Genomic DNA, 144,179 nt, shown 5'->3' on the forward strand with positions numbered 1-144,179 from the left:
TTATTGATATCAACATTATATTTGGTCAGTCTGATCTAGAGGCCTTAGAGATGTTAAATTGTGAAGATCTTGAGTTTTCGTTAAAGGGCGTGTCTGTGGCGGCGTGACAAAGTTTGATGTTTCGCCATGGACATAGAAGTTGTTATAACTCAGCCATAAAATGTCCGATCTGCCTCAAACTTCACAGGTTTGGTAAGAGTCCTGGCCTGAAGACACCTAAAGGCCAATATTCAGATATTATCATAGTGCCACCTGTTGGCAGCAGGATATATCATATCTTTCACTAACTCAAACATACCAAGGTCAATCTGCACCAAACTTCATATGTTTGATGAAAGTGGTGGCCTGAACACATCTACATGCCAATAATCAGTTATAGGCATAGCGCCACCAGCTGGCAGCAGGAAATTTGGCACATTTAAGTGACTTTGACATATTTCTCCTATTTTTACTGTATTAAAAGCATACTACCCACCATTTGCTGTGTTCCTAAAGCCACCGGTCGGCGATGAGCCCGTGTGCGAGGGCCCGTTCATCGCTGCTTGCAGCTTTAATTAGGGCCCGAGCACCGATGGTGTGAGGACCCTATTGGATCTGCTTCGTTTATTATTATTATTATTATTATTCTCCAAAATGAATCGCATTTTTGAGGGCTTAGACATACCCGAAAACTCATGAAACTTCGCACACACATCAGACCTGGCGAAAATTTACGTCTGATATGGGTTGCAGAAGTGGGTGTGGCAAAATGGCTCGATAGCGCCACCTTTACACGTTCCGCGGTGTGCGCTTTCAGTTGTGATTCACGTACATGCACGAAAATCGGTACACACATCTAGCTCACCAATACCTACAAAAAAGCCTCTTGGAGCAAAATTTGACACCCAACAGGAAGTCGGTTATTTTTAATTTTCTTAGCAAAATTTGTGTAATTTTTGCCATTTTCAGGCGTCATACTTGAACGAACTCCTCCTAGAGATTTATTCGGATCAACGGCAAATTTGGTGAGTCTAATCTAAAGCCCTTTGTGACGTTAAATTGCGAAGATCTAGAGTTTTCATCGGAGGGCGTGTCCGTGGCGGCCTGGCAAATTTCGATGCTTCGCCATGAAAAAGGAAGTTGCTATAACTCAGGCATAAAATGCCCGATCTGCCCCAAACTTCACATGTGTGATAACACTCCTGACCTGATGACATCTACATGCCCATATTCAGTTTTACTCATAGCGCCACCTGCTGGCACTAGGAAGTGTCATGCTGTACTCTGCAACAAACTCCTCCAAAAGATTTAATCAGATCAACACCAAAATCGGTCAGTCTAATAAAAAGGCTTTAGCGATGTTAAATTGCGAAGATCTTGAGTTTTCGTTGAAGGGTGTGTCCGTGGCGGCCTGGCAAATTTCGTGGTCTCGCCATGGATATAAAACTTGTTATAACTCAGCCATAAAATGTCCGATTTGCCTCAAACTTCACATGTTCGATAAGAGTCCTGGCCTGAACCAATCTGAAGGCCTATATTCTATTATAATCACAGCGCCACCTGTTGGCAATAGGAAATGACTTGTACCAAACTCCTCCTAGAGATTTAATGATATCAACATTATATTTGGTCAGTCTGATCTCGAGGCCTTAGAGATGTTAAATTGTGAAGATCTTGAGTTTTCGTTAAAGGGCGTGTCCATGGCGGCCTGACAAAGTTTGATGTTTCGCCATGGACATAAAAGTTGTTATAACTCAGCCATAAAATGTCCGATCTGCCTCAAACTTCACATGTTTGGTAAAAGTCCTGGCCTGAAGACATCTAAAGGCCAATATACAGATATTATTATAGCGCCACCTATTGGCAGCAGGATATATCATATCTTGCACTAACTCACACATACCAAGGTCAATCTGCACCAAACGTCATATGTTTGATCAAAGTGCTGGCCTGAACACATCTACATGTCAATAATCAGTTATAGGCATAGCGCCACCAGCTGGCAGCAGGAAGTTTGGCACATTTAAGTGACTTTGATCTATTTTTCCTACATTTACTGTATTAAAAGCATACTGCCCACCGTTTGCTGTGTTCCTAAAGCCACCGGTCGGCGGTGAGCCCGTGTGCGAGGGCCCGTTCATCGCTGCTTGCAGCTTTAATTATTATTATTCTTCTTCTTCTCCAAAGTGAATCGCATTTTAGAGGACCTAAACATTCCCGAAAACTCACAAAACTTTGCACACACATCAAACCTGGCGAAAATTTACGTCTGATTTGGGTTTCAGAAGTGGGTGTGGCAAAATGGCTCGACAGCGCCACCTTTAGACGTTCAGCGGTGTGCGCTTTCAGCTGTGATTCACGTACATGCACCGAAATCGGTACACACATGTAACTCACCAATACCTACAAAAAAGCCTCTTGGAACAAAATCCGGAACCCAACAGGAAGTCGGTTAATATTAATATTCTCAGCAAAATTTGTGTCATTTTTGCCTTTTTCAGGTGTCGCACTTGAACGAACTCCTCCTACAGATTTATTCGGATCAACGCCAAATTTGCAGAGTCTAGTCTAAAGCCCTTTGTGACGTTAAATTGTGAAGATCTAGAGTTTTCATCGGAGGGCGTGTCCGTGGCAGCCTCGCAAATTTCGATGTTTCGCCATGAAAAAGGAAGTTGCTATAACTCAGGCATACAATGTCCTATCTGTCCCAAACTTCACATGTGTGATAACACTCCTGACCTGAAGACATCTAGATGCCCATATTCAGTTATAGTCATAGCGCCACCTGCAGGCAACAGGAAGTGTCATGCTGTACTCTACAACCAACTCCTCCTAGAGATTTATTCAGATCAACACCAAAATCGGTCAGTCTAATATAAAGGCCGTAGCGATGTTAAATTGTGAAGATCTTGAGTTTTCGGTAAAGGGCGTGTCCGTGGCGGCCTGACAAATTTCGAGGTCTCGCCATGGATATAAAACTTGTTATAACTCAGCCATAAAATGTCCGATTTGCCTCAAACTTCACATATTCGATAAGAGTCCTGGCCTGAACACATCTGAAGGCCAATATTCTATTATAATCACAGCGCCACCTGTTGGCAACAGGAAATGACTTGTATCAAACTCCTCCTAGAGATTTAATGATGTCAACATTATATTTGGCCATTCTGATCTAGAGGCCTTAGAGATGTTAAATTGTGAAGATCTTGAGTTTTCGTTAAAGGCGTGTCTGTGGCGGCATGACAAAGTTTGATGTTTCGCCATAGACATATAAGTTGTTATAACTCAGCCATAAAATGTCCGATCTGCCTCAAACTTCACTGGTTTGGTAAGAGTCCTGGCCTGAAGACACCTAAAGGCCAATATTCAGATATTATCATAGTGCCACCTGTTGGCAGCAGGATATATCATATCTTTCACTAACTCAAACATACCAAGGTCAATCTGCACCAAACTTCATATGATTGATGAAAGTGGTGGCCTGAACACATCTACATGCCAATAATCAGTTATATGCATAGCGCCACCAGCTGGCAGCAGGTAATTTGGCACATTTAAGTGACTTTGATCTATTTTTCCTACATTTACTGTATTAAAAGCATACTGCCCACCGTTTGCTGTGTTCCTAAAGCCACCGGTCGGCGGTGAGCCCGTGTGCGAGGGCCCGTTCATCGCTGCTTGCAGCTTTAATTATTATTATTATTCTTCTCCAAAATGAATCGCATTTTTGAGGGCTTAGACATACCCGAAAACTCATGAAACTTCGCACACACATCAGACCTGGCGAAAATTTACGTCTGATATGGGTTGCAGAAGTGGGTGTGGCAAAATGGCTCGATAGCGCCACCTTTACACGTTCCGCGGTGTGCGCTTTCAGTTGTGATTCACGTACATGCACGGAAATCGGTACACACATCTAGCTCACCAATACCTACAAAAAAGCCTCTTGGAGCAAAATTTGACACCCAACAGGAAGTCGGTTATTTTTAATTTTCTTAGCAAAATTTGTGTAATTTTTGCCATTTTCAGGCGTCATACTTGAACGAACTCCTCCTAGAGATTTATTCGGATCAACGGCAAATTTGGTGAGTCTAATCTAAAGCCCTTTGTGACGTTAAATTGCGAAGATCTAGAGTTTTCATCAGAGGGCGTGTCCGTGGCGGCCTGGCAAATTCCGATGCTTCGCCATGAAAAAGGAAGTTGCTATAACTCAGGCATAAAATGCCCGATCTGCCCCAAACTTCACATGTGTGATAACACTCCTGACCTGATGACATCTACATGTCCATATTCAGTTTTACTCATAGCGCCACCTGCTGGCACCAGGAAGTGTCATGCTGTACTCTGCAACAAACTCCTCCAAAAGATTTAATCAGATCAACACCAAAATCGGTCAGTCTAATATAAAGGCCTTAATGATGTTAAATTGCGAAGATCTTGAGTTTTCGTTGAAGGGTGTGTCCGTGGCGACCTGGCAAATTTCGTGGTCTCGCCATGGATATAAAACTTGTTATAACTCAGCCATAAAATGTCCGATTTGCCTCAAACTTCACATGTTCGATAAGAGTCCTGGCCTGAACCAATCTGAAGGCCTATATTCTATTACAATCACAGCGCCACCTGTTGGCAATAGGAAATGACTTGTACCAAACTCCTCCTAGAGATTTAATGATATCAACATTATATTTGGTCAGTCTGATCTCGAGGCCTTAGAGATGTTAAATTGTGAAGATCTTGAGTTTTCGTTAAAGGGCGTGTCCATGGCGGCCTGACAAAATTTGATGTTTCGCCATGGACATAAAAGTTGTTATAACTCAGCCATAAAATGTCCGATCTGCCTCAAACTTCACATGTTTGGTAAAAGTCCTGACCTGAAGACATCTAAAGGCCAATATACAGATATTATTATAGCGCCACCTATTGGCAGCAGGATATATCATATCTTGCACTAACTCACACATACCAAGGTCAATCTGCACCAAACTTCATATGTTTGATCAAAGTGCTGGCCTGAACACATCTACATGCCAATAATCAGTTATAGGCATAGCGCCACCAGCTGGCAGCAGGAAGTTTGGCACATTTAAGTGACTTTGATCTATTTTTCCTACATTTACTGTATTAAAAGCATACTGCCCACCGTTTGCTGTGTTCCTAAAGCCACCGGTCGGCGGTGAGCCCGTGTGCGAGGGCCCGTTCATCGCTGCTTGCAGCTTTAATTATTTATATGTATTCGTTTTTCGAGGCAACATATGATATGCATTAACCAACATGAATATGAAAAATCGGTTGATCGAATGATTCAGTGACCAATTTATAAAGACCTGCACTTGCTTCGTTCCTGATTTAATCAACTGTTTTAAACAAATTAGTTAAATGATTAAATTACAATTGTTTATTTTTAAAAGTATCATTTAGTCTTTTCATATTTTGTCTTGTGATTAGGCATCTATTGTATCCATTATTTTTCTTTTTTTCTGCTTCTTCTTGTTCCTATGTTAGCTCATAGAAGCACTTACAGCGCTCAGAGTGAAAGCACTGTTCATCTGCGATTGGCGCCACTTTCGCATTGCACTCAGTGTGAAACGGCCTTTAATTACATACAGGTGTGTTGAAGCAGGGTTCGCATTTAAGTCTACAGGAATGTAGCTCTCCAGGAGCAGGGATGGAGAACCCTGGTCTTTACTGAATAAAGACATCTCCTAAGCTCTTCATTTTACTTCTGTTGTGCTTGGCCACTTAATTGCTGCTTGCTGCTATATTTAGGGCCTGGGCACAGGTGGTGCGAGGACCCTATTGGAATTGCGTCTGATATGGGTTTCAGGAGTGGGCATGGCAAAATGGCTTGATAGCACCACCTACAGTATACACGTTCACTATACACGTGCGCTTTGAGCTACGCACAATTTAACTTAAAATAGGTTATTAAAATAATATTCTTTGGCCATTTTAAGACCCTCTTCTTGAATCAGGCATGTGTTATTAATGTTCAAATAAATGCAGCCTTGCTGAGCAAAGGACAGTGTTAAAATAAATGTATTATTAGAGCTGTTGGAATGATTATTTTTGTCTTTTTTATTTTATTTTACAGAACAACAGTACAATTACAATACTTATATTTATGAATGTTGTCTTTTATTTTGGCATAAACCCGCAAGAAGAGCTCAGTCCTAGTTTTTGCTGGCAGCAGCAGATTTGTGAAACATTGTGCATCTCGAACACACCTAATGTCACGCGCCAATGACGCGAATTTTACCGCGCGAATGGCGCGAGTAAACTCAAATGTTCAAGCGTTCAACTACGCCCGAATAGCGCGTTTTTTCCGCGCAAGTGGCGTCCGGTGTGAACGCACCATTAGAAGTAATGATGGAGCAGAGCCGTTTAAGTTTTTTTAAAGGCTCTGAAATGGAGCGGTTGCAATAAGTGTTGTTGTTATTATTATACAAATTAGAATGGTTATGGCGATTCATGTTACATTTGCATATTGTATTTTATGAATGAAAGTAAAACTGGCGAGGTGAAGATCTGTCTTGTTTTATTTAATGTTACCACAGGATAGTTAAATATAGGCTGTGTGTGGGGAAAAAAACTGCGTGAGATGAGACCACAAAAATCTGTTAATCTGTTAACGGTCTAAACATATACATTTGGACTATATTTTTTAGAAACATACGTTTATATGTATTTTATATGTATTTAAATTTGAAATTAAAACAAATTACAATATTTATTTATGTTAAATCATAATCTGCGTGACCCTGCCGTTGATTTGCTTTGATGACGTTCCAGGGCATTCCAAATGAGCGATTATTGTCAGCGAAGTCCACTTCAACGGATATACCGTGCTAAGGGAGTAGGGAGCAGTGAACACTGCGTAGGGACCCTGTCGATCGGAACGCACCTCGAGCGATTGAGCGTCAACTGCTTATGATGTCACGGGTCGGCGCCAGAGTCCTTGAGCGGAGTGGAGCGGCAACAATTTACCCTCCGCGCTCCGTGCATTTAATAATCACTCCACTCCAGCTCCGCTCCGGGTGTGCTCCGCGTCAAAAAAAAAAAAAAAAAAAAAAAAAAAAAAAAAATCAGTATGTTTGAAATATAACAGTCCTGTTCATAACATATATTAAAATAAATAAAATAAAATAACAGGAGAGTTTGGAACACAAGTGTGCAAACTTTGTTCCTACCACATACCAAGCTAATAACATTGTCAGCATTAAAAGAGTATAATTGCTGCTTTTATGCAGTGCAAAGTTTGTAATGAAAATAACAATACGTTTTCGTCAGTTATTTTACCTACGGATCGCTGCATTTCTTACAGATTTCTGCTCAATCGAAATCGGATACCATTACATTTGTTTTAATGCATTATTAACAGAGCGATTGCGTGTGAATAAGTGTTGTACCTGTTTAAATAATGCTTTCACCTGGAAATATTCAGTATCTAGAAGGAACAAACTAATTCCTTCTGAACTATAATTTACCGCTTAGTCCATTGCTGTCATAATAATAGCCTTCACATTCTTTATGATTTGAGTGATCCATTTCTATCAGGCTAGCTAAATATGTTTAACATGTAAATTCTTGCTTAATATGCAGTTATATTACGGACCGTTGGCATGAATTGTACTCATGATGGAGCGATGGTGGAGCGCTCTTGGAGCGAGTGAAAACCACAACGCACAAAATCCGCTCCTCTCCCACTCCGCTCGGATCACATACTCTGCTGCTGAGGGAGGAGTGTGCGCGCCTCATTGCGCATGTGCCGGCGCGATCCAGCAGAGGGCGCCACCGCACAGACACTCACTGAGCACCGGCGGTTTTAGCACAGAACCGCATGCAATGGTCACATTTGACCATTTTTTCTCAGAGAACGGGCTAAAAGTATAACTCGTTTGAAGTAATGGTGCTCTATAACATTATCCAGAGAAACCAGTATTAATGATAAATCTCCCATGATCTTTGTACTGGCTACTGTATACAGGCCACCAGGGCACCATACAGACTTTATTAAAGAATTTATATACTGAATACTGAATACTGTCTGTTCAAGCATTAATAAAAAAAAAAAAAAAAAAATATATATATATATATATATATATATATATATATATATATATTTAAATAATTTTATTGTTAATAAATTAAAAATTTAAATCAGTTGTTAAACAGTATAGGTTTCATGAGTTTACTAAATTTAACAAACTGTTATATATTAATATTTAAAATAAATAAATTTTAATGATAAATAAACTTTCTTATTTCTTATTATGACAGGAATATTATTATTGTAAAGTAGAATGAACTGATGTAATAATAATAATAATAATAATAATAATAAGCTTTTTGTTTAAGATATATTACAATTATTCTTCCATGTTTTGAATGATGAAAACAGCAAACTTATTAATATTTATTTAAAAATAAAGTGTATGATAGGGCCAGTTACTGAAAAAAACAAATGTAATAAATTATATAATTATTAAAATTAAATTATTACAGTTAAATTCAATGCATTGATTATTAAAAATTTAATTAAACCATTAAAAACAGAATCCAGAAAAAGTACAACTGAAAACCGAAATTGAGATAAAATAATTCAGAAAACATGGCATTTAGGAAATTAACAAAAATGTAATTGTACAAAAAATAATAGTAATAATAATAATTAATTAATTAAAAACGGAAATCAATTGTTAACCTGTATAGGCTTCATGAGTTTAATAAATTAGACATGAATTTTCATTACTTAAATTTATTTTAACCATTTAAATGGAATCCTGAAAAAGTAAAAATTAAAAAAAATGGAAATCAGAAAAGGTAAAATAGACAAAAATGAAAATTAATTATAAATAAATAAATACATAAAAACCAGGAAAAAAGTAATCCATTAGAAAATAGAATCCAGAAATAAAATTTCATTTAGAACAATTAAAAAAACCAACAACAACAGAATCCAATAATAATAATAATAATAATAATAATAATAATAATAATAATAATAATCTGGAGACGTATATGGAAAAGAACGGAAACCAGAAAAATTAAAACTGAAAGAGAAAAAAAGGAGAAAAAAAAACAAAAGAATAATTTGTTAAAATAATAATAAATAAATATAATGGAAAAAACTGAATCCATAATTATAAAGAAATGGCAAGTAACAGATTGCATTTATAATTCATGTATTTTTTTGTCTACTTTACTTTTTCTGGTTTCCATTTTTTTAAGTTTTACTTTTTCAGGATTCCTTTTAAATGGTTAAATTAAATTTAAGTAATCAAAATTCATGTCTAATTTATTAAACTCATGCAGTTTTTATTTAACTAATGAATTATTATTATTACTATTATTTTTTGTTAATTTCCCAAATGCCATGTTTCCTGTTTTTCTGATTTCAGTTTTTTGTTGTACTTTTTCTGGATTCTGTTTTTTGATGGTTTAATTAAATTTTAATAATCACATTTTTCAGTGTATTTTCCATTTGTCAGAGTGCCTCTCTAATATAACATATGAGGTACAAAAAATACTAAAAACAACAACAAAATAAAAGGTTAAAAATAAACCATGAGCACTGAACATGAATAAAAGAACAGAAAGGAAAACAATATTTTAGATTAGGGTTATTAAAATAGTTGTTTGGCAGATTGATGGCAAACTCAGTCAATATAACAAATAACAGAACTTTTATTTACTTTATTTTTTAAGTTTACTTACTCTCTGCACTCAGTTTTTTTCCCATTATATTTATTTATTATTATTTTAAAAACTTATTCTTTTGATTTTTTTCTCCTTTTTTTCTTTTTCAGTTTTAATTTTTCTGGTTTCTGTTCTTTTCCATATACTTTTCCAGATTACATTTTTTTTATGGTTTTGGAATCAATTGTATTTCTGGATTCTATTTTGAATGTATTCCCTTTTCCCTGTTATTTGTTTATTTTTGTCTATTTTACTTTTTCTGGTTTTCATTTTTTCAAGTTTTACCTTTTTAAGGATTCCATTTAAATGGTTAAATTAAATTTAAGAAATCAAAAATCATGTCTACTTAATTAAACTCATGAAACTGAATTTGTTTTATTTTTACAATTACATTTTTGTTAATTTCCCAAATGCTGTGTTTCCTCTTTTCTGGTTTTCAGTTGTGATTTTTCTGGATTCTGTTTTTTAATGGTTTACTTAAATTTTAATAATCAAAAGCATGTCTAATCCACTAAATTCAACTTTAATAATTTAATTTTAATAATAATTTATTACATTTATTTCAGTAACATGGCCCTATGATATTCTTAACCCTAAAAAAAAAAAAAAAAAAAAAAAAATTTAAATTAAATAATAAAAATAAATTTCACAATTAATTATAAAGAAATGGCAAGTAACATACTGAATTAATTGTAAAAGTAAGTAGAAATAATCTGTTTTATTTGCAATTTTTTTTAACTGTGAAAAGAGGTATTTTATCTGCCATGAAGATGTGTGTGCAGTAAACTTTCCTCAGGAAGGTTGTTTTTGCTGTGTTGAGTTCAGCTGAAGCAGATGCTGTGTCTTATTTCCAGTGATGTTGGCATCCGCCGGGAGTCGCTGTGATTGAAGACGCAGCTGCTGTGATCGCTGACCGCTGACCATTTGCTCTCTCCAGACCCTTCATCATATGATTTATGCTGCTTTACCAGCCCAGCCTGAGCTACACACACACACACACACACACACACACACACACACACACACACACACACACACACACACACACACACACACTTCAGCACCTGTCTGCATGATGAAGATTTATCAGGCTGTGTTTATATGAACTGTGCTGGATTGAGCAGCAAAGTCTCTGACACACAAACACACCTTTAAAAACATCTGAGGAGCTCGGTGTCAAAACATGTTGAACAATGAGTGCTGTTTTACTGATAATAGATGTCTGCTGTCTGACTGACTGAGAGGTTTTGCTTCTCTTACATGAAAAGCATTTATACATAAAATAAAATACATAAAAAAATAAATAAAATAAAACATGAAATGAAATAATTAAATTAAATAAAAACATTAATAAAATGATAATTAAAAAGGAGATTTGTTTCAAAATGTGGTACATGTTCCCACTGGAGAATATTCTTAACCCCAAAAAAATAAAAAAATAAATAAAAAAATAAAATAAATTAAATTAAATTAAATGAGAATAAAAAGGAATATTTGTTTCAAACTGTGCTTTATGTTCCCACTGGAGAATATTCTTAACTAATAAAATATAATGGTGTTTATTTTATTGGTTTAATTTAATAAAATAAAATAAAATAAAATATTTTTTTAGTCCGTTTTTATTCTCATTTCATTTATGTTTTTATTTTTATTTTATTTTATATTTTATTATTTAGGGTTAAGAATATTCTCCAATGGGAACATATATCATATTTTGAAGCAAATATCCATTTTTATTCTCATTTCATTTGTTTTAATTTAATTTAATTTAATTTAATTTTATTTTATTTTATTTTATTTTATTACATTTTATTAAATTAAACCATATTTTGAAACAAATCTCTAAATGAAATGAGAAAAACGGATATTTGTTTCAAAATATGGTATATGTTTGCACTGGAGAATATTCTAAACTCTAAATAAAATATAAAAATAAAAACATAAAGTAAAAAAAAAAAGAGAGATTTGTTTCAAAATATGGTTTAATAAAAAAAAAATAAAAAAACATATTCTCCCACATGAGAATATTCTTAACCCTAAATAAAATAAAATAAAATAAAAACATAAATAAAATAAAATAAAATAAAATAAAAATAAACAACATATTCTCCCACTGGAGAATATTCTTAACCCTAAATAAAAATAAAATAAAATAAAATGAGAATAAAAATAGATATATAGATATATGTTTCAAAATTTGGTATATGTTCCCACTGGAGAATACCCTAAATGGATAATTGGAGAATAACCCTAAATAAAACGAAAATAAAAAATCAAAACAAATAAAAATGAAGATTTGTTTCAAAATGTGGTTTATGCTCCCACTGGAGAATATTCTTAACCCTAATTAAAATAAAATAAGAATAAGAATAAGAATAAAAAGGGAGGTTTGTGCAAAATTAGTTATTTATTAAATATTCTTAACCCAAAATAATAAATAAATAAATAAATAAAACATAAATAAAATGAGAATAAAAAGAGAGATTTGTGCAAACTGTGGTATTTTTTTTCCATTGAAGTAGATTTGCATTACATTATCAGTGAGTCTGTTTGAAAATGCAAATTCTTCTAAATGAAAAACACTGTAAAATATGCATATGAATGCCTGCTTTTGAGTTTAAAGCATATAAGAACTGTTTTCTTCTCTTGCTGGTTTTTAGTAATTGCAAAATCAAAGGCATTCTTCATGGAGATAGTCATTATTTTCCAATGAGACATCAAACGAAGGGAAAAGGGCCATGAAAAAATAAAATTAATTTGATGTACAATCCTCATCCTGTTATTTTCAGACGGCTGGAACACAGCGAAGGATTTTCATGACTATTTCACTCTTCATAATTAGTCCTGGATTAGAATTTCAAATGATCCCGTAACATTAATAAGCGATTCGCTGCTCACTGTAAATCTGCGTTATGATTTAGCCCCTGCTGAATGCTTGACTCTGACATTTAATTAAAGCTTAGATCTAATAATTTCTCAGTGAATTCGGTTTAGTCAAGGTCTCACTGCCCTCAAACGTGTGCAGAGAAACAAAAACGGCCTCCGCTCTTCTCACAAATACAGTACAGATATTAACATTAAGCAAGAGTGTAGGTTTGGTTTTGGCATTGCTGGAACATTTCTTGTTTTTTGTTAACCTGGCAACACTTCCCTTATATAAAACAAAGTAATAATAACTTGGTTACTAAAGTTAAATGATGGTAACTACAAATTGACCATGGTTTTGCTACTCTACCCATAGTTTAATCGAAGTATGCTATTTGTTGTTAAACTGTGGATTTACAAAGAAAACATGGTTACTATAGTAAAAGCACAGTTAATTTTCTTAAGGGATTTGTATACTTTTGTGTATACTTTCTTTCTTTGTTTTTTTTTCTTTGCTACACTGTCCTAATGGTTTTTTTTTTTTTACTGTTTAATAAAAAACCCACACTGAAGTCTGAATCAAAAGATTCACAAACCTGCTCCAAGTCCCGATCTGAATCAAATGATTCGCAATTCTCGCTATGAAATCCCGATCTGAATAACTATTCGCAGACCATCATTTGAGATCAGGACTCAGAGCGCAACTAGTTTCGATCTGAATCAAATGATTCACCAACTCACTCTGAAGTTCCAATCTAAATCAAATGATTCGCAAACTCACTTCAAACTAGCTTCGATCTGAATCAAATGCCTCGTGAACCCACTTTGAACTAGTTCTGATCTAAATCAAATGATTCACCAACTCACTCTGAAGTTCCGATCTAAATCAAATGATTCGCGAACTCACTTCAAACTAGTTTTGATCTGAATCAAATGACTCACGAACTCACTTCGAACTAGTTTCAATCTAAATCAAATGATTCACCAACTCACTCTGAAGTTCCAATCTAAATCAAATGATTCGCAAACTCACTTCAAACTAGCTTCGATCTGAATCAAATGCCTCGTGAACCCACTTTGAACTAGTTCTGATCTAAATCAAATGATTCACCAACTCACTCTGAAGTTCCAATCTAAATCAAATGATTCGCGAACTCACTTCAAACTAGCTTCGATCTGAATCAAATGACTCGTGAACCCACTTCGAACTAGTTCTGATCTAAATCAAATGATTCACCAACTCACTCTGAAGTTCCGATCTAAATCAAATGATTCGCAAACTCACTTCGAACTAGTTCCGATCTAAATCAAATGATTCACCAACTCGCTCTGAAGTTCCAATCTAAATCAAATGATTCTTGAACTCACTTCGAACTAGTTTCGATCTGAATCAAATGATTCACCAACTCACTCTGAAGTTCCGATCCAAATTAAATGATCTGCGAACCCACTTCGAACTAGTTTCGATCTGAATCAAATGATTTGCGAACCTACTTCAAACTAGTTCCGATCTAAATCAAATGATTCACCAACTCACTCTGAAGTTCCGATCTAAATCAGATGATTCGCAAACTCACTTCAAACTAGTTTTGATCTGAATAAAATGACTCACGAACCCACTTCGAACTAGTTTCGATCTGAATCAAATGATTCGCGAACCCACTTCGAACTAGTTCCGATCTAAATCAAATGATTCGCCAACTCACTCTGAAGCTCTGATCTAAATCAAATGATCCGCGAACCAACTTCAAACTAGTTTTGATCTGAATCAAATGATTCGTGAACCCACTTCGAAGTAGTTCCGATCTAAATCAAATGATTCACCAACTCACTCTGAAGTTCCGATTTAAATCATTTGATTTGGATCAAAACTAGTTTGAAGTGGGTTCGCTAATCATTTGATTTAGATCGGAACTTCAGAGCAAGTTGGTGAATTATTTGATTCAGATCGGAACTTCAGAGTGAGTTGGTGAATCATTTGATTCAGATCGAAACTAGTTCAAAGTGGGTTTACAAATCATTTGATTTAGATCGAGACCACTTGATTTAGATTGGAACTTCAGAGTGAGTTGGTGAATCATTTGATTCAGATCAAGACCATGGGAAATTACTTCATTTGATTTGCGAATCATTTCATCGGAACTTCAAGCATCGCAAATCATTTTCAGATCAAAACTAGCTTGAAGTGGGTTTGCGAATCATTTGTTTTAGATCAGAACTTAGAAGTGGATTCGCAAGTTGCTAGATTTAGATCGGAACAACACATTAACCATGGTTTTGCTACTCTACCCATAGTTTAATCATAGTTGGCTATTTGTAGTAAAACTGTGGATATACAAAGAAAACATGGTTACTACACTTTTACTATAGTAAAAGCACAGTTAATTTTCTTAAGGGATTTGTATACTTTCTTTGTTTTTTTTATTTTCTACACTGTCCTAATGGTTTTATGTTTTCTACTATTTAATAAAAAAAACACACCACAGTCTGAATCAAAAGATTCACGAGCCTGCTCCAAAGTTTCGACCTGAATCAAATGATTCACGATTCTCGCTCCGAAATCCCGTTCTGAATAACGATTCACAAAGCATCATTTCAGATGAGGATTTTTTTTAATTAAACCAGAAAATAAAAACCCAATAAAAAACAAACAAAAAGTAATAGATGCATAAATGCAATTCAACGCAATCAAAGCATCAGATTTATTTGCATGAAGAAAAGCTGAAGCGTGGTTGTGTTGCACCGGACAGTTTGTTCCACAGTAAGTTCACTACATGCTTTATTAAAGTAAAACAACACGCCTGCAAACATTTCATAAGCAAACCCGGCTCTGGAGGACGAAAAGAGGAGAAAAGCCTCAGATTCCCATTTCCATATATATGACTGTGTCTCGGCCGGAGCTGTGTGTTATTCCAGCGTTTGATTGACTTGTATGCGACAGTAAATTAAAAAAGCAACAGCATCAGCCTCTCACACACATTCCAGATAAAAACAGAGGCCCATTTCTGTGTCAGCGCAAATACTGGACCTGTGGTGAAAACCTTGAACATAATTACAGCTTTTACACTAAACCAATCAATTTGTGAGGATGTTTCTGTCGGGCGTTACTGCTGTCATTCTGAATTATGTGTGCATTTGCTCTCTTTGTCCTTGGAAAGCTGATAAAGGAGGATGAGGAGACGCGTGTGAGCTCAGGTCACACTCAAAGCTGATTAGCTGCGGGCCCCGGGGCAGATAAAAACACCCCACCTCAGAGGACAGCAGACTACAGGCCATATATATATATAATCACTTTTAAAGATGTTTCTTATGCTCATCAAGGCTGCATTTATTGGATAAAAATACAGAAAAAAATTAAATACTGTGAAATATTATTTAAATTTAAAATAACTGTTTTCTATGTGAATAGATTTTAAAATATTATTTATTCCTGTGATGCAAAGCTGAATTTTCAGCATCATTACTCCAGTCTTCAGCATCACATGATCCTTCAGAAACCATTCCAGTATTCTGATTATCAATGTTGGTTATCAAGTTGAGTCAGTAAATTCTTTATATTTATTAAAAAAAAAAAAAAAAAAAAAAAAAAAAAAAAAAGGAATTATGCCTTTTATTCCCCAAGGATGTTAAATTAATAAAAAGCAATAGCATAGATTGTTAGAAAAGAGCAATATTTTGTATAAATGTTGTACTTGTTATATTTGCATCACAGGAATAAATCATATTTTAAAATATAATAAAACATTTTTTTCTGTATTTCTGATCAAATAAAATCAGCTTGGATGAGCAGAAGAGACTTCTTTAAAAAAAAAAAAAACATGGCAAGTCTTACTGATCCCAAAATTTTGAGTGTCACCCAAAAATCAAAAGGAAAAATTTCTTCCACCAAAAAAAACAGAGAAGGGATAATTATAGAAGAGAATAATAGAGAAGATACTTTTTGCTAAGAAAATTTCAAGCCAAGATCAAAAGTAGAAAAAAAGTGCATCAAGAAAAACTTAAAAGTATAAAAAACAAATAATTATACTTTGCATTAATATTATTTCACAAAAGCAAAAGAAAAAAAGTCATCTGCAATAAAAAATCACTTCAAAATCAAGAGGAAGACATAATTATATCAACAAATATCTTAGGAATTATCCAAATTATATTTTACCTAAAGAAATTTCAACCTAAATTCAAGAACAAGAAAAATATATAAATTTTTAAAGAAAATTTCACTCCAAAATCAGTTGAAGGAAAAATACTAAACCTATTTTTAAAGACACTTTTAAAGACATTTTCATCTTCACTGCAGCATATTTAAACCTTGAGCATTTAACATTATTATGCTTTGGATTAAGCAAAAAATTACTGTATTGTTGCATCTGACCTCTGATTGTGTTTGAAAGGCTTCAGTTTCATGTGGAAGCCCATTTGCGGCACTGAAAAAAAAAAAAAGTAAATAGCGACTTTTTTTTCCTTGCAATTGCGAGTTATAAAGTCCAGTTCTGAGGAGAAAAAAAGACTGATTATATTCACAGAATTGCGAGCTCTCACAATTCAGAGAAAAAAAAAGACAGAATTGCGAATTTGCATCATGCAATTCTGAGAAAAACGTCAGAATTGCAAGATTGCATCGTGCATGCAATTCACAGAAATAAAAGTCAGAATTGGGAGTTTGCATCATGCAATTCTGCGAAAAACATCAGAATTGGGAGTTTGCATCATGCAATTCAGAGAAAAACATCAGAATTGGGAGTTTGCATCATGCACTTCAGAGAAAAAAAAAAGTCAGAATTGGGAGTTTGCATCATGCAATTCAGAGAAAAACATCAGAATTGCGAATTTGCATCATGCAATTCAGAGAAAAACATCAGAATTGGGAGTTTGCATCATGCAATTCAGAGAAAAACATCAGAATTGGGAGTTTGCATCATGCAATTCAGAGAAAAACATCAGAATTGGGAGTTTGCATCATGCAATTCAGAGAAAAACATCAGAATTGGGAGTTTGCATCATGCACTTCAGAGAAAAAAAAAAGTCAGAATTGCAAGTTTGCATCATGCAATTCTGCGAAAAACATCAGAATTGGGAGTTTGCATTATGCAATTCAGAGAAAAACATCAGAATTGGGAGTTTGCATTATGCAATTCAGAGAAAAACATCAGAATTGGGAGTTTGCATCATGCACTTCAGAGAAAAAAAAAAGTCAGAATTGCAAGTTTGCATCATGCAATTCTGCGAAAAACATCAGAATTGGGAGTTTGCATCATGCAATTCAGAGAAAAACATCAGAATTGGGAGTTTGCATCATGCAATTCAGAGAAAAACATCAGAATTGCGAATTTGCATCATGCAATTCAGAGAAAAAACATCAGAATTGGGAGTTTGCATCATGCAATTCAGAGAAAAACATCAGAATTGCGAGTTTGCATCATGCACTTCAGAGAAAAAAAAAAGTCAGAATTGGGAGTTTGCATCATGCAATTCAGAGAAAAACATCAGAATTGGGAGTTTGCATCATGCACTTCAGAGAAAAAAAAAAGTCAGAATTGGGAGTTTGCATCATGCAATTCAGAGAAAAACATCAGAATTGGGAGTTTGCATCATGCAATTCAGAGAAAAACATCAGAATTGGGAGTTTGCATCATGCAATTCAGAGAAAAACATCAGAATTGGGAGTTTGCATCATGCACTTCAGAGAAAAAAAAAAGTCAGAATTGCAAGTTTGCATCATGCAATTCTGCGAAAAACATCAGAATTGCGAGTTTGCATCATGCACTTCAGAGAAAAAAAAAAGTCAGAATTGGGAGTTTGCATCATGCAATTCAGAGAAAAACATCAGAATTGGGAGTTTGCATCATGCAATTCAGAGAAAAACATCAGAATTGGGAGTTTGCATCATGCACTTCAGAGAAAAAAAAAAGTCAGAATTGCAAGTTTGCATCATGCAATTCTGCGAAAAACATCAGAATTGGGAGTTTGCATTATGCAATTCAGAGAAAAACATCAGAATTGGGAGTTTGCATTATGCAATTCAGAGAAAAACATCAGAATTGGGAGTTTGCATCATGCACTTCAGAGAAAAAAAAAAGTCAGAATTGCAAGTTTGCATCATGCAATTCTGCGAAAAACATCAGAATTGGGAGTTTGCATCATGCAATTCAGAGAAAAACATCAGAATTGGGAGTTTGCATCATGCAATTCAGAGAAAAACATCAGAATTGCGAGTTTGCATCATGCACTTCAGAGAAAAAAAAAAGTCAGAATTGGGAGTTTGCATCATGCAATTCTGCGAAAAACATCAGAATTGCGAATTTGCATCATGCAATTCAGAGAAAAACATCAGAATTGGGAGTTTGCATCATGCAATTCAGAGAAAAACATCAGAATTGCGAGTTTGCATCATGCACTTCAGAGAAAAAAAAAAGTCAGAATTGGGAGTTTGCATCATGCACTTCAGAGAAAAAAAAAAGTCAGAATTGGGAGTTTGCATCATGCACTTCAGAGAAAAAAAAAGTCAGAATTGGGAGTTTGCATCATGCAATTCAGAGAAAAACATCAGAATTGGGAGTTTGCATCATGCAATTCAGAGAAAAACATCAGAATTGGGAGTTTGCATCATGCAATTCAGAGAAAAACATCAGAATTGGGAGTTTGCATCATGCACTTCAGAGAAAAAAAAAAGTCAGAATTGCAAGTTTGCATCATGCAATTCTGCGAAAAACATCAGAATTGGGAGTTTGCATCATGCAATTCAGAGAAAAACATCAGAATTGGGAGTTTGCATCATGCAATTCAGAGAAAAACATCAGAATTGCGAATTTGCATCATGCAATTCAGAGAAAAACATCAGAATTGGGAGTTTGCATCATGCAATTCAGAGAAAAACATCAGAATTGCGAGTTTGCATCATGCACTTCAGAGAAAAAAAAAAGTCAGAATTGGGAGTTTGCATCATGCAATTCAGAGAAAAACATCAGAATTGGGAGTTTGCATCATGCACTTCAGAGAAAAAAAAAAGTCAGAATTGGGAGTTTGCATCATGCAATTCAGAGAAAAACATCAGAATTGGGAGTTTGCATCATGCAATTCAGAGAAAAACATCAGAATTGGGAGTTTGCATCATGCAATTCAGAGAAAAACATCAGAATTGGGAGTTTGCATCATGCACTTCAGAGAAAAACATCAGAATTGGGAGTTTGCATCATGCACTTCAGAGAAAAACATCAGAATTGGGAGTTTGCATCATGCACTTCAGAGAAAAAAAAAAGTCAGAATTGCAAGTTTGCATCATGCAATTCTGCGAAAAACATCAGAATTGGGAGTTTGCATTATGCAATTCAGAGAAAAACATCAGAATTGGGAGTTTGCATTATGCAATTCAGAGAAAAACATCAGAATTGGGAGTTTGCATCATGCACTTCAGAGAAAAAAAAAAGTCAGAATTGCAAGTTTGCATCATGCAATTCTGCGAAAAACATCAGAATTGGGAGTTTGCATCATGCAATTCAGAGAAAAACATCAGAATTGGGAGTTTGCATCATGCAATTCAGAGAAAAACATCAGAATTGCGAATTTGCATCATGCAATTCAGAGAAAAACATCAGAATTGGGAGTTTGCATCATGCAATTCAGAGAAAAACATCAGAATTGCGAGTTTGCATCATGCACTTCAGAGAAAAAAAAAAGTCAGAATTGGGAGTTTGCATCATGCAATTCAGAGAAAAACATCAGAATTGGGAGTTTGCATCATGCACTTCAGAGAAAAAAAAAAGTCAGAATTGGGAGTTTGCATCATGCAATTCAGAGAAAAACATCAGAATTGGGAGTTTGCATCATGCAATTCAGAGAAAAACATCAGAATTGGGAGTTTGCATCATGCAATTCAGAGAAAAACATCAGAATTGGGAGTTTGCATCATGCACTTCAGAGAAAAAAAAAAGTCAGAATTGCAAGTTTGCATCATGCAATTCTGCGAAAAACATCAGAATTGCGAGTTTGCATCATGCACTTCAGAGAAAAAAAAAAGTCAGAATTGGGAGTTTGCATCATGCAATTCAGAGAAAAACATCAGAATTGGGAGTTTGCATCATGCAATTCAGAGAAAAACATCAGAATTGGGAGTTTGCATCATGCACTTCAGAGAAAAAAAAAAGTCAGAATTGCAAGTTTGCATCATGCAATTCTGCGAAAAACATCAGAATTGGGAGTTTGCATTATGCAATTCAGAGAAAAACATCAGAATTGGGAGTTTGCATTATGCAATTCAGAGAAAAACATCAGAATTGGGAGTTTGCATCATGCACTTCAGAGAAAAAAAAAAGTCAGAATTGCAAGTTTGCATCATGCAATTCTGCGAAAAACATCAGAATTGGGAGTTTGCATCATGCAATTCAGAGAAAAACATCAGAATTGGGAGTTTGCATCATGCAATTCAGAGAAAAACATCAGAATTGCGAGTTTGCATCATGCACTTCAGAGAAAAAAAAAAGTCAGAATTGGGAGTTTGCATCATGCAATTCTGCGAAAAACATCAGAATTGCGAATTTGCATCATGCAATTCAGAGAAAAACATCAGAATTGGGAGTTTGCATCATGCAATTCAGAGAAAAACATCAGAATTGCGAGTTTGCATCATGCACTTCAGAGAAAAAAAAAAGTCAGAATTGGGAGTTTGCATCATGCAATTCAGAGAAAAACATCAGAATTGGGAGTTTGCATCATGCACTTCAGAGAAAAACATCAGAATTGGGAGTTTGCATCATGCAATTCAGAGAAAAACATCAGAATTGCGAGTTTGCATCATGCACTTCAGAGAAAAAAAAAAGTCAGAATTGGGAGTTTGCATCATGCAATTCAGAGAAAAACATCAGAATTGGGAGTTTGCATCATGCAATTCAGAGAAAAACATCAGAATTGGGAGTTTGCATCATGCACTTCAGAGAAAAACATCAGAATTGCGAGTTTGCATCATGCACTTCAGAGAAAAAAAAAAGTCAGAATTGGGAGTTTGCATCATGCAATTCAGAGAAAAACATCAGAATTGGGAGTTTGCATCATGCAATTCAGAGAAAAACATCAGAATTGGGAGTTTGCATCATGCAATTCAGAGAAAAACATCAGAATTGGGAGTTTGCATCATGCACTTCAGAGAAAAACATCAGAATTGCGAGTTTGCATCATGCACTTCAGAGAAAAAAAAAAGTCAGAATTGGGAGTTTGCATCATGCAATTCTGCGAAAAACATCAGAATTGCGAGTTTGCATCATGCACTTCAGAGAAAAACATCAGAATTGCGAGTTTGCATCATGCACTTCAGAGAAAAACATCAGAATTGGGAGTTTGCATCATGCAATTCTGCGAAAAACATCAGAATTGCGAGTTTGCATCATGCACTTCAGAGAAAAACATCAGAATTGCGAGTTTGCATCATGCACTTCAGAGAAAAAAAAAAGTCAGAATTGGGAGTTTGCATCATGCAATTCAGAGAAAAACATCAGAATTGGGAGTTTGCATCATGCAATTCAGAGAAAAACATCAGAATTGGGAGTTTGCATCATGCAATTCAGAGAAAAACATCAGAATTGTGAATTTGCATCATGCAATTCAGAGAAAAACATCAGAATTGTGAATTTGCATCATGCAATTCAGAGAAAAACATCAGAATTGAGAGTTTGCATCATGCAATTCAGAGAAAAACATCAGAATTGGGAGTTTGCATCATGCAATTCAGAGAAAAACATCAGAATTGGGAGTTTGCATCATGCAATTCAGAGAAAAACATCAGAATTGTGAATTTGCATCATGCAATTCAGAGAAAAACATCAGAATTGGGAGTTTGCATCATGCAATTCTGAGAAAATTGTGAGAAAAGTTGCAATAACCTTTTTTTTTTCTATTTAGTGGCGGAAACAGGCTTCCATAGTTTCATCATGTTCGTCACGTCATGCACTAAAAATAACGACAAACAGACCAGCAGGAATAGAAAACATTCCTAAATTATATTTATTTGACAATCTTATTGGTGAAGTAGATTTCAGACAGTCACACACAGTAAATCATCACTGAAGCTCCTTTGCCAACAGTATAATTGCACTTTTAAACGTCGAGCCCATAGTGTGCCGTTTCTCTCACACACACACACACACACACACACACACACACACACACACACACACACACACACACACACACAATAAAACAGACACCTGATTCAAAAATCAATAAATAAAAGAGAAGGAATAAAATATTTAAGATACTAATGGGTTCAAGTGGTAAATAATAACAGGTGTTGATGGAGAGGTTGTGATCCCAAAACCATCATCACAGCTTCATAGAGGATCAGCAGATCAAAAACCTCATCAGAATCTGTCAGGAATCACATTCTGGTTGAGTTTTTTTAAAGACAAACACAAAACACTTTAGATTAAAACAATTCAAATAAAGAATTATATAAATATGAATGTCATCCTGGCAGCAAGAGTCAAAATATGCATTTTTTTTCCATTTAAAGTAAATGCTCCTACAAGCGACTCATGCCAGAAACATTGTCGATGAGTTACAACAGGAGAAATCATAACTGCTATGATTTAGTGTCATTTTAGAGGCTTGTGAAAGTGTTGCAGTGATCAGAGTAAACGGCACAGGAGAAACACATCGTCACTTCCTGACGTGTTTTTGGCAGCTATAGTCTGAGGGAAAATTCTGATCATTTGCAGCTTTCAGGACGTGTGTCATCAGTGTGAACCTGCACTTTAAAATCATTTGCATTTCAAAAGAGAGATCTAGGCCTGTTTCACACATCACATGTGAGCGCCTCATGCTCATTGGTGACCCTGGACCACAAAACCAGTCTTAAGTAGCACGGGTACATTTGCAGCAATTTTTGATTTTTCTTTAATGCCAAAAAGCATTAGGACTTCATTAGGATATTTTGAAAATTTTCCGGCCCGTAAATATATCAAAACTTAATTCTTGATTAGTAATATGCATTGCTAAGGACTTGATTTGGACAACTTTAAAGGTGATTTTCTCAATATTTAGAATTTTTTGCACCCTCAAATTGCAGATTTTCAAAGTTGTCTCAACCAAATATTGTCCTATCCTAACAAACAATGATGTATAAATGGTGTTTATGACTGGTTTTGTGGTCCAGGGTCACATTTCTGCTCCCGAGGCTGTTTTCACAGTGAACAGTGACTGATATCAGCAGGAAAAGAAAGAAAATATTAGCCAAACACAGTGAAAATGCACTAGAAACATATTATAATATTTTCCAAAGCAGCCCTCAATAAAAAGGCAACAAAAGCCTTGTTTGATAAAATGCCTTTTGTCACAAAGTGACACTTTCTATTCAATCTGACTGAATGAAGATGAAGCCGTTTAGAACTTCATTCGGGGGTTTGGCTTTTAAACACAATGAGAATTTGAGTTTTTAATTCAACTTTATAACTTACACCACAATTCAAAAGTACGTTTTTTCAATAAGAAATTAACACTTGTATTCATCAAGGATGCATTCAAGCGATCAAAAGTGACAAAGACATTTAGAATGTTGCAAAAGATTTCTATTTCAAATATGAGCAATATGTCCATCTGAACGACTACTTGTGTGATATTTGGCTGCTTTATAATCAAAATCAAGCCTGTTTTGATTATACTCTGCGGTCTAAAGAAAACCTCATCAGTGCATGATGTACTTTGTCTTTTCCATACTATTTATTCATCAAGGATGCATCAAATCGATCAAAAGTGTCTGTAAAGGCATTTATAATGTTCTATAATATTTCTATTTCAAATAAATGCTGTTATTTAGAACTTTCTATTCACCTGTGAATCCTGAAAAATAAAACTAATCAGTTTCCACAAAAATATGAGCAGCAAATCAGCATATTAGAACGATTTCTGAAGAATCATGTGACACTGAAGACTGCAGTGACGATGCTGAAAAATCAGGTTTGATCGCGGAAATAAATTACATTTTAACAGATATTCACATCAAAAAGATCTGTTTTAAATTGTAATAATTTTTCAAAATTTTACAGATTTTACTGTATTTTTGATCAAATAAATACAGCCTTGGTAAGCAGAAAAGACGTCTTTCATAAACGCTACAACCCCAAATTTTTAAACACTCTCTCCCAGATGCAGAATGTGTGAAAGAGGCCTTAGAAAAGCGTAAGATCTCTTTGAACGGATGCTAGCTTGATAAATACAGTACCCATGAATGATTGAGAGGATCCAGTGACACCAGCAACGCTTAAACCTGTGACCCACACAACCTTACTTACTCAGCCGCTTCAAGAGTCCTATCTCAGCACAGGCAGCTGAAGGTGTGCAGGCTGAAGGTGCGGGTCGTATCCTCGTCCCAGCATGCGCTCCTTGATGCAGGGCGGGTGTATCTCGCTGATGAGGCACTCCAGAGACTGCAGGCTGCTGCTGAGGACCGACGGCTGGCACAGGCTCTTCCCGGGCGGCCCGCAGCACAGGTACGGCGCAGGTTGTCGGGAGTGCGGATGGAGGCGCGGGGCCAGCTCCTGAGGGTTGTAACAGTCGCTATTCGGTGTGGCAAGCACGCTATTCCAAGCGGGAGCGAAAAACTGGCCGACCGAGAAGTCGGCGTGCATCGCAGGGGACGACGTGACCTTGTCTAGAACGGTTAGACTGGGAGGGTGAGATCTGTAGGAGACGTCGGGCGAGCGACTGACGACGGCTCCGCTCCCACTTCCGCTTCCGGCGGCGTACACGTGCGGATAGTGCCGCTGCGCCCAGTAATCCGAACCGGCCACGTCCGCACTTTGAGTTGGCAGAACGGCTCCGGAATAAGCCAGAGCGCTCTGGGCGAAATTTGAGTCGGCGCACGACGCGGCCAAGAACGAAGGACTGGATTGGACGTTGGATGGACGGCTCATGTGATGCACGACGCCGTGGGACACGACGCCATACGGCTTCTGACGATGCCTGCTGCTGCTGGGTGGCGCATATGGAGCCACTGCCATTTGGACTGGCGATAGCTTGGTCCGTTTTCCATCGGTGCTCTTTAAGAGGCCTTTGGCCGCAGTGGAGGTCTTGACGATCGCCAGCAAACCTTGGTAAGCGCCGGCGTAGGGGTGCGGGTAGGCGCCGAAGCGCTGGCCGCTGGTGTCCAGGCCATTGACTGTCCTGCTGATTTGCTTGTGCTGCGGGACTCTGATGTTCGTGGGGAAGATTTTGATTGAAAGCGGGCTCTCGGCAGTCCTTTGCGCGTAGGCGTCCAGTTCGGCCGCGGACGGGTAGCGAGGGGAGCAGGTGGAGATCGGCTCACCTGTGGACAAGGAGAAAACGGCATGAATAATTGTTCTCATTGGCGGCGGCGAAATTTGACAGGTAAAGTTGAGCGAAAGACACTAAGAATACTGTGTTATATTTAGGGTTGTTCCGATTCCGATACTAGTATCGGAAATGCCGCCGATACCACAAAAAAATCTAGCATCGGAATCGGCGAGTACTTGAAGCCACGTACCGATCCGATACCATCTTTTTTCTTTCCCGCTAGTAAATCGGAAGCCAGTTCTTCAGCGCGGCTCAGAATGCAAACACAGGGAATAGTGCTGTGTTGCCACAAGCAAGTTAGCAACCACTGCTTAGAGCAGCGAAGAAGAAATACAAACGTGCTAGCAGTTTGTCCGCTGTTTGGCAGTATCTCAGACTGGACCAACCAGCCAGTAAAACGGCGGCATGTCTCATAGGGCTTTATGATTTCGGCGATGCGGAAAACACGGACGGAATCGCGGAATCCAGTCTAAATGGAATTTACAGTTTAACGCGGAACGTCAAGGAATTTGTCAAAGTTTGATGCATTAATCAAAGGTAGTTCATTACACTTAAATCAAATCGTGATATGGACTAATATTAAGCCGAAAACCGACTGTTTGAATATGAACTATGCGTGTCTCTGTGTTAATGAATGGTACAGGCGCATGGATTTGTTTACTCCTTGTACTGAAGCGCGCGGGACACTTGCGGTAATATTAAAGGGCTCCAGACTGTGACCATTTTTTCTGCCAGTGTTACTAATTTTCGTGAGCGGTCACACTGGCGTGACCACCGCGTTGTTCAACTCATAAGCTCTGCCATTTCGGTTTCAGATAAGAAACATAAAACGGCACGCGAAACGAAAGTGAAACTAACACGATACGTTTATCAGCTTGGACTGCAACGCAAACAAACTTTCACAAACCCCGAACAGCTTTATTCGGGAGCCAACGTTGATTTTGCAACACTGTTACTGCTGCGAGATGCAGTGAGGAGCGTTTGAAAATGCCGCACAAAATCTGGCCAAAATTCTCTGTTATAAACAGGGCTGATGTACGTCAGAAAACCAGATAACTAATGCTAACTATATAAAAAAAAAAATTACTGTCAAATGTATGTCAGATAATAAAAATACTCTAGTTCACTGTATATATCACTGTATGTTTGTTTTATCAAGGGATAAGTCTGAAGCACACCATAAAACAATTTATTAGTATTATCTACAGCTGTATATACAATTACAGACCCAGGTATCGGATTAGTACTCGGTATCAGCCGATACCCCGAGCCCAGGTATCGGAATCGGTATCGGGAAGGAAAATGATAATGATAAGCAGCTCGTAAACCTCCGCTGAAGCTCATTTTATGTGTGCTATATATAGGTGGACACTCTTGAGACTCCTCTACTGCCTCGTTCTCATCAGAAAATGAGAAAAATAATAATCACAACATCGTAAATAATGATAGCAGCATGAACATTCAGTTATATATTATTTAACAACATATCATTTAAATCCCAGGAGAGAACCTGCATAGTTGTACATTTAAATGCTGACAGCTAAACGCTATGTTTAGGCTAACGTTAGCTAGCTAGCAATACTTCTCTTCAAGGACATCTTAATTGTATTCTTGATAATCAGTACCTTGCCGTCATAGTCATGAACACATTTTTAAAATCTTGCTTTAAAATATTATCATTATTATTTTTCAACTCTACAGCTGTGCAATAAAATTAACTTCAAAGAATCGCTTTTTATTCATAAAGACGACAAGGAAAAAAATGTCTTTTCACAGAAAACATCTTTTTTTTAAGATGAAAATGACATGAAATTAACACTATAACCTGAAGATGGCAGCAGAGGATCAATCATTGGCTGCAGCTCCCAAGTTCTTTCAAGACGTCTTGCTTTTCGATTTATAATAAAATTACTAGTATGACAAATTGTAGTACTTATATAATAATACTAATAAAATGAATAAATAAATGCGATATAAAAGTAATATGAGTGTACGCTGTTACATAATGGATGCTTTAGACCATGTTTATTATTAACACTATGTTCGCAAAACAATTTGCTGAACAATTATTAACTTCTCAGGTTTAAAACGTCCTTTTTTAACGATAGTACAAAGCATATATCAGATGTTTTTTGATCTGATACCTGCTCTTTGTCTCTCAGGTGTAAATCACTAAATAATAATGGCCACTGTCACTCCTTCGCATACAGCTTTCTATCACAAAACATTATATCAAGATTGTGTTTTCTGTGAATGAATAAGCAGGACGATTTTCACATCATTTTGAAGTAAATATTTTACAAGACTCTTGATTTAGTCTTGTTTAGGACTAATTAGTATGGGTTTTATAGCCTTATTTTAGCTACATTTGTGACCCTGGACCACAAAATCAGTCTTAAGTAGCACAGGTATATTTGTAGCAGTAGTCAATGCATTGTATAGGTCAAAATTACAGATTTTTCTTCAATGCCAAAAATCATTAGGATACGTGAAGATGATGTTCCATGAAGATGTTTAGTAAATTTCCTATTGTTAATATATCAAAACTATTTTGGATTTTTGATTAGTAATATGCATTGCATTGATTAGCAATATCAAGAACTTCATTTGGACAACTTTAAAGGCGATCTTCTCAGCATTTTGATTTTCTTGCACCCTCAGATTCTAGATTTTCAAATTGTTGCATCTCAGCCAAATATTTTAGAAAATTGACCCTAATGACTGGTTTTGTGGTCCAGGGTCACATTTATTTTCCCAAGGGCACACAAATCCATGTTTGCTGGCATTTTACCCAGCAAACACCCTCAATGGATTACAAGTAGCATCCGTTAAACTCTCCGCAGAAAAACAATGTTTCCAATTTGAGAGCACGCTGTCCGACGAAGCGCTTCGTGCCGGAGGTGTTTCGCAATAAATATGGAAGAGTGATGAATACCGGATGAGTTAAAAATGATCAGACGTCACACAAGAAAAATCGTCCAATAAAAATGAAGATATTGGAGCGTCTGCGTCGCTCTCCGTCTCCTTATTTCCTTGGCTGGCTGTTCATCCTCAGACATCTGCATCTCTCTAAAAACTCATTTCGTGGAGGGAGACACCTCAGGCAATGTTTGATCAGTGCATTATGAAATTAATTTGGTCTTTCTTCAGGACAAAATTGGATTACCTTGGGAAATCAAGAGGGGGAAATAGAGATGAGGAGGGGGATGGGAAAGGAGCTAATTTTGTTTCTTGTGGCTTGAGTGGAATTCATTTCATGGCGTTTGGATGTGGGATCCACTCAGCTGGAGCTACAATGCTAAACAAGCAGCAAATTGGAAACAGCTTTATATATGCTTGTGATGCCATCTTAGTGCCACAATAAATGTAAGCCAATATCATTGGCGGCCAATTTTGAGATGTCTACAATCGCAGTGGCTTTCAAATGAAAGCGGGACCTAGGGCCAGAAGTGTACGGGGAAGCAACGCCGACAAACCGAGATTGGATTTAACCACCATTATTCAGGCAATTTCATGGCTGTTTAGCTTCCTGCAACACAAGGAAGGTGGAAAAAACTGCTCCATTTCAGAGCAGTAAATCTTCTGGCGGAAAATACGGCTGAAATGACACCTTTATGGAATTTCTGACATGAAAAGCAAAGTGCTGAAATTAAGGCCGATTACGCCGCTGTCAATCAAAATCATTCGGCGGCGGACGACTGAAGGATCTCGACGTGAGAAACACAAACAGTCCCCACAGCCGTTTTAAGCTTCTGTCACGCGATGCCGAGCTCACGTTGTTCCCGTTTCGGGATTGATCTGGGACTTCATTTCATTCCAGGCCCACAATGAGCCCCCAACTGTGAAAATGATTCAATCTACAAGATCCATCTCATAAAGGAAATAAATTGAGTGTTTAAAATGAAGGGAAGAGCAGAGGTGGAGCGGCCCGCTGAGCCCACCGGGGTCACCGAACACAATGAAGCACCAGAAACACTGGGGACTGAGGGAAACTTGAAGAAAAATCAATCAAAAAGAGATGGTGGAAAGGAATATGTTTGAAATTGAAGGCAAAAGTGGCAGTGCATTCAAAATGCTTGGGTTTTTTAGCATTTTGAAAGGATGGACAATCATAAAAAACTACAAACCAATTGGTCTAACCAATCATTAATGACTTCCTGTGTTGACATAGAATCAAAACAGCAAGATTACTCTCAGAAAATATGCAAGAAAGAAGTATAACAGCTATCACTATAGGGCAGGGCATCTTTGTACCTAGTTTTCCCCTAAAATGTGCATATTAGCACCTTAAGGGTGCATATTACTACTCTAAACTAAAAGTTGTTTATTGTCATTCAAGGTTCCAAAAATAAAGGATCCAAAAGAGTGTTTTTGCACTGACGCCATTAAAGAACCATTTTTGGTTCTGCAAAGAACCTTTCAGTGAACAGTTTTTAAAAGAATGATTTTAAAGAACATTTCTGTATTTCAAAGGTTCCATGGATGTTCAAAGTGCATGAAGAACGTTTAACATCCATTTCCAATGCACAAAAGATTGTTTATAGTGGAAAAAAAGGTTCTTTGGATTATTCAAATGTTCTTTACATTAAGAAAAACTGGTTCTTTTGAGAACAGACCAGTGAAAGGTTCACTGAGGAACAGTGTTGGGGAAAGTTACTTTTAAAAGTAATGCATTACAATATTGAGTTACTCCCTAAAAAAGTAACTAATTACTGGGCAGGGCTTGCTTGTTTGATTTTAATATTTAAAAAAAAAAAAAATGTAAAAGCCTTTTCACACCAAAAGCCTCTTTAGAGAAAAGTACATTAATGACTATACTGTAGACTGCAGAAGAAAAAATGCAATAAAAGCAGCAATAAAAAAAATGGAAAACAAATGTTAGATTATCTTGAGTAATTTTTGCTTATTAGTATGGATGAACTGGATCATCGAAGGACTGCAGCAAAGACATCTGTTAATAAAATGGGATTAAAGGATATTTGCATTATTTAATTATTGCAGGTTTGCGAGTTAAATTTCACAGTTTTTATTCATTTTGAGGAATACTGTATTTGTTTTTTTAGTGAGTGAGATGAATTAATGCATGTTCACATTTATTCTAGAACTAAAGTAACATCTTACAATTTCTCTCAACATGGGGACAGGAGAGCTTTTAATCAATAAATGGAGGAAAAAAGTAACTGGCGTGACTTATTTGAAAAAGTAACTCAGATATTTTCTTGTCAATTAAAAAGTAATGCGTTACTTTACTAGTTACTCGGAAAAAGTAATTATTATTCTGCAAGTTGTGTTACTTGTAATGCGTTGAGGAACCCAAAATGAATCTTCAGAGAACAGTTTTTTCTTCAGCTCTTCAGAAACCATCTGTGAACTGGTGCTTCCAATCCTAGAAACCAATATGCTGAACCTTAGACAGCTAAAAAGTGTTTCTGATTAACAATACAAACAAAAAATATTTGATTTCTCACAGAAAACGGCATTTACATACTGGTAATTCTGAGGCCAGAAATCAATATACTGATCTGAAGAACCAACAGAGGCTCTCCAAAGAACTATATAGTAACTCAAGAACCCTAGTTAGGCTAACTTGGTTCTTGAACAAGAACCTACATTGGCTCTCTAAAGAATCATACACTTTTAAAAATAAAGGTTCAAAATGGGGTTTTCACATGTCATGGAAGAGCCATTTTGGTTTCCCAAAACCTTCAATTTTTCTAATGTTGAAAAGCATTTTGATAATCTAAAGAACCTTTTGATTTCTTCCATTTGAGTTCTTTATGGAACCGTCAACGCCTATAAAAAAAGCTTCAATGTCTGTTTGTATCACCTTTAATGGGGAAATAAGGTATAAGATTGGCACTTTTATTTCTCTTTTTTCATTACATGTGACCCTGGAGCAATAGCCCACAATGCATTGTATGGGCCAAAATTATAGATTTTTCTTTTAGGTCAAAAACATTAGGATATGAAGATCATGTTCCATGAATACATTTTGTGCATTTCCTACCATAAATATATCAAAATGTAATTTTTCGTAGTAATATGCATTGATATAAACTTCATTTGGACAACAAAAGGCAATCTTCTCAATATTTTGAATTTTTTGCACCCTCAGATTCCAGCCAAATATTGTCCTATCCTAACAAACCAAAGCTTATTTATTTAGCTTTCAGGTGATGTATAAATCTCAATTACGAGAAATTGATGGTCCAGGGTCACATACAGCAACTCAAGAACCCTAGTTAGGCCCTAATTAAGAGTTTAGCTCTCTGAAGAATCATACACTTTTTTAAACAAAGGCTTCAAATGGTGTTTTCACATGCCACTGAAGAGCCATTTTGGTTTCACCAAACATTCTAGTCAGCAGTTTTTAGAAAGAACTATTTTTCTTAGTGTGAAAAGCATTTTGATAATATTGAGAACCTTTAGTGCAATTAAAAATATTCCATTGTTGTTAAAAGTTCTTCATGGAACCATTAATGCCAATAAAGAAGCTTTATTGTCAAGAGTGGTAGGTACTAATATGCATGTTTTATGGCTAAATAAGGGACACGATTGGCACTTTTATTTGTCTGACAATTTCTTTTGACACATTAAATGACTCTGGAGCACATTTGTAGCAATAGCCAAAAAAAACATTGCATGGGTCAAAATTATCGATTTTTCTAAGTAATATGCATTGACAATAACTTATTTTGGACAACTTTAAAGGTGATTCCAGATTTCCAAATAGCTGTATCTCAGCCAAATATTGTCCTATCCTAACAAACCAAAGCTTATTTATTCAGCTTTCAGATGATGTATAAATCTAAGTTTTGAAAGATTGATGCTTATGACTGGTTTTGGAGTCCAGGGTCACAAATAGTAACTCAAGAACCATAGTTAGGCTTAATTGGTTCTAGAACAACAACAAAGAATTTTTGGCTCTATAAATAATCATGCACTTTTAGAAATAAAGGCTTTAAAATTGGGTTTTCGCATGTCATAGAAGAGCCATTTTAGTTCCCCCAAACCTTCTAGTCAGCAGTTTTCAGAAGGAGAAAAAAAAAAAAAAAAATTATATATATATATGTATATGTGTATATATATGTATGTATATGTGTGTGTGTGTATATATATATATATATATATATATATATTTTTTTTTTTTTTTTTTTTTGTGAAAACCATTTTGATCAAGAACCTTTAGTGCAATTGAAATTTTCCATGGATGTTAAAAGTTCTTCAAGTAAACCATCAATGCAAATAAAGAAGCTTTATTGTCAAGACTGCATGGTACTAATGTGCATGTTTTATGTGTAAACAATGTATAAATAAGCCTTCCATTGATGTCTGGTTTGTTAGGATAGGACAATATTTGGCTGAGATACAACTACTTGAAAATCTGCAACCTGAGGGTGCAAAAAAATCTAAATACTGAGAAAATCGCTTTTAAAGTTGTTCTTAGCAATGCATACTACTAATCAAAAATGAAGCTTTGCCGTATTTACAGTAAGAAATTTATGAAATATCTTCATTGAATATGGAACATATTTTTGGCATAAAAGAAAAATGGATAATTTTATCTCATACAATGTATTTTTGGCTATTGCTACAAATATACCCATGCTACTTAAGACTGGTTTTGTGGTCTAGAGTCCCAAATGGTTTGTAAATAGCCAATAGGCTTTAGTTTTAGATGAATATCAACAGCAAACAATGATTTAGAGAGCATTTGGCTGAAAGAACATAAATGTACAGTCAGGAAAGGAGAAGCTCATCGTTGAACCAACATGTTCCTTCAATGAAGTCAAAGTAGTTGGAGATAATTAGCATCTTGACCTTCAGTAATTATCCACATAGTGCTCACTAACCTTCCAGCTATAAATACACAGCAATCAAGCAGCACAATTAACTCAACGCAAGCGTGCATCTGATGTTCACATGTTTCTCAGCTCGAGAACGTGACGCCGTCCATCCTCTGAAGCCTTCCATCAAACTCACTCTCATTACATGAGGACGAGGGGCTCTGAAATCTCAATTAACACGCTGCTAATTAACTGCACACATGATCAGATACGGACTGAACTCTTAAAGTAGGCCAAAAGAACAAACCACCGCAGAGAAAGGAAAGCGTGGGGGTGTTTTGACAGATGGACTCGTTCATTAGTCGACGAGAGCTGCTCAAACGGAGAAGAACTGAGAGGAACGAGACGAGCAGATGGTGGAGATCTTTCAGCTTGACCTCTGGACGCTCTCCATCTCCTCACAAACGCTCTCAGTCAGCGTTAGACGTCTAATCTGCTCCCCGTGGTCTCGGTTAACACAGTCCTGCCGGATCACAGACCAGATCTCAGCCTTTCCTGCTTCTGTTAATCAGTGATTAACGCCAACGGATGACAATTATTAAGTTGGCTTGAGAAAGCCTTCGTACTGAAATGCCATTTAATCTTAATATTCTTCTTCTTCTGAGACTAAAAGGATCAACTCTAACTCCTCCTAGAGCTTTAACTCTACAAACTCCAAACTCAGCCCAGATCTTCAGACTGATCTCATCTATCAACTTGCTAATCATGTTAGAATCATGCCACAACATGCTAGCAACTTGAAAATGATGGTGACAATATTATTGCTTAATTAGACAAATAAAAAAGGAAAATATTAACATAAGCATAAAGCAAATGCTTGAATGAATGCATAAATGCTCCAAAAAATGCATACATGCTCAAATAAAAGCTTAGATGCTTAAAATAAATAAAAATAATTTTTTTAAACAAACTAAATGCACAGATAAATGTTAAAATAAAAAAAATGCATAAATGCACAAATAAAACCCATCTATGCTTGATTAGAAAATAAATGAAGCAGATGCTTAAATGCATAAATAAATGCATTGTTTAAATAAATAAAAAATAAATGCACAAAAAAGCTTAGATGCTTCAAATCGACAAAAACAGAACATTTTAATGTTAAAGCATAAAATTAAATGCTTAAATAAATGCATAAAAAAGTTCAGATAAAAAAATAAATGCACAAAGCTTAGATGCTTAAAATTGACAAAAATAGACAATTTTAATGTTAAAGCATAAAATAAATGCATTAAAAAATGCTCAAATAAAAATTACAGCACATGCTTAAATGAATGCATAAATAAATGCGCAAAAAAATAATATATTTAACTCCTCCTAGAGCTTTAACTCTACAAACTCCAAACTCAGCCCAGATCTTCAGACTGATCTCATCTATCAACTTGCTAATCATGTTAGAATCATGCCACAACATGCTAGCAACTTGAAAATGATGGTAACAATATTATTGCTTAATTAGACAAATAAAAAAGGAAAATATTAACATAAGCATAAAGCAAATGCTTGAATGAATGCATAAATGCTCCAAAAAATGCATACATGCTCAAATAAAAGCTTAGATGCTTAAAATAAATAAATAATAATTTTTTTTAAACAAACTAAATGCACAGATAAATGTTAAAATAAAAAAAATGCATAAATGCACAAATAAAACCCATCTATGCTTGATTAGAAAATAAATGAAGCAGATGCTTAAATGCATAAATGCATTGTTTAAATAAAAGCTTAAAATAAAGCTTAGATGCTTAAAATTGACAAAAATAGACAATTTTAATGTTAAAGCATAAAATAAATGCATAAAAAATGCTCAAATAAAAATTACAGCACATGCTTAAAAGAATGCATAAATAAATGCGCAAAAAAATAATATATATAACTCCTCCTAGAGCTTTAACTCTACAAACTCAGGCCAGATCTTCAGACTGATCTCATCCATCAACTTGCTAATCATGTTAGAAGAATCATGCTATATATGCTAGTAACTTGAAAATGATGGTAACAATATTAATGCTTCATTAATCATCAAATGAAAAAAGTAAAATATTAAAGCATAAAACAAATGCTTGAATGAATGCATAACTGCTCAAATAAAAAACTGCATACTTGCTCAAATAAAAGCTTAGATGCTTAAAATAAATAAAAATAATTTTTTAAAACAAACTAAATGCACAGATAAATGTTAAAAAAAAAAAAAATGCATAAATGCACAAATAAAACCCATCTATGCTTGATTAGAAAATAAATGAAGCAGATGCTTAAATGCATAAATAAATGCATTGTTTAAATAAAAAAGCTTAGATGCTTCAAATCGACAAAAACAGAACATTTTAATGTTAAAGCATAAAATTAAATGCTTAAATAAATGCATAAAAAAAGTTCAGATAAAAAAATAAATGCACAAAGCTTAGATGCTTAAAATGGACAAAAATAGACAATTTTAATGTTAAAGCATAAAATGAATGCATAAAAAATGCTCAAATAAAAAATAAAGCACATGCTTAAATTAATGCATAAATAAATGCGCAAAAAAATAATATATATAACTTCTCCTAGAGCTTTAACTCTACAAACTCAGGCCAGATCTTCAGACTGATCTCATTTATCTAGCTATCTATCAACTTGCTAATCATGTTAGAAGACTCATGCTATATATGCTAGTAACTTGAAAATTATGGTAACAATATTAATGATTTATTAGACAAATGAAAAAAAGTAAAATATTAAAGCATAAAACAAATGCTTGAATGAATGCATAAATGCTCAAATAAAAGCGTAGATGCTTAAAAAAAAAATCATTTTTTAGACAAACTAAATGCTTAAATAAATAAAAATTAAAAAATGTTTAAAACACATTAAATGCCTAAGCACTTAAATAAATGCATAGATAAATGTTCAAATAAAAAAAATAAATGCACAAATAAAACTTTCTCTGCTTAATTAGAAAAATAAAAAAATAAATTAAATGAAGTACATGCTTAAATAAATGCATAAATAAATGCATTGTTCAAATAAAAATAAATGCACAAATGCACAAATAAAACCTGTCTATGCTTAATTAGAAAAAAAAAATGAAGTACATTCTTAAATAAATGCATAAAAGCTTAGATGCTTAAAATCAACAAAAATAGAAAATTGTTTAAGCATTAAATAAATGCATGAAAAATGCTCAAATAAAAAAAGCACATGCTTAAATGAATGCATAAATAAATGCGCAAAAAAATAAAATATATATGTTATATTTTAAATATATATAACTAAATGCTTAAAGTTAAAAATGTTTCAAGCATAATAAATGCTTAAATGTGTTAATGAATAAATAAATGTTCAAGTAAAAAATAAATGCACAATTGCATAAAAACTTAGATGGTTAAAAAAAAATTATTAAAAATGCTTAAGTAAATCAATGCATGAATGCTCAAATAAGGTTAGATGCTTGAAATAAAAGTAGAAATGTTTAAAACGAACTAAATGCTTAATTAAACGCACAAATAAATGTTCAAATAAAAAGATAAATGCATAAATGCACAAATAAAAGCTCAGATGCTTTAATAGACAAAAATACAAGAAATTAAAAATATTAAAGCATAAAACAAATTCTTATATAAACAAATGCATAAATAAATGCTCAAATATTTTTTTTTAAAACTAACTAAATGCTTAATGTCAAATGTTTGAAGCATAAAATGAATGCTTAAAGGTGCCACAGAATGGAAAACTGTTTACCTTGGCATAGTTGACTAATAACAGCATAAAAATAAGTGCATAAAAAGTTTAGATGCGTAAAATCGATAAAAATAGAAAATCAATGTTAAAGCATAAAATACATGCATAAATGCTCAAATAAAAAAATAAATAAAGCACATGCTTAAATGAATGCATAAATACACAAAAATATATAGAGAGATTTTTTATACAAACTAAATGCTTAAATTTAAAAATGTTTCAGGCATACAATAAATGCTTAAATGCGTTAATGCATAAATAAATGTTCAAATAGAAAATAAATGCATAAAAACTTAGATGGTTAAATAGACAAAAATGTAAAAATTAAAAAAATAAGTAAATCAATGCATAAACGCTCAAAATGTTACATGCTTAAAATAAAAAATAAAAATTAAATGTTTAAAACAAACTAAATGCTTAAAAATAAATAATAAACCTGTTTAAAGCATACAATAAATGCTTAAATAAATGCAAAAATACATTTTCAAAAAAAAAAAAAAAATGCACAAATAAAAGCTTAGGTGCTTAAATAGACAAAAATTCAAGAAATCTAAAAAATTTAAAGCATAAAACAAATTCTTATATAAACGAATGCATAAATAAATGCTCAAAAAACAAATTTTAAAACAAACTAACTGCTTAAATAAAAATGTAAGATGTTTAAAGCATAAAATAAATGCTTAAATAAATGCATAAATAAATGCATTAAAATTTTCAAATAAAAAAAATAAATGCACAGAAAAGCTTAAAATCTACAAAAACAACATTTTAATGTTAAAGCATGAAATAAATGCATAAAAAAATTAATGCACAAAAATCGACAGAAATAGAACATTTTAATGTTTAAGCATAAAATAAATGCATGAATAAATGCATTAAAAAAAATGTTCAAATAAAAAATAAATGCATAAAAAATGCTAAAAAATCTACAAAAATAGAAAATTTTAATGTTACAGCATGAAATAAATGCTTAATTAAATGCATTAATAAATGCATTAAAAAAATGCACAAAAAACGACAAAAATAGAACATTAATATTTAAGCATAAAATAAATGCATGAATAAATGCATTAAAAAAAGGTTAAAAAAAAAAATGCACAAAAAAACCTTAGATGCTTCGACAAAAATAGAAAATGTAAATATTAAAGCGTAAAATAAATGCTTAAATAAATAAATGCACCATTTTATTTAATTTCATGAGCTGTTCTTAATTCCCAAACTAATGCTATTACCTGCCTGAAGGGTTCATGCCGGCCGCTCACAAGAGAGATTCACATCCATTTTAATACAGAACATAATGCAGAAGTGGACATAAAAGACCGGCCTGTGCTCCTTTAAAGCTCCTGCATCAAACACGAATAAAGCATGACCTCGCAGCGGCGAGCCATAATTACCCCGCTCTCGGCTAAAGCTTTTCAGAATGCAAATGCCCCAGATTTACGGCCACAGTGGATCATCGCTCTTTCGTTCGGGATAAAGCAGCTGCGCTCAACAAACTCCTGCACTTCAGGCCAAGAGTGAGTGAAATCACTGACCCCACTCACAAACACCACAGTCCTGCAGCTGAACCACTGATTGCATTTATTGGGCTACAGCGATACAGGTTCATGCAACACTAGATAAAGAACGTTCGTCAAGACATACTTTAAGTTGGCTTGAGAAAGCTGGAACAGAAAGTTGAAAAGTCTAAAGAAGTTTAAGTTAAAAAAGTTTAGGAAATTTAAGAAGTTTAAAAGTATAAAACATTTTAAAAGTTTAAAAGCAAGTCGCTAGTATGTTTTTAGTTGTTTTAACACGATTAGCATGTTTCTAGCACGACTAGCATGTTACTAGCATGTTGCTAGCATGTCACTAGCATGATTAGCATATTTTTAACACGACTAGCATGTTACTAGCATGTTGCTAGCATGTCACTAGCATGATTAGCATGTTTCTAACATGACTAACATGTTGCTAGCATGTCACTAGCATAATTAATGTTTCTAACACGACTAGCATGTTACTAGCATGTTGCTAGCATGTCACTACCATGATTAACGTTTTTAATACGACTAGCATGTTACTATCATGTTGCTAGCATGTCACTAGCATGATTAGCACGTTTCTAACACGACTAGCATGTTACTAGCATGTTGCTAGCATGTCACTAGCATGATTAACATGTTTCTAGCACGACTAGCATGTTTTACTAACATGTTGCTAGCATGTCACTAGCATGATTACCATGTTTCTAACACGACTAACATGTTACTAGCATGTTGCTAGCATGTCACTACCATAATTAACGTTTTTAACACGACTAGCATGTTACTAGCATGTTGCTAGCATGTCACTAACATGATTAGCATGTTTCTAACACGACTAGCATATTACTAGCATGTCACTAGCATGATTAGCATGTTTCTAACATGACTAACATGTTACTAGCATGTTGCTAGCATGTCACTACCATAATTAACGTTTTTAACACGACTAGCATGTTACTAGCATGTTGCTAGCATGTCACTAGCATGATTAACATGTTTTTAGCACGACTAACATGTTACTAGCATGTTGCTAGCATGTCACTAGCATGATTAACGTTTCTAACACGACTAGCATGTTACTAGCATGTTGCTAGCATGTCACTACCATAATTAACGTTTTTAACACGACTAGCATGTTACTAGCATGTTGCTAGCATGTCACTACCATAATTAACGTTTTTAACACGACTAGCATGTTACTAGCATGTTGCTAGCATGTCACTACCATAATTAACGTTTTTAACACGACTAGCATGTTACTAGCATGTTGCTAGCATGTCACTAGCATGATTAACATGTTTTTAGCACGACTAACATGTTACTAGCATGTTGCTAGCATGTCACTAGCATGATTAACGTTTCTAACACGACTAGCATGTTACTAGCATGTTGCTAGCATGTCACTAGCATGATTAGCATGTTTCTAACACGACTAGCATGTTACTAACATGTTGCTAGCATGTCACTAGCATGATTAACATGTTTTTAGCACGACTAGCATGTTACTAACATGTTGCTAGAATGTCACTAGCATGATTAGCATTTTTCTAACACGACTAGCATGTTACTAGCATGTTGCTAGAATGTCACTAGCATGATTAGCATGTTTTTAACACGACTAGCATGTTACTAGCATGTTGCTAGCATATCACTAGCATGATTAACATGTTTCTATCACGACTAGCATGTTACTAACATGTTGCTAGCATGTCACTAGCATGATTAGCATGTTTCTAACACGACTAGCATGTTACTAGCATGTTGCTAGCATGTCACTAGCATGATTAACATGTTTCTAGCACGACTAACATGTTACTAGCATGTTGCTAACATGTCACTAGCATGATTAGCATGTTTCTAGCACGACTAACATGTTACTAGCATGTTGCTAGCATGTCACTAGCATGATTAACGTTTCTAACACGACTAGCATGTTACTAGCATGTTGCTAGCATGTCACTAGCATGATTAGCATGTTTCTAACACGACTAGCATGTTACTAGCATGTTGCTAGCATGTCACTAGCATGATTAACATGTTTTTAGCACGACTAGCATGTTACTAACATGTTGCTAGAATGTCACTAGCATGATTAGCATTTTTCTAACACGACTAACATGTTACTAGCATGTTGCTAACATGTCACTAGCATGATTAGCATGTTTCTAACACGACTAACATGTTACTAACATGTCACTAGCATGATTAACATGTTTTTAGCACGACTAGCATGTTACTAGCATGTTGCTAACATGTCACTAGCATGATTAGCATGTTTCTAACAAGACTAACATGTTACTAGCATGTTGCTAGCATGTCACTAGCATGATTAACGTTTCTAACACGACTAGCATGTTACTAGCATGTTGCTAGCATGTCACTAGCATGATTAGCATGTTTCTAACACGACTAGCATGTTACTAGCATGTTGCTAGCATGTCACTAGCATGATTAACATGTTTTTAGCACGACTAGCATGTTACTAACATGTTGCTAGAATGTCACTAGCATGATTAGCATTTTTTTAACACGACTAACATGTTACTAGCATGTTGCTAACATGTCACTAGCATGATTAGCATGTTTCTAACACGACTAACATGTTACTAGCATGTCACTAGCATGATTAACATGTTTTAGCACGACTAGCATGTTACTAGCATGTTGCTAACATGTCACTAGCATGATTAGCATGTTTCTAACACGACTAACATGTTACTAGCATGTTGCTAGCATGTCACTAGCATGATTAACGTTTCTAACACGACTAGCATGTTACTAGCATGTTGCTAGCATGTCACTAGCATGATTAGCATGTTTCTAACACGACTAGCATGTTACTAGCATGTTGCTAGCATGTCACTAGCATGATTAACATGTTTTTAGCACGACTAGCATGTTACTAACATGTTGCTAGAATGTCACTAGCATGATTAGCATTTTTCTAACACGACTAGCATGTTACTAGCATGTTGCTAGCATGTCACTAGCATGATTAACATGTTTCTAGCACGACTAGCATGTTACTAACATGTTGCTAGCATGATTAACATGTTTCTAGCACGACTAACATGTTACTAACTTGTTGCTAGCATGTCACTAGCATGATTAACATGTTTCTAACACGACTAACATGTTACTAGCATGTTGTTAGCCTGTTACTAGCATGATTAACAAGTTACTAGCATGCTTCTAGGATGACTAACATGTCACTGTTACTAGCATGTTGCTAGCATTATTAGTATGTTGCTAACATGTTTCTAAAATTATTAGCAAGTTGTTAACATGTTTCTAACATGATTAACAAGTTGCTAAAATGTTTCTAACACGATTAGCATGTTGCTAGCCTGTTACTAGCATGATAAGCATGTTGTTAGCATGTTTTTATCATGATTAGCAAGTTGCTAGTATGCGTCTAACATGATTAGCATGTTGTTTGTATGTTTTTAACATTAGTAGCAAGTTGTTAACATGTTTCTAACATGATTAGCATGTTGCTAGCCTATTTCTAGCATGATTAACATGTTGTTAGCATGTTAGTAGAATGATTAGCAAGTTTCTAACGTGTCTAGCATGATTAGCATGTTGCTAGCCTGTTACTAGCATGATAAGCATGTTGTTAGCATGTTTTTAACATGATTAGCAAGTTGCTAGTATGCGTCTAACATGATTAGCATGTTGTTTGTATGTTTTTAACATTAGTAGCAAGTTGTTAACATGTTTCTAACATGATTAGCATGTTGCTAGCCTATTTCTAGCATGATTAACATGTTGTTAGCATGTTAGTAGAATGATTAGCAAGTTTCTAACGTGTCTAGCATGATTAGCATGTTGCTAGCCTGTTACTAGCATGATAAGCATGTTGTTAGCATGTTTTAACATGATTAGCAAGTTGCTAGTATGCGTCTAACATGATTAGCATGTTGTTTGTATGTTTTTAACATTAGTAACAAGTTGTTAACCTGTTTCTAACATGATTAGCATGTTGCTAGCCTATTTCTAGCATGATTAACATGTTGTTAGCATGTTAGTAGAATGATTAGCAAGTTTCTAACGTGTCTAGCATGATTAGCATGTTGCTAGCCTGTTTCTAGCATGATTAACATGTTGTTAGCATGTTTTTAACATGATTATCAATTTGCTAACATTTGTCTAGCATGATTAGCATGTTGTTGGTATGATTCTAACATGATTAACATGTTGCTTATGTGTTTCTAGCACGATTAACAAGTTGTTAGCATGTTTCTAACATTAGCAAGTTGATAGCATGTTTCTAAAGGATTAGCATGTTGCTAGCCTGTTTTTAACATGATTAACAAGTTGTTAGCATGATGTTAGGATGTTTCTAGTGTGATTAGCAAGTTATAGATAGATAGATGAGTTTAAATGAGTTTGATTGGATTATAAATATAGTTGACAGAAGGGAAGCTTGACTGAGTCTCAAGGGATTGTGGGAGTTTGGTCAGTGTGAGTTTGAATAGTGTTGATCATTTGAACATTCCGTCAATGTAAGTCTATGGGATTTTCCCCAGTTTTAGGAAAAGCGTAAGTCGGATCAGTTAGTAAAGATACAGCACACCCGGTGAGATCAGTCTGAAGATCTGGCCTGAGTTTGGAGTTTGTAGAGTTAAAGCTCAGTTGATCATTTTAGTTTAAATAGCATTTCTCAAGCCAACCTAATAATGGATGTGAATATCTGAAGGAGTATCTCCACACATGAGATCTGCCCTTGGACGGAAGCGACGTGAACCCGCGTCACGGCTGATCAATGCGCTCGCGGATTCAATTAAAAGTCTGCGATGGACGTGTTTGATAAGAGCCGTATGGAGTCCTGCAGATGTGGGGCGATAGGAAGCTCCTCAAGGTGAAAGTCTTATCTGACGCCTGAACGCTGACAGACGAGCTCAGCCGCGAGTTTCCAGCAGATCTTCACCAGAAACGGCTGCAGGAGTGTGATGGAAGTAGGCCAGAGAGTTTAAGAAGAGCCAAATGAAAACGTATCCACCTCTGCCGCTCTCCTAATGGATGAAAATCCATCTGCTGGACGGAGATCTATGAGCCGCTCGATGAGGTTAAGCCATGAAAATCAAAGGTTACCCTGAAAATTCAATTTACTCAGGGCTTCTTTCTTCCGCCGCCAATAAAGCGCTTTAATCTCGCTCGCTTTCTGCCCTTTTATGCATTTGGTTTTCTTTCAAGATTATTTCCTTATTCCTTTTATCTTTCTTTATCTTACTTTTACAACTCTTGCTCTTCCTCATTTGCATCTTAAAACTATGCCACATTTGAAATCGTCAGAGGAAATAAAAAAATGATCATTGTGTGGAGAATAGGCTTATTTTTAAATAAGGCAGTAGGAAAATAGAAAAATAAAAAAATAAAGTTATACTCATAATAAAATCTTTTTATAAGTAATACATTTCATATATAAAAAAATTAATTTAAAACTTTAAAATAAAAAAGTCAATTAAATGTATACATGTATATTTATATATAAATATAAATACAAATACATTTAATGAAAAATTTTAATTTTTTTTTAATAAAATATATAAATAAAAAATTATTTATAAAATGTATATTAAAAATTAGTAATATATTCAATATATAAATTAAATTAAAAAAGAAATTAAAATTAAAATAAGTATAAAAATGTATGTATAATATATGAACAAAAAACAAACAAAAATAAAAAATAAGTAAATAAAAACAGTAAATAAGTGTTATATTTTTTTAAATAAAACTTCAAAATCTTTTTAAAAATTAAAACTTAAAAATAAAAATAAATAACCCTTAAAAAGTTAATAAAAAAATAAAAACAAAATCTAAACTTTAAAATAAAAATAAGTAAATAAAAAAATAAGGAAAATACTAAATTAAAAAAAACAGAAATAGGTAAATAAAAATAAAACAGTAAATAAGTGTTAAGACGGGCTTCTTTTTATATACAAGTAACATATTTAATATAGAAATAAGAAATTTTAAAAATAAATTAAAACTTAAAAAAAATAAGACAGAGCTAATTTTTAATTAAATAATAAAAAAATAAATCTAAAAATAAATACTTACAACTTAAAAATGACAATAAAAATAAGTTAAAAAGGAAATAAGCGTTAAGATTTAAATACAGAAAGAAAGAAATCTAAAAATAAAAAAAAACTACCAATTAAAAATCTAAATAAAAACAAGTAAATAAAAACAATCAAATCTAAAACAAACAAATAAATTCAATAGTTAGAGGCGTGCCAGACTTACTCTTGTGATTTAGTGGCGCGTCCAGGATCTTGGCGGCACACGTGAGGTGTTGGTGTTGGTGTTGGTGTTGGGCCGGTTGGTTCTGTCTCTGCAGACACGCCAGCATGGTGCAGTTTGAGCTCTACGGGTCGCTGAAGCCTTCAGGAATCTGCAACAAAAAAACAAACCTGTTCAGATCAGTTCATCAGAATCACAGACATTTCTGAACCATTTCTGATTTTATTTAAAGAAATTAATACTTTTATTCATCAAGGATGCATTAAAGTGATCAACAGTGACAGTAAAGTAATTTCAGCTTCTTTAAATACAATACCCATCTAAACCCACATTTGGTTTTCAGCCATTGGAAATAGGTACAGTTTGCACAAGGAGCCACATTGGGATCCTCATATGTCTGGTATTGAACTATAAAGGGCCTTAAAAATGGGGATACCAAAAGAAAAGTTTGCCAAAAACCAGAATCTGAATTTATATCAAGATACATTTATTACTTCTTGAGTTACAGCCATGCAAACTTTGGAAAAAGAGCCACTCAGACAGGTATAATCTATGCAACCGTTTTTATGAAAGGAAACAAGATACATTTTCAGTTTCAACATTATTTGTTCCTCAGACATTCCTCTTTAAAAAAAAAAAAAAAAAAAAAAAGAAGTCTCCACTGTATGCAAGTGAGCCACGTTTGTGTTCTGACCACTGGAAATTTGTGCAAATTTAACAATTTTCCAATGGAGCCACATTGAGATGCCAATATCTCTGGAACAGAACCCAACAGAGCCTTAAAAATGAAGGCACCAGAAGAAAAGTTTGTTAAGAGCCAAAATATAAAATAATATTGAGAAATTTTTAATACTTCTTAAGTTACAGTCATGCAAACTTTGGAAAAAAGCTATTTTTGCCACTGAGGCTGGTATGATGTATGCTGATGTTTTTACAGAAGGAAACAAGACACATTTTCAATTTCTACATTATTTGTTCTTCAGACATTCCTCTTTAAAAAGGAGGCATTAAAGTGATCAAAACTGACAGTAAAGTCATTTCAGCTTCTTTAAATTCAATACCCATCTAAACCCACATTTGGTTTTCAGCCATTGAAAATGGGTACAGTTTGCACAAGGAGCCACATTGGGATCCTCATATCTCTGGTATTGAACTATAAAGGGCCTTTAAAATGTGGATACCAAAAGAAAAGTTTGCTAAAAACCAGAATCTGAATTTATATCAAGATACTTTTAATACTTCTTGAGTTACAGCCATGCAAACTTTGGAAAAAAGAGCCACTCAGACAGGTATAATCTATGCAACTGTTTTTAGAAAAGGAAACAAGATACATTTTCAGTTTCAACACTATTTGTTCTTCAGACATTCCTCTTTAAAAAGAAAAGAAGTCTCCACTGTATGCAAGTGAGCCACGTTTGGTTTCTGATCACTGGAAATGTGCGCAAATTTAACAATTTACCCATGGAGCCACATTGAGATGCCAATATCTCTGGAATGGAACCCAACAGAGCCTTAAAAATGAAGGCACCAGAAGAAAAGTTTGTTAAGAGCCAAAATCTAAAAGGATATTGAGAAATCTTTAATACTTCTTTAGTTACAGACACACAAACTTTAGAAAAGCTATTTTTGCCACTCAGGCAGGTATGATCCAATATCTCTGGAATGGAACCATACAGAGCCTTAATAAACTTTTCTTCTGGTATCTTCATTTTTAAGAGCCAAAATCTGAAAGGATATTGAGATATCTTACAGCCATGAAAACTTTGGAAAAGTTAGCCAGTCAGGTATGATGTATGCAATTGTTTTTATATAAGGAAACCGGATACATTTCTAGTTTTACCATTATTTGTACTTCTGACATTCCTCTTTAAAAAGGATGCATTAAAGTGATCAAAACTGACAGTAAAGACATTCCGGCTTACAAAGAAAATAAGTCTTGACTGTATGCAAGTAAGCCACATTTGGTTTCTGACCACTGAAAACGTGTGCAAATTTTATAAATTACTCCTGGAGCCAAATTGAGATGCCAGTATCTCTGAAAAAAATCAACCATATAGAGCCTTAAAAAGTTAGATACCAAATGAAAAGTTTATTAAGAACCAAAATCTAAAAGGATAAAAAGACATCTTTAATGCTTCTTGAGTTACAGGCATGCAAACTTTGGAAAAATAAACTTGAAAAGTGCATTTTTTTTTTTTTTCATTTTTGAATGGCACATAATGCAACAAAGTTGGCTAAAGTCAGCAGATTTAATTTTTAATCGAGCAACCAATCTCTGTAAAAATAGCATTATAATGCTGCCAACTTTCTCAAGTCATTTTCAACCTTCTGTAATTTGGCTCAGAATCTCAGGAAAACTCATTTTGAACCATTTTTGACCCAAATAATATTTTACTCAGTAAATATTTACCCACGACATACTATTTAGGTTTGTCTTTCTCCATTAAAAATATTACCAAATCACAAATTTGAACTAGGGGCATTTCTACAATTTGGCTGGATTTGACACAGAATGACTCAGCAGTCATTAATGTGATTGGACGAGACTTACATTGTAAATGTTGCCAAAGTGTGCTACTGCTTTTGCTACATTGTAACAACAATAAAGGACACAAATGTTACAAACATAATTTTTTTTATGAATGTTGTAACAGACCATTAATGGAGCCTGGACTGACCAATCAGAAGACAGGAACACAGCTGAAGTATCTGAAACATCTCATATATCAGCTCCATGAGTTTCAGAGCTCATGAGGGCAGGTTATTGGTCTCTGTTTGCTGTGTTTCACAGTCGTCTGTGATTTATCTCTCGTCTGTTTATTGCTGATTTGTGCTGCGGGTCCAGAGGGCAGCAAACTAAGTGAGTTCTTCTCCTGAGGAAGCGTTCAGAAGCATCTCTATGAACCCTGTTACCTACAGCGGCAGAGCCTGGAGAAACATCAGCAGCTCACAGGAAGCCCGTCTTCAAAAGCACAGCGACCCGACAGCGATTTCACAACAAGGCCTCCATTATGGCACATTTATCAAAAGATGCAGCTTTGAGAGGAGAGGGAAAAAACAGGAGCTCCTGGGAAAAGCCGCTGTAGTTTTATCAACAAGCAAGCTTCCATTACAGAGCGCAGCTCAGGGCTACAGACGCATTAAAGACACTCAAACAGAGTAAAGCCAAACTATGAATATGACAGACAGACGAGACGACTTGTGAGGGACTTTCATCCTGGAGTGCAGACTGAGATGCCGCTGGAGCGTTTATCCATCTACAGAGTTAAAGAGGAAATACACTCATTTATTCAGCCTTGTGTGGTTCTGAAACAGTAAGATTAAAAAAAAAAAATGTTCCATCAAGTGACTTCAAAAGATTTGGAATAAAATGCACAAGGCATTAATAATACCTTGAAATATGTTTATGGGTCAAAGACGAAAAAGTGTTTAACCATAAAAACAATAAGTGTAATACTGCTTTAAATTGTTGTTTTTTTCCCCAAAAAATATTAAAAAGTTTTTTGTTTAATTTAATTGCATGTTTGTTTTTGTTTTTCTGAATCAAAAATAAATATCATCCATTTTTCCCTAATTTACAGAAGACACCCACTAAAATGTCTTTCAGTGTAATGATCTTGTCAGGCATATTTACAGCAAAAATCTATTTGTGACATATTAAAAGACTAATTACTTTGACCCCAAATACTGATTAGTTGTAATTCTACTTTTTTAAAATTTGCCACTATCCTAGGTTTTGCCCATCAGTTAAAAAAAATACTAATTTAAAACACAATAAAATGTTATATGCACAATATATGTACTTCTCAGAATAAGCAAGTTGTTCGAATTTGTACAACCAATTGGTTTCAACCAAATTTTGACATTTTATTCTCCAGAAACGTATTTGAAACCTTAAAAGCAGACATTTTATTTACATTTAACATGCTTTCTATGGACATAAATGTCTTTTGACGTGGACATCTTAATGCCTTTGACCCATATGTTTTTCTCAACTTGCGTTTCATTTCAATTGTTCTGAATCACGTTTAATGTGTTAAAAATCAATTTAAATCATCAAATCAATTGTCTAATCAATTACGTTCATAAAACTTTAAATCAATATTTAAAATTTTTTAAATAAATATTTTAAAATGCAAAACAAAAATACAACAGAACATTGTAATGGTTTAAAATATGTATTTATTTTTGTCTAATAAAGTGTCTAAAATGAACAGTATAACATTTATTATTACAAACTATATGAATTTCTTCAAGTCAAAACAAATTTTATTTCGGTATTCTGTAATGATGGCATTTGAGTTTGGGTTTCAGAGTTTCTGTTTTTGATCTTAAAATGAATGAAGGATGCATTAAAATGATCAAAAGTGCCAGTAAAGACATTTATAATGTCCCAAAAGATTTCCATTTCAAATAAGTGCTGTTCTTTTGAACTTTCCATTCATCTGTGAATCTCAAAAAACAAAATGTATAATGGTTTTCACAAAAATATTGTGCAGCACAACCGTTTTCAACACTGATAATAATCAGAAATGTGTGTTGTTTAGCAAATCAGCTTATTATAATGATTTCACAAGGATCATGTGACACTAAAGACTGAAAATTCAGCTTTGATCACAGAAATAAAATACATTTTAACAGATATTCACATAGAAAATAGGTATTTCAAATTATAATAATATTTCACATTTTACTATATTTTTGTAATAAATGCAGCCTTGGTGAGCAGAGGAGACTTTCAAACTTTTGAACAGTACAACTATAGAATAGAAACACAGGTTAGTGATTGATCAGCTGGTTGTTAATTGTACTGAAGCGTCTCTCTGTTGATCTTGTTGTCTTTGAGCGTCAAACTCTGAATGGCAGAGACGGTAAATCCTTGCCACTTTGCAGTGACATCGGCACCAGCGATAAGAATATAATCAGGCGCGATGGGGCCCCGCAGGAGATAAAGGGTCCCGCACAGCGCCGCTGATCTTTTGTCTCGGTGGGGTTTGTGATAAGGCCGTGTCGGCAGACAAATCGTGCATCTATTCTGGTATTTGGCCCGAGGGCAGAAACGGAGGGCGTCTAATTGTATGTGCTGTCATTAGTCTAGAGGCCAGGAGCGCTGGGTGTTTGCGGAGATAAGGTCACATGACAGACGGGACCCTTCACATCACATCTGATCCTCTGTGAATCCGGTGCAATCAGCTGACTGGGAATCAGGGATTGATTTGATCAAAAATACATTATAAATAGTCAAATATTTTTACAATTTAAAATGGCTCTTTTCAAAACAACAGCTAGCATGCTGGTAACTTGCTAATCATGCTAACAACATGGTAGTAACATGCTAATCATGCTAGAATCATGCTAGTAACTTGCTAATCATGCTAACTACATGCTAGTAACAAGCTAATCATGTTAGAATCATGCTAATAACGTGCTAATCAGGTTAGCAACATGCTAATAACTTGTTAATCATACTAAAATCATGCTAGTAACTGGCTAATCATGCTATAATCATGTTAGTAACTGGCTAATCATGTTAACATGTTAATAAAATGGCAATCATGCTAGCAACATGCTAGTAACTTGCTAATCACGCTAGAATCATGCTAATAACTCCGCTAATCATGCCAACAACATGCTAATAACACGCCAATTATGCTAGCAACATGCTAATCAAGTTAGAGTCATGGTAGTAACTTGCTAATCATGATAACATGTTAGTAACTTGCTAGCAACTTGTTAATCATGCCAACAACATGCCACTAACATGCTAATCATGTTAGTAACAACTTTCAAATTATGCTAATAATGTTAACAACATTCTAACAACATGCTAGTAACTTTTTAATCATACTAGCAACATGCTAGTAACATGCTAGAAACACCCAAGCAGCCACCCTGGGCACCATGGCAACCACATAGTAACACCCTAGCAACCAGCCTAGCAAATTGCATAGCAACACCTTAGCAACCATTGCGAGTACCCTAGTAACCACATCGCAACACCCTAGCAACTGCTTTGTGTACCCTAGGAACTGCCTTAGAAACCACCCCCAAGTACCCTAGCAATTGCAACTGCAACACCCTAGCAACTGATTTGTGTACCCTAAGAACCACCCTAAAAATTAGTACCCTAGCAGTTGCAATTGCAACACCCTAGCAACCAGACCAGGTACCCTAGCAACACCTTAGCGACCGTTGCAAGTACCCTAGTAACCACATATCAACACCTTAGCAACCGCTTTGTGTACCCTTGTAGGTCTGCTCTAGCCTGGAAAAATCCAGACCCTAATCTATTAAGATTTAGGGTCTGGGATCGAGCAATGAAAACTGCCTAACTCGAGGGGCGGCACCAAGCATGCATTTGAAACTCTAACTGCATGCAATTGGATAACGCCACGACCAATCACAACAATACACGCTTAGCTACCAGCAGAGCTAAATGATGTTTCATTAACAAAGTTCGGGAGAAGCGCGTCAGATGCTTAGCGTAAACATCACAAGTCAATCAGCGCCATAGGTTTAAATACAGCTGACTCACCTCAATTCACTCGATGGTTTATCAGTAAACCTCCACCACCCCATCTCATCACTCCGAGTTCTCGCTACTCCTATTGGGGGGTAACGTACTCTGGGTTCGGGCCACTCCCGAGCTCGGAGCCCTTCACCGGACAGCACGCCAAACATGCACTACTATTCTCCGGCTAATTATATGTAAGCGTGAACTCGTGAACTGATAGATTAAACTCTTGCCGTATCCAGTCGGCAAAACAGCAAAAACGTCCTTCTTGCAAAGGAACGATTCGAGTTTTCGGTTTTCTGTTCCTCTTTTATATGGAAAGCCAAGTCTAACTCGTTCATTGTAGCGACCAAAGCCGTTTCAAGCAACCTGTTGTTCATCTGTAGCGACAGCAATCTTTCAAAGTTTACTACATGATTCGGACGTCGCAGTGCTGTCATCATCAGCTTAGCTCGCCTCTGGCCCGCCTACATCAGATACACCGATTTGATTGGTTCCCACTATTGCTTACGTATTGCAGTAACCTGCATCATTGCTCGATGCCAGAGTGTCTTGCAGAGACAATTCAAATTGTGCTCTCGCCAGACCTCTGGATTTCCAGGGTAGGTCTGCTCAATAAATCGAAATGAAATCATAATCGAGATTAATCGGAAGCTCCGATTGTCATGCGTATCTTTTAGTGAAGCACAGTGATCTGTGATCTCCATTTCTATGTGATCTGTGATCAGCAGTAAATCTTCATCCGAAGGCCAGAGGGCGCTCTGTGTCTCGGAAACGCCAAAAACACCTGAAGGAGAAACCTAGAGAATACCTAGAGCAGCAGCAAAATAAACGGAAGATTGAACTGCTTTCATTCATTCAACATGACTAATAGACACACTTCTGTGACAATATATGGTTTACTGAAGTTCGTATTATTGTGATTTTTATTAGAATAATGTTTACTTATAATGCAATGCGTTAAACACTGCTTAGAATATTATGAACTATGTTATGTGCGTTATTATGTCTAAGAAGCCACATCATTTCACAGACGGATTCATTTTAAACACTTGGCTGACGTTATGAAGTAAGATTAAAGTAAAAATATTATTAAATGTGGTATTTTCACGTGCTTTGAGATTTAGCACCATTTTTAACACAGCCCCATAGTTCACTGAGAAGCTACGCAAACAGCTGCCATTATCGCAAACGATTTCTTTTCGATTTTATAATCGTTCGATTAAATCGATTTCGAAATTAGTACCCTAGCAGTTGCAAATTACAACGCCCTAGCAACCAGCTCAAGTACCCTAGCAACACCTTAGTGACCGTTGCGAGTACCCTAGTAGCCACATAGCAACACCCTAGCAATCGCTTTGCATACCCTAGGAACCTAGAAATGAGCACCCTAGCAGTTGCAATAGCAACACCATAGCAACCAGCCCAGGTAGCCTAGCAACACCTCTGCAAATGTTGCGAGTACCCTAGTAACCACATGGCACCCCTAGCAACCTCTTTGCATACCCTAGGAACCACCCTAGAAATGAGTACCCTAGCAGTCGCAATAGCAACACCATAGCAACCAGTCCAGGTAGCCTAGTCAAAGTCAAAGTCAACTTTATTAGCAACCTAGCAACAGCCTAGCAACACCTTTGCGACTGTTGCGAGGTCCCTAGTAACCACATAGCAACACCCTAGCAATGTCTTTATACTGGTTTGTTTTTCTGATGGAGTGTATTGCCTTGAAAACATTCAAACTTTAATCTTTAGAACTATTTTAAATTTCAAACTCCTTCAAACTGAAAACCTTCAAACTTCGAGCTTTTAAAACGTTTTTCAAACTTTCTGGCCAGCCAACTTAGTTTGTCTACAAACTTTTCAATCTGGTTTGAAAACAGAAGTCTTTTGTAGCATTATAAATGTCTTTACTGGCACTTTTGACCAATGTAATGCATCCTTGATGAGTACAGGAAACACAAAATACATTCAAAGTACAAAACAGACTTGATTTGCATTAAAAAAAAATGGTCAAATATCACACAATTAGTTGTTCAGATAGATTTATTGCTCCATCAGTGTGATCAGATAATAACACTGGTGTTCTCATATCGAGAAGTGTCGTATCCACATCAAATCATTTCTATTGACTTTCTGTAGGTCTGTTTCTCATGTAAAAGACTGGAAAGTGAATTTCAAAGCTTCTCGTCGTCAAACGCTGGATTTTTCCCCATCATCTCCTGGAGGTCGAGTGACCGAAGCCGGAGCTCAGGGGTTCAGCGGCACATCAAAGGCGCGTTTAGCCCGTCTCAGAGCCCCGGCGGCGCTGAATAGACCCTCTCTCTGTGGAAATGGGATCCTATCAGAATAATGAGCAGATAACGGGGCCGTTTCCCCCAGCTGGGGCCGCGGGAGGGAGAGAGAGTTCGACACGCAATGTCGCCGGATTCATCCCTAAAGCTCCTCATGCATTTTTAATGGAATCTATTACTCCAGGATTAGCCGATAAGAGACGGTCCCGTTTAAATTTCCTAACGCTTTGCATAATTGGTATCAGAGCGCAGGAGAGAAGACAAAGATGTTTCTTTTGAGGCGAGCTGCTAAATAACCTCTGAAACTGCTCGAGCACATCTCACAAAAGCCTCCGATAGGAAACACACGCTCATTTACATTCCAGCATTTACAAAGGAGATCCGAGGCGCTCCGTACGATCACAATCAAGCAGCGACTGCAGCTTCAGACAACAAAACAAAACAAAACATAACTAGCTGTATAACTCTTTACAAATGACATGATGATAACCAGTGTTGGGGAAAGTTTCTTTTTAAAAGTAATGCATTACAATATTGAGTTACTCCCTAAAAAAGTAGCTAATTACGTTACTTAGTTACTTTTCAAGGAAAGTAATACGTTACGTTACTTTTGCGTTACTTTTTAAATCTGGCCAGGGCTTGCTTGTTTGTTTTTAATATAAAAAGTTCTATTTTTGTCAAATGTAAAAGCCTTTTTAAACCAAAAGTCTCAGGCTTAGAGAAAAGTAAATCTCCGTCTGTACAGTAGACCGCAGAAGAAAAAAATGACAACTCTTCAGCAATAAAAAAATGAAATCAAATGTTAGATTATCTTGAGTAATCTTGAGTTGAATTTCAGTGTTTTTATTCATTTTGAAGAACACTATCTGTTTTTTAGTGATTGAGATGAATTAATGCGTATTCACATTTATTCTAGAACTAAAGGAACATCTTACTCTTGATTTCTCTCAACATGGGGACAGGAGAGCTTTTAATCAATAAAAGGGGGAACTTATTTAAAAAAAAGTTTCTTGTCGATTAAAAAATAATGCGTTACTTTACTAGTTACTTGGAAAAAGTAATATTATTACGTAACTTGCATTACTTGTATGCGTTACCCCCAACACTGATGATAACTGCAGTTAGTAACAGGATTTATTAGGTTAGACATTTATTCTGATTACTTCTGGATTAGTTTTGACCTAACTAGTTTATCTCAGGTTTGAATAAGATTATATGAGCCAATGAGTTCAGCGAAACAGAAACAACTGATGCAAAGCTTTTCACTACAACCTGCCAAAATAAAAGTTCAGGTCAACTTGAAGAAATGATGACATTCGTATGTGACCCTGGAGCACAAAACCAGTCTAAACAGCACAGGTATATTTGTAGCAATAGCCAACAATACACTGCATGGATCAAAATTATACTTAAATATATCAAAACTTAGATTAGTAATATGCATTGCTAAGAACTTCATTTGGACAACTTTAAAGGTGATTTTCTCAATATTTAGATTTTTTTGCACCCTCAGGTTGCAGATTTTCAAATAGTTGTATCACTGCAAAATATTGTCCTATTCGAACAAACCAGACATCAATGGAAAGCTTATTTATTTATTTTTTAATGACCCCTATGACAAAGTTATAACAGTAATTTTACAGTTTTATTTTAAACTTTATTTTAAGGAATTAATCACACACGTTTTTTCCAATGTTTTAATTTTTAACAATAATTGCCCCAAAATAAGAATTTGTACATTTCCATTGCATTCAAATAAAAAACTAATAACTTAAGTTATGTCTTCATTTGATTACCACTGTTTTTAATAATAAATTAGTTTTAAATTATAAGTTTAGAAAATTTCAAACAGATAAAACAGAACTTGGGAAATAAAAAATGACTAATAATAATAATAATAATAATAATAATGATAAAAAAATATATATATATATATTTTTTTTTTAATTCAACTCTCTTGTCAAATTGTAGTTTTCAAAGTTGCATTAATTGATTAAATTAGACATGCTTTTTGATTACTAAAAAACTCCAGGAAAATTAAAAATAAAACAACAGAGTACAAAATAAAGTGGATTTCATAGGGGAAAAACGAGAAAAAGGAAAAAAGGAAGAAAATATATTCCATAAGTGCATTAAACATTATTTGTGACCCTGGAGCACAAAACTAGTCATAAGAGTCAGTTTTATAAAATAAATAAGCTTTCCATTGATCTATGGTTTGTTAAGATAGGATAATATTTGGTCGAGATACAACTATTTGACAATCTGAAATGTTGAGAAAAAAATTCCTTTAATGTTGTCCAAATGAAGTTTTTAGCAATGCATGTTACTAATCAAAAATTAAGTTTTGATATATTTACAGCAGAAAATTTACAAAATATCTTCATGGAACATGATCTTTACTTTATATCCTACTAATTTTAGGCACAATAGAAAAATGTATCATTTTAACCCATACAATGTATTTTTGTGCTACTCAAGACTGGTTTTGTGCTCCAGGGTCACATTTTATGTCAGTGTTTCTTAAATGAAATGCAGATGATTTGTGAGTTCGACAAGTGTCAAATAAAATCAAAACATTTGAACACTAAAAAAAAAAAGAATAAATATTGTATTTGTTTACCTGCATTTCAACGTGTTGATAAATCACTGAAGTATTACCGGTGACTTCAAGAGGTTTTGGCTGATAAAACAGTTTGGGAAATCCATGCATTACATAAAATAAGGCACAAAATTCACATGTCTACAGATGAATTCATGTATCAGAGCACTTTCAGTCTGTAAAGCGTCTCTCTGGTCTCAGTAAGTGTGGTTCCTCCCCCATCCGCACCCGGGAGGCCTGTGGGGCAATTCATTATGCTGTTAAGGGTCACTGAATCCTTCAAGTCATTAAAAATGTTAATAAAACAGGGAGCTCATGAAAAGATGGGCCAAATGCTTCCTACAGGGCGTTCACACGCCGCAGAACCGCTTAATGACGGCTCGCAGAGGAACCCGCGTCTTCCCCCAGAAAATGGACTTTAGTCTGCGCACGCTAATCCGCAATGACCTCCACATGCGTCCTGCGCCTCCACACGCCGAGATAAAGCTGCCGCGCTTCAGAAATCACACTCAGTCACATGCTGGTTTGTTTGGTTCACGGGGGAGAGACAGAAATCACTTAGCAAACTTACAGAACGGCCCCTCCGGCTATAATACCCCCCGTCCCTTCTCACCCAGAGTCTTTATCCTATAAAAATAAAACCACCAATTAGGCCGTTTTCAGACGACGACAGCCAGCCTATAATTACACACCACATCCTCGGCAGATAAAAGGTGATTAGTGTGGATGCAAAGAGAAAATTGCTTAGCAACCAGAAGATTGACATCATTCTGTAAGTGGAGCCGCTGACCGACCAATCACTGCCAAAGTCACTTCGTCTGAGCAAACAGCTGAGCAACAGAGCAAAAAACACTGTAGAAATAGTGAAATATGTGACCCTGGACCACAAAACCAGTCATAAGGTTAAATTTTACAAAACTGAGATATATACATCATATGAAAGAACAATAAATAAGCTTTTTTTAATTTACTATTGATGTATGGTTTGTTATGATAGGACAATATTTGGCCGAGATACATCTATTTGAAAATCTGGAATCTGAGGGTGCAAAAAAATCAAAATACTGAGAAAATCACCTTTAAAGTTCTCCAAATTAAGTTCTTAACAATGCATATTACTAATTAAAAATTACATTTTGATAGGTTTACAGTATGAATTTTACAAAAAATCTTAATGTAACATGATCTTTACTTAATTTCCTAATGATTTTTGACATAAAAGAAAAATCAATAATTTTGACCCATAAAATATATTTTTGGCTATTGCTACAAATATACCCCAGCGACTTAAGACTGGTTTTGTGGTCCAGGGTCACATATTATTTAGATTTAAAATAGCCGTTTCAGTGTGAATCTGTGTTAAAATGTAATTTATTCCAGCTGAATTTTCAGCATTATTATTCTAGTTTTCAGTGTCACATGATCCTTCAGAAATCATTTTAATATGCTGATTATTAGCTATTCTGGCCTACAAAGCAAAAAGGCAGTAACTGCATTTTTGGTCAAAAATGAGTTAGTCATTTTCATGACATTCAAGGCATCCTTTGTTATGTGACAAAATATCTCATCTCAAATGTGACCCTGGACCACAAAACCAGTCATAAGGTTAAATTTTACAAAACTGAGATGTATACATCATATGAAAGCTCAATAAATAAGCTTTCTATTGATGTATGGTTTGTTAGGATAGGACAATATTTGGCCGAGATACAACTATTTGAAAATCTGGAATCTGAGGGTGCAAAAAATCCAAATACTGAGAAAATCACCTTTAAAGTTGTCCAAATTAAGTTCTTAGCAATGCATATTACTAATCAAAAATTACATTTTGATAGGTTTACAGTAGGAATTTTACAAAAAATCTTAATGGAACATGATCTTCACTTAATTTCCTAATGATTTTTGACATAAAAGAAAAATCAATAATTTTGACCCATACAATGTATTTTTGGCTATTGCTACAAATATACCCCAGCGACTTAAGACTGGTTTTGTGCTCCAGGGTCACAAATGTGTGTGATTTTGCGGCATCCTCACGGGACGGTTTTAACATTGGATAACAGGCTGGATGACTTTAAAGTCATTTTTCTCAGTTCTGCACTCAGCGTAGTTACTGCCTTTTTGCTTTGTAAGGCAGTATTATCAAATTATATCTTTTTGTACTAAATTAGTAGCTTTGTTTATTAAGGATGCATTAAATTAAGGCTTTTTATGATGTCACAAAAGATTTCCATTTCAACTAAATGCTGTTCTTTCAAACTTTCTATTCATCTGTGAATCCTGAAAAATAAAATTCATCACAAATATAATGGGACTGTTTTCAATATAATCAGAGATGTTTCTTAAGCAGCAAATCTGTACATTAGAATGATTTCTGAAGGATCATGTGACACTAAAGACTGCAGTTTTGATGCTGAAAATTCAGCTGTGCATCACAGAAATAAATTACATTTCAACAGGTGTTCAACCTAGAAAACTGCTGTTTTAAAACAAAACTATTTCACATTTTTATGTTATTTTCTGATCAAATAAATGGCATGTAGTGCCACATGTGAGCAGCAGAAAGCACTGAAGCAGTGAAAGACATGACAAATCACACACAGCTACATAGAGCTGCAGAAAGTGCTGAGTGTTCACAAAGCATCGGGCTGATTTCCAGAGAGACCCGCATACATCTCTGAGCTTTCCTTCTCTTACAATGACAGTCTTTATGTGCAGGACAGAAAAGCTTTTACTCTCTGATAGATCACCGGACACTCACTGCACACACACACACCATCCATATGAGTCTGTCAAATTTACAGCTGGATAACTGTGTCCTATTGTAAATATATCAAAACTGAATTTTGATTAATATGCATTGCTAAGAACTTCATTTAAGGGTGGTTTTCTTAGTATTTAGATTTTTGCACCCTCAGATTACAGCTTTTCAATAGTTGCATCTCAGCCAAATGTTGTCCTATTCTAACAAACCATACATAATCAATATTTTTTATGCCAGATATCATTAGGATATTAAGTAAAGATCATGTTCCATGAAGACATTTGGTAAACTTTCTACCGCAAATATATCAAAACTTAATTTTTGATTGGTGATATGCATTGCTAAGAACTTCATTTGGACAACTTTAAAGGCGATTTTCTCAATATTTAGATTTTTTGCACCCTCAGATTCCAGATTTTCAAATAGTTGCATCTCAGGCCAAATATTGTCCTATTCTAACAAACCAGACATCAATTAAAAGCTTAATTTTGAAAAAGTGACCCTTATGACTGATTTTGTGCTCCAGGTCACAAATGGCTTTCCAATCTTAAAATGTGAACATTTATAATTAATTTTGAAAACTATTGTTGACTTGGACACCTGTGTTAATCAGTCAAGCAAACAAAACGACCATGTTGATTCATTAGATATATCACGCAATCTTAAACACGCCTGCAGGAAGTGAAAAACAGCCTCATCTATCACAGAATCTCACTGATGCTCAGCTGAGACAGAAATAAGCAAACAGCCTTTATGAGCCTCCAGATCAGAGAACAGAAGAAACAATATAGTCTGAGAAGACTTTCACACCTCAGACAGGAAGACAGTGTGTTTATTTACATATATATGTATATACACACACACACACACACACACACACACACACACACACACACACAAACACAATTTATGTGATCCTGGACCACATAGCATAACCAAAGATATCCCATCACTGTATTTTTTTATGCCAGATATCATTAGGATATTAAGTATAGATCATGTTCCATGATTCATTAGATACATCAGTCAATCACTATCTTAAACACGCCTGCAGGGAGTGAAAAACAGCCTCATCTATCACATATCTCACTGATGCTCAGCTGCTCAGACAGAATTATGAGCCTCCAGATCAGAGAACAGAAGAAACAATACAGTCTGAGAAGACTCTCACACCTTACACTTCATACAGGAAGACTGTGTGTGTGTGTGTGTGTGTGTGTGTGTGTGTGTGTGTGTGTGTGTGTGTGTGTGTGTGTGTGTAAGACAGCATGTTTATTTACATATATGTATATACACACAAACACAATATATGTGACCCTGGAGCACATAGCATAGCCAAATAAAATACCCTACTACTGTATGGGTCAAAACAATCAATATTTTTTACACCAGATATCATTAGGCCATGAAGACATTTAGTAAATTTTCTGCAGCAAATATATCAAAACTTAATTTGATTAGTAATATGCATTGATAACTTCATTTGGACAACTTTAAAGCCGATTTTCTCAATATTTAGATTTTTTGCACCTCAGATTTCAGATTTTCAAATATTGTCTTATGCTAAACAAACTATACATCAATGGAAAACGTATTTATTCAGCTTTCAGCATGATGTATAAATCTCAATTCCAAAAAAATTACCATTATGAGTGGTTTTGTGGTCCAGGGTCACACAGGAGTGAGTGTGTGTGTGTGTGTGTGTGTGTGTGTGTGTGTGTGTGTGTGTGTGTGTGTGTGTGTGTGTGTGTGTGTTTTACAGCCTCCAATAACAGACATCAAAGCGTCGCCGCACACATCAGTCAGGTGACATCAAAGGCGCTTCCGTCAACACGCGTTCAATTCACCACAAATCCCCATTTACCCCAGTGTTTACCACAGTATTCACCTCAGTGGAGGAGAAACAAACGCAAATCAAGCAGTATAATGAGATGAATGAGATGAAGCCCATCATCAATCAACCGGAGAGACGGAACTGAATCATATTTACCATGAAATGACGCTCTGGACGCTTCAAAACCATCTGATCGCATGAAAATCCATCGAGCCACGCGATATTCCAGCGATCATGAATCCATCAGCGTCTTAAATCTCCACGAATCCCTCCAGCAGTTCGGTGTGATGCCTCTAAAGTTCATGTTCTGATGGAGATGAAGAGCAGCGCGTTCATCATCGCCGATAAATGCACCTGCTTCACGCGACACAATCCATCCGGGAGCCGAAAAACGCCGATCATCGGTTGAAGATCAAATCCAACTGATAAATGAATTATAAAAGCCCCTAACGCAGTTTTGTGAAGTGAGTTTGTGTGTAATATCAGATGAGCCGCGAGCCGAAACTCTCCTCAGCGTCCTCATCTTCTGATCTCACACACAAGCGACGCGACGCTCTATCATTCCGCTAACGGAACCTGAGCCAATCACATTACAGACACCGTGCGCTCCGACCAATCCTGAGCGACAAAGGGCGGGGCAGAGAATGACGCTTAGGTCCAGTAGAGATCGCGGAAAATCTTAAAGGTGCAGCGCAGTCATGTGCGTTTAATATAATATAAATAATAATGTGTTTATTTAATATATGTGTTTTAATGTTTGCAACAGTTAGGTTTCGATAGTTACTCTCTCATCATTTATAATAAGGCAAGGTAAATAATTAACATAAAAAGGTAATACACATGATACATGATATACAAAATAAAATACAAACAAACAAACAGTAAATAAATTAAATATAAAATATAAATTTATATTTCATGAATAAAGATGTGAAAGCAACTGAGTGTTTCATAATTCTTTACTGTTAGATAAAATCCTATTTGATATCAGGTTCCCATTGTGACAACTTACCCCATACAGTGTGATAACATGCCCCTAGGTTTCATTATAAATTTTTAATTGTAAATCTTTTTTTTTTTTTTTCCTGGGCAATGACAGTGAAATTTTTTAATAGCTTTTTTTTGTAAAAATTAAAATATATATATTGTCAAAAGGTTTGCAAATAAGGGCTTTTCAGTAGTAAATAAGTCATTTTTCACTGTACGCTGTTGTTAATGTCAAGGGCGTAGAATTTACGAAACTACAATATTGTCCCTAGCAATAATTTTTATCGGATCTTTGGAATGGAAATATTGATATTTTAATTGTACACACCATACTTATTTCGCTTATTTTAGTTGCGAGTTACGTGTCAAAACATGGGTGAAGGAACGAAAGGCGGAGGAAGAGACGAACTGATTCAAATGAGTCATTTACGCTGGAACCGCTCCGATTGATTCAAACTCCTGACTTCAGTCATTCAGTTCAAGCAATTTACTAGCAAAAAACTGATCAAAAGAGCCCTTTTATTTCGAATTTCGACACCGCTTGTAATGATCAGAATCAGTAAAGCCATTGCGTCACAAAGATCCACTGTTTCGAAGCACTCCGACCGGAACTCGCGAATTATTATTCAGATCGGGATTTCGGAGTGTGTATCGCGAATCATTTGATTTAGATCGGGACTTTTGGAGTGGGTTAGCGAATTATTTTGCGAATTGAATTATTCATGATATGTGTTCCGAGTCCTGCTGATCTGAAATGGAGGTTCGCGAATCATTATTCAGATCGGGATTTCCGAGCGCGGATCGCGAATCATTTGATTTAGAGCAGAACTTTGGAGTGAGTTCGCGAATCATTTTGCAAATTGAATGATTTAAAAAAAGAGATAAAAGAGCAATTGATTTTTGAAATTCGACATCGCTTGTAATGATTTGAAAAAGCACTCTATGTGTCAAATACTGATTCACTGTTGTGAAGCGCTCCGATCGGATCGCGAATCATTTTATTTATGCTAAGCTTCATGTTTAAATAGACAAACTTGTGCCACATATACCAGACTCACAATTTTCTTTTTAAAACATTTTCTGCAAATACAGCAGTGTGCTGGGGAGAGAAACCGAGAAGTTTATAAAAATGCCATAGCGGCAGAAGAGAGCTGGCCCTACAAAAAATAAAAAATTAAAATTCCTAAGGTATGCTCCAAATGTTGTTAACATTTACCACTGAGATCACTGAGACCTGACTATGTTAATATGTGTCCCCTCTTTATCTCTCTCTTTCATTAATTGTCTCTCCTTTAGGATAAACTTTAGGTCCTGAGAGTTCTTTGAGTTTCTATAGTGTATTATGCATTTGGTGATGTTTTTTTTTCCAATAATAAATTCAATTAATATTTATTATCTATATCTAGGCTATCTATTCGAAATGTTAGGACATTTTAAACTTTGTAGTTTTTTTTTACGATCCTTCATCAAATCAAAATATAATTTTCCCAACGAACTGCTTTTTCAGTTAAAAGAAGAACTTCCTAGGGACGCTAGTCGGGACATGTCCCTACCAATATTAAATACCATATTAATGAACAGGAGTTGATTTTTAAAGTCGTTCTCAGATCAGTTGTAAATGGAGAGTCTATAAACAGCAACAGCAAGATTATTTTTTGCGCATGCGCGCCCTCTGCTGGTGCTGAGGCGCATCACTACTTTCAGCGAAATATTGAAATTAATCTTGCACTGAGTAGCCTAAATGCATCCTAACAGTGAATCTCAGTCGTTTAAAATCTATAAATAATAAATAAAATGTATCAGTTTTTAATATCAAATCACAAAGATATTAGTTTACAATATAAAGAATTAAATGAAATTCTAATTAACATCTGAGCTCTTGAAATTAATACTCATTTACAAATGCGTATTGCTAATTTTCCTAGTAAATTTTATAAACTGTAAATGTCGTTCTATATTTGAAGCGACTGTCAAAGTTAAATTACTTTGAGGTCATGCTATCCAGCTGATATGGTTTATGTAAATGTCTAATTAATGATCGTGAGCTGATTAAAGTTCTAAAAAAAGTTCAGATAGTCAGCAGGTGGCGCTCTGACTCTATAAATCATCTGCTCAAACAACTTTTTTTCAATAATTAGATGTATAATATAATTCTTTTCTTAGGGTGAACTTTTCATCTTTAAAACGTTCATACCATTTAGTTTATTAAAGTAAAGAAAATGTTAAATATTATTTAAAGAAACTAGTTTTTATACATGGCATCTATTAGCATTTTAAAGTCCATTTTCAAGTCAGCAGCGTCTCAAGGGGGCGGGGATATTGCAAATATTAATTTGCAGCGAGAATCTCCAGCCAATAAAAAGCGGAATATGCTAATGAGCTCTTGACAGCTGTGAAACTGGAATCCAGCCGCAGTTTGCAAGGAACGGAGCCGTTAACTCTCTCAAACTGACAGGATTTTATCATGGATACCACGGTTACTTCATTAAAAACGGCTGTCGGTGTAGTTTAACGTGAACTGTGCGGTTTTCCCCCTCTGTGGATGTGTTTGCGGTGCAGGAGTCGTTAATAATGTACCGTTTGTTCTCGCTGGCGGCGGCGGAGCGCAGCAGACAGAAGCAGCGGCTGGAGCTCAGTCTGGCGGGAATCTGTGAGCTCGAGCTGCTCAAGCGGCGGCATGAGGCTCTGATCGCCAGCGCGCTCGCGCTACACGCGCCCGAACCCGAGCCGGAGAGAGCCGAGCGGCCGAGCGACGACACGAACCCGCGGTGCCCACCGGTAACACTTTTTTGCGTTTATTGTTGGTTATATACATCAAGAACATTTTAAAGACGCTTAAAGTACTTTGTAAATGAATTCAATTAATTTAATGCCTTAGGGAGATGTTTTACTTATTGAATCTTAACATAATAATACACCCAAACACTCATAAAGAAATATAGCAGAGTTTGATTTTGTTTTAGTAGTTTTGTGGTATTCTCCTACTAACAGTAGTGAAATAATAGTATGTATTAGTGTTTTTTATCTTCATATTTCTGAGTAAAACAGAACCGTTCTTAAGATAATTCATGAAATTGTTTTATTCCCAACTTGGAATTTTTTTTTTTTTTTTTTTTTTTTTTTTTTACAGTGGAAAATGTAAAAACATTCCTCAGAGAAACTTTTGCAGTATTTGCAGTATACTGTGTGCAGAATATAAGAATACACTAAAGAAATGGTCTAGAAATATTTTTCACATTTAGAAATTGCTACATTTTTACAAATATATTGTAGTAGCCTACATTTTTGTACAGCTGCTTTGCAACGATTTGTATTGTGAAAAGCGCTATACAAATGTGACCCTGGACCTCAAAACCAGTCATAAGGTTAAATTTGACAAAACTGAGATATATACATCATATGAAAGCTCAATAAGCTTTCTATTGATGTATAGTTTGTTAGGATAGGACAATATTTGGCCGAGATACATCTATTTGAAAATCTGGAATCTGAGGGTGCAAAAAAATCAAAATACTGAGAAAATCACCTTTAAAGTTGTCCAAATTAAGCTCTTAACAATGCATATTACTAATCAAAAATTACATTTTGATAGGTTTACAGTAGGAATTTTACAAAAAATCTTAATGGAACATGATCTTTACTTAATTTCCTAATGATTTTTGACATAAAAGAAAAATCAATAATTTTGACCCATACAATGTATTTTTGGCTATTGCTACAAATATACCCCAGCGACTTAAGACTGGTTTTGTGGTCCACAGTCACAAATAAACATGAATTGAATTGAATTGAAAGATAATAAAAACTCAAGTGAATTTTGAAGTAGAAAGGTTGAAGTAGCATTTTTAGTAAAACAATCCAATAATCTTTGTTTACAATATGTTAAAGTTTGTAGTATATCGTGTGCAGAATATAAGAATACACTGAAAAAAAAAAGTCTCGAAATAATTTTTTACATTTAGAAATCGCTAAATGTTACAGGCATTACCAAAAACTCAAGCGACACATTGAATTAAATGCTAAATTCTGAAGCAGAAAAACTGAAATAGTATTTTTAGTAAATCACAATCCAATAATCTTTGTTTACAACTTTTTTTTTTTACACTGTAACTTCTATATTCCTTTGAGAAACATTTTAATTTGTTTTCATTGTGTGCAGAAATTGCTGAACAATTTCTCCCAAAAAACAACAGAAAAAAAACTTGCAAGAAACACATGGTATTAAACGTGAAATGTTTTTGTTGACAAACTATTTTCTTGTAAAATACTCCAATAATCTTTAATTTACAACTTCAAAAAATAATGTTTTACAGTGTAACTTTTATATTCCTCTGAGAAACATGTTAATTTAAAAAATTTTTTAGTATATTGTGTGCAGAATATTGGAATACAGCAAGAAAAAAAGTGTAGAAACTATTTTCACTCAGAAATGGCTACATTTCACAGTTAATAACAAAAACTCAAGTGACAGTTTAACAATTCAACAATCTTTTTTTATGTGAAATTTTGAAGTAGAAACTGTATTTTATTGTAAAGCATACTCCAATAATCTTTAAAAAAATTTATATATTATTTTAAAATATATATATTATTTTATAAAATATATATAAAAATATATATATCACACAATATATTCTGCATATATTGTGTGCAGAAATAGCATTATTAGTAAAACATAATTCAGTAATATTTGAATCGTTTTTTTAAACAGTAACTTTTATATTCCTCTGAGAAACACTTTAATTTGTTATAATTTGTAAGAATATACTGAAAAGAAATCGCTGGAAAATTTCTAAAAAAAAAAAACAAAACATGGAATTAAACGTTAAATTTTAAGTTGAAAAACTGTATTTTATTGTAAAACATACTCCAATAATATGTTTAATTTACAAAAACTTTAATATTCCTTAGAAAAACATGTATGACTTTATAAAATTTGCAGTATATTGTGTGCAGAACATAAAAATACACTGGAAAAAGTGGTCTAGAAATAATTTTCACATTTAGAAAATTGCTACATTTTACAGTTAATATCAAAAACTCAAGTGACACATTGAATTAAACAATCTATTAAGGTAGAAATACTGAAATAACATGTTTAGTAAAACATAATCCAATAATGTTTGTTCACAAGTTTGAAAAATCTTTATTTTTAAATGTGACATTTTGAAGTAGAAATTGTATTTCATTGTAAAACATACTCAAATTATCCGTTATATTTCAACTTAAAAAAAATGTTTACAGTGTAACTTCTATATTCCTGTGAAAAACATTTCAGTTTGTTATAATTTGTAGTCTATTTTGTGCAGAATGTAAGAATATACTGAAAATAATTGTGTAGAAATAATTTTCACTAAGAAATCGTTGGGAAATGTCTCAAAAAAATACAAAAAACATACAAGAAACACATTAAACATTAAACTGAATTTTAACGTGAAACTAAGAAGAGAAACATGTTAGATTTTTGTAAAGTTTGCTGTATATTGTGTACAGAATATAAGAAAGAATACACTGAATTTTTTTTCTAGAAATAATCACATTTAGAAATTGCTACATTTTACAGTTAATATAAAAAACTCAAGTAAAACATTGAATTAAACATGAAATTCTGAAGTAGAAAAACTGAAATAACATGTTTAGTAAAACATTATCCAATAATCTTTGTGCACAAGTTCGAAAAATCTTTTTTTTAATGTGAAATTTTAAAGTAGAAATTGTATTTTATTGTAAAACATACTTTAATTATCTGTTTTATTTAGAACTTCATGCAATATTTTTTCCAGAGTGTAATGTTTTATGTTCCTCTGAGAAACATTTGAGTTTGTTATAATTTATAGTCTATTTTGTGCAGAATGTAGGAATATAATGAAAATATTGGTGTAGAAATAATTTTCACTAAGAAATTGCTGGGAAATTTGTCAAAAAGATTACAAAAAACATACAAGAAACACATTAAACATTAAATCGAATTAAACGTAAAACTAAGAAGTTGAAAAACAGTATTTTATTGTGAAACATACACATTTTTTACAGTGTAACTTTAATACTCCTCAGAGAAACATGTTCGATTTTTTAAAAAGTTTGCAGTATAGTGTGCACAGAATATAAGAAAGAATACACAGAAAAAAAACTAATTAAAAGATCATTTTCACATTCAGAAATTGCTACATTTTACAGTTAATATCAAAAACTCAAGTAACACATTGAATTAAACAATTTTTTGAGCAGAAATACTGAAATAACATGTTTAGTAAAATATAATCCAATTTTAAAGCAGAAATTGTATTTTATTGTAAAACATACTTTAATTATCTGTTTTATTTAGAACTTCATGCAATATTTTTTCCACAGTGTAATTTTTTATATTCCTCTGAGAAACAGTTTGTTATAATTTATAGTTTATTTTGTGCAGAATGTAAGAATATACTGAAAATATTGGTGTAAAAAAAAACATACAAGAAACACATTAAACATTAAATCGAATTAAATGTAAAACTAAGTTGAAAAACAGTATTTTAATGTTAAACATACACATTTTTTACAGTGTAACTTTAATACTCCTCAGTGAAACATGTTCGATTTTTCTAAAGTTTCATTCAGAAATTGCTACATTTTATATAAAACAGTTAATATAAAAGACTTCCCGTGACCTGTTGAATTTAACATGAAATTTTGAAGCAGAAAGACTGAAATAGCACTTACGTAAAACATACTCCAATTATCTGTTTTATTTACAACTTCAAAAAAGTGTTTTAGTGTAACTTTCATATTCCTCTGAGAAACATTAGTTAGAAGTTCATAGTACATCATGAGCAGAATGTAAGAAAACTTTCATATTCCGCAGAGAAGCATGTTCATTTGTCACCAGTGATTTATTTGCCCACAGAAGACGTTAAAAAGGTTGGTTTCGGAGATTTATTACAACAAAGAAAGTATTTCATGAAATCTCTCACAGGACTTTGGCTGTCAGAAATGTTTGTGTGTGTTTATGTGTGTTTCCTCCTCTATTAGAACAAACAGGACATCAATAATAAACTGTCATCACTCATAGATCAGACTCAAGCAGAGAAATTGTGAGAAAACAAGCCTCTGCATTCAGTATAGAAACCAGAAAGAGCATCTAAACCAGTTTACAGCAGTCAAATGAGCTAAATGTGCCGGAGCATGTTTTACTGAAGGACGGAAGTGTGGTGCTTTAGTTTGAGACCTGTTTGACCTGATGGTGTTTGATGAGGGTGTTTGAAGAAACCTCATCTGTTCTAAACGAGGGTCTGGAGACACACACACACACACACACACACACACACACACACACACACACACACACACACACACACACACACACACACACACACACACACACACACACACACACACACACACACACACACACACACGTTGGGTTTACATGTTTTATGGGGACATTCCATAGGCGTAATGGTTTTTATACTGTACAAACCGTACTTTCTATGGCCCTAACCCTACCCTACACCTAAACCTAGCCCTCACAGGAGATTGTGCACACTTTTACTTCCTCAAAAAAACTCATTGTGCATGATTTATAAGCCTGTTTCCTCATGGGGACCTGAGAAATGTCCCCACAAGGACAAAATCTACTGGTTTTCCTATCCTTGTGGGGACATTTGGTCCCCACAACGTGATGAATACCAGGTACACACACACACACACACACACACACACACACTCACACACTCACACACTCATATAGACACACACACACACACACACACACACACACACACTCATATACACACACACACACACACACACACACACACACACACACACACTCATATACACACACACACACACACACACACACACACACACACACACTCACACACTCATATAGACACACACACACACACACACACACACACACACACACACACACACACACACACACACACACACACACGTTGGGTTTACATGTTTTATGGGGACATTCCATAGGCGTAATGGTTTTTATACTGTACAAACCGTACTTTCTATGGCCCTAACCCTACCCTACACCTAAACCTAGCCCTCACAGGAGATTGTGCACACTTTTACTTCCTCAAAAAAACTCATTGTGCATGATTTATAAGCCTGTTTCCTCATGGGGACCTGAGAAATGTCCCCACAAGGACAAAATCTACTGGTTTTCCTATCCTTGTGGGGACATTTGGTCCCCACAACGTGATGAATACCAGGTACACACACACACACACACACACACACACACACTCACACACTCACACACTCATATAGACACACACACACACACACACACACACACACACACACTCATATACACACACACACACACACACACACACACACACACACACACACACACACACTCATATACACACACACACACACACACACACACACACACACACACACTCACACACTCATATAGACACACACACACACACACACACACACACACACACACACACACACACACACACACACACACACACACACTCACACACTCATATAGACACACACACACACACACACACACACACACACACACACACACTCACACACTCATATAGACACACACACACACACACACACACACACACACACACACACACACACACACACGTGTTTATTCCTGGCCTCAGTGCTGACAGCAATCTGACACAAGACAACAGCCGGAAACACTTCACACACTGGCCTCGTTTCATCCGTGTGTGTGAGGGCTGTTTGTCTCGTGTAAACACAAGTGTGTGTGTGTGTGTGTGTGTTTCTGTAGTGCTGGTGGTCTCTCAGCGGCTGCTCTGATTGGCCAGCGCTGCTGTAATTAACGTCCTCGTCTTTCTGCTCCTGCAGCTTCAGTGAAATACTAATTGCAGCGTTTGAACCAGTCAATAATTGATGAGAAGAAAAGGTCAAATTGCAGTGGAGCTCCGCTGAGCTGCTTCTCCTATTGTGAATCCTGAACGTTTAAGAGTCTTTCCACCTCTCTTAAAAATAAAGGTTTTAAAAAAGTTTCACAGTGAAGAACCATATTTGGTTTCTCAAGGAACCTTTCAGTGATCAGACTCTGGTGCACAGCGGTCAAAAATGACCAAACGTTCTTATTTTCAAAGAAATTAACATATTATATTTTAATTTTATGATGTTTTTATGTCATAGTTTATTTTTTTTAGGGGATTTTATGGTATTCATTTATAACAAGATAAAGTTTGTCAAGACTTGAGAAAGCATAGCTTGGACATTTAAAGCAGCTGCAAAAGCTTTTGTTTTGACAGATTAGATGATTAGCATGTTGCTAGCATGATTAGAATGTAGTTAGCATGATTCTTACATGTTTTTCCAGCATGTTTAGTGTTTCTAGTATTATTAGCAAGTTGCTAGCACGTTTCTAACATGTTTCTAGTAAAATTAACATGTTACTTGCATTATTAGCATGTCATTAGCTAACACGTTTCCAACATGATTAGCATGTTTCTAGGCTGATTAGCAAGTTGCTAGCATGTTTCCAGCATGTTTCTAGGCTGATTAGTAAGTTAAGTTAATAAGTTAGTTATGGTCACGTTCAGATGTCAATAAACGTTTGTTTTTTTTCAGCACGGATTTGGCTTAAAAGCACGAGTGGTTAAGCCTATATACTGTAAGTGTGCAGCGATGTGAAGATCAGCTGTTAAAATGAACCATCCATTCCTCATGTCATCATGCAAAACTAAGAATTGGAATAGAAAGAACAAGTGCGGTTTGCTAAATCAGAGAAAAATATAGGTGCGGGCGGGTGGCAGGCGGATTACACTATTGCCTGATTTTGCTTGATTTCGTCTCAAAAGTAAGATTTTGCTCTCTTTTGTCGTCAAAAGTATTCTGAAACCAGTCACAACTGAGCCGCTGTGCATCTCCATTTAAACAGCGGTGTTTATGAATGAACGTACGTTTTTAAACAAATCTAGTGAAATTATTCAATTTCTCATTCATAAAGACTTTATTCAGGAATGAATCAGCTGTTCGAATGAATCAAATGAATGATATGATTCAGTAATTAAATCAGTGTCTTGTTGCCATCTGCTGACAGGTCCTCTCAGTTGTAAAAATAATTTAAATTTTCTGTATTCAAAATTTTATATTTAAAACATTAAAGTTTAACATTAATCTCAGCTCTTAAACTTTTATGTAAATGATTGACAGTTTTTATATTATCTGTTTTATATATTTAATACTTGGTCAGTTTGATTTGTTTGGTTAACTTTGGTTAAATCTTTTATAATAATACTGTGCAGTGCACAAAATCAAGATGGTTCATTGTGTTCATTGTTCATGATGTTAAGTTTAGAAATGATGTGCATCCACTTATTATTAGTGTGACATTCTAGCATGCAAATAAAGGGGAGAACTTCAAGATATCGGCCCTAAAATCGGCGGCACATTTTGGCTATCGGCTGACCCTGACCTCTAAACATCTGCATCTGCATCGGCATCGGTTATAGAAAAACCCATATCGGTCGATCTCTACTGTGCACCAGAGGGTTAAGAACTGATCAAGAAATTGCTGGAAAATTTCTCTAAGTTACTGAAAACCCCCACAAAAAAACACCAAAAAAACCCTTTTTTATTGTAAAACATAACTCCAATAATCTGTTAATCTATTACTCAGAGAAATATGTTCGTTTTTTTTTTAATTTGCTGTATATTGTGTGCAGAATATAAGAATACACTGAAAAAATATATATAGAAATAAAATACATATAGAAATAATTTTCACATCTAGAAATATCTACATTTTCCAGTTAATACATTAAATTTATATAGCAAACCATACAAGTGTGACTTTTTTCCGGTCGATTTAACTTTTTCGAATGATATCCATAATGTTTTGTGTGTGTTCACATGGCAAGCCCCAAAAACTAAATTGAATACCATTCTGAAGTAAAAAAAAATATATCAAAAAAAAAAAAAAAAAACAGCACCAGAGGGTTAAAAAAAAAAGTTACTTGAATCAAGTTGTAGTTACATTTCCATATCACTCAGCCCAATCTTCAGAGTGGGAAAAGTGTTCCTCAAAAAAAAAGTAGTTCTTTTTAGAACTGACCACTGGAAGGTCCTTCGGGGAACCAAAAATGGTTCTTCTATGGCATCACTAGACACACTCCAGAACTTCATCTGAAGAGTGGAAGAACATCAGTCAAGTCCAGATGTGATTCATGGGGTGTGTCTGGATCTGCAGTAAGTGCACTGCTCAGGGAGTCTCTGATGGAGCTGCTCCATTGTCAGAATGGTTCCAGCACACGGATTCATTTACTCCAGAGAAACCCCCAGAATGCAAAGTAAAAACGGCTGTTCGCTCGCTTTCGGAGTCCAGATAGCTGTGTCGCTGATTTCTCTTAACATGTCAGGAAAAATAAAAACAGACTCCAATTAGTCACTAGTTGAGAAACAATGAGGTTTCATTTGTTAACATGTTAATGCATTAAAGGATTAGTTTACTTCCAGAACACAAATTTACAGATAATTCACAAGATGTTCATGTCTTTCTTTCTTTCTTTAGTCGTAATAAAATTGCTTCTTGAGAAAAATATTTGTGACCCTGGAGCACAAAACCAGTCTTAAGTCGCTGGGGTATATTTGTAGCAATAGCCAAAAATACACTGTATGGGTCAAAATTCTAGATTTTTCTTTTATGCCAAAAACCATTAGGAAATTAAGTAAAGATCATGTTCCATGAAGATTTTTTGTAAAATTCCTACTATAAATATATCAAAATGTAATTTTTGATTAGTAATATGCATTGTTAAAAACTTAATTTGGACAACTTTAAAGGTGATTTTCTCAGTATTTAGATTTTTTTGCACCTTCAGATTTCAGATTTTCAAATAGATGTATCTCGGCCAAATATTGTCCTATCCTAACAAACCATACATCAATAGAAAGCTTATTTATTGAGCTTTCATATGTTGTATACAACTCAGTTTTGTAAAATTTAACCTTATGACTGGTTTTGTGGTCCAGGGTCACATATATCAGGAATGTTCATATAGTGGACTTCTATGGTGCCCGCGAGTTTGAGCTTCCAAAATGTAATTTAAACGCAGCTTCAAATGACTCTAAATGATCCCAGCTGAGAAAGAAGGGTCTTATCTAGCGAAACAACTGGTTATTTTCTAAATAAATTTACAATTTATACAATTTTTAACCTCGAATGCTCAGTTTGCCGATGCGCACTCCGGTTCAAGAAAGTTAGGGTATGTCCAAAAACTCCCATCTCATTTTCTCCCTCAACTTCAAAAATCTTTTCAAAAATCGTCCTACATCGCTGCAGAAGTACCAACCCAGTGTTTACAAAGTGAACATTCAAAGAAGATCAAATACCCTTTACAAAAAAAAGGTAAAACAGCGATGCGGGGTGATTTTGAAGTTGGAGGACAAAATGAGATGGGAGTTTTTCCACATACCCTAACTGTCTTGAACTGAAGTGCGCATTACAGAGCTATGCAAGATGAGCATTTGAGGTTTAATTTTATTTATATATATTTAGAAAATAACAAATTGTTTCACTAGGTAAGACCCTTGTCCTTGGCTTTGGTCGTTAATAGCCCTTTGAAGCTGCATTGAAACTGCATTTTCAACCTTCAATCCGTTGGGCACCATTGAAGTCCACTATATGGAGAACTTTTCAAAAAAATTTCCTCAAAAAACAATTTCTTTACGACTGAAGAATTAAAGACATGAACATCTCGGGTGACAAGGGGGTATGGCAAAAATCATAATCACGATTATTTTGGTCAATATTGTAATCACGATTATTTAACATGATTACGACTGGATCCAAAACTTTATATTAGCGATTAATTTAAGGATAGCAATATAACAGAAAAAAAATACTGAATACTTTTATGCAAGTCTAAAGTAGTCTAACAATGCTACAGAAATTGTAATTGTCTGAATGTAAAATAAAACGGCGTCTTCGCTGTAATAGTTAAACATGGTTTGTTTCTTATTAAAACTACAAAAGTCCTTTATTCAAGAGCAGTGAGTGATTTTTCTCTTTGTATTTTTACGTTTTATTAATATTAAGCACAGAGACGGCAGAAGGAATATTATCTGTTGCCGCTATAAGAGCCAGACGGATCCAATATACTGTTACTCACGGATTTACATTCTCAACTGTTTATGATCATTTCAGACAGAACTGACAAGGGTTTACACGAATAATCACCAAGCGCCTCATTTTGAAATATTTTTGTGTATTTGAGCGTTTAAGCGCACCTTGAGCTAAAAGATAACTTCACATGTCCGTGTTCTGCTCCGTCTCTGAGCGCAAACACAGAACAGCATAAGTTTTCCTTCGCGATTTTAAAAACACAACATCAGAGAAACATTAATAAATCAAGCACGTCCCGTTTTATGAAAGTCCCGTTACATGATTTTGCTGATTTGCATGTGAAATTAGGCTTTTCTGGAGGAGCGAAAGCGCACCACTGGTAAGGCGGCGCAATGGAGCGCAATAATCGTTTCATCTCCATTACTGCATTTTCATCACTTGAAGCAGAAGTCAAAATCGAAACAGAATTTTGATTAATTGCACAGCCCTACATGGGGGTGAGTAAATTATCTGTAAATTTTTTGTTCTGGATGTGAACTATTCCTTTAAGATTAACTAATGGGAATGTATTGTATCAAATGAGCAGCTCAGATCCTTTAATGAGAAGTGTTTAAATTCATATATTGAGATCGCTGACTTTTGTTTGCAGACAGATGGAAAGCAAATGTCAGAACCATTTGGGACATTGTTGAGATCTCTTCTGAAATCCTAGAGGAGACACATGAGATCAGAAAGTCTCCATGTAATGTCATTTCAGTCTAAGAAACTGAACGGTCTTTAGTTTTTAAGGTTGGAGGTGTTTATTTCATCTTTTAAGTGTAATTCATACTGTAGTTTTCTGAAATTCTGTGTGTGTGTGTGTGTGTTTGTCAGTCTTCAGCGTGATTGTGTTCTTGTGTAAAGCGCTCTTTATGAATAATTGATAGCGAAATGCTTTTGTCAGATTGATTGAATCTCTTAGAGCCATTTCCATGGCAATGAGTGTGCACTTCATCAGGTTAAGCTAACAGCCTTAGTGCATGATCTTATTTAGGGGACCGGGAGCCATTAGCAAACACACACACCGCTGACATCTGACCTGTACACACACACACACACACACACACACACACACACACACACACACACACACACACACACACACACACACACACTCCTCATGAGTACATTTGGGTAAAAGTGTGTATGATGGTTTGTTGAAGCATTGGAGACTATGGGACTGGCTCTGAGTGACAGACTTTAGATGGATGAGATTCTTTGGTCAGCTGTAGTGCAGTGGGAATGACGTCTGTCCAACAGATAGAAGAAAGAAAACACACACAGTTGTCAGCTGTCGGCCCACAAACCTCATGTCTCTACTGTTTTGATCTGCTAATGTAGCGAGTGAATCTGTCACATTATGTGTTTTTAAGCATCTAGTTTAGAATAGTGTTGAACAAACGCTGGATAACATGTTTAGCACGGGTTGATTTGGTCACATATAGCAGGTTGTGGTTGACTGTGGTTACTCTTGTGGTTTAGTTGAGAGTTACTCTGTTACGCTGTGAGTGTGTGTGTGTGTTAATACTGGAATTTATACACTATAAAAAAGTATTTTTTTTTAAGTTAGAGTAAATAAAACATAAAACAAAGAAAATAAAATACTGTTACAGGGTTCCTACAAGGTGCTTTAAGTGTCTGAAGTACTTGACTTTGACTTTTTGACATTTAAGGTGAGACACTGCAGGTGAATAGGGTAAAAAATTAACTAAAGGTTTAAAAATGCGAATGAGCATTGTTTATGAAATATGCACTAATTTGCATACATTTCTAGTACAAAAATCGAAACAGTTTCACAAGTCTGTTTCAAAATTCTTTTTGACATTTTACAGTCAAATGTTTTTACGGAGCGGATTTTGGGATCTCATTTCGTCACTCCATAATTCAGAAAATACTTAGAACTTTTTAGGGAATAAAATGGTGTATATAATCAAGCTAATTCTATATGAACAAACCGCTCTGTAAAAACCTTCAGGATATAGACAGGAATACAAATGTAAAGTGTGGTGTGTGTAAGTGCTGCTGAAGTGGAGATTTATGGCTCAGTGTAGGAGGATAAATGCATTGCCTTTAAACATATGTATTGTAATTGAACTCTATTGACACAAATAGATAAAGTGCTATAAAAGAATAGCACACCTAGGTTCCTGACTGATGACGATGAATTGACAGAGCAGTCATTGAGTAATAGACTGTGTTTTAGCAAAATGATTCACTGTCAAAGTGCTTCAATCGGATTGCCTATTGCAAATCATTTAATGTAGATTAGAATGATTTCTGAAGGATCATGTGACGCTGAAGACTATGATGCTGAAAATTCATGCTTTGATCACAGGAATAAATTATATTTTAAAATATGATAAAATAGAAAACCAAAAATTTTTAATTGTAATAATATTTCACAATATTACAGTTTTGTTTGGTATTTTTAATCAAATAAAAACAGCCTTGATGAGCAGGAAAGACGTCTTTAAAAAAACATTAAAAATCTTACTGATCCCAAACTTTTGAGAGACAGTGTAATTTCTTCTCGTTAAACTGAATTCTGCATTGCTGAAATCACAGAGCCCTAAATTCAGCTCGTCTTGGTCTGAACAGAACATCTGAGCTCTTTGTGTAGATGTAGATGGTCACGGTGAATTACACAGGACATTACGTTCCTCTTGTTCCCAGAAGGCTGTTCTGCATTCTCAGCTCATCTGATTTTAATAAACCTACGCAGAGACGGTTTCACAGTTCTCCTCCACACACTCACATTGACGCCAGACACAGATGACCCAGAATGCCTTGAGATAATGGAGTAATTAGGACACATGAGTGTGGAGTATTTCTAGAGCTTGATGTTTGGATCAGCTGATGGAGCGCCTGTTACAGAGAGTCTAAAAGTATGTTGGTGTTTGCAGGACGGTTCGTGGAGTCTGATGAACATCCTGCAGCATCAGGTGGGAGAGCTGAAGGTGGATGCGGACTCCGGCTCAGTGGAGCCCCCTACTGATGCTGGAGACGGCCGAACTGGCTCAGGTACGGCTATTGTTTACATCACATGATACTCGATTCTGATTGGCCACTGGTGTCATTCTGTGGTCCAATAGAGTGCAACAACTGGTTCTCAAAGTTAAAATCCCATGCATTTTCTCCACAGTGGAATTGTTTTTTTTTTAATGATAACTTATAAAGACAGATTTGCTATGGGGTCATTATTCAATGTTATCTGTGACCCTGGACCACAAAATTAGTCATAAGGGTCATTTTTGGTAATTGACTTTGAAAGAAGCTTTCCATTGGAGTATGGTTTGTTAGGATAGGACAATATTTGGCTGAGATACAACTATTTGAAAATCCGGAATCTGAATTTCTCAAAATATTGAGAAAATTGTCTTTAAAGTTGTGAAAATTAAGTTCTTAGCAATGCTATGAATATATTCATGCTTGATATATTTACGGTAGAAAATTAGCAAAATATCTCCATGGAACATGATCTTTACTTAATATCCTAATGATTTTTGGCATAAAAGTAACATTGATCATTTTGACCCATACAATGTATTTTTGGCTATTGCTACAAATATACCCATGCTATTTAAGACTGGTTTTGTGCTCCAGAGTCACATTTGTTTCACTCCTTTGCAACTCTAATGCTGTATGAGAGAAGGCTTTAACAACATTTCCGGTAAATTTTTGCAAACTTTCCAAAATTTTCCAATAGGGGTCAACCGATTATCGGCCTGGCCAATATTAAGGATTTTTACGGTTATCGGTATTGTCGTATCTGGTCATTTTCAAAAACAGTTTGCCAATAAAATAATTTTAAAGAAATATTTGTCAGAGCCCTTGTTATTCTCGGCGGTTATCGGTATCAGTAATTTTCAAAACCAATCTGCTGATAAAATAATTTAAAAGCATTTTAAAAATGTTTTTGTCAGAGCCCTTGTTACTTATAATTTTGACATTTTCATTTTTACACCAGACATGTATAACGGTTTGAAATATCGGTTATCAGTCTACTTTATCTGAAATAATCAGTATTGGCCTCAGCCCTGAAAAACACATATCGGTCGACCCCTATTTTCCAAACATTTCCAAATCCTGTGAATTCTGGAATGTTTCCAGAAATGTACTGAAAGTTTTCTGCCCCTTTGCAACCCTATGCTGCATTTTTTTTTTCAGCTACAATTTTCATGCTTCATCACTAATGATTCTGCAAAGAAACATCCACCAGTCAGAGTATCTTGGCAAGCAAATCACAAAAGAAAAATAACTTTTTAGCATCCACAGACCTTTGTCAAGTTAAATGACATACTAAATTTTAGATGGATGAAAGTGAGGCTGTTACTGACGTATTTGTTGATAGAATAATTTAAAAGCATGTAAAGAGAGCTTTTAAAGAAAGTTTTTGTCAGAGCCCTTGTTATTCTGTTACAAAATTAAGTTTTTAATTATTTACGGTAGGAAATTTACAAAATGTCTTCATAGAACCTGATCTTTATTTAATATCCTAATGATTTTTGGCATAAAAGACAAATCGATAATTTTGATCCATACAATGTATTGTTGGCTATTGCTACAAATATACCCGTGCTACTTAAGACTGGTTTTGTGCTCCAGGGTCACATTTGTTGTTGAATCCTTCTCATACAGCATTAGGGTTGCAAAGGAGTGGAACATTTCTGGTAAATTTCCACAAACTTTCCAAACATTTCCGATAGTGGTCAACCGATTATCGGCCTGGCCAATATTAAGTATTTTTATGGTTATCGGTATCTGTTATTTTCAAAACCAGTTTGCCGATAAAATAATTTAAACATTTAAAGTTTTTGTCAGGGCCTTTGTTATTCTTAATTTTGACATTACTATTTTAAAAACCAGACATATATATCGGTTAAAATATCGGTTATCGGTCCACTGAAAACACATATCGGTTGACCCCTAATTTCCAAACGTTTCCAATTCCTGGGAAGTTTCAAAAAATTCTGGCGTTTCCGTGAATGTATCATAATTATCTGCTCCTTTGCAAAACCAATGCAGCATTATTTTAAGCACAATTTCCGAGTTCATTGTCTATGATTCTGCAAAGTTGTCAAGTTGTTAAATGCCATATTAAATTTTACACGGATGAAAGTGAGGCTGTTATTGACTTACAGTCCTTACAATGACACACACTGAATAAAAGTTCTAGATCGCGTATAACTTTCAAAACTGTTAATGGAGTTTTTGTCTACTTAAAGTTTTTTGTTTTTTTTTCCAGAATGTATTTTGTCAGAACACAATGTACTTCAGTCTCTCACAGCCTTGTTCTCCTTCCTGTCAGAAATGAAACCTAACACTATCATGACTAATAAGATCTATAAAGCACTGTGAATTGAATAATTAAGTCTGTCTTCAAACATGCTCAACTTAAACTGCTTACATTAAATATTTATATGCATAACATGCATATTTTGCAGTAAATGAAAAATTTATTGTTTCTAAGTCCAGCAAACCGGAAACATTCTCAGAATGTTCTGGCAAGTTTCTCTTAAAGTTATAAACAAGCATTTTTCATATAATGTTAACAGAGCTTTCAAAATGTTTAATAATGTTGTCTAAACATTAGCACAAAAGTATCATTCACAGCACGTTTTTGATGTTCTTCCAAAATTGCTACTTTGCGACTTGTTTCAGAACATTCAAAAGTAACATTCTTAAAATGTTTGCTAAATGATACAATGGAACATTCCCTTACTGTTTACATTCTTTTTAAAACATTCAAAAACTAGATCAAATTTGTCATAACTTAATGGGAATGTTAGAACATATTTTTGTTAGTTGAATATTTATAATCAACATCTTTAAATTAATAGCTTTATATTTCACCATCGGTTATATTTTGATTGTCATTCGCAGTGCTTCATGAGATTTGTATTTTTTTCCTCCACGGAAGTCTTTAAATTCACATGCTTACATTTATTTTATCTAATCTTCAATTACTTTTTGCTTAAAATCAGAGTTTATAATGTTGTGATCTTCCTTTAGTTATAAGCCATGAACCGAAACAACCAGCTTAAGACTTTTTGCAATCCCTAAGGTAAAATTAAATGGGAAAAATACTTCCAGAACCAATAATGCCGGAAAATATGAACTGATGCAGTCTGTATTTGTGTCTAATGACATTAAACGGTGTAACTGATGCTTGTCTCAGTGATTTCCTCTATTGCATGTTTTTAATATCTCTACAGGCTCTCTTCCTGCTCACACAATGAAATCATTTACACTCTAATCAATACTTCATGAAGAACATATCGCTAGTCATGATATTCACTAAAAAACACCACTTTTTTGGTGCCATTTCATGAGCGAGTACTGCAAAAGATGCAATGCAATATCTGTAAAGTGCAAGTTTACATGGCAAAACAATGTAAAAGCAGAAAGATGTGCAGATATTTGATGTTTGCTGAGGAATGTCCACATCTTGGCAAATAAATATGCAGCAATTCTTACATTTTACATTATGGATGAATTGGATCATCGAAGGTCGGCAGCAAAGACATCGGTTAATAAAATGGGATTAAATACATAAAGGACATTTGTATCATTAAACATATTTAATTATGGCAGGTTTGCGTTGAATTTCAGTGTTTTTATTCATTTTGAAGAACACTGTATCTGTTGTTTTAGTGAGTGAGATGAATTAATGCATGTTCACATTTATTCTAGAACTAAAGTAACATCTTACAATTTCTCTCAACATGGAGACAGGAGAGCTTTTAATCAATAAATGAGGGGAAAGTAACTGTCGTTACTTATTTGAAAAAGTGGATATTTTCTTATTCTTAAATTAAAAAGTAATGCGTTACTTTACTAGTTACTTGGAAAAAGTAATATTATTATGTAACTTGCGTTACTTGTAATGCATTACCCCCAAAACTGTTTATGAGTATGTAGGATATGTTTAAGACAATATTTAAATTTATTTGTTTTGCGTTTACATGTTGAACTACTTGTGTGCTACACTTGGAATAAAACTCTATTTTATAACTTTAGATGGTTAATAAAGAGAATGATACTTAAACAAGGTACTACTGAATCAAACTCGCTGCAAAAAAATGCTTTTCTTACTTAGATTTTTCGTCTTGTTTCCAGCCAAAATATCTAAACATTCTTAAATCAAGAAGGATTTTCTAGACAAGTATAAATTTTTTTCTGGTTTCCAGTAAAAACTAGTAAAAATTAAGTGCGTTTTTTTTTTTTTTTTTTTTTTAAACAAGCTAAATAATCTGGCAATGGGGTAAGAAAAATAATCTTGTTTTGTGTTTGAAATGAGAAAATTTTTCTTACCCCATTGGTAAATTATTTTGCTTGTTCCAAGCAAAAACTCACTTAAATTTGACTTGTTTTTACTGAAAACAAAAACTCGTCTTAAAAATTCTTCTTGATTTAAGAATTTTTAGATATGTTGGCTGAAAAAAATTAATAAATTTTTGCAGTGAGTGTTATGTTTAATTGATGCGTGTGTTTTCTGTCAGGTTTGTCAGAGCAGGCTGAGAGTCCATCTCCTCTCGCCCCATCCGATTCCTCTGGTCACGCTGAGATCTTTCCCGTCCGACTCGCTGAGAGACCCAAGTCTGTTGGTAAGCGGACCACCCGTGTCCTCCCTACAGACATCTCTCTCTCACACACACACGCTTACAGAGATCCAGTTCACTCCATGTGGCTTCAGTCCCAGAAATCTGAAACTCTTAACCCTCATGAGGACAAACATGAGAGAAAAATACTGAATTGCACTTTTTAGCTGTAGACTGTCCTTTAAGATAGAAAGTATAGAAAGCTTGTTGTGTTTGGCGGTGAAATGGTTAACGCAGAGACTTCCTGTCAGACATCACACACACACAGAGAGTCATGAGACCTTAAAGCTTCAGTGTGAAAATACACTCCTGTTGAAAGAAAGACCCTCTCTGTTAGAGCACACACACACACACACACCTCACATGTATAAAGGCCGTGTTGTGTTGGACATTTAGACATGCATGTGAACATGCATTACAGCTCTCTGTAATCCTTACACTTCTGAATCATCTCACAGTAAATAAAAAATAATGGCTTTAATCAGTATGCCCAGCTGATTTAAAACTACATTTGTATGCTGGTTAGTTCTGGTCTAACAGGAGGATCAGGAACTTTGCAAATCAACATTACACATTAACTAAAGTAAAAAAAGTGCCCATTTAAGTACCCCGGAGATTTTAAAACAAATATTTCAATTATTAAGTATCACATTTGCTTGTTCACGGCTCTCTGACATCATCATGTAGCGTGCAGGTAAATATAAGCCACATGTTCTTTTTTAGTAAGTGAAGTATTTAGATTGTAATTTTACATTTTTATGATTTAATTACTTGTTAGCCTTTTATTAAACTCACAAACCCCCTGCAGTTCCTTTATGAACCCCAGTTTGGGTAACCTTGATGTAATATGATGTTTAATGCATTTCATGTTGGTAATTACAATGAAATTAATTAGGGATGCACAATATGAAATTTTTTTTACCGATACCGATAGCCGATAATTAAGTCCTTCTTGTGGCCGATACCGATACGTTCATGTTTTTACATGATAATTTTGTGCACCCAGAAGAATACAAAATCTGAGATAAACTAATGAAATGTATATTACTGTATACATCTGGGTCTAACAATCATAGCAAACGTCAGTCCTGACTCTTCAGAAATGTTTTTATTTTTAAGGCACCACAATTCTAAATAAATAAAAAAAACTTCCAGATCGGCGAAGACGATGATGACGTATTACACGCGACAAAGTCCGAGAGTCACTGCAGTTTACAGCTGCAGTCGCTTGCACTCGGAAAGGAGATGAATCTCAGATAAACCAATCGGATTGATTGATTTACCAGCAAGAGTACTTTATCGGATTTCATTTATTTATCGGAGCAATAAAAATGACGTAATTTTTACCCATATCGGTCGATAATTTATCTATCCGATAAATATCGTGCATCCCTAAATTTAATATATTTTCTCACTCTATGGTACAAGATTATCCTGTTTAAATCAATGTGATAAACGAGTTAGGTCAAAAGTAATCTAAAAGTAATCTACGTTACTGACGATTTTTCTCATGTAATCTGGATTCAGTAATGGATTACAATTTGTAAGTAGTCTACCCAGCTCTGCTCTTGGACCATCTTTTTTTTTATTGAGCCCTTGAGTTTGACAGTATCTGTGATGCTATATGTTGTTTTCTTTGTTGTAATGATGCTGACCGTCATTGTCTCTGTCCGTAGGTGATGCATTTATACGTGAGCTGAACGGTGGGATTCGCGCTGCGGTTCCCCGCTCTCTCTCCGCACCCTATCCACCACTAGAGGGCATCGCGGAGGGCATCGCTGAAGACGAGCCGTGGATCTGGCATCCCAGTGAGGACGCAGAGGAGGAAGATCCCAGCGCAGACGACTACAGACAAGTGCAGCACGCGGAAACGTACATCCTCGGCCTGATCCAGCGCCGCTCGCCTCCCGCTAGACCCACGAAACCCCGCACCAGCCTGGGACCCGAGGCCCGAGCGGTGGTCAGACAGAGCAGCCTATGCCGCAAGGAGGCGCCGTACGTCCCCGAGGAGAGACACGCGTGGGACGAGCCCTGCTCCGTCCGCTATCCCAGACCAGCACTAGCCGGGATTCGTTCCACATCACTGGACTTCCCATGCGGCGCTTTGGATCCCAGCAGCAGTGAAGCTGAATCGCCGCAGCACTTTTATCAGCACGCTCGCTCACCCTCGTCTGATGAGTTAGTTAACGCGCAATACATCCCAGCGCAGCCGTGCCGGGCCCAAGCCACCTCACACCGGACGCACGCCGCTCCGAAACCTGCATCCTCACAGCCGAGAGCCGCGGCGAAGAAGTGCCGCTTCACAGAGGACAAAAACGTTCCGAAGAAGCCCGGACGGAAAGCTTGTCGCGCCCAATCAGAGAACAGCCTGCTGGGGCAACGAGAGCGCAAATACAACACAGTGGAGCGGGACGCAGTGCGCAGCGCTCAACCCAAAACACGCCGTGGCTCCGGTCACCGCCGCTGGCGCTCCACGCTAGAACTGAGTCAGGACGAAGCCGAGACGCCTTCCGAACAGCCGATCAGGCGCTCACGGAAACCTCGTGTCTACGCCCAGCCCCCCGCTCCGCACCTTCATCACCACCATCATCAGCCTCACCTCCGTTCCGAATACCCGCCGGACAGCTATGCACACCCCGTCGTGGGAGAGTCTGAATCCAGTCTGAGCGAGGCCGAGACGCCCGGCTCCAGCTCTCTGTCCAGCGACTCTGACGAGAGCGGCGGATTGGTCTGGCCGCAGCAGCTCCGCCCACAGCTGGCTCCGCCCTCTCCGTCACACCCGCCCGGACACACACTGCAGCCCAAAGCCTTCGTGAAGATCAAGGCGTCGCACGCGCTCAAGAAGAAGATCCTGCGGTTTAGGAGCGGCTCACTCAAAGTCATGACCACCGTTTGAGCCACAGTGGTATGGGACACAGTGTGCAGCACTCAACTCAAAACATGCCGTGGCTCTGGTCACCGCCGCTGGCGCTCCACGCTAGAACTAAGTCAGGACGAAGCGACTGCCTTGCAATACAAACTGAACTCAAGAGTCTGATCACAGTGAACCGACAGCAGTTTGAATTGAAGCGGCAAACAGGGTCTAGAATTCTAGTATGGATTAAATTAAAGAAGTTAAAGGAGCAGTTCCCTTCCAGAACAAAAAAATACAGATAGCTATCCCAAACCGGTACTAGCCGGGATTCGTTCCACGTCACTCAAGTTCTCATGCTGCGTTGTGGATCCCAGCAGCGAATCAGCTTTTATCAGCACGCTCGCTCACCCTCGTCTGTTGATTTAGTTAATGCGCAATACATCCCAGCGCAGCCGTGCCGGGCCCAAGTCACCGCATACTGGATGCACGCCGCTCTGAAACCTACATCCTCACAGCCGAGAGCCGTGGCGAAGAAGTGCCACTTCACAGAGGACAAAATCGTTCTGAGGAAGCCTGGACGGAAAGCCTGTCATGCCCAATCTGAGAATAGCCTGCTGGGGCAACACGAGAGCAAATACAACACAGTGGTATGGGACACAGTGCGCAGCGCTCAACCCAAAACACGCCGTGGCTCTGGTCACCGCCGCTGGCGCTCCACGCTAGAACTGAGTCAGGACGAAGCCGAGACGCCCTCCGAACAGCCCTTCATCAGCCTCACCTCCGTTCCCAGTTCCGAATACCCGCTGGACGGCTATGCGCACCCCATGGCGGGAGAGTCTGAATCCAGTCTGAGTGAGGCCGAGATGCCCGGCTCCAGCTCGCTGTCCAGTGACTCAGACGAGAGCGGCGGATTGGTCTGGCCACAGCAGCTCCGCCCTCTCCGTCACAAAGCCTTCATGAAGATCAGAATGTCGCACGCGCTCAAAAAGAAGATCCTGCGGTTTAGGAGCGGCTCACTCAAAGTCATGACCACCGTGCGAGCGAAACACAAACTGAACTCAGACTTTTGATCACAGTGAACTGACAGCAGTTTGAATTGAAGCGGCAAACAGGGTTTAGAATTGTAGTATGGATTGAATTAAGGAATTTAAAGGAGTAGTTCACTCCAGAACAAAAATGTCTAGATAATGTACTCACCCCGTTGTCATCAAAGATGTTCATGTCTTTCTTTCTTTAGTCATAAAGATGTTTTTTTTGAGGAAAACATTTCTGGATTTCTCTCCATATAGTGGACTTCTATGGTGCCTGTGTGTTTGAACTTCCAAATTGCAGTTTAAATGCAGCTTCAAAGGGCTCTGAACGATCTCAGCTGAGGAAGAAGCTCTTAACTGGAGATCAACTGATATATCGATTTACCGATATTGGACCGATATTTAAGCATTTTACCATAATCAGTTATCGGTTTTGTAATATCGGATTCTCTGATAAACACTGCTATCTTGTGGGTGTTTTAAAAGACAACAACAACAGTGTTCAAAGGTAAATCATACTTACATGATCAGTTGTAGTTAGTAAACTTCATTTAACATAACCATTAATGCACATATTAGGTGTGTTACATAAATGCCTGATATGTAGCTAGTTTATGCAGCTTGGCTCTAAGAAATAGGGATTCACCGAGTGACCTAAATTAATCCATTAAGTTCTGTCCCAATAAAGACTTAAATTTGGCTGAATTTAATAATATACAGCCATTCATGAATGAGCGCATGTTGGAAAATTAAAGCACTGAATTTAATTGTCTATATGCTCAACATTAGTCTCTGGAAGTCACATTAATTTAACACTTTTGTTTTTTAAAGATTAAAAGGAGGAAAAACTAAAGTGAAGTATGGACTTAATCACTCAATCATATAACAGTAAAAAAATATCGGTTCTGCATATCGGTTATCGGCCACATAAACATGCAAATAATCGGTATGAGTTATAACAAATCAATATCAGTTGATCAGTAGTCTTATCTAGGAGATTTTTTTTACATACCATAATTGTCTTGAACTGGAATACAGAGCTAGACAAAACCAGCATTTGAGGTTAAAAAATATATACATTTTTCTTTTTATTTAGAAAACAACCAATCGTTTCGCTAGATAAGACCCTTCTTCCTTGGCCCTTTGAAGCTGGATTAAAACTGCATTTTTAACCTTCAATCTGATGAGCACCATTGAAGTCCACTATATGGAGAATGTTTTCCTCAAAAAACTATTTCTTCACGACTGAAAAAAGAAAAACGTGAGCATCTTGGATGACAACAGGGTGAATACATTATCTGTACATTTTTGTTCTGGAAGTGAACTCCTTTAAGCACGACAACAAAAGCTGAACAAAATAAAAAAATGAATACGTTTTTCATATTTAATTTTAAATTTGATATCATATATCATCAATTACTTTGGTTTAAAATTTCAAAAGAGAAGCTTTCCTGTGGTTTTCCTCTAAAATAAAGCCACTGTGGTTTATTGTTTGAAATCAAAGAAAAAAACAAGCTCTATTTTTTCCCAGAGTGACCTAATTTACCCCAAAATGTTCTGAACTGGAGCTACAAGGCATGAAGCGGCTCTGTTTGTGTTGGACGGGTGAAGTTTGTCTGTGGTGTTGAATTTCTTTGAATTGCAGTTCAGTAAATTCCTCTTGCTGTCATTCCAGTTGGCCAATTCAGATTCACTCTCATGAAATCTATAATTCTTTAGTTCTCGTGGAGAATCAGAGGACGATTGACTAGCTCAGATTGAGAGAAACTCAACACGGCTCTGCAGAGTCGCTCTTAGTGACTTCACGCACTGTTTTAACACGCAACACTGAGATGAAACACGCTGGACGCATCACATACATGTAAATGCCTGTAAATGTTCCCTGTATTTATGAATGTAAACTGTAAATAAAGACCTGCGGACACGTCTGCAAGATCACGCTTCATAACTGCTGCTGAGAGCCTCCATCACCGTCCTCTCTCTTCTCCTGTGTGTGAGAGACAAAGAGTGAAGATAGAGACTCATTAAAGTGAAAGTCAGTGGCAGGAGATATTTGAGTGCAGGAACAGCTTGTGAAGAAAGGAAGCAAGCCGTTTGAGCTTATTTCTTCCCTTGTGCGACAATTTAAAAATAAGTAAAAAAAAAAAAAAAGGGTCATATAAAATTATATATTTATATTTTTCTGCCATTTGCACTGTCATAGATCTTTTTTTACTAACATCAGTCCTGATCACAACTATCAAAAATCTATTGGTATTTCAAATTTTAACCCTTTAAATGGCCTTTAAAAACTTTGACCCTTTAAAAACTGTCAGAAAAAAGGGGAAAAGCAAGTATTTTCTCCAAAGTCCAAACCTGAGAAAATGGTGCTGAGGAAAATAGAAACATTTCTGAATGGTAAAAAATCTAAAGCCTTGCCGATATAATGAAAGCATAAAGAAAGTTTTATTTCATGCTTAAATGGCACTGTGATTAAATAATAAACTGAAAACATGCTAAGAACATGCTAATCATGTTAGCAACATGCTAGTGACATGCCAATCTTGCTAGCAACATGCTAATCATGCTAACAACATGCTAGTGACATGCTGATCATGCTAGCAACATTATAATAATGCTAAGAACATGCTAACGACATGATAATCATGTAAGCAACATGCTAGTGACATGCTAACATGATAATCATGCTAAGAACATGCTAGTAACTTGTTAATCATGTTAACAAAATGCTAGTGACATGCCAATCATGCTAGCAACATGATAATCATGCTAGCAACATGCTAGTGACATGCTAATCATGTTATCATGATAATCATGCTAAGAACATGCTAGTAACTTGTTAATCATGTTAGCAACATGCTAGTGACATGCCAATCATGCTAGCAACATGATAATAATGCTAAGAACATGCTAGTAACTTGTTAATCATGTTAGCAAAATGCTAGTGACATGCCAATCATGCTAGCAACATGATAATAATGCTAAGAACATGCTAACGACATGCATGCTTACATGATAATCATGCTAAGAAAATGCTAGTAACTTGTTAATCATGTTAGCAAAATGCTAGTGACATGCCAATCATGCTAGCAACATGATAATCATGCTAGCAACATGCTAGTGACATGCTAGTGACATGCTAATCATGTTAACATGATAATCATGTTAAGAACATGCTAGTAACTTGTTAATCATGTTAGCAACATGCTAGTGAAATGCCAATCATGCTAGCAACATGATAATAATGCTAAGAACATGCTAACGACATGCATGCTAACATGATAATAATGCTAAGAACATGCTAGTAACTTGTTAATCATGTTAGCAAAATGCTAGTGACATGCCAATCATGCTAGCAACATGATAATCATGCTAGCAACATGCTAGTGACATGCTAATCATGTTAACATGATAATCATGCTAAGAACATGCTAGTAACTTGTTAATCATGTTAACAACATGCTAGTGACATGCCAATCATGCTAGCAACATGCTAATCATGCTAGCAACATGCTAATCATGCTAACAACATGCTAGTGAAATGCTAATCATACTAGCAACATGATAATAATGTTTAGAACATGCTAACGACATGCTAATCATGTTAGCAACATGCTAGTGACATGCTAACATGATAATCATGCTAAGAACATGTTGGTAACTTGTTAATCATGTTAGCAACATGCTAGTGACATGCCAATAATGCTAGCAACATTATAATAATGTTAAGAACATGCTAGTAACTTGTTAATCATGTTAGAAACATGCTAGTGACATGTTCATCATGCTAACAACATGCTAATCATGCTAAGAACATGCTAGTAACTTCTTAATCATCTCTCTCTCTCTCTATCTCAAATTTTAAACTTTAAACTTGAACTATTTCAGACTGGAAACCATCAACCTTAAAACTTCATTAAAACTTTCTGGCTTTCTCAAGATTGTCTTGATGAACCTTTTTATCTAGTTGTCTTTACTGTTCCACATTTGAACGAACGACATGAGGGTGAGTAGCTCATGATAGACTCTATATTTTGATGTGAACAATGTAAAGACTCAGATCTGATCTGACGCTCTTGCGAAACGGAGGCGTGTTTGTTTGCAGTGATTGTGAAAGTTGTGCGGCGGTGGGCTTTTCTGGCCTGTGCGTTTCCTCTCTGGTGCGTCAACAGTGAATCTGCGGCCGCTCACATAAACACTTCTTCAGCACGATAACGAGCTCCAGCTGGAGCAGAACATCCTCGCGCTCACAGCGAATGAAGACATTCACACCGCTCAAGCTCAGAGACTCCTTCCCTCCTCTAGAACAGAGAGCCATTGATAGATCACACCGAGGAACTCTGGGAGTTTGCATAGTTTGAGGGGAGGTTACGCGACACCACTTTTAACAGAAAACGGGAAACTTTTTGTATTTTTATGTGTTTTGGCCATTCATTCACACGACAATGGAGTATTGCGGAGTTGAGAACAGGTCTTAAAGTTCAGGTTTTAAAAACGATACTGTTATCGTCTAAACTACACGATTCGTGACATCGCCACCTACTGGTCTGACCTGAACAGTACAGTGATTTTAGTCATTTATGCAGATCTGTGCAAACAGGATTTTCGTCCGTAAGAAAAACTTTTCAAGAACACAAAGGAAAGTTTTCTTTACATCGTTTAGTACATCGTTGTGATGTAAATGCATCTCTTTAGATGACCATTTTAAGTGTTTAGTATTGATATGCTTTTAAAGTTCTTGCTAATATGTTGAATCAATTTTATATATATATAAAATTTATATATATATATATATATATATATATATATAACAGACCAAAAGTTTGGACACAAATGTGTTTCCAAATGCATTGATTTTAGTAAGATTAGTACACAGTCATAGCCATAAATGCAATGGTACTAATAATTGGCATAATTCTTTCAATGTTTCAGTTTTCGATTTCGGCCAAGAATTTATTTCGTTGCATCTCTAAAGAGTTTACATTGTTTACATAATATGTGTGTATATGTATATTTATAATGTATATATAATATATAAATACACACACATGCAGTATATATTTGGAAAAATATATATTTTATTTTATACATATAATTCGTATAATAAAATATTTTTAATATAAAAACAACATATTTTTCTTAAAAATATACATGCATGTGTGTATATTTATACATACACAGGATAAATATACACAGAACACACACATATTATGTACACAAAAACTTTTATTTTGGATGCAACACAATCGTGATTAATGGGTTTAGTTTTAATAAATAAGTAATTAATAGTTACAGTTAATAATAATTTAATAATATTTTCTTACCATTTTTGCCTTGTTTTCCATGACAAATAGCTGTTTAATCAAGTTGCATTTACTCAAAAAGCAAAATTATATAAGATATTGTGTTTAAAATTCTACATTATTGAAATTGAGGTTGTGTTTAAAACAAGAGCAAATATCTGCCAATGAGGTCAGAAAAATCTACTTAATTTAAAAGGAAAATTCATTTTTCTGACCATATTGGCAGATGTTTGTGACCCTGGACCACAAAACAAGTCATAAGGGTCAATTTTTTTTAATTGAGATGTATACATCATCTGAAAGCTGAATAAATAAGCTTTCGACTGATGTATATTTTGTTGTATAGGACAATATTTGATTGAGATACAGCTATTTGAAAATCTGCAATCTGAGGGTGAGGAAAAAATCAATAATATTGAGAAAATCGCCTTTAAAGTTGTCCAAATAAAGTTCTTAGCAATGCATATCACTAATCAGATTTACACTAGGAAATTTACAAAATAATATCCTAATGATTTTTGACATAAAAGAGAAATGTATCATTTTGACCCATACGATGTATTTGTTTATTGCTACAAATATACCCGTGCTACTTAAGTCTGGTTTTGTGCTGTAGTGTCACATTTGCTCTTGTTTTAAGCAAAAACTCACTTAATTTTGATTTTTTTTTTTTTAACTAGACTTCATATCTTATTTTCCTTCTCAAACAAATTTTATTTTTGGATATTTGTACTAAAAAAAAACTAGACAAACATACTAATAAATAAATAATTTTTACTCCGCTTGCGTATTAACCAGCAAACATCTTTGATTTTATTACGTTTGTACTGGTCAACCATCTGAACAGGAGCTAACCAGCATAAACCAGCCACAACCAGTACAGCGAATGGGTGCAGGATCATGTCTGTGGTTTGAGCAAAGAGAGATGGAGAGCTGGTGTGTGTGTGTGTGTGTGTGTGTGTGTGTGTGTTTGAGTCGCTCCATCTGGAGGTGGTTACAGAGGCATGTTCCCTTCAGGGCCAAGAACCTGGAGCATTTCCTGTAAGAGCCAGAGCGAGCAGGAGAGAAAGACGAGGGAGCAAGAGGAGAAAGAGGCGTATTAGCCGCTCCCGCAGCACATCTGGACTCCATTAAAGGAGACGTGAGACGTGATCTCACAGATCAAACCTCTTCCAGCAGCACGTCTGACCTATTTCTGCTCACGACGCTGCTGAGATTCTCCAGAGCTCCAGAACATCAGTCACCTCTGTGCCTGTCCCAAACACACACACTGATACACATACCACAGAGCCGGATCTGAGCCAATCACATGCTTACAAACTGCTCTTACTGTTCACATACTAACTGACAAAATGACAGCTAACAGGGAACGCTCTGGCAAAGTTATGAACAAATGTTCTTTCCTGTAATGTTCATAGAATGTTTGTTCAAAGTTATCTGCTCTTTAATAATGCACTGCAACAAATGCCTTTTTTAGATATTTAGACAAAATATCTAAAAATTCTTAAATCAAGGGGAAAAAAAGTCAAAATTAACACTGCAGGCAAAAACAGTTTTTTCATGCACCTATCAAGTTTGAGATTTTGGGCTTTTTGGTTTTTCATAAATAGTTTTTTCAGACTAGTGGAAAGAAAACATCTAAAAGACACTGTTAAGTCTTTCTTTTTTGGCAGTTTATCTATTTGTGTCAATAGATTTCTATTCCAATACATATGTTTAAAGGCCAAGAGTTTTTTCTTCTACACTGAGCCGTAAATCTCCACTTCAGTAGCACTTACACACACCACACTTTACATTTGTATTCCTGTCTATATCCTGAACGTTTTTACAGAGCGATTTGTTCATATAGAATTTGCTTGATTTTATATAACATTTTACTTCCCAAAAAATGTTTAAAAAAAAGATAGTGTTTTCTGTCAGTTTTTTCTGAATTATGGTGTGATGAAATGAGATCCCAAAATCCCCTCTGTAAAAACTTTTGACTCCAATGTCAAAAAAAATTATCAAATGATTTGCTCTGAAGTTCTGATCTGAATCAAAAGATTCACAAACACCGATGTCCCGATCTGAATCAAATGATTTGTGAGCCCACGCCAATGTCTCTAACTGAATTAAATGATTTGGTTCAAAGTTCTGGTCTGAATCAAATTATTTGCTCCGAAGTTATGATCTGAATCTGAACCTGTTTGTTTCAAGGCATAACACGCGCAGCTTGGAGAAGACACAGATGAACGTCATCCTGTATGTAATGGGCTCTTTAGTCAATTCTCCACCAGGCCACCACAAGAAACAAAGAAAGTCTACATCCTAAACAGCCATTTTAACTTGATGGAACATCGCTTCTATGTCCGCCATGAAAGCTACTGGTTCTTGCCTGAATCTTAACAATACACCCACCAAAGAATCCACATCAACACTGACTTGAATGACTGCTGCGCACACGACAACCTCCACAACGTGTCGTTAATCAGGGAAGCTCAGAATTGGAGTAGTAGCCAGTAGGGATCCACCGAAATGAACATTTTTGTCCGAAACCGAAAACCGAAAAAGAGGAAACCAAGGGCGAAAACCGAAAGAATTATGCCAATTATGAGTACCATTGCATTTATAGCTATGACTGTGTATTAATCTTACTAAAATCAAGGCATTGCAATTGCATCAATTAATATTAAAGTTTCAAAGAATAAATCAATTATTATCAATCAAGTATTATGTTACTTAAATAAAATATACATATTTTACTGACTTTGTTTAAATTGTTTAATTGTTTACATTTTTATAAGACATTATCTTGTGGATCCATCAGTTCACGTTTACAACTCTATGTTTCTCTTCCAGCAGGAGGCGCTGTCAGAATAATATTACACAAAGCAGTGCAGCAAATGACTTTGAAACGTGCAGCGCTCATATTTATTCAATGGATAGACTTTTGAAGTTTCATCGCAATTCTTGTCTTTCAGTCCCCACATTTAAGACCACCTGAAATCATTAAGACTTTCTTAACCCTAATAACACTGCAGTCATCAATGAAAATTAAGAGCTTTATTTCAAGAACCGACTTTCAAAAACAAACGTTTCTTTTTATTTTTTTCCCACCATGTTTGGGGGACAAGAAAAATTTTAGGGGACTAAATTAATATCAGCATATGAAGTATAATCGTCTCTCATTGTCGCTGAGAGAATGCACATCAGATGCTGAAAGCACCGTCAGTTTTTACTGTCACTTTAACATAGGGCTGGGCGATTAATCGAAAAATAATCGAAATCGACATTCAGAACCTATAATCGTTAAAATTTTTCCAGGAAGATTATTTCAATTACTTTCCCTTTAAAAAACACAAGCGCTCCGTTCCGTTATTCCGCCGACATGTCGATGGGGAGCTTAAACAGTATTTATACAGTAAAAAGTATTTTTACAGGATATACAAGGGTAATTTTATTTAGAGGAGATACTGCTTATTTTCTACTTTTAATATGAAAAACATTGAAAATTATTTATTTTGTTTCCAATAGTGCAAGTTATTTATTTTCACTAATTTAAGAAAAATGTGACTTTTCGTTTTAAGCAATGCTTGCTTTAATTTCAGTTGTTCAACACTGATGTTCATTTAATAATCATAGATCGTAGATAGTGTGTTTCCTTCAATTATTTTAAAATCAAGTAATGCACCCTTCATCCAAAAATCTCTCTCATCCAAAAAAATCTCTCGCTTGTAATATGTGAACATATTTACTGTACAAAACTTGTCAGTGAACTATGAGGGCAAAAAAATAATTATTATATAAATATAATTAAATATAATTTTATTAATAAATAAAATAATCGTTCATTAATCGTAATCGGGTTAAAATGTTCAATTAATCGAGATTTTGATTCTAAGCCCTACTTTAACATATTGCGCAGTTTCCACGTTGCTTGTGTGATATCCATTGGCTCACCTCCATGGTTTAAAACATATGTTACAAAAAATAACATTTATAAAAAATACAGTATATAGAAAAGACATCTTTAAAATATTGCGACGTAACATCAACGTAAAGCCATTGTTTTTCACTCATTGAAAGTTACATCTGTCTCGATCTCTGCTCTCTTATCACTGCTCGCACGACTGCAGACACGCCATCTCTTGAAATTTCAGCAATACAAGTTTTGCAAATCGCTATCCGTGGGTCTTCTTGCTTCAGACAAGCACGTGCAGGCCGCAGTTTCTCTTTGCGTCAACATACTGTTTCGGCTGTGTTGCTTCAGTGATAAAAATCTTTCGTCCAAAAACCGAAAATGCAATTTTCAGTGGCCGAATATTCAGTACATCTCTAGTAGCCAGAACTCAAGGCAGAGCACCTGGCTTAAGTTAGGGGCTAATGATGAGGTTACAACCTAAGTTTGCTATCTGAAATACTATATACTTACGTAGCAAGCTACTGTAAATGGTTAACTTTAGTTAGCAAGACGGTCAGACAATGCAGGAGTTAACATTACAACTAGCTAATAATGTTAGATGGCTAGAAAATTTGCTATCTTGCTAACGGAAATTCCAGCATTGGATCCACTTGTATTGCTTGTTATTAAGCATTTTGCCCGAAGCATAGGCTAACTGTATGAAAAAAAAAAAAAAAACGCTAGCTGACGTTATTTGACTTAAGCAAACAAATATCTGTTGTTTAGCTCCAAAAAGACTGAGTTACCTTGAATTCAATTTCCATCAGAGTTTCTTTCCACATTAGGTCAGGTGTCTCTTGACAGGCGTGAACACAGATGGCAGTGTTCAAGATCCTGAAGCAAGCGCTGAGATTCCGATTGGTCCAGAAAAAATGTCATTTATAAGAATTGTCCAATAATGGCCTACATGGCACGCAAGCCTACCCCCACCTCCCTCTCTTGACAGACGCGAGCTCAGTTGAGATTCCGATTGACCAAGATGTCAAGCCCAATGCAAGACCCCCCCCCCCCCCAAAAAAAAAACTCTCCGGTTCTACACGATTCACGTGAATGACCCAATTGACAATGAAAACGGCGATTGTCGCCGAAAAGCGACAAGTTTGCAGGAATGATTGAGAGAATATTTTAAATTGTTCTCTGATATCTACATAGAAGGTATATGGCATAGGAACGGGCAAAAAATCTCCAGAAACGATTTTACAGGTCCATTTACAACCCTAGGATCTGTCCCTAGAATGAAATGCTCTGCTATTGCCTTATTTGGAAGCTTCATGAATATTAATGAGCTCTGCTCTGATTGGCTGTTTCACAGAGCTGCTCATCTCTATAGCTGGCACATTGATAAAAATATATATTTAATTAGGAGCTCTAGCCGCTTTTAATATGTGGTTTGTTGAATCTGCCGTTTTGAATCGCCAACATTTTAGTCTCATTACTGTGATCGTATGTGCTCTGTGTAAAGTTATAATGCAGAGGGAGTGCTTACTTACCACACAAGTTCAGCTGCTTGTCAGTGATACTCGGGATCTGTAAATTATTCACCATCATCAGTGCAGTCATCTCTCTGTTTCTGTAGTAAGTGAAATCTTTTGTACTGCAATGTAACAGGCTAGCGCTAGCATTAAGCTAACCGTGTCCCTTCAGTGGCTTGACTTGTTTTACTGATGTGCTGACGTTACTGATGATTGGGCGAAGCAAATGTTGGGGGCGTAACTATTAACGATCAGGACTATTGCATAATAGTCGGTGTTATGTTGGATTTGACCTATTTTTCGGTGGTCTTTTGCAAACATCAGATTTATATAAGGAGGAGGAAACGATGGTGTTTGAGGCTCATGGTATGTCATGTCCATGTACTGAACTGTTATTATTTAACTATGCCAAGGTAAACACAGTTTTCCATTCTATGGCACCTTTAAACATTTTGACTGAGAAGAATCAAAAGAGGTTATCAGTTGCATTGACCACACCTTTTTCACTCTTCTTTTCACTCCTCACACCTTTCACTCTTGATTTTCAAACAACGAAGAAGAGTTGTTTGAAATCTGTCGTTTGATCTTCAGTTTCATGTTTTAATTTTTGTTCAAAATATTGTGATACGTATCGTATCGTGACCTAGGCATATCGTTACACCCCTGGGAAGTACTGCCGCTGTAGTATAACGTTACACAGAGCATGTGCAATTGCAAATCTCAAAAGTGAAAGTAAAATGATGGTGCATTCAAAACTGCAGTTTCAATAACCCACATATTAACAGTGGCTCGAGCTCCGTGATTAAATATATATTTCCCTCCATGCAAGCTGCTGAAATGAGCCGCTCTGTGAAACAGCCAATCAGAGCAGAGCTTATCATTATTATTCATGAACCTTCCAAATAAGGTAATAACAGACCATTTCAGTCTAGGGACAAAGGGTTGTAAATGGACTTGTAAAACTGTTTCTGGAGAATTTTTGCCTTTTCCTACGCCAAATACCTTCTATGCAGATATCAGAGAACAATTTAAAATATTGTATCAATGCATTCTATGGCACCTTTAACTTTTGCAAGGTGTCAAGTTTATCTACCAAAGCTTTAGCTGTTAATTTAACTGGTCATTTTCGACACCAGGCAAACCTTGATTTGTCACAGTAACCCCTTCAGAATTCATACTCTTTTCATTTTCCACTTTGCAAACAGTTGTGGACAAACAGAATTAACACACATAAGCAATGTCAGTCAGAAAGTCACTGGCAAACAATGCATTGGAATTACGCTTGACCCCGATTGTATGCAGTGCACACAGAATTTCATATGGCCGTTAAAAAATGATGTTGCAACAAACATACCTATAATTCAGTTTATCGGGCCTGAAGAGACGAATCCACAACCATGCAGCAAATCCGAAGACATACCATCCAAACGAGACCACCAAGCAGAATCCAAAGTTTAAATCCAGAGGCGTCGAAACACCTGCATTGATGTTTGGTCCAAGCGATCTCCTTTATTCCAATGAAGCACAGTTTTTGACTTTGTGTAACTGCTTTCCATTAAGCAGAAATAAATGCAAACAAATGTCTTTCTTTATTTGTGCTCCAAGAGCGATTATCTCGTAACAACTTGCCTTGAGTATTCCTCGTTCACAAATATTTACAATTAAAGTCCACACCTTGAAGACATAGCACAAGATCATAGTCCATCATTGCACGCGACTCTGTTCTTCCTGATTACCAACGCGCCGCACACCTGGTTCTTACAATGACACCACAATTATATTGTGTCACACTGCCACCCAGTGGCCACGTAAAACTTTTTGGCTCCAACACCTAACATTCACATCACCAAGAAAAACGTTTTTAAAACATTTTAAAAAGTGGACACTTTAAGCATTTTTGGACCGTAATGGGAACATTAGTCAAACGTTCTTGAACATATTTTTCTTAACCAATGTACTTAATATAGCCCAAAACTGATTTGGTGAAATGTTTACATTTTATTACTTGAACATTCAGAGAACTTTTAACCCTCTATGGTACGGAGCTGCCATATGGCAACAATTAATTTCTACTGAATTCATTGCTATTCTAAAAAAAAAAAAAACAATATATTGGAATATGGAATTTAAAAGGGCCAGCCCAAAGATAGTCAATGATGTGCTGTTTTTAAGTCAAATTACATTTGAATGTTCCTCCAAAACACTTTTTCCCATCATCACCCACACAAGAAAGACACCTGTTGATGTGTTCCATACTGTAAAAAGTTTTCACCAGTTTCAACTTAAAAACTTAAGTTTAGCAGCTGCCTTAAGATTTTTAAGTTAAATCAACTTAAGTCATTTAAACTCACAAGTTAAAATGACTTGTATGTTTAAGCTGATTTAACTTAAAATCTTCAGGCAGCTGCTGAACTTAGGTTTTTTAAGTTGAATCTGGTGAATTTTTTTATGTTAAACTAATTTCTGAACATTTCTCCTCAAGGGGGATTTTTTTGCATCATCATTGGTTTGTAAAGTTCATATTTGTATTTACAAATTAACATTATTTTTTTTCTCATTTTTACCGTAAAATGAGAAAATATCAATGTTGCCACTACAGAAAAATAGGAATGTTGCGATATGGCAGCGCTGTACCACAGTGGAATTGAAGTAATGCATTTCCCCATTGGGATTTTTTATAGATAGTAACATCAATAATTTGATTGCAGTTTTTTTTTTTTTTTTGAAGTGTTTATTGTAGTATAGTTGTATTTATGCATAAATAAGAAAATTATTTATTCTTTTCAATAAATGGATACAGCAATATTTCACAGAAAGGGCAATAGGGAGAGTGCAGAGTTGGCTCTCCCATGTAAAGTCATTGAAGATAAGTTAGCCTTCAGTGATCGTAACGATGAGTGTCTTTGCCCATATGTGTCTGCATGTGAGTGTGACAGATTTTGATGGAAATTAAGATTGGATGCACCAGTTTCTAAAAGAAATGTGCATTTGAATTAAAAAAATCATAATTTAATAGAAAAACAAATTTTTGGCTATTTTCCATTGTGGTACACAACGTTTTCCTAAAAAACCTCCAAAAATCTTTTTTTCCAAAATTTGTTTTGATTTGTATAATTGAAGCTATTTCATGCAATAAAAACGTATGTGAAAAAATGTTTCATGGTTAGAACATAATGCGTATCATAGAGGGTTAAAAGTAACGTTCCCATAATGTTTGCAAAATGATCAAATGGAATGTTCCTTTAATGTTCACAAAACCAAGATTTTTTTTAAACATTTAAAACCTGGATATGAATGTTCAAAAATGATGTTTTTACAACTTGATGGGAATGCTCTTAAAACACAGTTGGTGTAAAGCAGATCATGCAGTCTGACAAACTATCAGATTTCATTCCTTGACTAGAAGTTAGCCTGCAACATGATAACGGCACATTATTGCATGATTGAATTTAATAGTAGGCACTAGGTAGTATGCAGTGTGCTAGTATTCCAGTGCAAACACAGACAGAGAGAGAGAGAGAGAGAGACTGACAGATGGAGTCAGTCACTCTGTAACCCCGCCCCCACTGATGAAAGAGGAGGGGCCCAGTAGATGATTGACAGCTTGACTTAAGCAGCAGCCTGAGAGTGTCACACAAAGAATGTGCAAACAAAATGAGCTTCTATTTATACAGAAGTACTAATTATATAGAAATACGTTCTAAAAATGTGTGCTAACATGGCCAATATGTTAATTTTTTATGTGTGAAGAATGTTTTGTCTTGGTTATGTGAGCGTTTGGTTATGTGAGAAACATTCCAGTCTTTAATTTTGAAAATGTTATGAGAGTGCTGTACTGATGGGACACATACAAAGAATGTTCCGGGAACACAGAATGTATATCAGATATTAAAAATGTTATAACAACACGGAAGTTAGCAGCATTTGAGGGTCAGAGGTCAGCTCTCACGGATGCAAATGGTTAAATGTGTTCCTCCAGCATCGCAGGGTTAACTGTGTTCTTCAGGAATGTGAGCGTCTGCAGTCATGAGATGTTTAGTCTACAACACGACTGATTGTGAAGGAGAAAATCTGCTGATCTCTGTCCGGCACACTGTGTTTAGTTATTAGCTTCATTTCATAAACTCTTCTCTTGTTATTATGTGCTGGGATTCTGGCAGAACACAATAAACACAATCCACTCCATGAATATCACAGCAGTCTGTTAGTGAACATTTAAATAAGGAATAATGTGTTCTTGTGTTTTACTGCCCCCTGTGCTTGTGTTTGGAACATTGCATGACATACATCAGTTTATTACACAAATTATGAGTCAGATATTAAAATAGGTTTAATTGAGCACAATCATATGGGTGAGGAAGATACAGAAAGTGCTGTGTGCAAATAAAAACACAAACTCAAAAAAAATATATTAAACTCATAGTGGTGTGATTTTTGCTCATCTACTCTAACATTCAGTTAAATTATCAAGGCAGACTGTGATTCTAACAGTAATTATCATCTGAAATTATTCAAACATACATGTGTTTTACATCATATTAGAATGTGCAGCGTTTACATGTCTGAAACCACCAGAGAAACTGACATGCATATGTCGACATGTGGCAGACGCTTTTATCCGAAGCCACTTACACTGCATTGAGAGTTTACGTTTAATCACTTCATGCATTCCCTGGGAATCGAACCCATGACCTTGGCGTTGCAAGTGCATGCTCTACTGTTGGAACTAGTTTGCATGTTTCTATTAGTTTTACGGTTTGCGTATTCATGTGTGTAGGGAAGAGTCAGTATTTGGTGTCTGGAGATTCTTGAACTAAGCTTCAAGAACTTCATGATCCAGAGCCAATGATAATTCTGAAAGAAAAAAAGGTGTATTTTAACCACCAGAATGTGATTTTTAACAGGGGACCCCTCCCAAAACACAACTGGACTAGTTTTAAGCAGCAATTGGGCAGTTTTGGTTGTGAAAACCTGGCAACCCTGGACATAATCAGTGTTGGGGTTACATAATCAGATTAAATTTTTCAAGTAACTAGTAAAGTAACGAAATCTAGTAAAGTAACGCAATTACTTTTTTTGTAATCAGATTACTTTTTTCAAGTAACAAGTAAAGTAACACGATTACTTTTTTCGTAATCAGATTACATAATCAGATTACTTTTTTCAAGTAACTAGTAAAGTAACACGATTACATTTTTGTAATCAGATTACTTTTTTCAAGTAACTAGTACAGTAACACAATTACATTTTTGTAATCAGATTACGTAATCAGATTACTTTTTTCAAGTAACTAGTAAAGTACCACAATTACATTTTTGTAATCAGATTACTTTTTTCAAGTAACTAGTACAGTAACACAATTACATTTTTGTAATCAGATTACTTTTTTCAAGTAACTAGTACAGTAACACAATTACATTTTTGTAATCAGATTACTTTTTTCAAGTAACTAGTACAGTAACACAATTACATTTTTGTAATCAGATTATGTAATCAGATTACTTTTTTTAAGTAACTAGTAAAGTAACACGATTACTTTTTTCGTAATCAGATTACTTAATCAGATTACTTTTTTCTAGTATCTAGTAAAGTAACGCAGTTACTTTTTTAAAACAAGTACCGCCCCTGGAATGCGAATTTTACCAGAGGAACCCTGCCAAAAAAAGGTGTATTTTAACCCGCAGAATGTGATTTTAACAGGGGACCCCTCCCAAAACACAGTTGGACTAGTTTTAAGTAGCAATTGGGTGGGTTTTGTTGTGAAAACCTGGCAACCCTGGACATAATCAGTGTTGGGGTTACGTAATCAGATTACTTTTTTCAAGTAACTAGTAAAGTAATGCATTACTTTTTAATTTACTTTTTCAAATAACTTTTTCAAGCAACTAACAAATTACTTTATTTCCCCATTTATTGATTGACAGCTCTCCTGTCCCATTGTTGAGAGAAATAGCTTTTACATTCCAAAACCTGAACTTTTTATATTAAAAACAAACAAGCAAGCCCTGCCCAGATTTAAAAAGTAATGCAAAAGTAACTTAATGCATTACTTTCCATAAAAAAGTAACTAAGTAACGTAATTAGTTACTTTTTATGGATTAACAGAATTATTTAAAGCATTACTTTTAAAAGTAACTTTCCCCAACAAAGCCAACCGCTCTTTTCGAGGAATTTCGTAACCGCTAAGCCTTTGCATCCTCAGAATGAGAAGGTAAATCTGACACACAATTGTTTTAAACATGGTTTAAATGAAAAGAACCCTATATTTTGAATGGTTTTTGATGACTAAGTGTAAATCCAGTGATCTGTGCGGAGTATTTTGGTGTTTGTCGCTCAGCTGCGGAAACGGGGCGGAGCCACGTGTGATGATGTTGGTGAAGGGGGCGGAGTCAGTCTGCTGTAGTCGATCTGAATACAAGGAATCGATGAGCGCTTAAAATGAAGAACTCTGGAACAGATGAAGACAGCGGGTTAATTATATATGTATGTTACTAAGATACTAAGATATTATAAACATTAACATCATAATTTTCCATAAAGCTGCTTCAAAACAAAAAAAATTTTATAAAAAAATTACAAATTTCTGATGTATTTGTAGCAATAGCCAACAACACATATGAGTCAAAATGATCAAATTTTCTTTTATGCCAAAATCATTAGGATATGAAGTAAAGATCATGTTCCATGAAGATATTTTGTAAATTTACTGCTGTAAATATGTCAAAACTTAATTTTTGATTAGTAATATGTGACCCTGGACCACAAAACCAGTCATAAGGTTAAATTTGACAAAACTGAGATGTATACATCATATGAAAGCTCAATAAATAAGCTTTCTGTTGATATATGGTTTGTTAGGATAGGACAATATTTGACTGAGATACATCTATTTGAAATCAGAAATCTGAGGATGCAAAAAAATAAAAAAGACTGAGAAAATCACCTTTAAAGTTGTCCAAATTAGGTTCTTAACAATGCACATTATAAATAAAAAATTACATTTTGATATGTTTACAGTAGGAATTTTACAAAAATCTTCATGGAACATGATCTTTACTTAATTTCTTAATGATTTTTGGCATAAAAGAAAAATCTAAAATTTTGACCCATGCAATGTATTTTTGGCTATTGCTACAAATATACCCCAGCGACTTAAGACTGGTTTTGTGCTCCAGGGTCACATATGTATTGCTAAGAATTTATTCGGCCAACTTTAAAGGCGATTTTCTCAATATTTAGATTTTTTTGCACCCTCAGATTCCAGATTTTTGTACATTTTCTACCATAACTATATCAACTCCTAATTTTCGATTAGTAAAAAAACCCTCAGATTGACTTTTTAAAATGTCCTACTATAGATATATTACTCTTAATTTCTGATTAGTAATATGCATTGCTAAGAACTTCATTCGGACAACTTTAAAGGCGATTTTCTCAATATTTAGATTTTTTTGCACCCTCAGATTCCAGATTTTCAAATAGTTGTATCTCAGCTAAATATTGTCTTATCCTAACAAACCTAATAGAAAGCTTAAAAAATCTATTTTAAAAAACTATGACTCCTATGACTGATTTTGAGGTCCAGGGTCACATTTATTTGAACTACTGACCTGTCGACTTCCGTCTGCTGCTCCTGGCCGCCGCTGTTGGGCTCACAGTGTTCTTGGAAAGGGTCTTCCTCCTCCTCCTCCTCTTCCTCATCGACAGAGGTCTGTGTGTGAAGAGAAGGCCACGGCAGTCCTCCGCTCTCCTCCTCGCTGTCCTCCGACGGCTCCACCACGATGGAGGGCAGACGCTCCTTCAGCCGCGCCGCACATCCCTTCACCTGCACCGGCTCCAGCTGCTCCGACGGCTCCGGGAAAATCTGCGCCACAAAAAAATATGTCACACTGAGATCAGCCATGTTTATCAGGTTAAAAGGATAGTTTAAAATTCTGTCATCATTTATCTCGTTCTCTGTGTTTCTTTCTTCTGCTGAACACAAAAGATATTTTAAAGAATGTGTGTGGCCAAACTGTCGATGGCAGCCATTGACTTCCATAGTATTTTCCCCCTTACTATTAAAGTCAATGGCTACCATTAATTGTTTGCAGAATCTTTAAAATATGTGACCCTGGACCACAAAATAGCCATAAGGGTAAATTTTCCATTTTGATGTCTGGTTTGTTAGGATAGGAGATACTGTTTAAAAATCTGGAATCTGAGGGTGCAAACAAATCTAAATATTGAGAAAATCGCTTTTAAAGTTTTCCAAACGAAGTTCTTAGCAATGCATATTACTAATCAAAAATTAAGTTTTGATAAACTTACGGTAGGAAATTTACAAAATATCTTCATGGAACATGATCTTAATATCCTAATGATTTTTGGCATAAAAGAAACTTTGATAATTTTGACCCATATTGTTGGCTATTGCTGGTTTGGTGCTTAAAGGTCCACTGAAGTGGCTTGAAACACGCATTCTATGTGGTGACGTACTTTTAACTGAAACAAAAACATATCGCCTAGCCCCGCCCACTAATTTTGAATAGCCAATAGCGTTCTATTAATATCTGCTCGGGCAAGAGCCGTTGAGCTCGGTAAATCCGCATTTGTAAGCTTATGACAACCACAGACTAATAAATTACCACACAGATTCAAAATGAAACTTGCTAAAACGAAATAGTGATCATAATCATGCTGAGGCTGTGTAGTTTAATACATGCCGTCCGTACATATGAGCGCATATGATCTGCTCCGGGTTAATGCGTCTCTGTGTAGGGGGCGGGACATTACGGACTCTAGAGAGCATTTGATTGGACAGAACGTTTGATGAGCAACTGAAGTGCACGGTGATATCATCCAAATCCTTGATTCATATTGGCGGAAGTGACAAGAATGTAAGTTTTGAATGCCCATATCTTGTAAACGCGAATTTTGTCTTTGTTTTGCAGCACACTAGCTTATAGATAACCTTAAGGCTAATATATTCATACTAAAAGCCAAAAAACTTTAATTTTGATTTCAGGGGGACTTTAAGGGTCACATCTTCTTCTGTGTTCAACATACTCTGTCCCTTTAAATGTTCTGATATGTTCTGGCGTCCTCTTGTGGCTCTCTAAAGAATAACAGCACTGTGTTCAGCAGAAAACAACAGGTTCACAGGTGAAATAAGTTCAAGTATTTTTAACTTGTTATGTAACAGCCATTTTAGGCCATTTCCCCCCTGAGTGGATCAACTCATGGAGCACAGAACACTTTATCCATTATTGTCAGAACATGATTTTGACTTGACATGAAGTCATCTTATTTTTATTTTATTTTACTAGAATCCAAAAGTAGGCTATACCAAAAAGAAGTGCATACTTTTATCATTACTACTCCAAGAATGTTAAAAGTAAATAAATGTGATGAATAACATTTCTGTTTCTGGTCAAAATAGCCATGAACAGCTGAGATGTGACCGTGTTTTTGACGTAAGATGTGTTTGATGTTTAGCATTGACCACATCGTGAAAGACCAATTGTGCAAAGCCTTAAATCCCCAAAGACTTAAGTCTTTTAACGTTAATTAAGTGAAAAGCCATAACCCAGGTAACAGTAAAAAGGTCAAGGGCATAGGTTTGATTTTATCATTGGTGGGGACATTTATTTATTTATTTATTTATTAATTTTTCTTGTTAACCTGGCAACACATTCCTTATAAAAACAAACAAACCAAAAATCAATAAATAACATGATTACTATAAGTAAACCATGGTTACCAAAAAAACTACACTTTTACTATAGTAAAAGCACGGTTCATTTTCTTAAGGGATGTTTCGTAAATAAAAATAAATAATTAAACAACATTTTGTACAAATAGCTTTAAAAAAGACTTGACAGTCATTATTACCTCTTCATGGGTCAACATTTTATTCCATAACGTTACACAGTTTTCGATATCTACAGTTTTGATGCTGTTTTTTGCTGTTGATTACATGTGGAAGCATCTGCTGTTTCGGTTTCTTCTTCACTTGTGTTTAGAAATTCTGCCCAGAAGATAAGCAATAGCGCCCCTAGCGCATAACAATGAAAACATGGATTCTCAGAGCATAAGTAGAGCTCAAATACAGTATATTGAGCCTTTTTCTAAGTATAAGTCAAATATACTAAAATGTCATTTTAAGAATACTTCTGAGAAGTATATAAAGTGCATTTCTGAGAAGTACATACAAGTAGACTAAAGTATACTGTCCCATTTTTAGTTTAAAAGAAGTATACTAATAGCACAACTAAATAAACTTCTTTTTTGTAATGGTGGACAATCTGGTAGTCCCTGGATAATGATATGTCCCCAAGGCCTCTAATAAATTCTAAAGGTATAGGAACGTTTAATAAAAATTACTTATAACTTTTTTTAAATGTTAATGTCTGATACCTGATATGAGGTGTTTTCTCCTCTTCTCTGCAGCCGATGCTGCTCAACACTGCAGTCCTGAGGACCTGCGGACATCACACTACACACACACACACACACACACACACACACACACACACACACACACACACACACACACACACACACACACACAATTACTGTATGAGAACACAAACACACCACTAAAGGTGTATTCACAGTTCTGAGCTGATCTGATGCATGTAAGACTGCAATATGACATTCAAGCATGATTGGTCAATTCCAGTGTAAGTACATTCTGTGCAATTATGTGAATGCACTTCATGTATCACTTCTGCAGTATAAAGATGCTTTAATTCCTACACAAATGGTGTAATGACAGCCGCACACATGCAATGACACGCTCTTAATGAGCACGTTATGAAACACACACGTCGGCGGTGTCAGAGCTCTAATCCCAGTCAAATCTTAATGAGGGAACAGCTCCTCATGCGTCACTGAGAGTCTGAATGACCTTTTACTGTAATCTCAATTCACAGAACCACACTAAAAACACTGGACTGTGATTGGTCCCTGCTCTCATTCTGTGCTGTCATATTTGTGGCCTTGCTTGGACTACAAAACCAGTCATAAGGGTCAGTTTTTTTTTTTTATTGAAATTTATACATCATCAAAATCTAAGCCTTTCATTGGTGTATGCTTTTTAGAATATGACAATATTTGGCTGAGATACAACTATTTGATAATCTGAAAGGGTGCAAAAAAAATGGAGAAAATCGCCTTTAAAGTTGTGCAAATGAAGATCTTAGCATAAAAAGCATAAAAACAAGAAAAATGTTGTTTTTACAAACAAATATTAAAAAGTTTTCTGTTTAATTTAATTGCATTTTTGTTTGTGTTTTTCTGAGCAAAAAATAAATATACATTTTTCCTTATTTACAGAAGACACCCACTAAAATGTCATTCAGTGTAACAATTTTGTCAGGCATATTTACAACAGAAATCAATTTATAACATATTAAAAGATTAATTATTTTGACCCCAAATACTAATTAGTTGTAATTCTATATTTTGTTTTATTTGCCACTATCCTAGGTTTTTCGCAATTGTCAGTTAGAATTTTTAGTAGCACTTTCTATGAAGCCCCTATTTATAATTCATTATAAGGATATTTCTAAGACATTATTATGAATGCATAATGCATTATAAAAAACCTTATAATATGTTATATCATCTCATGAGTATTCATAAGAACAATTCAAATACATTATAATAGTATGAGGTTATAACTTTTAAGATTATGATTATTTATAACACACAATGGATGCCATATTAAATCTACTTATAATGAACTATATCATTAATTATATATTTTTTTACATTATATTGCATTTCATTTTGATGGTCCACTTAGTTTTTTTTTTATTTTTATTTAACCTTTATTTATCCAGGTAAACTGTTTGAGAACCACTTCTCATTTAGACTTAGTCTATTTACTATAAGCTTAAAATTTCCAACTACATGTTAGACTTATGTTAAGGTTAAGGAAACATCAACATTTAGTGTTAGCATGTATTTTGCATACTACTAATAATAATTACTGCTAGCTGACATGCAGCTCCAGAGTTACTTATCAAAAGCTGTCTACCATCAAAATAATCAAACTGATAATACAGATGTGTCATATTACACATTCATCTGATCTGATGCATAATCTTAGGGTTCTTTTGGAAATATTATTATAATTACTTATAAGTGGTCTTTGTATGCTTTAAGTAAAGTGACATGAGTAACATGGCAAGATATGAGACTTATAGTACGTTATAACTATGAGAAGGTAATCATACTCTTAAAAACTATAACCAAAAATAAGTAAAAAATTATAATATATAAAAAATTGTTCGAATGAATACTCATGAGATGATATAACATATTATGAGGTTTTTTTATAACGCATTATGCCTTAAGAATACCCTTATAATGTATTATAAAAACACTTTCATGGAAAGTGTTACCGAATTTTTTACTCATTTAAAACATAGTTTAATATGCTCCCTTATTCTTTTATATATTTTAATATGTGCAAGTCAGAATAAGCATGTTGTTTCAATTGTTACATACACATTGTGTTACACCGAATGACAATGTAACATTATTCCGATTTTATTCTCCTTAAAAGTAGACACTTTACTTACATTTAATGTGCTTTCTATGGACATAAAATCACTTTTTTTTTTTTTTTTTTTTTTTGACGTGGACATTTTAACATCTTTGACCCATATTACTAATCACAAATGCCGTTTTAAAATATTTACGGTAGGAAATTTACTAAATATATTAATGGAACGTAATCTTAATATCCAAATGAGTTTTGGCATAAAAAAATCGATAAGTTTGACTCATTCAATGCACAGCACTGATTCTCCAGGACTGGAATTGAGAATCACTGCTATATACCATGATACTGAAAAAATACAATATCCATAGACCATGCATTTCTAAATTCGTCTAAGAATACCATGCTATGAACATGCATAAAGCTAAAAAATCAGATGAGCTTCACCTGTGAGTTTGTGAGTTCAGGTCCAGTGGCTGTTGTTCTGTGTTCAGTTTCATCTGCGTTTGTCCAGCGTTCAGTAAATGAACAAGTCCTTCTGATGTCTGCCTCTCACCTGTCTGTCTGTCAGTCAGTGTTCTGTTCCTCTGATGAGTATTAGCCTGTAGAGAGAGCAGGATTAGTGTCTCTGGAGATTACAGCTTCATGTTACATCTCACTTCCTGCACAAGGCAGGACACGCCAAACACACGCTCACAAACACGGACACAATGAATGCAGTTATAATGCCATTGTGAATTGTGAAAGTAACAGATTACAGGATTGTCCTACTCCCTAGAAATGTAACTAATTGTGTTACTTGCTGTAGTTACTTTTTGTGGAAAGTAATATGTTACGTGTTATGTTACATCTGGGATGAGCTTGCTTTGTTTTTAGTATAATTTTTTTAAATATTTTTGTCAAATGTAAAAGTGCTTTCACACCAAAAGTGAAATGAATGAGCCTCAGTCTGAAGGAAAAGTAAATTCTCGTGTGTACAGTAGAGGGCGCACTCTGTATGGAGTCAACACAGGGCCGCATATACTTGCAACATAATTTAAGCATTGCAAAAGAAAATTAAGTTTTGCAAAGAAAATTTCAAGTAAATGTGCTTTTTGCAAACAAAAATAAAGAGTTGCAAAAGAAAATGAAGTATTGTGAGTTTTGCAAACAAAAAAGATTTGCAAAATATAAATGAAACAGAGCAAAAGCAATGATTTTGCAACACATATTTTCCATGGCAGTAACAGATTTAAATCAAACATTCCTTTGAATCTACCTCCACGTCAAAACAATGACAGAAAGTGAAATGCGCAAAATAAAATCAGCATTGCAAATAAATCAGAAGCTATAGCCATGGAAGTTATGTTGAAAAATCATTGTTTTTGCTCTGTTTTATTTATATTGGTTAGCAAAACTTCTTTTTTTGCTTAATTTTCTTTTGCAATTCTTTATTTCTGTTTGCAAAAAGCACATTTATTTTCCCTCAATGCTTTAATTTTTCTTTGCAAAAGAAAAAGTTTTGCAGGGAATAGAAATAAATAAGGATATATATGACCCTGGAGCACAAAACCAGTCTTAAGTAGCACAGGTATAAAAATACATTGAATTTGATTCCATGATGCCAAAAAATCATTAGGATATTAAGATCATGTTCCATGAAGATATTTTGTAAATTGCAAGCTGTAAATATATCAAAACGTAATCTTTGATTAGTAATATCTAATATGCATTGCTAAGAACTTCATTTGGACAACTTTAAAGGTGATTTTCTAAATATTTAGATTTTTTTGCACCCTCAGATTCCAGATTTTCAAATAGTTGTATCTCAGCCAAATATTGTCAAAAAGCTGTTCGCTGTGCTTTTTTATACAGAAAATGAAGGATTGAATTGTAAAGAACAGCATATTATACATTTTTTTTATTTTATTAGGAAAATTCCATATACATACGAAAAACTAGGCTCAGAGTAAACCAATTTGTTTCTCGTTTTATTAACGACTTAAATTGTGTGTAAATCTCTTGGAATAAACAAAAAACAAAAAGCAGTGAAAACATGTAATGCATTGAAATTTATGTCATTTAATTTCTTTCTTTTTCCTTTTGTTTCTTCTTTTTCTCTGGCAGCTAATGTTAATTTGATATGAATATGTTATACCTCTTGTTCTTGTGGCATTGAATTAAAAATAAAATAAAAATTCAAACAAACAAAAAAATACTTTTTGAACTTGCACTGAAGAAGCGTTTGAGGCGAATATGTAAACGCGTCTAGCATTTCGCATCGCAAATTCGTCTCTATTCGCGTCTTTGCGTTGACTTTGTATATAATCTATTCGCGCGAGTAACTACATTAGCGTTTGGTGTAAAAAAAAAACGCTCTTTACAAAAAAGGTAAAGAGGTTGAAGAAGAGAACGAGATGGGAGTTAACCATAACTGTCTTGAACCGGAGTGCGCATGCGCATTGCAAAGACACGTCAAGACTAGCATTTGAAAGCATTTAAAAAACATGTAAAATTGTCAGTTTGTTTCGAAAATGACCCATCGTTTCGCTAGATAAGACCCTTCTTCCTCATCTGGGATGGTTTAGAGTCCTTTGAAGCTGCATTTAAACTGCATTTTGGTTCAGAACTCATGGACACCATTGAAGTCCACTATATGGAGAACATTGCTAAAATGTTTTCCTTAAGAAACAAAATTTCTTGGATGACAAAGGGGTGAGTTAACCATATGCACAAAGCGTTCTTCAGAACTTCCAAATAATGATAAGCAGCTCATAAACTTCAGCTGAAGCCCATTTTATATGTGATATATATATTAGGTGAACACCCTTGAGACTCCTTTACTGCCTCATTCTTATCAGAAACTGAGAAAAATAATAATTGCAACATCGTAAATAATGATAGCGGCATGAACATTCAGTTATATATTATTTAACAACATATCATTTAAATTCCAGGAGAGACCTGTAGCCTATAGTTGAACAGCTAAACACTATCATAACGTGTTTAGGCTAATGTTAGCTAGCTAGCTATATTTCTCTTTAAGGACATCTTAATCGTGTTCTTGATAATCAGTAAAAGCCTTCATAGTCATGAACACGTTTTTTAAATCTTGTAATATTTTAAATCCTTTATTATTTTTCAACTCTACAGCTGTGCAATAACATTCACTTCAAAGATTCACTTTTCAATCATAAAGATCAGATGGAAAATGTCTTTTAATAGAAAACAATGTCTTTTTTTAGGATGAAAATGAGATGAAATGACCCATACAACCAGAAGATGGCAGCAGAGGATCAATCATTGGCTGCCATTTCAATTCCATAGTTTTTTCAAGACGTCTTGCTTTTCGGTTTATTATAAAATTACTAGTATAATAAATTCTAGTACTTTTACCGCACTGAAGTATATAGTATAGCAAGTGCAGAAAGTCATTAAAATAAATAAATAAATAAGCTCAGACACAAACAGCCTATAAGGGTGAATTATTTACATACTTATAATAGTTCACTACAAATTAATTAAGTTAAATATATTATATGGTATAATAATTAAATAATGCACTTAATATGAATTGATATGAATTTGAAATATTTTATATAATTGAATAACTACATGTTTTAAGCGTTATCTTGAAGTGTAAAAGCTATTATATAGTCTATATTTAACCAACACAAATTTGTTGCTGCTGTAGTTTAGTTATTCTAAATTGTGACCCTGGACCACAAAACCAGTCTTAAGTCGCTGAGGTATATTTGTAGCAATAGCCGAAAATACATTGCATGGGTCAAAATTTTTGATTTTTCTTTTATGCCAAAAATCATTAAGAAATTAAGTAAAGTTCATGTTCCATGAAGATTTTTTGTAAAATTCCTACTATAAACATATCAAAATGTAATTTTTGATTTGTAATATGCATTGTTAAGTACCTAATTTGGACAACTTTAAAGGTGATTTTCTCAGTCTTTTTGATTTTTTTGCATCCTCAGATTTCTGATTTCAAATAGATGTATCTCAGTCAAATATTGTCCTATCCTAACAAACCATATATCAATAGAAAGCTTATTTATTGAGCTTTCATATGATGTATAAATCTCAGTTTTGACAAATTTAACCTTATGACTGGTTTTGTGGTCCAGGGTCACAATTTAGTCTGAATCATTAATGCACAGCTCTGTTTTTGCCTTCAGCTTGTCAGATGTTTTGTCCGGTTATTACTGTCAATCATAGCAATGACTTATATTTTAACCCATTTACTGGCATATTTTTTTTAAAGTGGCATCATTCTTGAAACGGTATACGTGGATGTTTGGTCCTCTTAGACAAACAAAACTTTTCTTTGATTGTGAATGGATTATGTAGAGAAAACCAGCAAAGTACACTCCTATTACGACACAGTACAGTTGACCGGAAATGACTGAGCTGGCTTGACTACACAAGGAAGTAATCCGTGCATATGGTCCATTGTGTTTGTGTAACACACCTCTAGAGGGAGACAGAGGACACATCATCTTCATCATCATCATCATCACAGATCGCTCCTACAGGCCTCTTCCTCCAGTGAGCCTGAAACAAATAGTCAAATAATAAGAAACGAATAATAATAACACACCTTTATGAACAGTGTTAACATACAATCGTGACAGACTGATTTGCACTGCAAACACTGCTTTACTTTATTGCTGTTTGTAAATTAAGCCTGTGAAAAGTGTCATAAATCAAATGTGTTTTTAAGCTTGTTTGAATTTATTTAGTTTTAAAGATGAATTGTATGATATGAGTGTATAACAGAGTTGCTCACAACCGCGCAGACGGACAGAAAGAGAAAGAGGAAAGAGTAAACAGAGGAAGAGAAGCAGACAGAGAAGAGTTAATCTTCATTTGAACAAACTGACCAACTTCTGTATTCAGAGAAGCTGTGAGTGACGTGAGTTTGATAGCAGAGCAATAAAGACAGAACTAAACACAATAACACACACACAGAGCAGAGAGAGAGAGAGAGAGAGAGAGAGAGGCTGAGGGACACACCAAAAAAGGGCTGGAGCTGGAGGTTCTGCTGGCTGGAGCAACACAGACACACAGACAGAAGAACACCGACAGACAGACTGGGTTTCGGGAATCATGGAGAAGGGCTGCGGATGAGCCGGATGATCTCCACCACGTCCACGGGCCCCGGGCCCACAGGAGCCGCTCTTCTGAACGAGCCGGACCAGAGCGCGGCGGGTCACGCCAAAGGCCCCGTCAGCCTGCAGACGCTGCTGGACCTGCTGGTGGGAGTTTATCAGGAGTTCAGCTCGCCCGCTCTGATCAGAGAGAAACACGTGCAGCGCTTCCTGCTGTGGGGTCAGTACTTCATCTTCATACCCTTCATCCTCATAAGTGTGTGTGAGTGTGTGTTCAGACAGTCAGGGGGCACAAGGTCATGGAGGTCATGTGATCATGACACACATTCACTGGCTTTTAAAGAGACAGTTCACCCTATAACAATGTCATCATTTATTTACACTTTCATTCTATGAAATGATAGTAGGCCTATTCTCATTGTTTTCTAAATGTCTTTTCTTGGTTATGCAAATGGTAAGGGAACATTCCATTTGATCATTTTCCAAACATTATGAGAATGTTACAAAAAGAACATTTCATTAGTAGTCTATAAATGTGACCCTGAACCACAAAACCAGTCATAAGGGTCATTTTTTGAAATCTGGAAGCTGAATAAATAAGTTTGGTAGGAAAGGACAATATTTGGCTGAGATACAACTATTTGAAAATCTGGAATCTGAGAGTGCAAAAAAATGTAAATATTGAGAAATTCCCTTTAAAGCTGTTCAAATAAAGGTCTCAGTAATGCATATTACTAATCAAAAATTAGGAGTTGATATATTTGTGGTAGGAAATGTACAAAAATCTGGAATCTGAGGGTGCAAATAAATCCAAATATTGAGAAAATCACCTTTAAAGTTGTTCAAATAAAGTTTTTAGCAATGCAATTAAGAGTTGATATAATTATGGTAGGAAATTTACAAACATCTGCAATATGAGGGGGCAAAAAAAATCTAAAATATTGAGAAAATCACCTTTAAAGTTGTCCAAATGAAGGTCTTAGCAATGCATCAAAATCAAAAATTAAAAGTTGATATATTTGTGGTAGGAAATGTACAAAAATCTGGAATCTGAAGGTGCAAAATCCAAATATTAAGAAAATCACCTTTAAAGTTATTTAATAAAGTTTTTAGCAATGCATTTTACTAATCAAAAATTAGTTTTGATATATTTATTGCAGGAATTTTAGAAAATGTCTTCATGGAACATAATCTTTACTATATTAATGATTTTTGGCATAAAAGAAAAATCAATTAACATTTGAGTAAACGAACAAACAAAAAATTTTTTAAAACATTTTTAAAAAAAACTTTAACAATATATATATAACTGGACGTTTTGAGCATTAAGAAATATTGCTTCTGTAACTTAAAGGAATACTCCACTTCCAGAATAGAAATTTTCTAAAATAATAAAATTAGTTCATGTCTTTCTTTCTTCAGTCGCAAGTTTTTTGAGAACTACATTTCAGGAATGTTCTTCATATAGTGGACTTCTATGGTGCCCTGAGTTTGAACTTCCAAAATGCAGTTTAAATGCAGCTTCAAAGGACTCTAAACGATCCCAGCCAAGGAAGAAGGGTCTTATTTAGTGAAACGATCTGTCATTGTCCTAAATAAATTTATTTTTAGACTTGTTAACCACAAATGCTGGTCTTGTCTAGCTTTGCTATGTGCATGAGTACTCCTGTTCAAGACAGTTAGGGTATGTGGAAAAACTCCCATTTTCTTCTCCAACTTCAAAATTGTCCTACATTGCCGTTTTACCTTTTTTTTTCGTAAAGGGTGTTGGATTTTCTTTGCATGTTCACTTTGTAAACACTGGGTCTGTTCTTCTGCAGCGATGGAAGACTATTTTGAAGTTGGAGGAGAAAATGAGATGGAAGTTTTTGGAGATACCCTAACTGTACTGAACTGGAGTACGCATTCACATCACAGAGCTAGACAAGATGAGCATTTGAGGTTAAAATATATATATAAATTGTCACTTTTTTAAGAAAATAACCAGTCGTTTCACTAGAAAAGACCCTTATTCCTCGGCTGGGATCGTTTAGAGCCATTTTTAACCTTCAATCTGTTGAGCATAACTATATTTGTGTTTTCATCCAAAAACGTCATTTCTTTGTGACTGAAGAAAGAAATACCTGAACATCTTGGATGACAAGGGGGGGAGTAAATGATCAGGAAATGTTTATTTTGAAGTAGAGCAGTCGTTTAATGTTAGCTGGGATGTTTGAATATGCAAAAGCACTCATACAAAACTACTGTATGACTTCAAAAGACCTTTAAACCAGAACGTAAATCATGTCGACTGCTGCTCTACATACTCCAGTGATGATGACTCGTCATTTGTGAAGCATTTGTTCCTGTTTTCCATCATTGTATGGAAAAGAGCAGCATGTGTTTGGAATGAAATGACAGAACTGATATTTTTAGGTCCTCTGTCCCTTTAAGGATCTCACACGTGTGTCACAGTGGCATTAAAACAACACTTTTAGAATTCAGTTGTTGCCGCACAACAGAACATTCACACACACACACACACACACACACACACACACACACACACACACACACACACACACACACACACACACACACACACACACACACACACACACACACACACACACACACACACACACACACACACACAGACAGCAGCGGTGTGAGTGTGTGTTGTTGACCCTCTTCTGGTCACACCCTACATGGCCACGAGAGAAAGACAGTCGTACAGAGGGACACACGAGCTGCTGGACGCAGATTTCCATTTATGCTGCTGGCAGACGATTCTCTGTTGATTCATGCGAGGGAAACAGGAAGGGACAGCAGGAAGGGAGTGAGCAGATCCATACCGAACTTTCCGTGTCAGCCGTAAAACACTGACACAGGATGTGACGTCACATGTGAAAGCTCATAGAGCAACAGGTGTGAAGTTTATTGGTCACACACACATCCTGACAGAGCGGGCAAGAACTTTTGAGAGAGATATTTGTTCGACGGAGGATTATTGAAATACTGTGCTCTAATCACATCTATGAAAATGAAAACAAATTCAAACACACAGATCAGACGCCACAGATAATGCAAATCGTGCGGGTCACTCTTGTGTATTATGTATCTAATTCTAGCAAGTTAAAGGGACACTTCATCTAAAAATCATCATTTATTCTCCTTTATGTTATGTACTTGTATGAATTACCTTCAGCTGATGATTGAAGAAAGTTGGGAACCAGACAAATGTTTCAAAATGTCTTCTTTTGTGTTCGACAGAAGAAAGAAAATCATACGGGTTTGGAAAAACATGAGAGAGAGAAAATGATTTTTGGTGAACTGTCCCTTTAAGGGAGATACTGTATTTACACAATATGATTTTTTTTTTTGTTTACTAAGTGAAAAAGTTCTTCTCATCTAATAAAAATGTTTTCAGAACAATGTATAAAAACGTTATTTCTGAATGCGCCTTGTTTAAAAAAAACCTTTTGTTATGCAAACATTCAAAGAACTATGGAAGCCTGTTTTCGCCATTGAATAAAAAATGTAAAAAAATATATTGCGACTTTTTATCGTACAGTTCTGACTTTATAACTCGCAATTGCGACTTCCAATTCCTCACAATTCCAAGAAAAAGAGTCAGAATTGTTAGATAAAAAGTCGCAATATTTAAAAAAAAATTTATTTAGTGGCAAAACATTGCATTTTATCATTTTGCAAACATTACTTTTGAATGTTCTCTGAACATTCCGAAACAATTAGTAACATTTAAAAACCGTTTGATGAACATCCAACTCAAATGTTTCAGAAACAAAAATCCATGAATAACGTATAAATATTGTTTTGTGCTAACATTTTGAAAACTAGTAAAGACCAGAAAACTTTGAATGAACATTACTGCAAGAACGTTTATTCATAACTTTCAGAGAACCTTGTCAGAACGTTCTGAGAATGTTCTCTGTTAGCTGGGTTTTTTAAACAGTAAGATTTTTGATGTTTTTTTAGTCTTTTAAGTCTCTTCTGCTTACCAAACATGCATTTATTTGATCTCAAATACAGCAAAATCAGTAAAACTGTGACATATTTTTACTATTTAAAATAATTGCTTTCTTTTTGAATATATATTAAAATGTAATTTATTCCTGTGATTGAAGATGCATTTTCAGCATCATTACTCCAGGCTTCAGTGTCACATGATCCTTCAGAAATCATTCTAATATTCTGATCTGCTGTTCTAAAAACATTTTTTATTATTATTTTTATCAGTTTTGAAAAAAGTTGAGTACATTTTTTCAGGATTCTTTGATGAATAGAAAGATCCAAAGAAGCTTTTTTTTATTTAATAAAAAGCTTTTGTAACATTTTATACTATAACTTTCAAAAGCTTGGAGTCAGTCTCTTTATTTATTTATTTATTTATTTTTTGAGAAAGAAATTATAAAATTAATACTTTTCTTTAGCAAGGATGCTCTAAATTGATCAAAAGTGATAATAAAGACATTTATAATGTTACAAAAGATTTCTATTTCAGATAAATGCTGTTCTTCTGAACTTTCTATTCATCAAAGAAACCTGAAAAAATTATACTCAGCTGTTTTCAACGTAATAATAATTAATGTTTTTTTAAGCAGCAAATCAAAATATTAGAATGATTTATGAAGGATCATGTGACTGGAATAATAATGGTAAAAATTCATCTTTGAAATCACAAGAATAAATTAAATTTTAAAATGTATTCAAAGAGAAAACAATTTTTTTAAATAGTAAAAATATTTAAAAATTTTACAGTTTTTTGCTGTACTTCAACAAATGACTAGCAATAATGACAAAACAATGAAACTTTAAGTCAGAAAACAGCAATAATCAACAATAATCCTGTAACATAGTATTTATTCAGTGCATGCTGAGAAAATAATTCAGTCAACTGTGTTTGAATGAGACATTTTTTGTGTAGTTATATGTGACCCTGGAGCACAAAACCAGTCTTAAGTCGCTGGGGTATATTTGTAGCAATAGCCAAAAATACATAGTATGGGTCAAAATTATTGATTTTTCTTTTATGCCAAAAATCATTAGGAAATTAAGTAAAGATCATGTTCCATGAAGATTTTTTGTAAAATTCCTACTATAAATATATCAAAATGTAATTTTTGATTAGTAATATGCATTGTTAAGAACTTAATTTGGAGAACTTTAAAGATGATTTTCTCAGTATTTTGATTTTTTTGCATCCTCAGATTCCAGATCTTCAAATAGATGTATCTCGGCCGAATATTGTCCTATCATAACAAACCATACATCAATAGAAAGCTTATTTATTGAGCTTTCATATGATGTATACATCTCAGTTTAGTAAAATTTAACCTTATGACTGGTTTTGTGGTCCAGGGTCACATATATAGTTTTTATGTAGTTATTCATAGCCATGTTTTGACACAAAAGGGCTAAAGCTGAAAATATGTATTTGCTTAAGAGGATTCAGATGGTTTGTGTGCAGAAGCTCTGAGAACAGAGATGAAGCTGTTGCCTGTGTGGCTGATAATAAGTGGGTCGCTGGTGTTTAGAAGCAGTGTTTACAGTCCTGCAGTGAAGCACTGGTACATGCACACCTCTATCCACAGACTGAATCTGTCCAGTTCAGTTCCAGTTCCTCCTGCTGCTGCTGCTGTCACATGCCTTTGTGCTGGAAATGTGGAAAGTTCTGTGCAGTAAAACAGTTTACGCTGTTGCCTTGGTCTCGCTCGCATTCCTGCACCCACGAGAGCGGCTCCAATCCAAGGCTGGAAAACTTGCCTTAAAAAAGTCTCAAACATGAACGCGCTATTCTTAGATTCCTCTGTTCTATTTCTGCGCCGCGCGTTCTTAAAGGGGAACGGACCGGTGCTCTCCGGGACAGACGGCGGGCGTGTGCACGAGGCGGGTTCATGTGACGACCATTCTAGCAGACAGAGAGAGCATCTACTGTTAGTGTCTTCAAATGACAAACACTAAAAGTTCAGTCAAAATAATCGTAATAATAATATCCATATTGTTTCCCGTAAAAGTGGGCGTGTTCACTTGCACATTGTATGGGTGTGGCTTCCCGTCTCAGCTGCAAACAGCTATGTTTATCTGGACCAATAAGCTTGTTTTGCTGCTTGATATTAATTAATTCAATCATTAAATCATAATAATAATGGTAACAACATTCTAATCTTGCTAGTAACTTGTTAATCATGCTACAAACATGTTAGTAACTTGCTAATTATTCTACAAACATGCTAATAAATTGCTAACATGGTAGTAACGTGCTAATCATGCCAAAACATGCTAGTAACTGGTTAATTATGCTACAAGCATGTTAGTAACTTGCTAATTATGCTACAAACATGCTAATAAATTGCTAACATGGTAGTAACGTGATAATCATGCCAAAACATGCTAGTAACTGGTTAATTATGCTACAAGCATGCTAGTAACTGGTTAATTATGCTACAAACATGCTAGTGACTTACTAATCATGCTACAAACATGCTAATAACTTGCTAAAAACATGCTAGTAACTGGTTAATTATGCTACAAGCATGTTAGTAACTTGCTAATTATGCAACAAACATGCTAATAACTTGCTAAAAAACATGCTAGTAACTGGTTAATTATGCTACAAGCATGTTAGTAACTTGCTAATTATGCTACAAACATGTTAGTGACTTACTAATCGTGCAACAAACATGCTAATAACTTGCTAAAAACATGCTAGTAACTGGTTAATTATGCTACAAGCATGTTAGTAACTTACTAATTATGCTACAAACATGTTAGTAACTTGCTAATCATGCAACAAACATGCTAATAACTTGCTAAAAACATGCTAGTAACTGGTTAATTATGCTACAAGCATGTTAATAACTTGCTAATTATGCAACAAACATGCTAATAACTTGCTAACATGGTAGTAACGTGATAATCATGCCAAAACATGCTAGTAACTGGTTAATTATGCTACAAGCATGCTAGTAACTGGTTAATTATGCTACAAACATGCTAGTGACTTACTAATCATGCTACAAACATGCTAATAACTTGCTAAAAACATGCTAGTAACTGGTTAATTATGCTACAAGCATGTTAGTAACTTGCTAATTATGCAACAAACATGCTAATAACTTGCTAAAAAACATGCTAGTAACTGGTTAATTATGCTACAAGCATGTTAGTAACTTGCTAATTATGCTACAAACATGTTAGTGACTTACTAATCATGCAACAAACATGCTAATAACTTGCTAAAAAACATGCTAGTAACTGGTTAATTATGCTACAAGCATGTTAGTAACTTACTAATTATGCTACAAACATGTTAGTAACTTGCTAATCATGCAACAAACATGCTAATAACTTGCTAAAAACATGCTAGTAACTGGTTAATTATGCTACAAGCATGTTAATAACTTGCTAATTATGCAACAAACATGCTAATAACTTGCTAAAAACATGCTAGTAACTGGTTAATTATGCTACAAGCATGTTAGTAACTTGCTAATTATGCAACAAACATGCTAATAACTTGCTAAAAAACATGCTAGTAACTGGTTAATTATGCTACAAGCATGTTAGTAACTTGCTAATTATGCTACAAACATGTTAGTGACTTACTAATCATGCTACAAACATGTTAGTAACTTGCTAATCATGCAACAAACATGCTAATAACTTGCTAAAAACATGCTAGTAACTGGTTAATCATGCTACAAACATGTTAGTAACTTGCTAATCATGCAACAAACATGCTAATAACTTGCTAAAAACATGCTAGTAACTGGTTAATTATGCTACAAGCATGTTAGTAACTTGCTAATTATGCTACAAACATGTTTGTGACTTACTAATCATGCTACAAACATGCTAATAACTTGCTAAAAACATGCTAGTAACTGGTTAATTATGCTACAAGCATGTTAGTAACTTGCTAATTATGCTACAAACATGCTAGTGACTTACTAATCACGCTACAAACATGCTAATAACTTGCTAAAAAACATGCTAGTAACTGGTTAATTATGCTACAAGCATGTTAGTAACTTGCTAATTATGCTACAGACATGTTAATAACTTGCTAATCATGCAACAAACATGCTAATAACTTGTTAAAAAACATGCTAGTAACTGGTTAATTATGCTACAAGCATGTTAGTAACTTGCTAATTATGCTACAAACATGCTAGTGACTTACTATTCATGCTACAAACATGCTAACAACCTGCTAACATGTTAGTAACTTGCTAATCATGCCAAATCATGCTAGTAACTTGCTAATCATGCAACAAACATGCTAATAACTTGCTAATTATGCAAACAACATGCTAGTAACATGTTAATCATTCTAGCAACTTGCTACTCATGCTAAAAACATGCTACTAACTTGTTAACCATGCTACAAACATGCTAGTAATTTGCTAATCATGCTAACAACATATTAGTAACTTGCTAATCACGTTAGAATGCTAGCAACTTGTTAATCATGTTACAAACATGCGAGTAACTTTGCTTATCATGCTAACGACATGCTAGTAACTTAATCATGCTAGGATCATGCTAGTAACTTGCTAATCATGTGAATAATAGGCTAACAATAGACATGTTAACCATGCAAACAACATGCTAGCAACATGTTAACTACATGCTAGCAACATCTTAGAAACTTGCTAATCATGTTAACAGAATGCTAGTGACATGCTAATCATGGTACAAACATGCTAGGAACAAGCTAATCATATTAGAAACATCCTAGCAACATGTTAATCATGCTAACAACGTGCTAGTAACATGTTAACTAAATGCTAATCATGAAACTTGTCGAAACATGAAGCTAGAAACATGTTAATTATGCTAAAAACATGCCAGCAACTTGCTAATCATGCTTCAAATATGTTATCAACATCTATCTTGTCTATTTAAATTTTCAAACTTCAAGCTTTTAAACTAGCTACCAACCTAACGTTGTCTTGACACACTTTTTTGTCTAGTTGTAATGTATTATCTTAATTCTGAAGTTTGTAGCGCAGTTTCACCGTTTACGGCACATTGTTATTCTTGTTATTACAATAATACAAACATAAAATATATCAATTATAGTTGTGGTGTGGTCCACTATTCTTCTAAAGTTAGAGCGATTATTAATGTTTTATATTTATGTTTAGTGTTATAGTTATGGTTATAGTGGTGTTGTGTGACGTTCTCTCTCCTCCACCAATCACAGCAGAGCCTCTGGTCAGACAGGTGAAGAAGACTCGGATCAGCAGGGATGACTTTGACATCTTAAAGGTGATCGGCCGAGGAACCTTCAGCGAGGTGAGAGGGTTTGTGCTGGTTCTGTTATGAAGTGAATGATTCTGGATATTGACTGAGGTGTAAATGCACAGGTGGCTCTGGCCCGAATGCGGAACACACACCAGGTTTACGCGATGAAGATCATGAACAAGTGGAACATACTGAAGCGTGGAGAGGTAAACAACAGACTAGTGTTCATCTTTTCTAAAAGCGCATAGCTTAGCAAAATATGTTCTAAGAATGTTTTGGTAACGTTCCTGTTAAGTTATTTTTGAATGTTCTCTGAATGTTCTGTTAATGTTACTGGAAGAACGTTTGTTCATAACTTTTAGACAACCTTGCTACATTAGACAAACTTCTGAGAAGGTTCCCTGTTAGCTGTGTTGAACTGTACTGGAGTGTTAATGGAGTGCTGTGTGCGTTCAGACGGCTTGTTATCAGGAGGAGCGGGAGGTTCTGCTGAAAGGAGACCGGCGCTGGATCACTCAACTACATTACGCTTTCCAGGACGACAATTACCTCGTATGTACCACTTCACACAGCCACCTCACTGATTCCTGAGACACAGCTGGACCTGTGTTAAAACACCACTTTGATGTGAATCACAATGTTATGAACGCAATATGATCACTCATGCCCATAAAACCACATGACATCACATCAATACTCTACCTATAATGTACAGCTAATATTTCATACCCGAACTCCTGATTTGAATCAAATGATTTGCGAACCCGTTTTGAACTCCTGATTTGAATCAAATGATTTGCGAACCCGTTCCGAACTCCTGATTTCAATCAAATGATTTGCAAACCCGTTCCGAACTCCTGATTTGAATCAAATGATTCGCGAACATGCTCCGAACTCCTGATTTGATTCAAATGATTCGCGAACCCGTTCCGAACTCCTGATTTGAATCAAATGATTCACGAACATGCTCCAAAATCCTGATTTGAATCAAATGATTCACGAACCCGTTCCGAACTCCTGATTTGAATCAAATGATTCACGAACATGCTCCGAACTCCTGATTTGATTCCAATGATTCGCGGACCCGTTCCGAACTCCTGATTTGAATCAAATGATTCGCGAACATGCTCCGAACTCTTGATTTGAGTCAAATGATTTGCGAACCCATTCCGAACTCCTGATTTGAATCAAATGATTCACGAACCCGTTCCGAACTCTCGATTTTATTCCGAACTCCAGATTTGATTCAAATGATTCACAAACCAGTTCAGAACCCCCGAGTTGATTCAAATGATTTGCGAACCCGTTCTGAACTCACAATCTGAATCAAATGATTTGCAAACCTGTCCCGTACCCGCGATTTAAATCAAATGATCAGCGAAAACCGTTCCGAACTCTAGATCAATCAAATGATTGAATCAAATAATTCGCGAACCCGTTTTGAACTCTCGATCTGAATCAAATGATTCACAAACCCATCCTGAACTCCCGATTTGAATCAAATGATTCGCAAACCCCTTCCGAACTCCTGATTTTAATCAAATGATTCGCGAACATGCTCCAAAATCCTGATTTGAATCAAATGATTCACGAACATGCTCCGAACTCCTGATTTGATTCCAATGATTCGCGGACCTGTTCCGAACTCCTGATTTGAATCAAATGATTCGCGAACGTGCTCCGAACTCTTGATTTGAATCAAATGATTTGCGAACCCGTTCCGAACTGCTGATTTGAATCAAATGATTCGCGAACCCGTTCCGAACTCTCGATTTTATTCCGAACTCCAGATTTGATTCAAATGATTCACAAACCAGTTCAGAACCCCCGATTTGATTCAAATGATTTGCGAACCCGTTCTGAACTCACGATCTGAATCAAATGATTTGCGAACCCGTTCCGAACTCCTGATTTGAATCAAATGATTTGCGAACCCGTTCTGAACTCACGATCTGAATCAAATGATTTGCGAACCCGTTCTGAACTCACGATCTGAATCAAATGATTTGCGAACCCGTTCCGAACTCCTGATTTGAATCAAATGATTTGCGAACCCGTTCCGAACTCCTGATTTGAATCAAATGATTTGCGAACCCGTTCTGAACTCACGATCTGAATCAAATGATTTGCGAACCCGTTCCGAACTCTTGATTTGAATTAAATGATTTGCGAACCCGTTCCGAACTCCTGATTTGAATCAAATGATCAGCGAAAACCGTTCCGAACTCTAGATCAATCAAATGATTGAATCAAATAATTTGCGAATCCGTTTTGAACTCTCGATCTGAATCAAATGATTCACAAACCCATCCTGAACTCCCGATTTGAATCAAATGATTCGCAAACCCGTTCCGAACTCCTGATTTGAATCAAATGATTCGCGAACATGCTCCAAAATCCTGATTTGAATCAAATGATTCGCAAACCCGTTCCGAACTCCTGATTTGAATCAAATGATTCACGAACATGCTCCGAACTCCTGATTTGAATCAAATGATTCGCAAACCCGTTCCGAACTCCTGATTTGAATCAAATGATTCGCGAACATGCTCCAAAATCCTGATTTGAATCAAATGATTCGCAAGCCCGTTCCGAACTCCTGATTTGAATCAAATGATTCACGAACATGCTCCGAACTCCTGATTTGAATCAAATGATTCGCAAACCCGTTCCGAACTCCTGATTTGAATCAAATGATTCACGAACATGCTCCGAACTCCTGATTTGATTCCAATGATTCGCGAAACCCGTTCCGAACTCCTGATTTGAATCAAATGATTTGCGAACATGCTCCGAACTCCCGATTTGATTCAAATGATTTGCAAACCCGTTCTGAATCAAATGATTTGCGAACCTGTTCCGTACCCGCGTTTTGAATCAAATGATTCGCGAACCCGTTCCGAACTCCTGATTTGAATCAAATGATTCGCGAACATGCTCCGAACTCCTGATTTGAATCAAATGATTTGCGAACCCGTTCCGAACTCCTGATTTGAATCAAATGATTCGCGAACCCGTTCCGAACTCTCGATTTTATTCCGAACTCCAGATTTTATTCAAATGATTCACAAACCAGTTCAGAACTCCCAATTTGATTCAAATGATTTGCGAACCCGTTCTGAACTCACGATCTGAATCAAATGATTTGCGAACCTGTTCCGTACCCACGATTTAAATCAAATGATCAGCAAAAAACGTTCCGAACTCTAGATCAATCAAATGATTGAATCAAATAATTTGCGAACCTGTTTTGAACTCTCGATCTGAATCAAATGATTCACAAACCCATTCAGAACTCCCGATTTGAATCAAATGATTTGCGTACCCATCCTGAACTCCCTATTTGAATCAAATGATTCGCAAACCTGTTTTGAACTCCTGATTTGAATCAAATGATTTGCAATCCTGTGCTGAACTCCCAGTCTGAATCAAATGATTCATGAACCCTGTAACGCTTTTATCAGGGAGGCCGGATAGCTTGTCCGAGTAGCTGTAGCCAAAAGTAAGCAGAGACTCAGGTGTCTGATATTCCATTATCAGCGTAGTCAATCCTACGCACACATGGTGTAGTTTGCAAAACCACTCGACTAACAACTGCATTACTGACCAGAAATAAACAAACTAAGAACAACAGAAATATAAACAGGCTTTACATGCATACATGACATGTTCACCACTCGCGCTCCTTCTATCATTCTCTCTTCAATGAGGAAGTAAGAGAGCGTGTTCTACCTTAAAGGAGCAGTACCTAATTCTACTTGTTACAACCCTTTCCGAACTCCCGATCTGAATCAAATTATTTGAACCTGTTCCGAACTCCTGATTTGAATCAAATGATTCGCAAACCCATACTGAACCCCCGATCTGAATCAAATGATTCATGAACCTGTTCCGAACTCCCGATCTGAATCAAATGATTCACAAACATGCTACAAACTCTCAATATAAATCTAATGATTTAGATGAACTCCTGATTTGAATCAAATGATTTGCGAACTCATACTGAACTCCCGATTTGAATAAAATGATTTGCAAACCCATTTTGAAATCCTGATTTAAATCAAATGATTCACAAACCCGTTCCATACTCACGATTTGAATAAAATGATTTGTGAACCCTTTCCGAACTCCTGATTTGATTCAAATGATTCGCAAACCCGCACTGAAGCTCCGATCTGAATCAAATGATTCGCGAACCCGTTCCAAACTTCTGATTTGAATCAAATGATTTGCGAACCCTTTCTGAACTCCCGATTTGAATCAAATGACTCACAAACCTGTTCCGAACTCCTGATCTGAATCAAATGATTCACAAACACGCTACAAACTCTCAATCAAAATCTAATGATTTGCGAACCTGTTCCGAATTCCCGATCTGAATCAAGTTATTCACGAACCCGCTCGGAAACTCTGATTTGAATCAAATGATCCGCAAACCCACTCCGAAGCTCCAATTTGAATCAAATGATTCGCAAACCTGTTCTGAACTCCCGATCTGAATCAAATGATTGGCAAACCCGCTCCGAAGCTCCGATTTGAATCAAATGATTCGCAAACCTGTTCCAAACTCCCAGTCTGAATCAAATGATTCGCAAACCTGTTCTGAACTCCCGATCTGAATCAAATGATTGGCAAACCCGCTCCGAAGCTCCGATTTGAATCAAATGATTCGCAAACCTGTTCCAAACTCCCAGTCTGAATCAAATGATTCACGAACATGCTACAAACTACCCGATCTGAATTAAATGATTTGCAAACCCGCTTCGAAGCTCCGATTCGAATCAAATGATTCGTGAACCCATTCCGAACTCCTGATTTGAATCAAATGATTTGCGAACCCGTTCCGAACTCCCGATCTAAATCAAATGATTCGTGAACCCGATCCTAAGTGCCAATTTGATTCAAATAATTTGTGAACCCCTTCCGAAGAACTAATTGGAATCAAATGATTCGCGAGCGATGATTCGCTCCTTCAGTCATGTTTACACAACCCTGTCAGTACTACTACTGGCTTAGCATGTCATAGCACTAGTTTTATGAGAAGTTATAACAAGCAAAAAAGTATGATGTTTATAAATAAAACGTCCACATTTCCATTCCGAAGAGAGCTTTCCACATGGAAGACATTCAACACAAATCTACGTACATATTCAGGTGAGGTAACCGGTTTACTGCTAACTGTAGTAAAAGGGCTTGTTCACACCAACAACGGTAACTTCAATGTAAAGATAACTATAAAGATAATTGCGTCCACCCCAACATATGTTTCTTACAGCATTCTACTGTCTTTGTTTTCTCAGATATACTTGGATTTTTATTGTTCGTATATTAGGCACGTGAAATGTCTCAAATGATTGGGATGTTTTTAAAGGTTACAAAAAAGTTAGATTGTACATCAAGTTCAACATTCATGATTAATCTCAGAACGTTTTCTCTCAACTTTATGAGAACATAAAAAATATATATTAATAAAGTCATAAGAGCGTTTTGTTTTAACATTTATGATTCCTTGACATATGATTCAGTTCCAGTGCTCATGAATCATTGATCTTCAGTTTTTTTTTTTTTAAGTGTCTCCAGTCATAAATGTCTGTCCTCTTCTGCTCTGCAGTATTTGGTGATGGATTACTATGTCGGTGGAGATCTGCTGACGTTGCTGAGTAAGTTTGGTGATCGTATCCCGGAGGACATGGCTCAGTTCTACCTGGCTGAGATGGTGATGGCCATCGATTCAGTCCACAGACTGGGTTATATACACAGGTATCTGTACTAACACTCATCACGTCACCAAAGGTTTGATTCAGAAAAGAGGATAGGACGTATAGGAAGTTGTATAGGATGATTGAATGTTCAGTTTGTCTGCTCTCTTCCTGTAGAGACATTAAGCCTGACAACATCCTGCTGACGGCGGACGGTCACGTGCGATTGGGTGATTTTGGCTCGTGTCTGCGTCTGGAGGATGATGGACTGGTGATGTTTGTGTGCTGTGAGACATATATCAGTCATGTGCGGTTGGCCTGTGCTCATATGTGCATATGTGTGTGTGTATATTATCAGATCCACTCGTCGCTGGCCGTCGGGACTCCAGACTATCTGTCTCCAGAGATCCTGCGGGCGGTGGAGGGCAGCGGCGGATACGGCTCTGACTGTGATTGGTGGGCTCTGGGCGTCTGTGCGTATGAGATGCTGCTGGGAACCACACCCTTCTACGCTGAGTCCATCTCTGAGACCTATGCTAAAATCATACACTTCAAGGTAAAGGAGCACTGCTTGAGGACGCTGGTGGTTAAAGCTCTGGGATGTAGAGCTGATTGATGAACAAAATTTGTCCAAGCCTACCCAGATAGCACACGTACATCTGCAAGATGTCTGTTAAAGATCTCTTGATCTGGAAAGCATCTGCTGTGTACAAACGTCTGGCAGATGTCTGTAAGATGTCAGTTTTACCCACAATCTGATTCAAGAACATCTTAAAGACATCAAATAGATCTCTATTTGACATCTGATGGGAAACATCTAATAGATGTATTGCAGAGGAGCATACTACGTCCTTCAGATGTCTTTCAGATGTGAATGTAGACGTCAAATAGACGTCTCCGAGATGTACATGTGCTATCAGGGTAGCAACTAGAATCATGTTAGTGACATGCTAATCAGGCAAAAAAAACATGTTAACAACATGTTAATCATGCTAGAAACATGATAGTAACAGGCTAAGCATGCTAAAAACATGCTAGCGACATGTTAACCATGCTAGTAACATGCCAGTAGGTTAAAATCGTGCTAAAGTAGGTTAAAAACATGTTAAAACATGCTTATCATGCTATAAACATGCTAATAACTTGCTAATTTTGTTAACAACAGGCTACTAATGCTAACATCATTCTAGTGACATTCTAATCATGCTAGCAACATGCTAGTAACAAGTTAATCATGCTAATAACATGCTAATAACTTGTTAATCATGCTAGAAACATGCTACCCAGATAGCACACGTACATCACAGAGATGTCTATTTGACGTCTGCATTTACATCTGGAAGGTGTATTTTTTAGATTGTTCGCTCATCTGCAATGCGTCTATTGGACGTTTTCTATCAGATGTCAAATAGACTTCTATTAGATGTCTTTAAGATGTTTACGAATTAGAATGTATGAAAAACTGACATCTCACAGACATCTGCCAGACGTTTGTACACAGCAGATGCTTTCCAGATCAAGAGATCTTTATCAGACATCTTACAGACGTACGTGTGCTATCTGGGTAGTAACTTGCTAATCATGCTAACAACATGCTACTAATGCTAACATAATGCTAGTGACGTTCTAATCATGCTAGCAACATGTTAGTAACAGGCTAATCATGCTAGAAACATTCTTACAACATGTTAGAAACACACTAGTAACTTGCTAATCATGCTAACAACAGGCTACTAATGCTAACATCATGCTAGTGACGTTCTAATCATGCTAGCAACATGTCAGTAACAGGCTATTCATGCTAGAAACATTCTAACAACATGTTAGAAACACACTAGTAACTTGTAAATCATGCTAACAACAGGCTACTAATGCTAACATAATGCTAGTGACGTTCTAATCATGCTAGTAACATGTTAGTAACAGGCTAATCATGCTAGAAACATTCTAACAACATGCTAGAAACACGCTAGTAACTTGTAAATCATGTTAACAACAGGCTACTAATGCTAACATAATGCTAGTGACGTTCTAATCATGCTAGCAACATATTAGTAACAGGCTAATCATGCTAGTAACATGCTAATAACGTGCTAATCATGCTAGATGCATGCTAACAACATGCTAAGTAGGTTAAAACATGTTAGTCATGCTATAAACATGCTAACAACATGCTAATTATGCTAGTAACATGCTAATAACTTGCTAATCATGCTAGAAACACGCTAACAACATGTTAATCAGGCTAGAAACATGTTAAAGTGGACATCCGGTGCCACATGCACTTTTACAAGCTGTTTGACCTGAAATGTGTGTTGGGAGTGTGTGTACACAACCACCCTAGAATGACAAAGATCCGCCCAGTAGTTTTCTTTTAATTAAGTAAAATAATTTGCCTCTTCTCATATCGAGCCGTTCTCAGATGCCTGTCGTTGTGATGTCACACCGTCAGAGGCCGCTCCTGCGATAGTTGATAGACAGCAGTGTTTTAGCATAGACCCGCCCAGAGTGAAGTAGACTGACGGCACTGAGGGAATGTGACCGCTGATCTATCTAAATGGGTTCATGTTTACGTGAATCATTTCTCACCAGACTGCTTTACAAACGAGGGTCAGTATAAAGCTAAGCTTTGTAACGCTAGATGGTTTAAAACGGTGTCTGTTTATGATTAAGATGTAACCTTAATGCAATACCTGCAAAAGTGTTTACAGCCCGCAACTGCACACGAGTAAAGACTATAACACTCACATTTATGTATTTCAATATAAGGACGGGGTAAGTTATGTTAACCCATCACTTTTTTGCTCTTGTTCAATCAGCTATACCTCAGTAAACACATCACGTTCCTGTCTTTACTACAGTAAACACAGTAAACACAACGCGTTCGTCTCTCTCAGTACTCTACCCTGCCAGTACATACAAAGATAAATCAAAGTGACATTAAGTTCACTAACCATTCAGACAGCTCCAGTATAAATCCATCCAAATCAAATTTTAAATGGATGGGGTTGTACAGTAAAGGGCCAGGTACTGATATCGCTTGCTGAGAACAGAGGCATTTTTTACCAGGTAAAATGGGTGGGTTTTTTTTTACACTACCATAGAGAATTTTTAATCAAAGTATAATACAAACTTTTCATTTGGACCCTAAAGCATCATATTAACTTGTGGAAAATGGGCATCGGATGACCCCTTTAACAACATGTTAAACATGTTAGTAACTTGCTAATCATGCTAGTAATGCTAACATCATGCTAGCGACATTCTAATCATGCTAGCTACACATTAGTAACATGCTAATCATGTCAGAAACATGCTGGTAAAAAAGAATCACAGGTTACAAAACATATTAAGCAGCACAGCTGTTTCCAACATTGATAATTCTAATAATAAATCAGCATATTAGAATGATTTCTGAAGGATCATGTGAAAATTCAGCTTTGCATCACAGAAAAAAAGAAAGATTAAGAAAAAATTATTTTATATTGTAATAAAAAAAATTTCTGTATTTTTTTATTAAATAAATGCAATCTTGATGAGCGTATAAGACTTCTTTAAAAAACATCACAAGTCTTACTTTTTACATTTGAGTGTTGTAAACAATGTGTCAAAGTGAATATAAACAAAAGCAAGTTATGTTTACATTCATTCTCAATATCCAACAAGCATATGGAAAGCATTTCTTTCCTTAATGTTAAATGAATATAATGTTAAATATCAGTCTCATAGTTATGGATAATGTGACTTCTGCAGAGCTGCTTTATACAATGAAACTTACAGCTTTAATTTCTTAATTGATACATTTTGCTACATCAACACTGTTACTTTCCAGTTTGTTACTGTGAAGCTGTATTGTATAAAGTGCTACAGAAATAAATGTGAGTTGATTTCACAGAGGAAGAACATGCAGTACATTTTAGAGCTTCCTCCTCAGTGAAAAAAGCGAAACTATAAACAGAAAAATGACGTCAGAAAGTTAAAGGTGAGCGTCCACATTTACATGTCAGTCACAGCTGGAGTCCGGTTGGGGAAGCAGTGAAGAGGAAGTTGCACAGATGCTATTATTCCAAACAGCAGGAGATAATGCTCACCTAAACCTAAATCATGTGTGTTTTTGATGAATAGGACAATAGAGGTGTTCCTATAGTTTGCACAGTAGAGCACAGCATGACAATATAAGCTATAAAATGTATACTGTACCTTCAAATCACCACAAAAAAAAATGCTTTTCTTACTTAGATTTTTAAACCAAGAAGTAAAAATGATTTTCTTGTTTTCAGAAAAAGCAAGTCAAAATTAAGTTTTTGCTTAGAACCTGCAAAATAATCTGCTAATGCAGTAAGTAACAAAAATCTTATTTCAAACAGAAAATAAGATTATTTTTCTTACCTCATTGGCAAATTATTTTGCTTGTTTCAAGCAAAAACGCACACAATTTTGACATGGTTTTTTTTTTGTGAAAACAAGAAAAGAATTTTTACTTGTCTATAAAATCCTTGATATTGTAGACATTTTGGCTGGAAACAAGACAAAAAAATCTAAGCATTTTTTGCAGTGAAGTCAATATAACTGAGATTTAAAATGTCGGTCCAATGTAGGGAAATTTGTTTTACTTTTTTCCCAAATTTCACTTTTTTTCTGTGTTTGCCCGTTCAAGATTATTTTTATTTTTTATTTAATACAAAATAAATAGTAGTAAAAAATGTATTTTCCCAAACTGCTATAAAATTAAAGCCTTATGTCTAAATAAGTTATGTTCCAAATTTGAAGTTGATATAAAAAAGTTCCTGTGAGATTTGATTTAAGGCATTATACCACAAACAGCCACTGGGTGCCATCAAAATTTCATTGAATTTTTCTGTCACATATGTCTAAATTTCTCTGTCAATATTACTTCTATCAAAAAATAGCCACCAAAAATGGAATCTTGAGAATTTGATTCTAATTTAATTCTAAAAGTCATAATACATTTTGACCACTAAACTTGACACTTAACATCAATAGAAATCTCAAAAATGTAACAATTTAATAATTTATAAAATGTGTTATAGAAAGTTTAAATTTACTTTAAAGAAAATGCACTATACCTTTTTTTTTTAATATAAAATAAATAGTAGAAATAGGAAGGAGTCGTATTCTTGAATCCAAAACTGCTGTAAAATTAAAGCCTTATGTCTAAATAAGTTGAGTTCCAAATTTGAAGTTGACATATAAAAAGAGATTTTATTTAGAGTGTTACACCACAAATGAAAAAAAAAGTTGGAATCACAAAAATGTAACTATTTAAACGTTTTTTAAAAAATTGTTATAAAAAAGTTATAGAAGTTTAAATTTACTTTAAAGAAAAATCACTATACAATTATTTTTATTTAATATAAAATATATAGTATTTTTAAATCAAATCTGCTATAAAATGAAAGCCTTATGTCTTAATGAGTTATGTTCCAAATTTGAAGTTGATAGAAATAAATTTGAGGTTGATGTGAGATTTTATTTAGGGCATTATATTAAAAGCAAAAAAAAAAAAAAGAGAGAAATCAGTTGAAATCTCAAAAATGTAACAATTTAATATTTTTTCAAATTTGGTGAAATGCTGAAGTTCATGTAATGAGATGATATGGGACAAATTCATGACACTTTGCATGATGACTGGATTCTGCATTGTGAAAAATAACGCATGAATATAGATGGTGCAAGCGTTGAGTGTGTGTTTCTGTCTGAACAGGATTATTTTGAATTTCCTCCGGAGTCGGAGGTGTCTGAGGAGGCGCGTTCACTCGTCAGCGCTCTGATCTGCGACAGGAGCGAGAGGTTGGGTTCGAGGGGCTCCGGGGATTTCAGAAAACACCCGTTCTTCAGGGGTTTGGACTGGAGCTCCCTTCATCTCCTGCCTCCTCCGTACCGCCCCGACGTCTCCGACGCCACTGACACCTCCAACTTTGACGTTCTAGACGACAGTCTGAGCCACACGGTACACAGCCCTCAGACCCTTAGTGGAGATGCTGACTATCAGCCTGATCTGACTCCTTCTGCTCTTGTGTTCAGGAGACCCTGAGTGAGGTGATGGAGCGAGCTCCGGTTGGCCTTCATCTGGCGTTTGTGGGCTACTCTTACACAGCCACCAGGTTACTGACCCCTCATCAGCAGCTTGAGAAACACAACTTACTGAAATGCTATTTAAACTAAGAGTTATTATTATCCCTCTGAGACTAAAATTTCTGACTGTGACTCCTCTTGGAGATTTAACTCTACAAACAACAAACTCAGCCCACAATCCTTTGAGCTTCCCTTCTGTGTGCTATATTTCAAACCCATTCAAACTAACTTACTAATCATGCTAGAAACATGCTAACAACATGCTACTAATGTGCTAATCATGCTAGAAACATGCTAACAACATGCTACTAATGTGCTAATCATGCTAACAACATGCTACTAACGTGCTAATCATGCTAGAAACATGCTAACACCTTGCTACTAATGTGCTAATAATGCTAGAAACATGCTAACAACATGCTACTAATGTGCTAATCATGCTAGAAACATGCTAACACCATGCTAATCATGCGAGTAACTTGTTAATCATGTTAAAACATACTAACAACATGTTAATCATGTTAGCAACATGTAAGTAACTTAGCTAACTATATGCTACGAACATGCTAATCATGCTAGAAACATGCCAACAACATGCTACTAACATGCCAATCATGCTAGAAACATGCTTATCATGCTAACAACATGCTAACACCATGCTAATCATGCTAGTAACTTGTTAATCATGTTAAAACATACTAACAACATGTTAATCATGTTAGCAACATGTAAGTAACTTAGCTAACTATATGCTACTAACATGCTAATCATGCTAGAAACATGCCAACAACATGCTACTAACATGCCAATCATGCTAGAAACATACTTATCATGCTAACAACATGCTAACAACATGTTAATCATGCTAGTACCAAGCAAACCATGCTAGAAACATGCTAAATACATGATAGTAACATGCTGAGCATGCTAATATCATGCTAGTAACTTGCTAATCATGCTAGTAACATCCTAATCATGATAGAAACATGTTAGCAACATGCTAGTAACTTGTTAATCATGTGAAAACATACTAACAACATGTTAATCATGTTAGCAACATGTAAGTAACTTAGCTAACTATATGCTACTAACATGCTAATCATGCTAGAAACATGCTAACAACATGCTACTAACATGCCAATCATGCTAGTAACATGCTAATCATGCTAGAATCATGCTAGTAACTTGCTATTCATGCTAGTAATATCCTAATCATGATAGAAACATGTTAGCAACATGCTAGTAACTTGTTAATCATGTTAAAACATAATTACAACATGCTAATCATGTTAGCAACATGTAAGTAACTTAGCTAACAATATGCTACTAACATGCTAATCATGCTAGAAACATACTAGCAACATGTTATAATCATGCTAGTAACTTATTAATCATTTTAAAAACATGCTAACAACTTTCTAATCATAGAAATTCTACCGACATGCTAACCATGTTAGCAACATGCTAGTAACTTGCTAATCATGCTAACAACATGCTAGTAACATGTTAACCATGCTATAAACATACTAGCAACATGCTTATCATGTTAGCAAAATGCTAGTAACTTGCTAATCATGCTAACAACTTGCTAGTAACATGTTAATCATGCTAGAAGCAGACCAGCAACATGCTAGTAACTTGCTAATCATGCTAGAAACATGCTAGCGACTTGCTAATCATTCTAGCAACATGCTAGTAACTTGCTTATCATTATAACAACATGCTTACTTGTTAGTCATGTTAGTAACATGTTAACAACATGCTATCTATCTGTCTCTCACAGACTGTATTGCCTTCAAATTATTCACATTTTAATCTTTTTAAACTACTTTAAACTTTAAACTATTCCAGACTGAAAACCATCAAACTTAAAACTTTTTAAAACTGCTAAACTTTTTGAAGCTTTCAGGTCCAGCTTTCTCAGGCCAACTTAAAGTTTGTCTTGACAAACGTTTTAATCTAGTTTAGAGTTGTAATGTGTTCTGACGCTACTGTGCCGTACAGAGAGACGGGAGCGCTGGACCGCAGCAGGAACATCATGATGGAGATCAACCAGCAGAACAGAGATCAGCTCCACCTGCAGGGGAAACTGGTACCATCAACACCTCAATCTCATACAGGGCATTGCGATTGATAAGTCATGCAATTCAGTTATAAACAATGATTTAACTGTAAATTTGTATTGCATCATACAACACAGAATCCAGAAAAAAAAATGCATTTCATAGGGCTCTTAAAATGTAAACTTTCAATACTATGGTGTTAAATTGCTTGCTATTAAATTACAAAATATAGTTATACCATGATTACAGAATCCAGAAAAACAGAATTTGGTAAATAAATAAACCAGATTTCATTAGTAATCTCCATCTATCAGCAGTCTGGGCAGCAGAATCAGGTTTGGCGGCTCAGAGAATCCATCACCACTGAGCTGATGGCACTTCCTGAACTTCCTGCTGAGCACAACAAACCTCAGCCAATCAGCAGCAGCGCAGAGATGGAGCAGAGCGACGCTACCGAGCTGCAGAGGTACACCAACATACACTCAACTATTAGAAAATACGTTTCAGTATTCTCTCTCTCTCTCTTATATATATATATATATATATACACTACCAGTCAAAAGTTTTTGAACAGTAAGATTTTGAATGTTTTTTTTTAAAAGAAGTCTCTTCTGCTAACCCAGCCTGCATTTATTTGATCCAAAGTAAAAAAAAAAAAAAAAAATACAATTTTGAAATATTTTTACTAATAGTAGTAAAATAGTAGAAATAGTAGTTTAATAATAGTAATAGTATACTATTTCTCAAATCTAAGTTTTCAGCATCATTACTCCAGTCTTTAGTGTCAGCCCCCTTTTTTTATAAAGGAAAATAATTTAGATCAGCTTTTATTTATTTATTTTATATAAAAAACTGAAAAGATTCTACTTAGCTGTTTTTAAAATAATAAAAGTAATGGATTTTTTAAGCAGCAAATCAGCATATTGGAATGATTTCTGAAGGATCATGTGACACTAAAGACTGAAGGTGTAATGATACTGAAAATTCAGCTTTGATCACAGAAATAAGTTACATGTTAAAATATATTGCAATAAATAACCAGTTATTTTAAATATTAATTTTTTTTAATTAATATTTTTCGCTGTATTTTGGATCAAATAAATGCAGGCTTGGTGAGCACAAGAGACTTAAAAAACTTTAAAAATCTTACAGTTCAAAAACTTTTGACTGGTAGTGTATACACACAAACACACACTCATATGTATATCACATGATCCTTCCGAAATCTTTCTAATATGCTGATTTGCTGCTCAAAAACATTTATTATTATGTTGAAAAGAGCTGAATAGAGTTTGTTCTGATTTTTTTGAAAATAAAATAAATAAATAAATGTAGATCTAAATGATTTAAATGACACTGAAGACTGGAGTAATGATGCTGAAAACTTAGATTTGATCACAGAAATAAATTAAATGTTAAAATATATTCAAATAGAAAACAGTTATTTTAAATAGAAAAAATATTGCAGGTTTGGTGAGCTGAAGAGACTTAGTTAAAAAATATTTAAAAAATATACTGTTCAAAAACTTTTGAGTAGTGGTGTGTGTGTGTGTGTGTGTGTGTATATATATATATATATATATGAAAAGTAAGATATAATATTTTTATTATTTAAAATAACTGTATACTATTTAAATATCTGTTAAAATGTAATTTATTCCTGTGATTTCAAAGCAGATTTTCAGCATCATTACTCCAGTCTTCAGTGTCACATGATCCTTCAGAATCATTCTAATATTCTAATTTGCTGCCAAAATTATTATTATTATTATTTGTATTATTATTATTATGTTGAAAACAGCTGAGTAGAATTTTTTTAGTTTTTTATATAAAATAAATAAATGGTGATCTAAATGATTTAAATGACTCTGAAGACTGGAGTAATGATGCTGAAAATTCAGGTTTGATCACATAGATAAATTACATTTTAAAATATATTCAAATAGAAAACAGTTATTTTAAATACTAAAAACTATTTAAAAATTTTTGCTGTATTTTGAATCGATTAAATGCAGGCTTAGTGAGCAGAAGATTTTTGAAAAACATTAAAAATATCACTATTCAAAAACTTTTGACTGGTAGTGTGTGTGTGTGTGTGTGTGTGTGTGTGTGTGTGTGTGTGTGTGTGTGTGTGTGTGTGTGTGTGTGTGTGTGTGTGTAAATGATTTGATACTTTATAGTTTTTACTACCAAAAATGATACATTTATAACAGCCTTATAACAGGTTTTTACTGTAGTTTTTTGTATTTCTGAATGACATTTGTCAGAGTGAACAGTGTGTTCCTGTGCAGTAGTGTTAATGTTCTGCTAGTAAATACAGTGTTGTTGATGTTCTCCAGGCGTCTGCAGGAAGCCGAACACAGAAATAGAGAACTGGAGCAGGAGATGAGCAAACTCAGAGAGGAGATCCTCAGACTGAACGCCGGCAGAGACCAAGGTCAGGAATGATCTGTGATCTGGAATTAGCATTACAGATGTCACGCTGACAGATCACCACAGACGTGTGTGTAATAGTATCTGACTGTACAGTGTGTTTGAAACTCTGCCCTGAGAATAGTGAGAATATCCAGTCCGGGAATAGAGAATGAGACACACGGCACACGAGACACGCTCATCAACAGAACAACTGCAGGATCACATGATCAAGCTCAGGCCTGATGATTGTCCAACTAATAATAACTGTGATTATTAACTTACAGTAGAAGCATGTCTTTAATGCAATGAAATAAATATTTAAGGAGAGACACTGCAGGCAAAAACACTGTTTTTCATGCACCTGGCAGGCTTTTTGGTTTTTCATAGTGTTTTTTTTTTTTTTCAGACTAGTGGAAGGAAAACATCCAAAAAACACCGTTAAGTGTTTCTTTTACAGCACTTTATCTATTTGTGTCAATACAATACAGATTTTGAAGGCAATGAGTTTAGGCAACTAAATCTCCACTTCAGTAGCACTTACACACACTAAATTTTACATTTTTATTCCTGCCTATATCCTGAAGGTTTTTACAGAGGGATTTGTTCATATAGAATTTGCTTGATTTTATACAAGATTTTATTCCCTCGAAAAACATAAAAAAAAAAAAAATGTTTTCTGCCTGTTGTAAGTATTTTCTGAATCATGATTGAGGGGAAAAATGAGATCCCAAAATTCCTTCTGTAAAAACATTTGACTGTAATACGTAAAAAAATAAGCAAAACAATCTGCCAATGGGTAAGAAAAATAATCTTGTTTTCTTAAGATTTTTTGGCTTACCCCATTGGCAGATTATTTTACTTGTTCTAAGCAAAAACTCACTTAATTTTGACTTTTTTTTTCTGAAAACAAGACAATTTTTACTCATCTAGAAAATCCTTCTTGATTTAAGAATTTTTTGATATTTTGGCTGGAAACGAGACAAAAAAAAAGTAAGAAAAGCATTTTTGGCAGCGAATGAATATCTTTCTCAGTATTTTTAGTCTTGTTTTCCAGTACGAATATCTAAACGTCCTGGAAATGCAGAATGAAGATATGAAACAAGAACAAATATCTGTCAGAGGGAATGAAAACTTGTTTTGCATTTGAACATTTGAATTAAGCTGATTTTTCTGAGCCCACTGGCAGATATTTCATAGAAGGATCTAAAAAAAAAGTCTTAAAAGTGCCCTTATAAAACTGTAAGACAGTGTTCTGCTCGTGATAAGACTAATAATGTCTCAGGAGGTTCCTGCAGTTCTTCTGACCTGCGGTCACGCATGACGTTTCCTCACGCTCTGCTGTCCAGCTCACAGTGTGTGTGTGTGTGTGTGTGTGTGTGTGTGTGTGTGTGTGTGTGTGTGTGTGTGTTTGTGTGTGTGTGTGTGTGTGTGTGTGTGTGTGTGTGTGTGTGTGTGTGTGTGTGTTTGTGTGTGTGTGTGTGTGTGTGTGTGTGTGTGTGTGTGTGTGTGTGTGTGTGTGTGTGTGTGTGTGTGTTGGCCGAGGCCTATCTAACGCCTGTTTCTCCTCCAATCACAGAGCTGTGTGTGTGTCGGCCGCTGCGCTGTCAGGACCCTGTGCGGGACGTAAGCCTCTCTTAGCACCCTTTAGCATTGCGTCTGTCATGGCTGCGTGTCTGTTATTGTGTCACGGTTCATGTCCTTCATTCCCACCTGTGTCAGTTGCATTGAGCTGAAAACTGATTGACAATCCTGATGTTTGTAGAGCTCAGCGACGCCCCCTGCCTGCCATTACCCGCTAGTGACGCCGCTGCACCGCCACCTGCTGCTCTTCAACAGGGTGAGCAATGCTGCAGCAGAATAACACACATCAGCAAATAGTTTTGTCATTTAAAGCTTGGCTTAAAAATATTTCAATTGCTTGGAAGCAATTTGTTAAATGCATGAATGTAAATTAAACCAGCAGAATCTGGTACAGATTTGGTGTTTTGAACTCATTTGCCATGGTGGTACAGTTGAGGTCAAACGTTTACATCCCCCTTTCAGAATCTGCAAAATGTTCATTATTGTAGCAAAATAAGAGGGATCGTACAAAATGCATGTTATTTTTTATTTAGTACTGACCTGAATAAGATATTTCACATAAAAGATGTTTACATATAGCCCACAAGAGAAAATAATTGTTGAATTTTATGAAAAGTTTACATCCCGTTGATTCTTAACACTGTGTTGTTACCTGAATGATCCACAGCTGTGTTTCTTGTTTAGTGATAGTTGTTCATGAGTGCCTTGTTTGTCCTGAACAGTTAAACTGTCTGCTGTTCTTCAGAAACATCCTTTAGGTCCCAAAAATTCTTTTGTTTTCCAGCATTTTTGTGTATTTGAACTCTTTCCAACAAAGACTGTATGATTCTGAGATCCATCTTTTCACACTGAGGACAACTACATTTTTCTTATTTTGCCTAAATATCATATTTTTTTCATTTAGTACTGCCCTTCAAAGCCTACAGAAGATACTTACATGTTTCCCAGAAGAAGAAAAAAAGCGGAATTTACCCTGATTCCAAAATTCCAAAATTCAAATTCCAAAAGTTTTCACTTAATGTTTTTTCCTTCTGGAGCATCAGTGAGTGTTTGAACCTTCTGTAATAGTTGCATATGAGTCCCTCAGTTGTCCTCAGTGTGAAAAGATGGATCTCAGAATCATACAGTCATTGCTGGAAAGGGTTCAAATACACAAAAATGCTGGAAAACCAGAGAATTTTCTGAAGAACAGCAGTCAGTTTAACTGTTCAGGACAAACAAGGGACTCATGAACAACTATCACTAAACAAAAAAACACAGCTGTGGATCATTCAGAGAACAACACAGTGTTAAGAATCAATGGGTCATTTTTATAAATTCTCTTGTGGGCTATATGTGAACATCTTTTATGTGAAATATATTATTCAGGTCAGGACTTAATAACAAACAACATGCATTTTGTATGATTCCTCTAATATTTTGCAGATTCTGAAAGGAAACTGTATATTAGGGCTACTCGATTTTGGCAAAAATCATAATCAGGATTATTTTGGTCAATATTGTAATCATGATTATTTAACACGATTATGACTGGGTCCAAAACTTTATATTAGCGATTAATTTAAAGATAGCAGTACAGCAGAAAAAAATATACAAAAAAATTACACACACAAAAAAAATACTTTTATGCAAATCTAAAATAGTCTAACACAGAAATTGAATGTAATTATTTGAATGTAAAATAAAACAGCGTTTTCGCTGTAATAGTTAAACATGGTTTGTTTCTTATTAAAACTACAAAAGTCCTTCATTCAAGAGCAGTGAGTGATTTTTCTCTTTGTATTTTTACGCTTTTATTAATATTAAACACAGAGACGGCGGAAGGAATATTATGTGTTGCCACTTTAATATACTGTTACACACGGATTTACATTCTCAACTGTTTATGATCATTTAAGACAGAACTGACAAGGGTTTACATGAATAATCACCAAGCGCCTCATTTTGAAATATTTTTGCGTGTATTTGATGTTTAGAC

General features: G+C 35.4%; 4 protein-coding genes across 4 annotated transcripts; 3 read left to right on the forward strand and 1 right to left on the reverse strand.

The window, feature by feature from the left end:
- Positions 1 to 24,612: 24,612 nt before the first annotated feature.
- On the reverse strand, positions 24,613 to 33,825 carry LOC141299810 (protein FAM222A-like). The gene is made up of 3 exons (XM_073830180.1): positions 33,820 to 33,825; positions 33,690 to 33,696; positions 24,613 to 25,828 (listed from the first exon to the last, which is right to left on the reverse strand). The coding sequence occupies exons 1-3, from the start codon at positions 33,823 to 33,825 to the stop codon at positions 24,834 to 24,836; spliced, it is 1,008 nt and encodes a 335-aa protein (XP_073686281.1). The 3' UTR covers positions 24,613 to 24,833.
- A 30,870-nt stretch (positions 33,826 to 64,695) lies between these two features.
- Positions 64,696 to 85,969, forward strand: LOC141299812 (dapper homolog 3-like). Its single transcript, XM_073830181.1, has 4 exons — positions 64,696 to 64,954; positions 78,203 to 78,320; positions 82,802 to 82,906; positions 84,577 to 85,969. Exons 1-4 carry the CDS (start codon positions 64,748 to 64,750, stop codon positions 85,794 to 85,796), a joined length of 1,650 nt encoding a protein of 549 aa, XP_073686282.1. The 5' UTR covers positions 64,696 to 64,747; the 3' UTR covers positions 85,797 to 85,969.
- A 138-nt stretch (positions 85,970 to 86,107) lies between these two features.
- On the forward strand, positions 86,108 to 88,129 carry LOC141299813 (dapper homolog 3-like). The gene has a single exon (XM_073830182.1). It carries the CDS (start codon positions 86,108 to 86,110, stop codon positions 86,822 to 86,824), a length of 717 nt encoding a protein of 238 aa, XP_073686283.1. The 3' UTR covers positions 86,825 to 88,129.
- Positions 88,130 to 115,077: 26,948 nt separating this feature from the next.
- Positions 115,078 to 140,719, forward strand: LOC141299622 (myotonin-protein kinase-like). The gene is made up of 12 exons (XM_073829995.1): positions 115,078 to 115,315; positions 124,307 to 124,398; positions 124,470 to 124,553; positions 124,804 to 124,899; positions 129,959 to 130,107; positions 130,224 to 130,317; positions 130,405 to 130,602; positions 135,772 to 136,017; positions 136,092 to 136,171; positions 138,147 to 138,234; positions 138,520 to 138,671; positions 140,545 to 140,719. The coding sequence occupies exons 1-12, from the start codon at positions 115,111 to 115,113 to the stop codon at positions 140,651 to 140,653; spliced, it is 1,593 nt and encodes a 530-aa protein (XP_073686096.1). The 5' UTR covers positions 115,078 to 115,110; the 3' UTR covers positions 140,654 to 140,719.
- The last annotated feature ends 3,460 nt before the right edge of the window (positions 140,720 to 144,179 follow it).

The sequence above is a fragment of the Garra rufa genome, chromosome 23 (assembly GCF_049309525.1).
Source record: "Garra rufa chromosome 23, GarRuf1.0, whole genome shotgun sequence".
In the NCBI taxonomy this organism is placed as follows: domain Eukaryota; kingdom Metazoa; phylum Chordata; class Actinopteri; order Cypriniformes; family Cyprinidae; genus Garra; species Garra rufa.

What these genes read in the sequence shown, in the direction of transcription:
- LOC141299812 (XM_073830181.1), top strand. Translation starts at nt 64,748, where the DNA reads ATGTACCGTTTGTTCTCGCTGGCGGCGGCGGAGCGCAGCAGACAGAAG. An exon ending in CGAACCCGCGGTGCCCACCG is followed by an intron (nt 64,955 to 78,202) that starts GTAACACTTTTT and finishes TGGTGTTTGCAG; the next exon opens with GACGGTTCGTGGAGTCTGAT. An exon ending in TGAGAGACCCAAGTCTGTTG is followed by an intron (nt 82,907 to 84,576) that starts GTAAGCGGACCA and finishes CTCTGTCCGTAG; the next exon opens with GTGATGCATTTATACGTGAG.
- LOC141299813 (XM_073830182.1), top strand. Translation starts at nt 86,108, where the DNA reads ATGCTGCGTTGTGGATCCCAGCAGCGAATCAGCTTTTATCAGCACGCT.
- LOC141299622 (XM_073829995.1), top strand. Translation starts at nt 115,111, where the DNA reads ATGAGCCGGATGATCTCCACCACGTCCACGGGCCCCGGGCCCACAGGA. An exon ending in ACGACAGTCTGAGCCACACG is followed by an intron (nt 136,018 to 136,091) that starts GTACACAGCCCT and finishes TCTTGTGTTCAG; the next exon opens with GAGACCCTGAGTGAGGTGAT. An exon ending in GACGCTACCGAGCTGCAGAG is followed by an intron (nt 138,672 to 140,544) that starts GTACACCAACAT and finishes GATGTTCTCCAG; the next exon opens with GCGTCTGCAGGAAGCCGAAC.